Here is a 144,179-nt window from a genome sequence, read left to right as displayed (position 1 = left end):
CAGCCCTCGTGAGATGCTATGGGGCAAAATCTGATGCAGGGATAAGAAAAAAGTGGGTTCACATGCCTCAAGATAGATAAGAAAGATCTCATAATCCATCCTCTTCACTATTGTAGACATACCTAAATATTAAAATACATTTTCTCATAACTGCTGCCTTTACTTCATCTTGCATGTCAAATGCAGTCCCTTTATTTGTGGTTTTGTACACACTAACACTAAACAACCAGCAGTAAGCAGACGTCCTCTGCTGAGCACTCTCTGTCATAAAACTTTCCTCATAGACACAAAAAACTTTCTCACAGACACAATATGCTATTTCCACAGGGCTAATTATAATAGGTCAAAGGAAAACATCCTCTGAGCAACTGTGCAATTTCTAAGGAAATCTTTCTTCATGAAAGCAGAGATTACTCATAGCATGACAAATCTGGAAGAACTATTAAAGGTTTCACTCCCACTTGTCACCAATACTTTAAACCTGACATCCAGCTTCCAAAAATATTAATAATTTACCTAAAATTTCCTTAGAAATACTTTGCCAAAAATGAGAAACTTATTCCCATCCTTTAGGGAATGGTAGATATTAAAAATTCTGCACAATTTTTCATTAGCAATCTTTTGCCCTAATATCAATGGAACTGTATTATTGCTAGAAGGATGTTGATCTAATAAAGCACTTATGCACAAGCACAACTTCGATGGGATTGATCATGTGCTTACCATATCCCTAAGTAAGAGCACATTTGTTCAGGTCCACTTCCCAATTTTGTTTAAATACAACATAACACAGCGGTATAGAGCAGCAATATTCCAATTGCTGATACTTTAAATAAAAGAAAGAAACATCCATTCCATGTGATCAGATTTATAAAGAAAAATATTCAGAAGCTGCCCACAGAGTAATAAGCCTGTCAAAGAGGAAATAGGAGAAGTAAAACGAACGGAAGAAAACTGAGTGAGACTTTCAAAGGAGTTACGCAACTTCTTTGCCTCATGTAAGATGAAATCTCATACTATTGCAAAAAGTCACCAAGCCTTTCCCTCCATGGGTGTACAAACGGTAGAGGAATACAGCTGATCTCTGACTGCAAAAACAATAAAACTAATGAGGTGATAGAAAGCAGACGGGATGTGAAAATAGAGTTGGTCGGCGGCAACTTCATCCCCTGTGAATGTCTGTGAGGTTTTGAATCACAGCTGTGGAAACAAGCTGCTGAATTTCCTCCCTTAACCCTCCTGGTAATTTTGTAATTTAAGTATAAATACTCCAGAAATCAGGATTAACAGCACACTGCTGAGCGCCTTTTGTGAGCAGAGGATGCTAGTGGGACAGAAACTGTGGCTTAAAGCTATGTTGTCATGCAACTAAGAAGGCAAGGGAAAGAGCCAGGCAAACAATCCCCAGACTGTTTTTTCCTGACCAGAAGATGATCCACCTTGTCTGGACTTTATAGCAAAAGTGAGTCCATGGATTAAACTTTTTTAACACTGCTCATTAAAATTAATTAAGGACTCTGTGTTGTAGCACTCTATCTGAATCAGAACAAAATATTTGCTATTAAAGAGAAGATTAAAGTGTGCCTATCATTTAATAAGACTCAATCTGGGGAAAAAATGAAACAAAAGACACACCAAAGACAAGCCATACCAATACCGAGTTGGAGCTGCCTTGCAGGCTCCTCTATTACCATCACCTGGCTGAGTTTATACAGTGCTGAGCAAGATGCACAGCACAGGCCTGGAGGCAAAACTGTGTGTGCAGCACAGCACAGACCTGGGTCTACACGGATTCACTGTTACATGGATCACTGATTCTTCAATGTGCAATGATCCTCCCATCAGTATCACTGCAGACACCTGATGCTTTTGGTTCCTGCCTTGCAGGAACCAAATAGAGCAAAGGTCGACAGAGCCTTTAGGGTACATAGAGATAGGTAGATGGGACATCTACCTGCAGGCTTTCAGGAAGACATCATGTCTGGACAAGTTAGGTACCTGTGTCAGGTGGATATCTCCTTCTGGAGGTTTTCAAGATTATCTGCCTCTCTACATTAACAGATACTTAACATAGGCACTTATTTTATGATGACTGCTTTGTTTAGCCTAAAATGTAAGCACAAGTTTGTGACCCAAGTTAGGCAGAATATATCCTGCTGTCTTTTCTTACCATCCCCAAATTCACATTGTCTTGGATTGCCTTGACTCTTCCCATGGCCGCATCTTGAAAACCTCTTATCTTCAATTCTTAAGTAAGAAAAATTTTTCCTAAGCCATTTGTCCTCATCCGGGTATAGAAAGCTCTCACACGACATCAGCCATACTCCTGGCTCTGGCCCCCTGTCCTACAGGACGGGATGGGGAAGAAGGAGCAGGGAGAAGCAGTGCTGAAGTTCAAATGTAACTACTTCTTGAACTACAGAGGAGAGAGAGGAGCCTAAGGGCTCGAACAGATCAGCTGAACAGGTTTAAGTTGTGGCAGCTCAACAAAATGCTGCCCCCTCCTGCCCACCTCACCATCATGCCAGAAGCTGTAGCAGGTGCAGAAGGAAATAATCACCGGCTGCTCAGCCCCTGTCATTCAAAAATCTGAGGTTTAGCCTGAACCATAAGCCTTTCACTGGCTCTCACAGACTTTCAAGTGCTACTGAAGGTTACATAGAAAAAGTTCTCCTGGGGAAATGGTGGACTTTTTGAGTGTCATTAGTTCCTGCTGGTTTTATAGTGACCAATCCCAGAAGCTTGTAAGTGCCTCTGGTGGAAGAGTCAGGAAGATGATTACAAAATCTGTGAGGCTTTCTTTGGAGTCTCACATTTTCCTTTTGATGTTGAAGGCATGACTTAAAGAAAATTTTTTCTCCGTTTTTGGTAACAGTTCATTTCCATCAACTGAGGGAAAACTCTGAGGACTTTTTAGTCACGCTTTGTAGCCAACAGCATATAATCACGGTTTTATTTCTGGGTACATCTGCCATATAATTGTTTTAGAGCACTGATGTCCTGAACCCCCAAAGAAGCGTGTAACAGACGATGCAGGACTGATTTATTCCAGTGTTCTAAGAAAGGCTTATTTCTCTCTAGTTTATCATAATCTGTTGCCTGAATACTGGCAAGCGACCAGGAGAGTTCTGACACATGGCAGTCTTTTATGCTGTCATATTTGAACATAAATAAAGGACTGAAAAGGAGAACAAGGAGAACCTAAAGGATGGTGCATTTGGTTCTTCTTTTGAAAAAGTTCTCTGGCAGCAATACAAGAAAAGCCTGTGCCTGGATCATGAGCTGCAGACTCTGAGTCATTTGTCAGATAAAAAAGTCAAAGGGAGGTCAGGATGGAGCAAGAGTCAAGTTCATCAGAGCCAGTTGCAGAAACACAACCCAAACCCTACTGCAAGCAAATACCTGAAACAGTCCAAAATGCCTAAACCAGAAAATGGAAACACTGTGTAAATAGTACAACAACCAGAAACTTGTGTTCACTGGTCCCCTGGCATGTCTGGGCAAACTATACCTGTTAGGAGCTGTTGCTAAACACAGCTGACCTGCACTGGTGTGGGACTTGGATGTTCCTGTGTCATGGGGTCACAGGGACCGTTGAAGGCAGACCTGAGTGTAGCCCGACTCTACAAGGCTCCATGAGATTTGGAAATAGCCTATGTCTCTGGAGGTAAAACTAAAAAAAAAATAATTCTCTCAATAGAAATGAATCCTGCACAAATGTCTCACTGCCCAGTCTGGACACTTGACAGCTATGCAAAGAATAATTGGGAAAGGAAACCCTCCACCTGCGAACTAGGCAAACTAGAAATGCTGAGCTAAGGGAGACACTCAGTCTTCCCTAATGCTTATGGAAAGTGTTTTATACCTAACTACCAGGTACATGACAAGTAGTCCAGCATACTAAAAGTAAAGAGACTTGAGAGTACACAGTACACAAAGCTCAAAATCAGAGTCCAGAACAAACAACAGTTTTACATGCCGTGGCAAATAGCAAAACCAGGAATGGCTCAGTCACTGCGAAAACAAAAGGAAGAATCACAACACTGCTTGCAAGAATTTGCCAATGCCATCACAACAAGACAAAAAAGATGACAGGAGAAGCACAAGAAAAGGGTGGAAAATCTTTCCTAGTGCCAAAAAAAAAAAAAATTACAGCTGGGAAGGAATAACCAATATAACCACAATTTTAACCTGGGCATATATGCATCAGTCAGTGAGGCAAGAGAAAAAGGAAAATAAGCAGAGAAAGACAGGGCAAAAGCAGAAGGTATAGAAGTAAAACTATGGACTTAAAGCATCCGTTTGGCCCTACTAAAGGAATATAAGAATTATGTAAAGGAGTAAATAAAAAATTAGAACAAATACAACGTCTAATAGTATCACTAAACTGCTAAGAATATGTTCTGCTTTTGTTGCTGTCTAGAGGGAGTACTAGGGATGGAGACAACATATTTAAGCAAGAGCTTTACACGTCTTCATGATATGGAAGCTCCCAACAGAATACAACATAGAATAGAAAAACCCAGTAGCTCCAGGTAACAAGAGGAAAAGATAGCACTAAAAGAAGAGTTAAATAAGCTGATTCCTCCAGAAATCACAGCCAAGCAAAACAGCCCACAGGTTTGTATTCTTCCATGATCACTGTAGGAAATAAATACATGAAACCTATCATATAACACAGACTGTAAAAGTTTAAAAATATAGAAAAAAACAGTGTTTTCCACTGAGGCAATAAATGTTTGCATATTTGATTTTTTATATTATATTGATAGGAAATGTTTCCATGTTTCATAAATTGAAAAGGTAGTAGAAGGCACCTATAAAAAACAGTGATCTTGTGCAGTCAGAATACCCTTTAATATATACCCTTTCTTTATATTGTATCTGAGGAACTAAAAAGTTTCCCTGAAAAATATGAAAAATGTTCCAGAGTAGACAGTAAATACTACATACAAAAGCATGACTAAGTCTGTGTGTTGCTTTCAGAGGACATATGCCACTTTGATCTCATGTCATCTTAAAAAAATAAAAATCTATAGAAATAAAGGCACAGTGAGTAATGTTGGGCTTGTTACCCACATTCTATGGATTGGACAACATTGCTTCAGATCTGTCTTGCTCAGACAAGGATCTGGGGTTGTGTGTAAGGTATGAAAGTTATGTGACTGGTCTGTGAAACAAATGCAAACAAAAGCATATACATTCTCACCATACAAAAATGCAAAGTGGAAACCAATGCATCTAATAAATTACCATTAAAAATACAACCTATTTTTCAGCTGATTGATTGTAAATGAAATTCAGTATATCGTACAAGACAGCCAGAGATTTCTTTTAAGAAAAAGTTAGGTTGCTTCTCATTAAAAAAAATATTGATTAAGACATCTCTAGACTATTTGAATGCAGTGAAGCAGAGAAAAATTGAGAGCTGTAGGGGGAAGACTTCAGATTTAAAATAAAATTTGTGTTTTCTTGAGATTCTTCTGAAGAAACGTGAATAGAGTCATTCTGCCTGAGTCCTCGACTGATAAGGGAACGACTTAATAGGCCTCTAAAGCTTGTGAAGAAAATAAATGTGAATGCAAAAGATGTTAAAAGCTCACATAAGGAGCCAAGATAGGACATGCCCTGGCTCTAGATTCCACTGTGCCACGGAGCTGCACGCATTGCTGACTTGCTGGGGGTTAAAATATCTTTCCTTAGTGTTCTGTGATTATAAAATCGGAGGCTAAATTAACCATTAAGCATGGTGAATCAGCCCATCCTTCCCTTAGTAATGTCATGTTCAAAATCAGTTGCTTACAGTGGTAGCAACAACACACCTATACGATGGAGGTTCATTCGCTTCATACAGAGGTTGCTATTCATCTCATAGTTAGGTTTTCCCCAAATATTTGAGCCTCACATCTCACAAGACAACTCTCATCATCTGGGAATGGTGCTGATGATCTCCCCCACATACATACAAATGTATTCTAACAAATACACTGTAGAACCTGATGCAGCACTTCAATTTATTCAGTTAGCATATTTATTTATATTTTAAGGATAACAAAGGCCCCAGCTGGAAGAGCTAATGTGCAATGATATGCCTTAAAATAGCCTAGGTTTTGCCTCCAACTGGCCATTCACACACCATGGTGCTGAGCAACACTCACATGAAACCCCACTTTGTTGAACCATTAAGGAATTTCTGTTTTAAAAAATAGTAAGAAAACAGATAAAAACTTAATTCACTTCATCCTCCAATATGGATATAAAAATAACATCTAAGTATATATGGAGCCATAATCCTCTGACTCTTTGCACCTACTCTAATTACTGAGGATTTCTATGGATAATATCTACAACTGTTAATTATTTTTTATTAATGTATTGAAAACAGAAAATGTTATTGATTTCTTAATAGCATATGTATGGTTCCGGTCCTGACTATTCTTTTTCCACTGGTTAGTTACCTGGTATTTAGTTCTCAAGTGCAGTGGTTGATTTCTTATTGCATATGCCTTGTGTAATTATTTTGGATATTTGTCCATATTCACACCTTTGACCTTCTGGGATTGAAGGAAACAGCAAAGATAGAAATATTGTCTGAATAAAGCTGAGAAGGCCAATCTTATCAGGCTTGTGGATGTGAACAGAAAATGATGCCACGACCCAGGAAAATCACAAATTTTCATTCTAAGCATTACTAGGGGAATACTAAAGCTAACAGTCTGGTGACACACTAGTTGGGATAACAACTGTCTGAGTCCTCAGAAGATAATTAACTTTCCTTCAGGTAATTCCTTCCCTCCTTCAGCTGGACCCCATTTCCCAGACTATTACAGAGCACTCATTCAAGTCTGTCTTCTCCCATAAGCAGCAAAGAGTGAGGCATGCATGGTCCATTAACTGTCATACATCAACATTAAACATTTGGAATTGCTACTAAGCTTATTAGCTCTCTGGCCATGCCTAGGCCCACAGCAAGAGAGAAACAGATGCTTCTCTTCCTGTTCTCCAACTCTCCTTGCACTGATAAGAAACTTGGACACATTTCCCCAGTAAGAGCTACGAGGTCTTCCAACAGATGAGTGTGGGTGTGAACTATGCTATCTAAGCCTCTGCTTAAAGTCTCCAGCAATGACGTGTGCTGTTTATGCTCTAACTGGAAGGATGATAGAGAAAAGTTGAATCTAGCCCTTGGTTTTACTTTCAGTGAAGGGAAGCTGCAGAGAGCAGACTTTAATTACAAATCTGGCATGTTTTTATGGACAGCGGGAATATTCTTTAAAATAATGGATGTGAATATAGCTGACAGGAAAAAAAACCTTGAGATAAACACTGGAAAGACCTTTAGCTACTAAATATTTTATAACCTGTGCATTCAGCACACCTAAATTTAATAAAAACTGCAATGTAAAAAGGAAAGGGCAATTAAAAGCAAAGTCTAGTCACCTCAAAAATGGCCAAAATCCATCTATGGCTATATCTTCATCTACTCTCCAGGAAAGTTCAGAGCAACTACTTAAAATGACTAGTCACGATAAAAAGAATAGAAAGTCTGACCAACATATGTATCTTACGCTGTTTGGAAGGTCCTCAGCAACGTGGAGATGCGATGTACCAAGTTAATGCAAAGTACTGGTCATTAAAAACAAAGGACACATTGCAAAAGTTGGAACCAGCTGTCATAACCAAGGAGCAGGACAAGCCCTTCTAGTGCTCTAAAAGTACGTAAACACCCGCGAGCTCATACTGTGTTCACAGTAGAACACTTTCAGTGACAGCAGGATTTGTAATAGGAGTAAATGTAGCCATAATCATAGGCAGAGCCAACAACAGGGGAAATTTTTTTTTTAATTAGCTGCAATAGAGCATGAAAAGAAATTTTTCTCCCTTGGAAATCACTTCTTTAAATAGGAGCAGGACCAAATACTGACACTTCGTTTTTCGCCTGCCTACACCAGAGTTCATTCAGAGTAAAACAGAACTGAGCACCAAACCTCAAGGGACCCTGAAATTATTATTTCCTTTAGGATATAATGTATCCCAGAGATAATTTCAAAACATTGCGCTTTCTTTGAACTTTTACAAAAAGACTGCTAAGTTGCTAAAGTTCTTGGAAATTGATAAACCAGAGAACCCTAGAGCCTACATCTGCTGTCTGTACAAATCAGGAATTACTGAATCACTGAAACTGAGATCATCAGACTAGCAGAGGTGAACAAGGGCCTATGTTGTCCATTCTTCCTCCTTCTTTCACTAAATCAAACCTATATTGAGGATAAGGGCATGCATATAAAAAAAAAGATTACTTGGTCATAATGACTTTTCAAGGAAACAATGACTTTCCAACAAAATACTTTTTCGCTTGTTTCTTTTTTTCTCTCTATGTGCATACTTATTTTGCTCTTTTTTTTTGTTTGGCTTAGTCACAATTCTGCATTTGCCTAATAGTATGCAAGTTTGAAAAACAGCATGCTAAGACACAGGCAGATGTTTTCAGAGGCAGCCTGTTCTTAAGTAATTCCAGCAGATAAAGGTGGCGAAACTGTATTCCTTCCTGTGGTGGGAGAAAAGAGCTGGTAGTGGTTTTGACAGGAGCTAAAGTCTAAAAGGAGTGAGGGACATTTCTGAAAATATCAGGGAAAGACAATAATTATGAGAGCCCTCTATTATCAATTAGTTTTGAATGACCAAGAAAAGATGTGAGACTAGGGAAAATATAGGAGGTCTTTCCCTGGCATTTTCATCGCTGATCAGCTGAGCTGGGCCAGGACGACCCACACAATCCGTTTCAATTTACCATCTGTTCCTGAAAATACCTTCATTTACACAGGCACAATCACAATTGTGTGTATGACCAGGCACACATAGCTCCTCTTCTCACTCTTAGTCAGGCCAATCCACACATTAATTTCACATTTGTCTTATCAAGTTATTATAGTGGCTATTGCAGCTTTTCTCTCAACTATTTTTTTCTCCAAGATCTTCAGGACTTATTATAACTCTTGTGTTCCTGCTTTGCTATATTAACTAAGTCTCCATGGCCTCATGCCTGTGTCTGCTGCCTTCAGCTCCACAGAATTTAGCCAAGGACATCTATAGAAGGCAGACAGAAGAATAAATCATCAACAACATTTCATTTCATATAGTGGAGTTAAATTATTTAAAGAATCCCTGTACTGCTACCAGAACTATTAGTATTACTATTTTAAACAAGCAAAGAAACAAGGATTTACAAATAAAGCCACTTAGTTTCTCTTAAAAGTTTTGATGTTGACATAAACCACATGCTTGGGCAACTCATTCATTCACACGTTAAATTCAATTGCCTATAAATTCTGACATTTTACAATGCATTTGACTGTTGTGTCCCTGTGACCCATTCAAGCCATTTTTATGACTCTCTGGGTTTTATATTGCAGTCTCAAGTTTGTCATGGCACACTAAAAAATGGGGGGTTTTGTGTAATGCACAGAGAGGATGTCCTTTGGCCCTGTCTGAGTCAACATCTGTTGCAGGCCTACACACAGATTATAGCACAAAAATATCCCTTTGCTTGCAACTCCTTCATTCATTCACTTAGTATGGTAAGTCGCTGAATAGCTGATATACAGTAGTGGCATTCAGCAGTGAAGAGCACACCATGAAGGGAACAAATTTGGGAGGATATTGTGATGGGAATAGATGCTCACTGGAAGAGATGGAAGTGTACTTCCATCTGCAGGAAAACTGCAGAGGTGGGGCTCCTGAGGCATGGAAAGAGAAGGCTGTTGGAGGATGCAAGCAAAATAGCCCACTACACACAAGGATCTGTCTGTATTTTCATAGTATTGGAGCAAGTATTATTACTCCTATATAGTGTAATATTGATAGAAGAAATAATAGAATACATACTTCATGAAAACAAAATGTAAGTATCAGAATTATTCGAAACCATATGGTTTCCATTGTGGTTTCATATGAAATCATAATGGTTTCCATTAGTGAAGCATGAGGTGGAAATGCACCATATTTCCAACATGCCCTTCTAACCTTGTCAGCAGAAAACCCCACCAGGGCTTTAGCTTAAACTCAGTGAATTAATTTCACACTCATTCAACTGCTACAGAAGACTTCTCAGTTTTGACAGTATTGGTGTGCTTTTTTTTTTTTTTTCTTCATGTTTCACAGTGTTCCAGCATAATCATATACTTCAGGCAACTGTTCTTGTACAGAGAGAATACAGCTCAAAATGCTTCAGAGGAACTGTAAGGAGAAAAAGCTGCTGATTAACTTTAGGTTCAACAGAAATGCTTCACAATGTTTTTGGGTTAGTATGTGGTGAACATCACACAAATGCACGCATGCCACGGATGAAGGTAGCTTTCTCACTTTCTTCAGGCACATACTTTCACTCACACTTATAACAAGAATAACTTTGAAAACTTCTGCCAGATTCCCTCAAATGCATTCCTGCTATTCCCTGACAACATATGGGGGACCACATCTCCAGCTGGTCTGAATCATAAGAGGTTCACCAAAGAATATTAATTTTAGAATAAATTAACTCTACAAGTTCAAAGTAGCACATAAAATTTTAAAGGCACTTTCCCAATTTTCCATGGCATTTAATCTGCTAGAAACTGTATCTGTACAGCATACCCTATTACTCCAATCTACTGTGTTACATTTGTGGCCTCTTTTGTGTCCTTACCTTGGGGAAATTTTCACTTTCTGATAGCACTGTGCTACTGATTAAATTAGTACAATATTTTAACAAGCCCTTGAAAAACTTATTCATGGATTTTCTCCCATTCTGAAAAACCCATCAGACTATACAAATCACTTCCAGAATCTGCTATGATTAATGAAGAAACTTCTTGTGAGTTCAGGGAACTTGAGCAGGCTCCTATGTGTGTACCAGCCTCTTTGCCAACTACCGAAGAGCGTGTGAAGATGGCTCCTACCAGGCAGAAGAAGGGTGGTTTTGAGGGACTCATGAGGAATTCAAAGAATGCAATCTTCCTCAGAGAATGAGAGAAACGTTTTGTATGAGAAACCAGAGAAAAGCCACTCCTCTGATGAGAAATAGAAACCATCTCCTTGTTAAATTAAGTAGGTAGTTTTGAGACAATTCTTGTGAGTTTTCCTGGTTGTGATAACACACACACACAGAGTATGGAGCCCAAGAGGATAGAGGCAGGACTAATAAATAGCATGGAGTACATGAGCGCCTGAGCAATGCCTAATAGTTACTGTAAAGGAGTGTCAGCTTCCCAACTATTTTCAAAAACTCTGACAGGCTCAAAGCCTTTAACAGCTTTGTTTATGTTAAAAATAAAAACACTTTGTCTCAGCTGAAACTATTCAGGTCAAGAAATACAAAAGCAAAGAGAATGGAAACAAAATCAAAGATCTTCCCAAGTCAACAGATTATGCATTAGTTAAAGGGACCTGTTGCAGGTCTCTGTATTTTCTTTCTTCTCCCTATAGTTGTAACAGAAATCCATAATGTATGTTTCTGTAGACCATGTGCCATTTTTTGTGTAAGGTTAGTCCTCCCAAATTGCATGGTCATAGAATGATAACCAGGACCTTTTGTGTGAAAATGGGATCTTTCTAAGAGGTAAGTTTGGAAAGAAGTCTTATGCAAAGAACTCTCCCATACAAGAAGGAAAGGCATGAGTAATGAAACTGAAAAGCAATATATTTTACAGAGGGGCCTTTTACATGACATATCATTAAGCTGTGTGGGTCATTGGTACTGGCATTGGCCAGCAATAAAAGTAGAATTAGGCATTCATATAGATAATGAGAACATCCAAGGCTCTTTTTGCAAAGATAAATTTTAAAGACATATATTATTCTTACCTTAGCTCACAAACTAGTGAAACAGCAGGCAGGAGGAAGAACCTTCTGAAATGCAGGTTTTGCCCTTAGCTATCTGTCTGACCTTGCATATATCTTTCTCAGATGCTGACTCTGCTAAGACTGGATACTGAACTGAATGAGCAATTCTTCTTAGCTCACAGATAAATAGAGTTCTTGCAATTATCTCTGATGTTCTCAGGTATTTTCCAGAGGCCCCTTGCACATATATTACATACTGTTACTTACTGCTGCACCACGCCATTCCATGTGGCTCCTGAAGACTATGTACGTCCAAGGGTTTCTCAATCTGTCAGCTGACCCTGGAGATTCCAGTGAGTGGTCCATAACACAGAGCTACACCAGTTGTTATCAACTCAGTCTGCAAGAGCTCATCCTGTTTCTCCCCTGAGATCTCAGAGGGAAGCACTCAGCAGAGCAGTGTCTGCAGCTCTGCTCGGCATGGACAGAACTGAGCTGCATGGCTGCTCAGAGGAGCTTCTCAATGTCTGATGGACACCAAAGCACACCACAGAGCTGCAGTCTGACAGAATATATAAGCATACACAACGGGCCACGTCCATGTTAAGGAAATGGGGCCAAACCAAAGCTCATTTGCAAACCACCAGTTGTGGAAAAATAAGCTCACGTGCAAATGACCCCTCTCTTTACCCCAGACTGAATCCAAGTCTCGCTGTAAGGACCTCTAAGAGTGGAAGTTGTTCAAACTGGGATCTGAACCAAACGTTGTGGGTTTATGTTCAATATTTAGTCATATTGTGCTTACTGTATCATGGCTTGAAGGTCAATACTACCTTAGGGAGTTTCTTTTTTTTAATTGGTCAGCATCACACTGTTGGATGGAAAACAATATTTCTAGATCACTGAGATCTCTGGTTTTCAAAATATTTTTTTCTTTTCCTTTTTTTTTGAAATTAGAATGACCAAGCAAAAGGCAATGCTTTCATTAAGCAAACAATCAAAATGCTAAGTTTTTGTTTCCTAGAGGAACAGGAGACTGGAAGCCTGAAAGATGCAGTCACTAGTAACTTAAGCTACTACAACTCCAGGAGTATAGAGTTTTCCAGCGAGGGAAGCATGGGGCCTCTCTGTACACGCATAGGCCATATCCTCCAGAGGAGCTTAAACTGCAAATGCCAACAAGACTTTCCCAGAAACAAACTGTGCTTCATAGCAGTGTTCCAGACTGCAGGAGGGACAACACCAGAACGCCAAAGGAAAATGAGCATAATGACCCAGTGAAGTATAGCATTCATCAAAGGCAGTGTTATTACAAAATGAGGAAAATGTCTCCTTTTTCAGCACTCCAGTCACTTGGTGCAATGTAGATGCCAAAACCTCACACCTTTGTATGCAGACCTATGATTAAGAGACATAAAGCAGAGGAAAGAGAGTAACAACTGGGCTATGACGAATGCGAACAGTTACGTCCAGCAAAATCTCTCACTAGTTATTTTGAAGAATAGGGAACAAAGTAAACTTGTTCCCAATCTATGCAAAGCACTTTTGAAACTTTTCACCCTGCTGTGGTATTTAGCAATACAAATTTCTCTCTCCCACTGGCATAAGCAAGTAGCAGCGCAATAGTACTGACAGGAGCAATGAGATCCGCAAATACTTTGATTTCTGCCTCACTGCCTGCTTTTTCTCTGTCGATCCTCTCCTGATAGTGGGAGGATTCTTATCTATAAACGCTGTTAATGCTGTGAGGTTCTGTATTATTTTTTAATTGCTTTCAGTGCCAATTCAGTAACTCTGCAAAGCAGCCTTATGGAAAAGATTCTAGAAACATGTCCCCTAACCAACGAACTGTGCTGCTCCCTCAGGTGTTCCCTCTTGCCTTCCTGAATAGGAATGTACCGACTGTCTACACCAAGTTAGTTATTTTGGGCTGAATGCACTCAAAGTAGGTCTTCTTGCCTACTGAGACTTGCATAAACAAGAAAGCAAATCACTGCCAATGGTCAAAATGGGTAACAGGTAAACCGAGCTCAGGAGTGAAGGACAAAGAAAAACTCAAAAGCCCACAACTTGCAAAGCCGCAGAATCCACAGACCCACATCCAAACAGCTGGATAGACCACAAGAAAAAGGAAAATTATTGGTATATAAATTCATGCCCTTCATGTTAGAAACATAATAAACCACTTTATTTTCTAATCACTTCCTTTGGCAGTGAAAAAGCCACTCTTGGCTGTGTGTGTTGCTGTTCAGGCTACTGGCTGGAACTGAAAATATGGATGGGGAGTATCAGAGCTCACCCTTGGAAATGCCACTTTGTGCTTCCAGGTTTGTTCTGCACTTGATGCTTAAAACATAAAAAGAAATGGATTGCCATATCAGAACAGAATGCTGATCCAACTATCCAGTAAAAACTTGTGGGATAACCTATCCAGAGAAGGAATGTCTTGCTCACTCCAGGCAGACAGTTCTTGAACTACATTCTGAAGTCCAGGTATTTATCCAAAACTAATTCAATGTTCCCGCTATATAAACATGCTTAATCTCTTGATGTCTGCCAAATTTTGTTCCAACAGCTCATACTACAATCAGCTAAAGTAAGAATTTCACCATAAATTTGGATGTTTCAGATCCTGATGGGTTGTCCAGACTCAGATCCTGATGGGTTGTCCAGACTCATCTCCAGATGAAAAAGCCTATGAATAATTAGTTCCAAAGCATGAGTTAGCATGTTAACATACAACAACAGCATCAGAAAGCCTGCTAAAGAGGCAATAGGTAAAGCATTAACTCTTAATCAAATAAATGTTTCTTAGTGAATCTGAGCATCAATGGAGTGCAGAAAGAACAAGTCCTGATTTGCACTTCACTTCCAACAGAAAATGGGTTACTGCAATTACGAATGTGTTTCAGACATCTGGTATCACGGATGCAAAATTGCATAATAAGAACTAAAGAGATACTCAGCTTGGATTTCAAACCAAGAAATTCTGGCAAGGTTAGTATATTAGTATATATTAATGCATATATTAACAAATATATATATATATATATATATATATAAAAGAGAATAGAGCTGATCGCCTCTCACTCATTAGTCCAACTACTGCTCAAATGAGTTATGAGAGAAAGCTGTCTCTCTCTCATAGAAAGTCTATTCATTATGTAGGATAGGATAGGATAGGATAGCATATTTCACTTTATTTCACTTGGAAGGGACCTACAACGATCATCTAGTCCAACTGCTCGAACACTTCAGAGCTGACCAAAAGTTAAAGCATATTATTAAGGGCATTGTCCAAATGTCAAGGCTTGGGGCATCAACCACCTCTCTAGGAAGCCTGTTTCAGTGTTTGACCACCCTCTCTGTAAAGAAATACTTCCTAATGTCAAGTCTTAGCCTGATGTCAAGTCAATATGATACAGCACACATAATCAGGCATCTTGGATTCCTCCGCAAAAGCCAAGTTTTCACACCACATTGAACTTGGTGCTATATATCAATACTGTGATAAGCAGAAGAGACCATCAAGTCATGCACATAGCAATACTGACCAGATAGCTCAGCTGCCTATGTAAAAGAATAACCACTCCCCCTAGGTCCCCTGGGAAGCTCTCTCCGAGGCTGGGATTTACTTGATGGGAAAGGAATAGGATCCGCTGCAACCTTCCACTGCTTTGCAAGAGGAAGTAATGTTCCAAGCTTTCCAAGAGACCTTTTATATCCATAAAACATGCTTTTAGAGGGCAGGAGATGCCAAAGAAAATCTCTGAGGTGCAGATACAATGTTTGAGTGCTGCCATATGTCTGTGGGGTGAGATTCCTCAAGAGACACAGTGCCAGCAAGTACAGTAGTCTGGGTAGTTGATTCCAGCAGATCTACTTTGTGTTTACTAGTAAAAAGCACAGTTTGTTTTTTTAGGAAGCAGTTTTTCCTGCCCCTAAAAAATAAAAAATAGGTTTTCTGAAGATGTCCCTCCCTTCCAGTTTGCATCTCAGGAGCATTTTCATAGGAGGGGTGATCTGATGCCAAGAAAAAAAAATACCTAATTAGCACTTCTGCTAGCAGGCAAAGCAAAGAGGCCAGCAGCCAATCAAACACTGCATCACTCACCACTCCGGGCAGAGCAGCAGCATGGAGAACAGAGCAGTTCGTGGGTGAAGAGGCACCCATTCCCCCTGGAGCTGCCAGTCCTGAACCTGTTTGGACATTCAAGTCCCACCATCTAGGATTAGTCTTCTGCACCTATTTTGCATTTTCAACGTCTCCTTAGCAGTTTGTCCAAAGGAGCTACAGAACCCTGTAATTTTAGCCCACAGCATATGCTGTACAGATTTTCTAAGACACAACTAACAAACCCCCAAGAGCTGTGGAACAGAGGTGAAAAATGCCACCATCCACTTACAAATAAGTAGATAATGGCTACACTTTCCTGTAAGGAAAACCTTACATGAAGTTATTGCATTAATCCAAAGACTGGGGGTCCAGACTTCTCAGAGGAGACATCTTTCACAGCCATAGTGGGCAGGCTCTACTAGGGAAACTCTCCCATCCATGACAGACAGAAATAAATACATTAACAAATTAAAAAAACACAGTCTTTTAACTGGCAGTTAAAAAAAGATCCTTTAACCGCCTTTTCCAAATGCTCACTTTGGAGCTGTATACAGGGAAAAAGAATAATCGTGTGCTATTTAGCACCACCTTGTGCTCACTTGTCTGTTGGAAAGGAATGCAGTCAAGGGATAGAAACACATTCAGTCTTACTAACAAACAAATGCATAAGGTACTGGGTAGAACATTTTGGTGTTTGGGCTGGGTTTGTTAGATTGTTTTTTTTCACGCCAGCATTTTCAGAGTATAATTATTAAGAGCAAAAATTGCCATTCATTACATTATAGTATTTAAAAATGAAACCAAGCAAACAAAAAAACCCCATACCTATACAGGCAAGAGTACATTTAAGTGTGTGTTGATCAGAATAAAAGGCATTTTTAAAAGTTTATAGTTAATTGCTACAAAGTAACAAAGCAAACAGATTATTATATTTACTATACTACAGATAGTCTTGCAAAGCTACCTCTAGCCTAAACCATTACAAGAAGCAACTAGTTAAATTAGAAATATTAGCTGTGTAGAAAATATGACTTTACTTAAATTAACTGTATTTGGAAAAATGTGAGAGGGAAAAATGTGGTTTTTAAGTCTGCGTGCCATAGGGTTAATTCATGAGGGCTGCAGCTGATCTCCCTGTGGCCATAGGGTTATAGAGTCTGCCCACCTCTACCACAGCTCTCCGAGGTCTTAATACTGGTGCTTACAACCCTGCTCACAGACAGACATGTGCATCTGCTCATCCTCAGAGCACCTCTTTGGAACAGGAAAATGCTATCTCTCCCTGTGCCAAAGAGGGTCCTTTGCTTTAGCCTTTGCCCAAAGTTGTGTAGCACAGGGCTTTTGGACCCAGAACTAAGGTTAGATTTCACCTCCACGACCCCTCCTGCATATGCTGCTGGTATTGAACCCATTTATGGACATTGTGTTTAGATACTCCCAGCTCAGGGTAAAAGGCCCAGTCTGAAGCCTGACAAAACCGTAGTAACATTTTCCAGCTGCTTTCTGTGGTTCTTGGATTAGATGCTATGAGAACAGGTGAGATTTCATAAAGAAAAATTTCTCAGTCTGCCAAAAGCTCTTCTCTCCCACAAATAAACCCAGAAAGAAACCATTTCAGTGTTTTCCAAGACTCAACTGACACCTCAGATCTTGGATTTTCTAATAATTTTAACATGCAACCTTTACAAAGCCTGTGAGTAGTTGTGAACTGCAGCAAAAAGAAGCCTTTTCCCTTATTTTGCTGCATAAAGTCTGCACACTGCAAGCCGTCCCTCTGCAGAGAGCCCTCGCCGTGCAGTGGCCCCACCACAGCACCCCCCTGCTCCCCAGTCCCAGCTGGGAAGGGCGAAGGAGTGCTCTCCTGGATAAACTGTAGTACAGTCCCTAAACAAGTGCGTAAGTAATGTGTAGGTTAAACAAATGTTGATCAAGGCCTGACAGTTGAGGCGGCTTGCAGCTTCTCCGCTTACCTCCTGGAGGAGGTAGCCAGGGATTTCATAGAATCATAGAATCACAGAATGGTTCAGGTTGGAAGGGACCTTAATGTTCATCTAGGTTCAACCCCCCTGCCATGGGCAGGGACACCTCCCACTAGACCAGGCTGCTCAAAGCCTTATCCAGCCCGGTCTCAAACACTTCCAGGGATGGGGCATCCACAGCTTCCCTGGGCAAGCTGTTCCACTGCCTCACCACCCTCACAGTAATGAATTTCTTCCTAATATCCAATCTGGATCTACCCTCTCTCAGTTTGAAACCATTACCCCTTGTCCTATCACTACACTCCCTGATGAAAAGTCCCTCCCCATCCTTCCTGTAGGCCCCACCATGGTCTGCCTCAGAGAGAAAATTCACTTCTGGGACTGGCAGAGGTTTGTGGAAGGAGAAAGCATAATTAAATATTCTCCTGAGAAAAGTTACATTTTCCCTGTACATTTGTAAAATGAGTGCTGCAATGAAAACTGCTGAAGACAGTGTGTGACTTCTGATAACTGCCTGTCTCCTAGAAAAGCAAATAATTTCGTGTGCTATCAAAAACAACTGGCATGCACTGCATCCCTCCTCATGAAAGAATACAGCGCCTCTTCAAAGAACAGTGGGCAAAGCAAAAAGAAAAAAAAAACCCACACCTTCACCACGATGAAACAAAAAGCAACTCGAATTCAGTAGCATTTACATGGGTGTCCTTGCAACCTGCATGGATGCAAAACACAATCTGTTTCGGAAAGCAGTGGTAATAAAAAGGGATGGAGCAAATGGCACTTTACTTGTTGCACTGCTGTGAGTCCTTGACTGTGATAAAATACACCTGTGAAACTGTATTGTTCAGGATGCTTTATAAAAGGAAAAATGAGTATCATCTTCAGTGTATTCAACAGTCCAGAACAGATTGGTAAAATGAAGAGGTTCACTAGCAATTAATTCACAAATTGAACTATAATCATAAATCATTGATAAAGATAGCAATACAGGTATATCACTCATTATCACACTTTGGTTGTCTTCAGTTACATAGCTGACCTTATCTAGGGGGTTTGTACCTGATAAGTGTCAAAGAGAAGCAGTGAGACAGTGATTGCTCTGAGACTATATCTAAGAAGTTTAGACACCACAACAAAGAAAATGGTTTTGTGATCAAAATTTATTAAAGTAAATATTTCCTTTGGTATTTCTACCAATTAAATTCTGTCTTGCAAAATCTGCAATGATCTGAAAACAGCCTGTGCAAAACGATAACCAAATAAAATAAAAAGAAACAAGTAAAGGAAAGATGGATTAGCCTATAATTAGTTTAAAGCAATGTCTCTGCATTAGGTACCAGGCTGTAAAACAGGTTCAACGCACCATTGCAAGTGCAAGGAGATAACTGAAGCTGAAACACAAAGTTTCTTCGTCCAGATGAAACTGGGAAGAATTATGTAAATCTACTAATTCTGGCCTGCATAAACTTCATTAAAGACAGCCTTTTGAAAAGAGTTTCTTTTAAAGCCTTTATTACTCTTGGGTGTAATTCACAATGCACATCTTGACTGCCTGTCTTACACATTCAGTTCACTTGATGTTCAGTGATATCCTCTGGGAAATGAGTCAGACCTCCTAAAATTAGTACCCAATTATGCTGGAATGTCAGGGAAGAGAAGCAACAGCTCCTGAAGATCTCTGGAGGGAGATCCTTCTCCCCTGTTCTGCATTCATAGAAACTGATACTTAGATTCATTTTGGATCCAGCCTACCTATCTTTCACCTGAAGGACTAAGGACTTGGTGGCCACATCTCCCACCTTCTGCAGAGTAACTAACTAGGAAGAGCACTTGTGATGAACTGGCTTCCTTCAGTCAGAAAAGGTTCAAACCTACACCTTCCACAAGACTTGGAGCCCTGGACTTCAGGATTGCAGATCACTCAGGAGAGGTGATCTGCTCCAGCTGTGTCAGGTTCCTGTGAGGTAGGACATTCAAGAGCCATCAGGCTTTTGGCCTGATGAGCAGATAAGGGGGAGTGTGATTTAGAGGCTGGCAATAAGGACACTCAACTGGGAGACAATGAGCATGGAAAACTCTTCTGAGGGTCAGCAACAGAACTTTTGGATTAGGTTCCCCCCTTTCCTTTATCTTTTAAATCACAGGTTGCCCACTGTACATTGGTGAACAAATCTCTCATGGTAATATCTTTCTCTTGGAAGCCATCAAGTATCTTTGTTGATACAGAGGTTTTAAAATTCTTAGTATCAACAAGAGACTTTATGCTTGAATGTTTAATTAAAGAGGTATGTACTTTCAGCGGAGTGATTCCCAGCAGATTTACCTACCAGTACTTTTCCCACAGCACACCCAGACCTATTTACCAATGCTACTCACTTAAGAGTCACCATAGTCTTCATTGAGTGCAATACTTTAATCAAACAGCTAAGATTTCCTAAAATTTAAGTACATACATGACAATCTTCCCTCGTACTCCAGTAAATCCAGGCACGCTGCAACTTTTCCCCTGGTTTGCTGAATAAGAGTTACATCTTAGCAAAGTTACATCTATCAAAGTATTCTGCAACAGCCTTGGGATGTATGACAGTAAAATGGAATGAAGAGCCTGATTCCTTGCCTGCAGAGCCCCAGGATCTGAAAAATACTTGTTTTGTTGCTCCTGTATTTCCTGAGTGCATGCTGCCCTTAGAAATCAGTGTCAGTCCACTACAAGGTGCCAGGACAAGTACAACTTATTTGGAAAAGATAATTGTTTAATTAAAACACAGGCTCTCTCTGTACCAGCAATTATCCATCCTGTGCGTTTGCATGATGACTAATGTAATGGGAGCTAGATTCTAACGTAAGACCTCAGGCAACTAAGGAAGCATAGAGATAAAAAATTATTATCAAGGAACAGTCAGTATTAAATCACTTTCTGTGTTCTTTCTCTTTAGTTCAAATTCCTCTCAAGTTTCCCAAAAGGAAAACTGGTCTCTCTAGTATGAAGTGTGTATTGTTCAATCATAAGGCTTCAGCTCATTTTTGAATGATGAGGTTTATTGCAGTGATTTGCTTCTGTGTGATAAGCTGAATTGAAACAGTTGTCTTTACAACCTTTGTAAAGAAATTGAGTTGCATGGTCTGAAGCTTGAAGATAACCTGGAATTGGTGGTTTGGGGAGTATGGGGAAGAATAGCTTATTTTTCATTCGAAAAATGTGTTTACGAACATAAAAGTTCTTACATATGCACAAACATCTTCTTCTGCTAGGAAGTCTGCTGCCTCCCTGGGGCATGGGTCAGGGATGTGTTGGACAAACTTCTGGCCCTAGTAAACTCCTCTGACTATTACCCCCTCTTAGTATTTCAGGTGGGTAGTGATGAAGTGGGTAGGAGGAGCCCAAAATTGATTAAAAGAGATTTTAGAGCCTTGGGGCGGCGGCTTGAGGGATCAGGAACTCAAGTTGTATTCTCCTCTATCCCTTCAGTGGCAATCATGAATGAGGAAATTAACAGGAAGAGGCATCAGGTTAACTCGTGGCTCCAGGACTGGTGTTATCAGCAGGGCTTTGGGTTTTTTGATCACAGGCTGCTATATGAGTCACCTGACCTGCTGGTGGCAGGTGGGAAGCACCTGTCCCAGAAGGGGAAAAGAATTTTGGGGCAGGAGTTAGCAAGGCTCATTGACAGGGCTTTAAACTAGATGCGAGGGGGGAAGGGGAGATAACTGGGCCCATCAGGAATAAACCCAAGGGAGGCATGCCAGGGCTTGAAGGATGGTTGACTAGTGAGGACTCTCACTCTGACATTTCATTTGAGAGAAGGGACAATTAGAAATCATGGAAGCACCTGAGAGGGGTCTGGTGGGAAATGGGGCCCACACTCACAAAAAGGTGCTGGAGTCATTGGCACATCTGAAGTGCATCTATACCAATGCATGCAGTATGTGCAACAAACAGGGGGAGCTTGAAGCCATGATGCACCAGGAGAACTATGACATAGTGGCTATCACAGAAACGTGGTGGGATGCCTCACACGACTGGAGTGCCACAATTGATGGCTACAAGCTCTTCAGGAGGGACAGACAGGAAAGGAGAGGCAGTGGGGTGGCCCTGTATGTTAGAGAATGCTATGAGAGCTCAGAAATCAAGTATACTGATGATGGGGTGGAGAGTGTTTGGATTAGGTTAAGGGCCGATAAAGCTGATATCGCTGTGGGAGTCCGCTATAGACCTCCTAGCCAAAGCAGTGAGGCGGATGAAGCTTTCTATAAGCATCTGGGGGAAATCTCACGGTCACTTGGCATTGTTCTTGTGGGGGACTTTAACCTCCCGGATATCTGCTGGGAATACACCACAGCAGAGAGGGAACAATCCAGGAGGTTCCTGGAATGTGTGGAAGGCAACTTCCTCACACAGCTGGTAAGTGAGCCAATGAGGGAAGGTGCCCTCCTGGACCTGCTTCTTGTGAACAGGGAAGAACTTGTGGGGGAAGTAAAGGCTGGTGGCCATCTAGGGCACAGTGATCATGAGGTGATCGAATTTCTGATTCTTGGGGAAACAAGGAGAGGGGTTAGTAAAACTGCCACCTTAGACTTCCGGAGGGCAAACTTTGACCTGTTCAGAAGACTGCTGGACAAAACCCCTTGGGAGGCTGCCCTGAAGGATATAGGAGCCCAGGAAGGCTGGACATACTTCAAGAGAGAAGTCTTAAAGGCAAAGGAGGAGGCTGTCCCTGTGTGCCGAAAAACAAGTAGGCGGGGAAGGAGACTGGCCTGGCTAAATAGGGACCTTTGGCTGGACCTCAAGAACAAAAGGAGAGTCTATGACCTTTGGAAGAGGGGGCAGGTCTCTCATGAAGACTATAAGGATATTGCAAAGCTATGCAGGGAGAAAATTAGGAGAGCCAAAGCGCAGCTAGAGCTCAACCTAGCTACAGCTGTTAAGGATAACAAAAAATGTTTCTATAAATTCATTAACAATGAAAGCAGGATTAGGGAAAATCTCCCTCCCTTATTGGATGCAGAGGGAAACATAGTCACAAAGGAGGAGGAGAAGGCTGAGGTGCTCAATGCCTACTTTGCCTCAGTCTTTAGCAGTGGAACTAGCTGTTCCCTGGGCACCCAGCCTCATGAGCTAGGAGACAGGGAGGGGAAGCTGAACGAGGTCATCACAATGAAAGAGGAAGTGATCAGTGACCTGCTACGCCGCTTGGATGCGCACAAGTCTATGGGACAGGATGGGTTACATCCAAGAGTGCTGAAAGAGTTGGCAGACGTGCTCGCCAAGCCACTTTCCATTAGCTACCTGAAGTCATGGCTAACTGGGGAGGTCCCAATGGACTGGAGGGCAGCAAATGTAGCGCCCATCTGCAAAAAAGGAAGAAAGGAGGATCCAGGAAACTATAGGCCTGTCAGTCTGACCTCGGTAGCAGGGAAGGTCATGGAGCAGATCATCTTGAGTGCCATTACAAGTCATATAATGGACAAGCAGGGGATCAGGCCTAGTCAGCATGGGTTTATGAAAGGCAGGTCCTGCCTGACGAACCGGATCTCCTTCTATGACAAGATGACCCGATTATTGGATGAGGGAGAGGCTGTGGACATTGTCTACCTAGACTTTCGAAAAGCATTTGACACTGTCCCCCATAGAATTCTCATGGAAAAACTGGCAGCTCATGGCTTGGATGAGCGTACGATCTGCTGGATCAAGCACTGGCTGGATGGGTGGTCCCAAAGAGTGGTGGTCAATGGAGCTAAATCCAGCTGGTGACCGACCGGTCACAAGTGGTGTCCCTCAGGGCTCAGTGCTGGGACCATTTCTGTTTAACATCTTTATTAATGACCTTGATAAGGACATCAAACTTGCTGAGTGTATCCTCAGCAAGTTTGCAGATGACACGAAGCTGAGCGGGAGTGTTGATCTGCATGAGGATAGGGAGGCTCTACAGAGAGACTTGGATAGATTGGATTGATGGGCCAATGCTAATGGAATGAGCTTCAACAAGGCCAAGTGCCGAGTCCTGCACTTGGGCCACAACATCCCCATGCAGCGCTACAGGCTTGGGGAGGAGCGGCTGGAGAGCTGCCTGGCAGAAAAGGACCTGGGGGTTCTAATTGACAAGCGGCTGAACATGAGCCAGCAGTGTGCCCAGGTGGCCAAGAGGGCCAATGGCATCCTGGCTTGTATTAGAAATAGTGTGACCAGCAGAAGGAGGGAGGTGATTTTCCCCCTGTACTCAGCACTGCTGAGGCCACACCTTGAGTATTGTGTCCAGTTCTGGGCACCTCAATATGAGAGAGATATCGAGGTGCTGGAGCGAGTGCAGAAGAGGGCAACGAAGCTGGTGAAGGGCCTGGAGAATAAATCTTATGAGGAGCGATTGAAGGAGCTGGGACTGTTTAGTTTGAGGAAGAGGAGGCTGAGGGGAGACCTCATCGCTCTCTACAACAGCTTGAAAGGACATTGTAGAGAGGTTGGTGCTGGTCTCTTCTCACAGGTAATTAGGGATAGAACAAGAGGGAATGGGTTCAAGCTGCAGCAGGGTAGGTTTAGGCTGGACATTAGGAAAAAATTCTTCACAGAAAGAGTGGTCAGACACTGGAATAGGCTGCCCAGGGAGGTGGTGGAGTCACCATCCCTGCATGTGTTTAAGACTCATTTAGATGTGGTGTTACAGGATATGGTGTAAGGGAGAACTTTTTAGAGTGGGGTTGATGGTTGGACTCGATGATCCCAAGGGTCTTTTCCAACCTAAATGATTCTATGATTCTATGATTCTATATAACCATCATTTTTTTTCTATAAAATTGTCAGAACTGTAGTTTTTTTACCACATTTAGCAATTATATACAATGAAAAATAAGAGTTCATTTCATGTCCACAAATCCAGTTCAAGGCTACCTACCCCCAGCAGTAGTAAGACCGCCAGATCACCAGCAGAGCTGTGAAAACTGCCATACTTGAGAATTTTCCATTATTAATTTATCCTGAGGCAGCTGGATTGGGCCTACTGATTCAGGATCCCTCCTGCTCCACCTGGGCAGATTTCAAGCTTCCCCCAGCCAAAAACCTAGTACTTTTTGTTAGATCATGTCTAGACCATGCCCAGTCCCCACAGACAGGTACACAGTACAGTTCCCAGGCCCAGATGTCCATATCCCATCTTCTCATCCAGGTGGGTGTGCCCCTGCCTACACCCCTCATCCTCCCACGTGCCTTGTTTTTCTTGCAGAGGAAACCCATGCACCTGCCTTGGACAGGCACCATGCAGCCTCCACCAGCTGCTGCAGATGCATGACTGAGAGGCCAGGACTCTGGGGAGAGTTGGTGTGGTCAAGGTCAAGATTACCAAATCTGACTCATGAGATGCAGGGAAAAAGCAAGCCAAGGTGATTCAGTTGTCTGAACACTGATACCTAGTATCATTTTTGATTATGTACAGTATTGAAGACACAGGGCAGGCAGGTATGACAAGAAGCTATGGATGACCCATGCACTTCAGGAAAGGCAGCTGGAGCCCAGGCAGCACACATTAAGGCCCCTGCCACGTTACTATAAGAGTCATATCATAAATGGAGAAAGGTGACATGCCACCTTTTTTTTGGTTTTTTTTTTTTTGAAGACTAGCTAAAATGTTTGCAAAATGAACAGTGAGTGCAGAAGGCATATCTGAAGTAGTTTAACTCCTCTAGCTTGAGCTGACTTCCATAGCTTATTCTTGGTTTCTCAAACAATCATACCTCAAACGTATCAGTAAATTTTTCTCCCATACTTTACCATAACTAACATGCACATAATGTGCAACCCAGACACTTTTTTTTTTTTTCATTCAGTAAGTCCATAAATATCTATCTCCCAGTGTCTCTGTAGACCAGCCAAGACACACCAGGTCTTTATATCCAGCTCTACACAGACAAAGAGCAAAGCATTCAGCATCACATGTACTCCCTTCCAGTAAAAATGACTAAGCATCAATGCCCAGCTTGAATGTGGTAAGATATGTGTAAAGCACAGCACCTATGATGAGTAAAATTCAAATTCTGTCCCTCTAACTTGCAACAAAACAGTCTTAACATTTTTCAGAGTTATGTGCATAAATAGGGCTACATTCATAGATCAACCCCAGGTGCTTTCTGCTACTCCACCGAAGTAAAGAGACCAAAAACTGTCTTAGCTGTCAATTACTTGCACTAGATCAGATTTATCAAATGTTACTAATCAGAGCACAGTGGAATCTAGCACAAAGTGTAGAATGGTGTTACTGGTATTTATCATTAGGCTTCTCCTGCTTGAGCCAGGCAACTACTCTTCTTCTTTCATACTGTCAGAGCACTGTCAGTTCAGCCCTAGCTGTTGATCATTTATCCCCTGGGAGTATGCAAAGCCTTAGCAAAATACACATACTTTTTAATCAAAATTTGAAATGACTGAATCCCAACTTGAGGCTATACTGCAGATATTTAAAGCAGGGTGCTTTAAATTTAATTAACTGTGTCACAGCTTTTTTCAACATAAAACAGAAGTCCAAAAATCTATACAATACATACTGTTTGCTTTATCTTATCAATGACAGTTTTTTATTAGAAATGTTTTCTACCTGAAATACATGCAGAGAATCATAGAATCATCATGGTTGGAAAGGACCTTTGAGATCATCGAGTCCAACCATATGCACACAAAAAAACCCCAAACCCTACAATCTCTGCCACTAGAGCATGCCCTAAAGTGCCAAATCTACACGTTTCTTAAACACCCCTAGGGATGGTGACTCAACCACCTCCCTGGGCAGGCTGTTCCAGTGCCTGACCACTCTTGCAGTAAAGTAATTCTTCCTAATATCTAATCTAAACCTCCCCTGCCACAACTTCAGACCATTTCCTCTGGTCCTGTCATTATTCACATGGGAGAAGAGGCCAACACCCACCTCTCTCCAACCTCCTTTCAGGTAGCTGTAGAGGGCAATGAGGTCTCCCCTCAGCCTCCTCTTCTCCAAGCTAAACATGCCCAGCTCCCTCAGCCTCTCCTCATATGACCTGGTCTCCAGACCCCTCACCAGCCTGGTAGCTCTCCTCTGGACACGCTCCAGCACTTCAATGTCCCTCTTGTACAGAGGGGCCCAGAACTGAACACAGGACTCGAGGTGAGGCCTCCCCAGTGCCGAGTACAGAGGCACGATCACTTCCCTGCTCCTGCTGGCCACGCTATTCCTGATACAAGCCGGAATGCTGTTGGCCCTCTTGGCCACCTGGGCACACTGCTGTCTCATGTTAAGCTGGCCGACCACCAGCACCCCCAGGTCCTTTTCTGCTGGGCAGCTTTCCGGCCACTCTTCCCCAAGCCTGTAGCGTTGCTTGGGGTTGTTGTGACCGAAATGCAGGACCCGGCACTTGGCCTTATTAAACCTCATACAGTTGGCCTTGGCCCATCGATCCAGCCTGTCCAGGTCCCTCTGTAGAGCCTTCATACCCTCAAGCAGATCAACACTCCCACCTAGTTTGGTGTCGTCTGCAAACTTACTGAGGGTGCACTCAATCCCCTCATCCAGATCATCGATAAAGATATTAAACAAAACTGGCCCCAAAACTGAGCCCTGAGGGACACCACTGGTGACCGGCCGCCAAGAGGATTTCACCCCATTAATCACAACTCTCTGGGCACGGCCATCCAGCCAGTTTTTAACCCAGAGAAGAGTACACTTGTCTATGCCATGATTTGCCAGCTTCTCCAGGAGAATGCTGTGGGGGATGGTGTCAAAAGCCTTACCAAAGTCCAGACAGACAACATCCACAGCCTTCCCCGCATCCAGAAGGCAGATCACATGTTCACAGAAAGAGATCAGGTTGGTTAATCAGGACCTCCCTTTCTTAGACCCATGCTGGCTGGCCCTGATCCCTTGGCTGCCCTGCACTTGCTGTGAGAGCTCACTCAAGATGATCCTCTCCATGATCTTTCCTGGTACTGAGGTCAGGCTGACAGGCCTGTAGTTCCCTGGATCCTCCTTCCAACCCTTCTTGTAGATGGGCGTCACATTAGCCACCCTCCAGTCATCTGGCACCTCCCCTATTGACCAAGATTGTTGACAAATGATGGAGAGAGGCTTGGTGAGCTCTCCCGCCAGCTCCCTGAGCACTCTTGGGAGAATCCCATCCGGCCCCATAGAGTTGTGTGCGTCTAGGTGCAGAAGCAGATCATTGACTACTTCCTCCTGGATTATGGGTGGGTTGTTCTGCTCTCCAGCCTTATCTTCCAGCTCAGGAGGCTGAACACCCTGGGGATATCTGGTCTGGCTATTGAAAACGGAGGCAAAGAAGGCATTAAATATCTCAGCCTTCTCCTCATCCTTGGTTGCAACTTTCCCCCCCCTGCATCCAGTAAGGGATGGAGATTCTCCCTGACTCTCTTTTTGTTGATGTATTTATAAAAACTTTTTTTGTTGTCCTTAATGTTAGTGGCCAAGTTGAGCTCCAGCTGGGCTTTTGCCTTCCTAATTTTCTCTCTGTATAATCTAACAAGATCTCTGTACTCCTCCTGAGTTGCCTGTCCCTTCTTCCAAAGGTGGTAAACCTTCCTTTTATTCCTAAGTCCCATCCGAAGTTCCTTATTCATCCAGACTGGCCATTTTCCCCACCCTTTAGACTCGCGACACTTGGGAACAGCCTGTTCCTGGGCCTTTAAGACTTCCTTCTTGAAGAGCGTCCAGCCTTCCTGGACCCCTTTGCCCTTCAGGACTATCTCCCAAGGGACTCTCTCAACCAGTGTTCTGAACAGGCCAAAGTCCACCCTCCAGAAGTCCAAGGTGGAGGTTTTGCTAACCCCCCTCCTTACACCGCTACGAATTGAAAACTTGACCATTCATGATCACTAAACCCGAGACGACCTCCAACCACCACATCTCCCACTAGTCCTTCACTGTTTGTGAACTGCAGGTCTAGCACAGCACTTCCCCTGGTAGGCTCACCTACCAGTTGTGTCAGGAAGTTATCTTCCATGCACTCGAGGAACCTCCTAGCCTGCCTGCTCTCTGCTGTGTAAACAGCAGAACTCTCCAGGTAAAACCAATGTTTCAAAATTACATCTCATTGACACACAACCTTGAATTTTTTATTCACTGTTTGAAGATGAGAAAATTAAAGCAAAAGAGTAAACATGGAAAGGATGTAAGTATCAATATAAAACATAAAAAATCTAGTGGTAAGAATGCTTGGTATTAGACTCAATTCAAAATTGGCCCACCAGCCTCAGCAGATTCATAACTAAGCATTTGGAGCCCCAAATAATCTACATTATTTCATTAGTCCTATCGAGCAGTGAAGAGATGTGATGTGAGCGCCCACATCTCACATCCCCACATCAGGCCACACATAGGAATTCAGTTCCTATTTGCTTCCCCAGACTGGGTCTGGCATTATGGCTGTGAACATAGTCTGAAGCTAGAGACAAGTAAACATTTTCCATGCACTCCTATTCCTTCTTTCTAGTGTAGGAGGAGCCGGAGAGACACTATAATGGCATACAGCTGTTAGGAGACTGTGAGCTGCTGACACAGCAGTGTGAGAGCTGGAGAAGGTTCGAATAGGGACAAAAGACATCTTATACCTGTGGTAGACCCACATCTGTTTCCAGCACTTTTAAGGAATTTAGAGTTTAGTTTTGAGGTGAGATCTCCACCATAGGAATGGAGCAAAATTCCCTGTAAAGATCACAGAAATTCATTTGAAAGATGGCAATGAAGAAGAGAAGGTGCAGAGATACTGCCATAGTGTTCCAGCATAAACCCTTTCCATTGCAAACTATCCACGAGGGACTAGGAGATAAGGTGTTAAATAAGCTCCAGCTGACAATTTACTCTTCTAAAAATGTGACTATCCTCTGTGAAAGCTATTGTAAAATAGCATCACATGGTTCATGATTATTGGGCCAAGCACATTGCACATTGACTGCGTACTGAATATATGTAAGTATTTTTTTCCTATCACAAATGCAAACAACTGTGCAACTGTTAATCAAGCTACATTAACTGGAGACTGGAAAAAGGGAAACATTGCACCCGTTTTTAAAAAGGGTACAAAGGAGGACCCTGGGAACTACTGACCTGTCAGCCTCACCTCTGTGCCTGGGAAGATCATGGAACAGATCCTCCTAGAAGCTATGTTAAGGCACACGGAGAACAGGGAGGTTATTTGAGATGGCCAGCATGGCTTTGCCAAGGGCAGGTCCTGCCTGACCAACCTAGTGCCCTTCTGTGGTGGAGTGACTACATCAGTGGACACGTGGACTTCTGTAAGGCCTTTGACAAGGTCCCCCACAACATCCTCCTCTCTAAATTGGAGAGATATGGATTTGATGGGTAGATTGTTTGGTGGAGGAGGAACTGGTTGGATGGTTGCATCCAGATGGTAGTGGTCAACAGCTTAATGTCCAGGTGGAGATTGGTGATCAGTAGTGTCCCTCAGGGGACCATACTGGAACCAGTACTGTTTAATATCTTCATCAATGACATAGACACTATCCTCAGAGGAAGCTGATATGATGCAGATTGTTGCTTTTCTTTTCATGTTCCAGCAGTGGACTATATACTTATATCCTCAGAGTAGAGTCATTTGACACCATGTCAATTCATTTTACTTGACTATCTGGCCAGATAGTATTAAGACCATCCTTTCTACAAACAGAATTGGAAGATAAAATGGGTTCTGTATTTATTTCACAATACAAAATCTTGAGATATATGCTCATGAACAACATTGTAAGAATGTAAGGCTCATGAGTTACCATAAAGAAAAGTTAAATGGCATAAAGAACTACTGCATTTGCATTTTGTATCTGCAGTGGACTTCCAGATCTCTCTGCTTATTATTGCTTAGAAATGAATGAAGGAAAAAAAGTTATTACTCTGTTTCACTGATTTAATATCGTGTAATATGACTTGTTTTGGCATAAACTGTGACATCTGGTTTTATATTTATTCTCCTATGTGATTATTACAGTACAATCTGAGCGACTGTCATTTGGACAGAAAGGGGAGCATAATACTATGCACTGTTGTGTATTTTTCTCATCAGTTCTCCAGGACCAAAAGGATAAAGGAGCCAGAAACAGGACAGCTTTGTCCTATTGCAATTCAGGTTTTATTTGGTTTGATGTTTGAGTTTTACGAAGGGGTTATTTGTTTTCACATTGTATTAGGTTATTCTTTAAAACACATAGTCACATGTATTTGTCTTAGAAAAAGCCAGTATGAAAGAAAAAAAAATATGCTGAGATTTGTAATGATCCTTAGTTCTCCAATGACTTCTTTCCAGATCCTCAGACTTTGCCAGGAAAACTTAATGAGTATTGCATTGTGCAAAGAAGAAAATCATCAACCTAGAGATTTAGGACTGCTTTTAGATATCCTTGGCCTGAGTCACTTGGTATTTTGATGTGCTCTTGAAACTGATGAAAAGCACCGTAGGAAGCCAGTTTGTCTGAAGGACAAGTTTAGGGACACGGTTTAGTGATGGTTTTGATAGTGTTATGTTGATGGTTGGATTTGATGATCTTAAAGGTACCTTCCAACCTAGACAATTGTATGATTCTATGATTCTAAGTTTGATGTTGGCACCTGTGTAACTGAGAAGACATGCAGTAGTAAACTGCCTTATTTCAAACATCCTAAGAGCTAAAAGACTCATGCCTAGCTAAATTACATTACTTTAGTGAATACAAAATATTACAAAGGCATGATTAAGTACATTAACATTCAACTACCTTAAGGTTATTACATGATGTAACAAATATGTCTGATGCGGAGAGGTTTTTCCCTGGCACATCTGTCCAGCTGCTGGCAGTCAATGGTTTAGTGTCTCCCTGAACCAAAAGTCACATCTAGATTGTGAAGTTTACTTGTCAACTATGGATGTATCCTCTACAAAGTAGTTGAACTATTTTTGACTACTTCTGACTTAGGCTTCTGCTGCCACAAAAGTTGCATGATTTAGCTGTTCATTATGTAAAAGGCACTTCCTTCTGCTTATCTTATCTTCAGTTTATCAACAACTATCTCTTTAAAAAACCTCATTAATGAAATTAATTGTGACAAGTTGTTAATAATCATTCTTTATTCACCTTCTCTTTAACAGTCAGTCTACGGATTGCTATCAAATTCCCTTAGTTAAATCTGTTTCAACATTAAGAATTTTAGTCTTCTGTCTTGGCATGGATGCAATTTCATATCTTTCATCTTCATTCTTCTCTGTACTTTTACCTGTTATAGTTGATAGGATGACCTACCTTAACATAACAGAAGAAACCATAGCTACTTCTAAACTGCAGACTAAATTGACCAGACACATCTGTGTCAAAATCTTCAGACACATAAAAACAGTCACGGTGATTCTTTCAGTGGTCTTGGCCTCTCATTCATCACTGACTTGTTTTTCCTCAGCTTCAACCTGCTGAGTGCACCAACAGGTTCTGCAGCCTCTTTCCTCCTGCAGCTTTGGCTGCCAGTGCTCAAGACCAGCTCTGGCATAGTACAGCTATAACCTTGGGTGCAGCTGCTGGGAAAGAGGTGTGTGAAAAAGAGCCAGGAGAAGCCTTGTTGGGGGTCTCCCCCAGGCTCAGGAGCTGCTTTTGTGCTCAATCCTGGCCGTGGTCCTTGTCTGAGCTGTATTGTAGGGATACTTGTGCCTGGCCTTGTGCTATGCTCACCTGCTGACTTGCCTTCCTGTCTTGGCTTCAGACCAAGTCCATCACCACAAACTTGTCTAGCAATCATGGCCATTGGCTGCCCTGGTTATCCCCCAGACCTGTTCTGCTCCTCTTGTTTGGGTACCATGGGATAGAGCTCTTGTCCAAAGGTCTCTGCCCTTCGCTCTGGGCTCACTTGCCCTTGCAGAATAGCCCCACAATAACTGGTCCCTGAGAGGCATGAAGATGTTGAAAGTGAAAAGATAACATCACAAGTGCAAGATCAAATGTTGGATCAGCAGGCCTCTTTCACTCCTCAGAAGATACATCTCTCAAGGAATTATTTTAGTACACTACCCTGGATATTACCTTTCCTTCAGACAAGATACCTCATCACCAATACTGTTGAAAGCTTTTAAGAGATCTGACAGATTAGCATGGATATCTGTCCACTGCTCATTGTTAGGAAAATCTATCATACTTTTAATGACAAAAAGATGGAATCAATTCCATAAGCCAAAGTGACAATGGGGTAAAATATAAACAAATATTACATGGACATGTAAATGCCATTTAGCCAGCCACTCTGTTATAAGGCTCATCAGATGGCTAGAACATATATAACTAAGATAGGTTTCCATAGCATTTTTTAAACAATTCCCAGTCTTGCCACTTTTTAAACTTTCAGCGGGGGAACCCTACTAATAGAAGAGCTTTTGAAGGAGTTCTTATAAAAAGTTAAAGGAAAAACTCTTGCTGGAGCAGCTAAATTATCATAAATTCAAGACCCTCCATCCTGATATGGAACTTTATCTAAGTGAATAGTTCCACAATATAATAAAAATCCAGTGTAAGGCCAGGAGAATTGTCTTCCTTTTTTGGTAACCCATCTATAATCCAGGTGGAATATAGCAGATGCAAAACAAGACCTAAATACTTAAGCCCCACAAGAATCAGTACAAATATATACAGTTTATCATATATTTTAAGCAAGGAAAAAAGGACTGCTTTCAAATTGAAATTATTCATCTCAATGCCCAAAGCTCCATACTCCACATTGCATCATAAAAAGGTAAGGAGGGGGGGTGGGTCTGTGTTTTTTGACAGCAAGTTTCCATTATTATTCTTAGCAGCACAGAAGCAGAAAAAGAACATTGTTGCGGGGGGGGGGGGGGGGGAGGGGGAGAGGGAAAAATCACATGAAAATATTCCCATTCACATTAGCTTGGATGTCTAGACAGAAAATGTGATAAGTTATCGGCAGCATATTAACTTAACACATGGCCTTTAAAAATTCACATGCAAGCAATGAACTTGTTTTATATTTGTTCCTGGCACCACTCACTAGCATTCTAAGCCAATAGCTGTAGATACACATCAGGTTTGCAAATATATTTAGCATTTTCACTTTACTTTTATTGCTTGTCTGCTTTTTATCCTGCTTCTCCCGTTAGGAATTCTTTATGCTTGTGGAAACTGAGAACTTTCTCCATGAATTCTTGCCTTAATTCTGAACCAGGTATAATTTAAGAAGCTACAGACTATACTTTTCAGGTGAGACTTAGTGGAGAATGTACAGGTTCTGGATATCTGAAATAACAGGAAGCTTGCCTAAGTTTGGTTTTGGAGATATTCTGTTGGTAAACTAGCCATTGACAGAATTTATGTATTGTAACTTCCCTGGGTCCTGAAGAGATAGATAAACTAGGAAAAAATTACCCAAAAGGAATTTTATAAGTAAATGAGGTAGAGTATGCTGAGCTGGAAATAGCTGTCATAGTAATATGGGGTGAATATGGCAATACAGTCTCTTTCCATCACATGAACACACACAATGCATGTGGCTTTGTGAAAAAACAAGGAAGTGAGTTCTTTATAATAAAGCTAAAACTTTACATAGAAGTACATGGAATATAGTAGGGCTAAAGGAGAAAAATTACTTGCTGCAAACATCCCTTACATTTATATGAAACTAATATTTTCTTCCCTCTTGAGAGAATAAACATAAATCCTTCAAACAGACACACATACTAGTAGGCTGTCAGAAAAAGCAGATCACAGCATATATAGAACCTTTGCTCACATGATGAAAGTAAACTGGAAAAGGAAGCGCATAAATTAAAGCTCCTGTTCATATTGATGCCTATGCCTGAAGTGTAGGCCAGGACATCAAAGCTTCAGCTTCTGACTTTCTTTGACCTCAAGACACGATACTTAACCCCATAGAAAGGGACTTACATACATGCCTTATTTTGAAGGAAGCTGAAATGTGGCTATCCATTTAAAGACTTACTCAAATTGCAGCACCCAAACAAGTTCTATGTTTCCCTTTATTTCATTTGCTCACATAATAAAATGTTGTTAAAAACATACTTACATGAGTTAGTAAAAATCAAAGTTTAATAAGTGAGGACTATAAAGTTTTACTATTACAGATTCTCTCTGCATATTTTCTAAGGCTTTATAGTAGACTATCTTAATGGTGTTTTAAATGTCTTAAGCAAAGTGGTAGTCCAGATGCCTTAGTAAAAGGTTAACTGCTTTTGGATTCACTGCTGTAGCCTGGCTAGGCCCCAAAGTAGTTTATGTAATACTGAAGGAGACAGGCATTAACTTCATAATTAGGAATCAAACTTCTTAGTCAGAGATTCATGTTTTACTGGAAAATGTGGGTTTGAGTTCATAAGAACTGGAATCTGGGTTGATTCTGACATCTAACTAACACTGACCAATTCTCATGTAAGTATTTCACTCCCACCTTCCTTCCCCACCTCACCGCCTTCACTATTGACTGAATTAGTAATACAGTCAGACTGTTGTCTTACCACCACAAGTAAGCAAAGTTTTTTAGCTGTAAAAAAGAATAATTGAAATTATGGAGGCTCATTAGGTTTCCTCCCCCCCACCCCACCCCCCCAGTTTACTTAGGCATATAAATATTTTAAGAATGCAGACATGTGCTGGGATTATTTTCAAGGGCATAAAATGCAAAAGACATCATGCAAGAAAACAAATATATAAGGATGACTCACATTAATTTGGAAAGATCTAGGAAGTCATGAAACCTCACTGTTCCTCCCTGATAAATATTTTGTGGTACTTCACACTCATCTGTCATAGTAAAGTCAAAATATTATAACTATGAGCCACAACCGCTTCTTAGATGCAACTTATTTAACCTGGAATTAGTCAGAATTTGAGAACAAATACTTGCTGCAAATATCCCTTAAATTTATATGAAACTAATATTTTCTTCCCTCTTGAGAGAATAAACATAAATCCTTCAAACAGACACACATACTGGTAGGCTGTCAGAAAAAGCAGATCACAGCATATATACAGTCTTTGATCACACAATGAAAGCAAACTGGAAAAGGAAGTCCATAAACTAAAGCTCCTGTTCATATAAATCCCTATACCTGGTATATAGCTCCCATTGCAGGATACACATATATGCAGCTGTATTCTCTGCCTCTTTAACACCACTTTTCCACAAAAGTACGTTAGCATCTCCCGATGGGTCTTCTGGGGATGACCAAAACCGGGTGACATTGTCTACAATGGGGCATATCCCAAGCCACATTGTTCCACTCTATCCACAACTGGAAGTTGAGCATTTGGAAGACGTCCTCCCATTACAGAATAAACCCAGCTCAAATTTTGACGGTGAAAGTCTTCACGTGTGAGTCAGCTTTGCAGAAAAGGGTCACTCCCAAATCCTGCACTTATGCTTGTTCTGAAAATAGGCTAATGAAATCTCTTAACAACTACACAGTTATATATTGTCTTTTCATAATTGCCTGCAGATGTTCACTAGCTTGTTATGATTCGTATTATCACAGTGATTGGAAATCTCAGGCAACGTGAAGTGCCTCTCATGGTAGATGACACACTAAAATGCATTATGAGTCAAAACACCTGCTTTGAAGAGCTAAATTAAGATAGAAATGTTCTGATTCCTGAATGGAGACATCATAAAACAGGACTGTGGATGAAACTTGCACCCTAGAGGTCCACCTTGTCTCCAGTCGAGGGAAAAAACACATGTGCTAAACTTGTTACAAATCACCCTCTGAACTGGTCTATTAAAGACTGTGGTATTTAAGGCAGACAAAAACTGGTGGCATTTTATTTAAATCATGACACTGCAATTTTGCCGCTTCACCAGTTGATAAATAGCAAGTTCAGCTGTCCTAACATGAGAGAGGGTGAAAGGAGAGGGAAGGCAACATCATTAGCCATCCCGCTTTCTGCTCCTTTCCTCATGAATTGAAGCTCAAAGCAGAACAGACTGACAAACAATGGGATGGAAGGTGGTTTACCTGCAGACTCACAACAATTAAAGATAATATTTTGAACCCAGATTTTTAGACTGAAATCTCAGCTTTGTAGCAGAGGATCCTCCTTTAGCATATGGCATCTTTATAAATCAGTTGGTGAAAATCTAAGTTCTGATCTGATTAGAATTATAAATAATACGAGGACATGATGTGCACTGTTTCAAACTACTGAATATGCTTATACCAACTTTGGCTGGACAGAGTTAATTTTCTTCATAGTAGCCTGTAGGGGCTACTATCCCCGCACCAGGGGAGAGTGGGCGAGCAGCTGTGTGGGGCTTAGCTGCCTACCAGTGTAAACCACAAAATACTGTAACTATACTCTTCAGCTCAATGTTATATTGCCTTTTCCCCAGAAAACTATGCCAAAAAACCCCAGACAAACTAAACGAGCAGTAGGAGAAAACCTGATGGGATAAAGAAAGCCCTGTGTCTCAGGAAGAAATATCACTGGGGTTACAACAGTTTAAAATAATTTTGTTGTAATATTCAAAAAAATTCAATAATGTTTTTGTTCAGCAAGGTGAAATGCAAAGTCCTGCACCTGGGGAGAAACAATCCCAGGCACCAGTATATGCTGGGAGCCACCTAGGTGAAAAGCAGCTTGTCAGAAAATGACCTGGCTGTCCTGGTGGACACCAAGTTGAGTGGACACCAGCATGAGCCAGCAGTGTGCCCTTGCTGCAAAGGTCAATGTTATCCTGGGCTGCATTGGACAAAGTATTTCCATCAGGTCAAGAGAGATGATCGTTCCCTTCTGCTCAGCACTAGTAAGTACAAGACAAATCTGCAGTTCTGTGTCCAGTTGTGGGCTCCCCAGTACAAAAGAGATATGAACATACTGGAGAGAGTCCAATGAAGGGCCATCAAGATGATGCAGGGACTGGAGCATGTCTCCTATGAAGAGAGGCTGAAAGAGCTGGGACTGTTCAGGTTTCAGAAAAGAAGGCTCAGGGGCATCTTATCCATGTGTATGAACAACTTAAGGGAAGGCTGAAAGAGGATGGAGCCAGGCTCTTTTCAGTGGTGCTCAGTGGCAGGACATGAGACAATACACTCAAACTGAAACATAGGAGGTGTCATCTGAACATCAGGAAACACTTTTTTTACTGTGAGGGTGACCAAGCATTGGCACAGCTTGCCCAGGGAGGTTGTGAAGTCCCCATCCTCAGAGATATTGAAAACCCAACTGGACGCACTCCTGAGCTACTGGGTTTAGGTGACCCTGCTTGAGCAGGGCGGTTGGACCAGATGACTTCCGGAGGTCCCTTCCAACCTCAACCATTCTGTGCTTCTGTGAAAATAAGCAATTATATAAATATTTACAAGTGCATGCTCATCTGTAACTTGTTTAGTTTGGTTTTTTTTATTTCATCTTTTATAAAGTAGTTGCAAAGAATGAAATGCGGAAGAGACTTATCGCACTACACTATTACATAGCCCGTCTTGTAGATACTTAAAAACTTTCATTTTTGTTGACCATAAGTCTTGAGTACAGTAAGACTCTAAGATACTCTTTAGGACACTAAGACACTAAGGATTCATCTTACTTAACTCTATTTCCCTAGGTAACTAACTTAATTATTTGTCTGGGCTTCTGCTACAGGGCGTTCAGTTCATTCCACTCATTGTTAACTGTGGTTAAATGGGTGCTTTTACGCAACAGAAACGTGAACTACCACCAAAAGGGTTGTTTCCACATTCCCCATGCTCCTGCATCCCTCTGTGGATACCAGTAGTATGCTGGACTATGACCCTGCTTATTCCAGCAGCTGCTGAAAGAGACACAAAAGGAGCAATGGGTGAACAGGGCATGAGGGGACACTTCCTTCAGCAGCAGCCCAGAGGCATGCTAGCTTAAAGTGGGCCTCTGACCATGACTTCAGTCTTACTTCTCTCCACTAGCTGTAGAGGAATTTTAAAAAAATAGTTCAGATGAGGCTGTCTGCTAGACAGAAATGAATCTCTTCCGCTGTAATTAAATGCATTTCAAATTAAAGCTGATCAACTCAGCTACGCCCCAGCCACTGGCAAAACCCTACAACCTTCAGTTGTTCAAAATCAAGCCTTGTGTATCTGCATGCAGTTCCCAGTGATGAAAATATATGCACAAAAGAAAGGTAGAATTCTATTTTTGTTACTTTGATCAGACACCTTTAGGTCAATTGTTGGTATTTTAAATTTACTGAGAGTATGAATCAAAACTCCAGTTACTGAGATCTGCCTAGTGCTATATCCAAGTGAATGCAAATGATAAAGCTTCAAAAAGTACCTACCTAAAAGTTCCACTTACGTTCATGTAGAGCATGATAATAACAAAGAATAATTATCAGGAATTACACTAAAACAGAAACACTTTGTGATAATAATGTGATTCACAAAAACTGTCCCAGAAGGAATGAGATCAGATTCCAGTCATTTTCAACATTGTCATTTTTCATCTATTCATTAGTCTAATCGCTTCATCATTTACGATTACATTTATATTAAGGATTTGCATATTTAACTCATTGGACATCTGTCTGTTGTTTTCAGTCTAGCTTGTCTGACACAATCATATAAATGTTCCCATATGTCAATGACTTCATTCTAGTAAACACAGAAAAGGGATGAGGATGCCAATGGATATTGCTAAGCTTCTTCCATAACTGAATCACTGTGGCAAAAAAACTCAAATACTATAAAAGCATTACTAGGAATCAGTCATGAGAAACAGCTGCATAGTTCCCCAGACTGGATTAAAGCAACATAGCTAACGTTGGAACCTCTGGGGTTATGACTCAAAGGAGAAACAGACTGTTTGTGAATATTCAGGCTACTTCTCAGTCTTTGCTTTCAGTGTTACACAGCAATACCCTGCCATCCTACTGCTCCAAGCGATGACCTACTGACTGTTGTATGTCCAGAAATTCTAGAGAAGTGCCAGCTGCACATGTGCAAATCTGTTAAACATAAACACAGTCAGTCTAATGCAGGGCACGCAGGAAAATATTAAGCTTCTCCAGGTTTCTAAAATTTTCTATCCAAAGTTCATTCCTGTTCAAAAAGCAGGCAAAAAGTGAGCCTAAAAAAATCCTACCAGAAATGTTAACACTTGTCTGCCAGAAATATAAACATCTGCATTCACATAAGCGAAGAAAGCTGCAGAAGCTATGCAATACCTTTTTGAATACTAAATTCACTGATTCATTACAATGTTTGGCAATGTTCTCAACCTATGTAAGCCACTATGGACTTTTGTGTCACCAGCTTACTCTAGCTTTCCTTATTGAATGTTAATTTTGTAACAAATATGATCGTCAGAAACAGAGGCTAGACATGGGATCCATCTCACCTGACTTTAGATCTCTATACAGAAATATTAACATTATGGTTAAAAAATAGATACTTCTATGGCATGGTTCATTGCTCTATCTTTGATGAACACTGCAAAATCACTTGAACCCTTTCAGGATTGATTGTTTCATACCATTGAGCAGAGATTTATCTTATTGTCTTTCATTTACTCAAAAATTTACAAATCTGAACTGAACAGCAAGGCCCCCTCGACAGTCACCAGGGAATCTCCAGACGGCGATCCAATTCTGATATGGACATCTAAGACAGGGACAATGGCAGGCCATGGAAGAAAGTCACATCATTTGTTAGCTTCATCATTCCTCCTAGGAGCAGAGCAGCCTAGTGTGAGAACATCTTTCCATAATTATATATGAAGTCAGATCAAAATGCAAATTATTCCACTACTTACTTATATCAAAGGCGAACAAGCCTGTCTTGTAAGGTTTTCCTCTAAATGTAAAGAGGAGATAAATATGATAAATATGATGAGCAAGACTTGCAAATTGGTAACAATAGACAAGGCTGAGGTACTCAACAACTTTTTTGCCTCAGTTTTCACTGGCAACCTCTCTTCCCACACCTCTCGAGTGGCTTGTTTAGTTCAAAAAAAGACTTTCTCGTGATCACCCCGTGCCTGTTTTTGCTGTTTTTTCACATCATGTTCCTTCATCATACATAATACAAAGAAATACAGAAAAGTATGTCCTGCAGCCAAAATAATTTCCCACTAAACAAGAAAAGACTAAAACATGAAAAGTCAGGGAGAAAGTCATACAGTGACTCAGCAAGAAACATGTAAGACACAGATGAATGCGAGTCAGAGGGTTTATTGACAGTATTGACTGCTACGCATGTCTCTGGGAGACGTATGTCAAACAGTGGACTCTGAAACAACCTACTCTCACACTGGAAATCTAAAATAAAGAATGATATTTCATTCATAAGACAATCTGCATGGATTTGAAAAGAAAAGTGTAATGCTAGTTAAAGCAGGTATAAATGCATAAATAAAGTGAGGACAGTGTGGGAACCTAAGAACATAAGAACTGCCCTTCCAGCTACAAAACCAAGTTCATTTGATTCCGGCAGTGGCCACTAGCACCTGATTTAAGAAAAAGAGCAGGGAAATGTAAGTATAGATGGGTCTTCTTTTAAAAATATTTCCTCTGTTCCCCACAATCATCAGTCCAGGGACATGATAAGCCAGAGTTTGTACCTAGACCACCATTTCTAACTGTTATGCAGACCATCTTCCACCCATTTGACTGATCAGAAATGCCCGTTTTTGCTTTCTTTGCATGATGAGAAATTGTGCAAAGTCATTCTCTTACTCAACCTCTCTACCAAAAGGTATTCAGAAAGCATGAAAATTAATGACTGGAAATGTCTTTCCCTCTTTTCACTACTGAATACAAATGAGTTAGTAAAGTTCAGAACTTTCCCCCTACATATCAACATATTTTCTCTTTCTTCCTTTTATTTTTTTGCCATTTTATCATTTTTCCAATGAAGAGGTTATAAACCTTACAGACAAGTAGAAGGGGGAAAAAAAAAATAATAAAGCAACCAAAGAAAATAAAGAAAAGAGCACAAATCTTAAATGTTATTCTATTTCATTCTAAGACAAAAAGGAACAAAGGAAAAAGTAGTGGTGAAAAAAGAACCCTAAACCACTCTTGCTGGGTTTGCAAGATAAATGCAGTTGGAAACCCTAGCTAGACTATCTTCCAAGCTATGTGGTTTTATCATTTATCTGTCCAAAGTATATCTACTATATCTGCTGTGCAACCCACGTGCCATTTGCACTGTGTTATTTGAGGGAGGCAGGAAAGGAAAATCTATCAGAAGCAGTTCAGACATATAATAAGGGAACGACATAATCTGTTTTTTAATGAAATCTCTCCCATTCTTTCATGCAATTTTGGGCTTTCCATTTAAGTGCTTGGCTAACTGTCTCCACCTTTACAGAGGTTGCTCTTTTTCTTAAAGTGTGACTGATTGGAAAGTATGGGTTCTTTTCTAAAATAACAACTGGAAATATGAAACAATTATTCCTTACTGGGTACATTTTCAACTGCTTTTTCTTTGGATAATCAGAACAAGTCTGAAGCAATGAAATTAAGAGGAAAGCTTAACTGGTCAATACAATTAATTATGAATTTATGTGCCATCAACCAGTTACAGTAATCATATTTCTTTTACCTTGTATTTCAGTGCAGGCATTTCAGTATCGCTCAGCTGTAAAAATAAAATACCTTAAGCTAATAAAAAAAAGGTCCTCTCTATGCAACATTTTTCTTACACAGGACTAGCTATGTCAGGACTAGCCTAACAACCTATGTGAAGAACAACATGTGACATTGATCCAAAGGAGCTCATGGAAAAATTATCATGAGGATCTCCAAATAAGGAAGGAAGTATTAATGATAGCTGAACAACTTTTTCTCATGCAGTCACATGGGCAATTGTTCCTGACTGTAATAATTAATACTGATAAAATTAATAAAGTACCAAATAAATTAAAGTGTGAGGAAATGTGAAAATAGAATCATAAAATCACAGAATGGTTTAGGTTGGAAGGGACCTTAAATATCATCTAGTTCCAACCCCCCTGCCATGGGCAGGGACACCTCCCACTAGACCAGGCTGCTCAAAGCCCCATTCAGCCTGGTCTTGAAGACTTCCAGGGACGGGGCATCCACAAATTCTCTGGGCAACCTGTTCCACTGCCTCACCACAACCACAGTGAAAAATTTCTTCATGATATCTAATCTAAATCTACCTTCTTCCAGTTTGAAGACATCACCCCTCGTTCTATCTCTACATGCCCTTGTAAAAAGTCCCTCTCCAGCTTTCTTGTAGGCCCCCTTCAGACACTGGAAGGCCGCAACAAGGTCTCCTTGGAATCTTCTCTTCTCCAGGCTGAACAACCCCAACTCTCTCAGATGGTCTTCATAGCATAGGTGCTCCAGCCCTCTGATGATCTTCCTGGCCCTCCTCTGGACCCGCTCCAACAGGTCCATGTCTTTCTTGTGCTGAGGACTCCAAAGCTGGATGCAGTACTCCAGGTGGGGTCTCACCAGAGCAGAGTAGAGGGGCAGAATCACCTCCCTCGACCTGCTGGCTATTCATCTTTTGATGCCGCCTAGGATATGGTTGCCTTTCTGGGCTGCAAGCGCACATTGCCGGCTCACGTTGAGCTTCTCGTCAACAAACACCCTCAAGTTCTTCTCACAGCTGCTCTCAAGCCATTCTCCACCCAACCTGTATTTGTGCTTGGGATTGCCGAGACCCAGGTGCAGGACCTTGGACTTGACCTGGTTGAACTTCATGAGGTTAGCATGGGCCCACATTGCAAGTCTGTCCATGTAATCCATGTAATATTCACCAAACAATACAACATGTAACACTTTTCAAAAAACTTCTGTGGAAAAACATCTGTGCTTAAAAGTGCATTGGATATACAAGTGAAACCTGGCACTTGTTTGAGGCTGGTTTGCTGACATCTGGAGAGCAGACTTTCCTTAGCCAGAGTTGCCATCTTGCAGGAGCAATGCTTTGAGAGAAAACCCACAGTCAGTGTGGCAGCGAAGATGACCTCAACTACAACATGATTTCTGATGACCAGATCATGTAACCATTCATTTTCTATCAAATCCAATGTCACTCACTCCGCACACAGACCACCAATGTGCAAATGACCAGCTGTTTAATGTTTTGTGTACTCTGGGTTCACTGTCATGCATTATTCATTTTAGGCTATTCAACACTGCTCTGAAGACAAAACTGTATGTTTCTGGGTAATTTTTCATGGTTACTTATGGCAATTGAAATTGTATTTGTCTCCCGACTGTATTGAGCATTACGTGACACTTCATAGGACAGCTCCCATTGACTTCCATCCAGCTGCAAGTCCTTAGCACTTCTACAAATGTAACCCTAAGATCTCAGACTGGGCAGCCATTTATTGAATATTTATTGGCCACCAGAAAATTACTTTTCCAGAAACATAGCACAGCCATGACAGAAACACAGGATTCTCCAGGGCTGCAGTCATACATATAACTAATAAAACTAACTCTTTTCTTGCAAATATTTACTAAGAGAAACATTCCTATTTCAGTAACAAGTTGTAGGTCCTGAAGGTTCCTGCAGATAAATCCAATTCATGTCCAAAGTAGGTGTATTAGTTTTGTATGGCAAGGTTTTGGTACCAAGGGGACTGCAGGGGTGGCTTCTGTGAGAAGATTCCAGAAGCTGCCACCATGTCAGACAGAGCCAGTTCCAGCCAGCTCCAAGATGGATGCACCACTGGCCAAAGTTGAGCCGACCAACAATGTTGGTAGCACCTCTGCAATAACATTTAAGAAAGGGTAAAAAATGCTGCGCAGCAGCAGCTGGGAGAGAAGAGTGAGAAAATGTGAGAGAAACGACTCTGCAGACACCAAAGAGGGGGAGGAGGTGCTCCAGGTGCTGAACCAGAGATGCCCCTGTAGCCTGTGGTGAAGACCATGGTGACACAGATTGTTCCCCTGCAGCCCATACAGGTCCATGGTAGAACAGATATCCACCCTGCAGCCTGTAGAGGACCCCACACCACAGCAGGTGGATGTGCCCTGAAGGAAGCTGGAGCCCACACCAGTACAGGCTCCTTGCAGTACCTGCGACCTGTGGAGAGAAGCCCACGCTGGACCAGGTTTTTTGTCGGGACCTGTGACCCCATGGGGGACCCACGCTGGAGCACTCCATTCCTGAAGGACTGCACCCTGTGGAAAGGACCTATGCTGGAGCAGTTCTTGAAGAACTGCAGCCCATGTGAAGGACCCACATTGGAGAAGATCATGAAGAACTGCATCCCATGGGAGGGAACCCACACTGGAGCAGAGGAAGAGTGTGGAGAGGAAGGAGTGGCAGAGCTGAAGTGTAATGAACTGACTGCAACCCCCATTCTCTGTCCCCCTGCACCAGTCAGGGGGATGAGGTAGAGAAGTCAGCAATGAAGTTGAGCCTGCAGAGAAGGGAGAGGTGGGGGGAAGGTGTTTTTATATTTGTTCTTATTTCTCATTATCCTGCTCTGTTTAATTGGCAATAAATTAAATTAATTTCCCCAAGTTGAGTCCATTTTGCCCATGATGGTTAATTGGTAAGTGATCTTCCTGTTCTGATCCCAACCTAAAAATTTTTCACCATATTTTCTCCGCCTGTCTGGCTGATGGAGAGGGAGTCATAGAGCGGCGTGGTGGGCACCTCCCAGCCAGACAAGGTCAACACACCACAGTAGGACAGGAAAGCATTGGAAGATTAGGCGTATATAGCATGTAAAGTCCCACAGCTATTGAATAAACCTTTATTTCTTGTGACTTAGCCACAAGAGCAGTGTCCCTTCAGTCTTCCTGTTTGCCCTGTCAGGAGTCTTCCTACAATATTTTGGACTGTGAGTGATACAGCACTGAGACATTATTTGAGTGTTATCTGATATGGGTCAACCAGTACTGAACCACATCTTCAGTAAAAGGTTAAAATCAAACCTGAATCTAAAGGTTTCTCTTCTTTATGAAGAAACACAAACCTAGGCCCCACATACTCTGACCACTCACCGTAAGTCTCTGAAGTCCAGGAAGGCACCCCTAACACCTGGATAAACTCTAATTGAAGTATTTCTATTTGTTCCTTAAAATGCATTCTCACTCATTTACTGTAATGAAATGTTGTATACTTTTTCATATATTATATAGTAAAAGCTGCATTTGAAAGAGGTAGCTGTCTGAAATGATATAAAACTTAGTTACTGTAGAAGACATTAGTTTCAGACAGAAATCGCAAAAGGCAATGCCAGAGAATTCTCCAGCTTACAGCTGGACCGACTTCAAAAACTGATTTTTTTGTCTAGCAATTCAGAATATTTTCTGTTGAGAAGAAGAGTGAGGTTTTATAATTAAGGCTGTTCATAGCATCTGCAGAACTGGATAGTTGACGTCTACATCAGAATAATGATGGAGTTGCTTAAAAGATGAGGTTATGGAGTCAAGAGAAAGGACATCCAGTATTTATAACCCACATCATTAGATAAATTGCATTGGTGGTAAAACCCTTATTTAAAGTAAGTAACAACGACACCAGTGACACTAAATCAGAAGGATCCCAAAATTGCAATTAAGAATCACTTCACAAATAACTGAAATACAGCACAGAGTTACACTTGAAAAATTAAGTTCTACTATTCATAAGGCATTTTGTAAAGAACATAGTTACACAATCTCTGATTTAAATTAAAAACTTTATCAGTAGGTTTAACTGTCTCAGTAGTATAGTGAACTTAAACCAGGATAATTTACACGACATAAAATAAAGGGTAAAACATTAATGCCCAACCAATGCCCAGTACTTTGGGCATGACACAAAAATCTGAGGTAGATTAACAGAAAGGTGATTAGCAGGACAGTGAAGGACAAAGGCTGGAATCAGTTTCAGATTTTGATGATGACATTTTGATGTTCCCTTATCAGGTTTAAGGTGGGATTCAGTGGCCTTAAGAGAGATTTCCAGTGTCATGGACGATCCAGAACATCTGCATAGAGCTAGCAGCTATGTCACAGGACTTGTAGGAAAAATGTGGGTCAGCAGCTGAAGTCCAGGAATGTACCCCTACCACCAAAACAGACACTAAACTCACTAAATCTTCCTCCAGCCTATATAACCAAAGAAGCTAATAGAGTTATCAGTTTATCTCAAAAGGGGCACCTACAAGTGATCAGCTGAATAATCTTAGAAGACTGTTGGGCTGAATTCAGACAACTAAATCCCACCTTGTTCCCTGTATTGATCTCTCTCTACTGTATCAGCATCTAAGGCACCTCGTGTGAATGTGGAAACTTCTATTGAGACACAGAAGCTTAGGTGTGTGGACATGATCCTGGACATGAGTGTGTGTATACACACGCTTCCAGGACTGAAATGTACGCCGTAGGAAAAAGTCCTTAGAATCATGAGGAGTAGGTGTTAGTATTGATAAAACATTTATTTTAACACATAAACAGAAATTACAAACCAACTTTTCATTACCATATGGAACAAATTGGCTCTGTTCACGTAAGAAAGGGCCAAATACTCTTGATTTCAGTATCAGTTCAAAGTTTTGGATTTATTTATCATTTATAGCATACTGTATAACAATAATAATACATGAAAGAAAGAAAATAAAAAGCCAAAATGAAAAGGAAGTAAACTCCCATGGGAAAGCTGCCTGGATTCTCTACACAAAAAGAAGGTGCAGTGACTCTATTCTATCTAGAAAGCAACAAAAAGAAAATGGCTTTGAGTCAATGTTCTTCTTAACAGACACACTTGAGGCCCAATAAAGCTGAAAAGCAGAGGCTGCCAATAGCTGGAAAGAAATATATATTCTCAAACAAAATTATGACCTGATATATAAGATAAAGTTACATCATAAGGATACTTGGCCTTCTCAACAGGTGATTTTTTCCATGCTATGTCAGTTTAGCAATATTTAATCTGACTTCTTTTCAGAACTACTTCTTCATAAAAATAATTTTATTTATACTGAATAGCATTTTAAATTGGCTTAAACCAGACGCATATTGAAAATTTTAAAATTTTGAGGCATGCAAAGAGAAGTATAATGTAATGGCATTCTTTCTGGCCTTGAGAAAAAAACCAAAAGGCCTTGCTTTCAGATATTTCATTGGTCAGTTATTAATTTTATTACAGTTAAAATTAGTATTAAATAACTTAATCCAGATTTCCCTTAAGTGCCTGAGTCTCACTGTAGATGAGTCCCATCTGCCACGTTAGGTGTGTTAATTCCAAGTGTGGCCCAGCAACATCACCATTTGGTATGTGTTCAATCCAGAGGGACATAAACTGTGCAGCTGGCCAAGTTTCTGATACCAGAGTTCACCTGATGCCTAGAATGCTGCACCTGGGAATTCTCAGAAGAAATGTACTTCTGACAGCTCTGAGAAGCTCAGCACCTGTTTCATGCATAAACCAGATTAGGTGTTCATCCAGTCCCAAGCTTGTTACCTTAAGACCTCAATTCCAGAGGCATGTTCAGAGCATACGCAGTATATCAATCTCTCTGTAAAGGAGAATGAAGTGTCCGTCTTTCTGACGCTAGTGGTTGTACAATGTTTACTGTGATTACCAAAGATGCAGATGATGGGCATTTAAGTCCACTCTTTGCTTGAGTGATTAAAGATATTGTTCCTGCTTTCTCAAGGAATTCCCTCCCCACAGCTTTAGGATATTCAGAAAAATGCATCTTTGTAGTATAAGACAGCGTGAGGGAAGAATGAAGGATATTTGAGTTAGTTTCGATAGCTCCATTTAAATTGGGTCATTCATCATGGATAAGAACACGTTCTTCAAACTAGATAAAAGAAAAGAACATGGAAGTGAGGAAAAACTCCAGAGGAAAGACAGATAAAATGCCTTTTCACAGATTGTCTTTTGAGAGAAAGGACTGGTGCCCCCTCAGTTTTGTTACAAGGGCTCGACCTTCAAAGGAATTTCCAGGCAGTGATTCTGCTACGGAGAAAGGTGGGAAAAGTTATGACTAACAACATTGCTGTTTTCAACAGTTTCAACAATGTGGCATATATGATTTCCCAAACAGCATGTTGGCATTCATGAAACATCTGTAGCTGCTTAGCTCTGCCTAATTTGGGCATGACAGTATGTTTCCTCTAGTAAAATGAACATGCCAAAGCACTTGTTCTGACCCTCTGGCAAGCTGGCATAGCATGGTGTGCATCCAGGCTAGTAAACTCACCACCTTCTAAAATAGACAAACCTTGTGCCGGATGCCAGTTAGGTGGCAGAGACCCAGGCACAGAATTCACCTTTGAGCTTTGAAGTTACACACACACCTCTCCAGAAGGTCGCACACACCCTCATCTGCCCCAAACAGTGGATAACTTCAGACTCAGAGATGATCTCACATTGAGCTCACTGTGTCTTACCATGCTGTCTCTGGACGCTTATATTCCCAAACCTCCTACTGCTTTGAGTTTTTGTTACTTGTATCCATATCAGACAGCCTTCCATGCTTTGTCAGGCTTGTCTTCTTGGCTGGGGCTAGCAAAACTGTTAGCCAGCAGAGGCTCCACAATGCACTCATCCCATGTCTGGTTCTGGGACTCATCAATACACAAAATAAAATTGTTATTGAGGCCCAGACTTCCCTGCTCTCATGGTTTAACCCCAGCCGGCAACTAAACACCCCACAGCTGCTCACTCACTCACCCCCTCCCCAGCAGGATGGGGGGAAAGAGAATTGGAAGTGTAAAAGTGAGAAAACTCGTGGGTTGAGATAAGAACAGTTTAATTAAAATAATAATAATATTATAACAATAAATAATAATAATAAATTGTAATTGAAAGGAAAAAAACCAAAAAGAGACAGAGATAAAACCCAAGAAAAACAAGCAATGCAAATGAAAACCAATTGCTCACCACCAATTGACCAATGCCCAGCCAGTCCCCGAGCAGTGTCCCCCTGGCCAGCTTTCCCCGAAGTTTATATGCTGAACATGACGGCATATGGTATGGAATATCCCTTTCGTCAGCTGAGGTCAGTTGTCCTGCCTGTGTCTCCTCCCAGCTTTTTGTGCACCCCCGGCCTACTTGCTGGCGGAGTGGTATGAGGAGCAAAAAAGGCCTTGACTCTCTGTAAGCACTGCTCAGCAATAACTAAAACATCCCTGAATTATCAACACTGTTTGCAGCAGAAATCCAAAACATAGCCCCTTACTAGCTACTATGAAGAAAATTAACCCTACCCCAGCCAAAACCAGCACATCTGCCAAGGTCAATAGCATCAAGGAGGGTCCAAGTCTGCTACACATTACCTCTTAGGAGAAGGGAGGTCTAAGACCTGAAAGACCCATTGGCAAGATTACATTGTGCTATGAGTGGGATGACGAGCAATGGATGAAGAACTTCCCCATACAGAGGGCCACCTTTGAAACTCTCCATGGAGAACTGGCCCTGGATATCCAGCCTGAGATCATCACAATCCATCAGCCTATCCCAACGGAGAAAAAGATTGTCATTCTTCCTTCTTTAGAGCCTCACTACCCCAACTCTTGCCAAATACTGGGTAACCAAATTAGTTTCAGAAAGCTTCTGACATGCAAGAAGGTGTATGAGGTTGCTAAGGCTATCTGCTACATCATCTACACATGACTACTATGCAGCAGCAACACTTGATATTTACTTTGGCATTTATTTTGGCATAAGTAGTAGGATAAAGATGCAATGAACAAGTAACTCAAATTAGGTGTTCTGAAAGACAGTATCATGAGAAATGTAGTATGTGAGAGTCAAAAGGCTTAAAGCAACTGAGGTTTCAGAATGGCAATTTGGTCATACTGAGACACCAGGCAGGCCAGACAGGCCTGGCAAAAATCAAAAGAGATGATCCTGGACTGCCAGTATGCTATAGCAAAAGTTGAATAAAGTCTATGATACCAAATAATCAACCGGTCAGTGACTCTCTGACAAATCACCTCACTGATTTATTCATCTTCCTTGTCTACTGGAAGGGCAAACTGTATTTCACAGACAATGCTGTATCATGCAGCTGTTTCTCCTTTGTGGGAACTTGTAGTGAACAAGCTCCACATACAGCATATCAAACTATATACTTAATCTGACAGAATTCATTTTAGAGTGCTCCTCATGAACACATTACAGAAAAGACCCTCTGCCTTTTCTTGTCACAATATATAGCACCCTTCATGCTGACAAAGATAGCTACGTTTGTTCTGCACCATCTTACAGTTCTGTGAAGAATTTAGAAGTGTCCACCTTGCTTTTCCCAACTTCAGTTCACTAAGACAAGGTGAAAATGGAAGGCTAACAAATCCCAACACAGCCAAAAGGTTTTCTTTTGCTGCAGATTATTGCCAAATGTGCAAATCCATTACATTACATTCTCACACAAATATTGTTATCAGAGCTGCTCAGAAACATGATAACAATTTCCATTGTTCAAATTTAATCAAGTTCTATAAATGTGACATTTCTAAAAGAATAATTAAGCCAAATATCGTGGAAAGAATCTTAGTTTTTCTGAATAAATACACAACTATGTATGTGAAATCTTAAATCATTGACTTTTTCAAAAACTTAGGGAAGGAGGGATGTTTCACCCTATGAAAAATATTAAAAACAAGTACCAGCAGACCTGTCAAACCTCTCACACTCAGTTTAACATTTATCTTCTGGCTCTGCCATGGTCCCTTCAGTTTGTTTTTTGGCAGCTTCACTACTCCAGAGCCCCACATGTCAGATATCACATGTCACCCTGATGTGGGATTTCCTGACTACTGATCAGCCAAAATGGCTACTGGGCTGGTAGAATGGCAGCAAAGCCAGGAGCATGATCCCACTGCATGGCCCAGCAAATCCAGAAGCATGATCCCACTATATGGCCCTCTGCATTATCAGCCCTTCCCCGCGGCACTCCCAGCACACATCCATAGATCGCACCTACTCCAAATGCAGGGGTACATCCCTCCTGTGATGTTACATGCACAGCAAGGAACTGGTGCTGCTGTCAGTCACCCCCACTTGCAGGCACACATCCATCATACAGGCAGACAGCAATGTGACAAACTAATCTTCTGCATCTGAAGTCTTGAGACTTGAGAGAGATGTTTTAAATGTTTTAGATGTTGATTTCATAGCAAGCAATGCCAAAGGAATGAGTGTCACTACTAGTCTCAGGATGAATACTAATTTCTCATCTGTTCAGGTTTCCTTTTCTTGTCACAAGGTGGAGCTAGCTATTTTAGGCTTATAGTCAATATAGCAGGAAAAAGAACGACTCCTTTCTTACACCAGAAGCACTACCAAGCTCCCCTGGCTGCCTTCCCTCGGCTTTGATATATATTGATGCTCCCTCACAGTTATGTGGTCAGAGTAATTAACCATTTGTATAGATTTACCATGAGCCTCATAGCTCCCTTTTACTTTAGCATGCATGAATTTTACAAAAAGGACACTGTTAAAGAGCAGAATAAAAGAATGTTAACAAAGTACTGACCGTGTATTATGTTTTATTCATCCATAGCAAGATGAAATAAGTTCTTATAACTGGCAAGTAAAGAGCAAAAGTCCCTGGACTGGGTGTCAAGCTATGAAATGTTATATCAAAGACCTTGCCCATCCTTTAGATTACAAACCATTACTATTGTAACCCATTCCTTCAAAATGCAGCTGAGAAGATTACGTGACTGGAATTAACCCTTGTTCTACAGAACTAAGAAATGTCCCTTATAGCTGTCCCTGATCTTCTTTAAGTAGACACTTAAATAACCAGTGTATAAAATGCAATCAAAAAGGTGGAAATAAAGTTTAAATAGCAATTAAATACAATTTTAGAGATATATGGATTAAAAAACGTATTAGGGTTTGTGGGTTTTTTTGTCATTGCTTCATCAGGTTATATAGTTTTATAATAACCATGGATCTGCCAAATGAGCCTACTTCACCAGTATTAAATACAATGGATTATTTTAATATTAACTTAATAGTTTATATCACATCTTTTAAATCTCTAAAATTTAGAAGCCTCTGACAAAATTTTCACTTCTGGCAACATCTTAAGAGATTTGTTCCTAGCTGATTTTTAACCATCTACCTTAGCAGTACAGCCCTGACCTCTAGTGGGTTGAGTGAAACAGTCATTGCAGGCAGGATAACATGCTAACTTGGATTCATACATAATTTAATTTAAAGCTGTAAAATGTAGAAGTTCCAGCAAAGCCATATAATCAGCCAAGGACTAGCTATTTTATTAAACAAATGAAAATTAATTACAGGCCAACAACAGTACTATGTTCCTTCTTACACCAACATCCATCTGATTGATGAGGTGTTCATGAGACTTGGGAGTCTCATGAATGCTCATTCCTGTTGGGAGCTCTGTATTAAGTAAATACCATTATTAGTCTCTTAGCTATCTGCATAGTTTGTTTGACTTATCTTTTTTTTTGTTAACTTACCTTTTGCCCAAGAGATATCTATCATTGGATTCAGAAAAACAAATAAGTCAGGTTAGGGATAAGTACATTGCATTTTTTTTATAACCTAAGAATACCTGATTGCTGCAAAGACTTATGAACCCCTATTACATTCAGTGAAAACTTAACACCTCCATGATACACTTCAGACTTCAAAGATTAAGGATCTTAGGTCTCCTGTTATTTTTGTCTCACAGTGAAAATTAAACCCAGAGCTCTGAAAAGATTGCTGCAATGATTTTCCAATGAAATATGGGAGGCTACCATATGAAGACTACAGAAAATATGCAAGACATAACATTAAATTTATCTGTCTTCATCCAGAAGGCCAAAGAAAGACTCAAAGTGATGGGAATGAGGGCTGTCTCTTTCAAATTCCTTACACAGGGTAAATGATATATGGACAGTCTTAACAGGATAGCTATAGTTACTCTGCTATGCTCCTCCGTATATATCTTACGGTCTCTACCACAAAAGTGCTAATGAAAGCACTCATACAGTTGATTCTCTTAGTCACATTATGTACCTACATTAATGTAAATAATGTTGTTCTGATTTACCATGAACTAAGCAAAAGGGAATAAGACCAAAGTAGACAGACAGAACATAACATAACAGGCTATCATTATTGGAATAAAAAATAATAAAAAAGTAAAATGGAGATACCTCTTCCAAAGAGTCACAAATGTGCCGCACTTTCATAGCATCTGTATATGTTTGAAATGCACGTATACAGATATGTCTTCCAGACTGAGTACTGCAAAAGAAGACCAAAAAATCTGTTGCTTATGAAGTCTGGAAAACTTAGGCAAAGTAGCTCATCCAAAAATTAATTATGTAGAAATAGTACATTTCTTTGCTTATTTATTACAGAAGCGTCTCAATAGAAGATATATTTTTTAATCTTTGAAGGAGCAGAAAACATCCTTTTCTATCATTATTATAGATCAATTAACTCAATATCTATATTAACTTTGTTCATAATGGAAGTATGTATATGTTTTTTGCCAAATAATGAATAATTTGACAAACATTTTTAGGAATTCTTGAGGCTGTCCTAAATTTTGTTATGTTGAGATTCTTGCATTCAGACATAATTGCCTTAATTAGAGGGCCCCATTTTATTGTTCCAGCATGGTTTGCCATGGCAACCTCACTGCTATGATCCGTCATGCTGTACCAACTGGTACTGGACAAATTTTCTCCCCTAAAATACTTAAAACGTAAGAGATGGCTTAAAGGTAATCCTCCCTTCATATGCTAGCGTGCTACAGTCCATTACATAAGCTTGGCATCATAGACTCAAATTTTCAGTTGCATCTATATCACCCTAAGTTCTCCTTGAAGTGCCCTAAGTGCCAAACTCCTCCAACCACTGTTTCCCCAGCTTTTGGAAAGAGAATGACAGCTATCCCAACTCCAAACACAAGCGATTGACCTAGCATCATGCCAGAATCCTGCAACAACATCAGTTATTAAAAGCATGCTTTGGCATTCTCATAACAGTTTCTTATGTAAGCATAAGGCTGGAAAAAGGCCAGCCAGAGCGACCTTTCTGTGTAAAGTATAACCTGGACTGCATAGCCTCCTCTGGCCCTAGCTAACCCTGACTGCCTGCCTCCAGATCATCAGGGAGCTGATCTACTCTGACCATTCTCCATCTCCCCAGTTCTCACTTCCTTCTCTTGCCGTTTCTCAAAGAAACAGAAAAACTGCATCCAAAAATCACTCCTAGTAACCTCAGCCTCTGGTTTACACTCTGTGGCCCATGATATTTCAGATTTACATTTGGTCTGCTATTAAATCTTCTTGCTTTATTTGCTATCCTGAGGAGGATGTTAGCTCCTAAATTCAGCCTCTAATCTCCACATTTCTGTGTACAGAAATCCCAGCAAGTCTTCACCCACTTCATCTCCTATTGACCAGTTTGTGCTGTGCCCAGTAGGAGCTGTCAAGTTCAAGCAAGGGGGAAGCAATGAATAAGGGATGGCAATTAGACATTCTAGGCCAGGTTACCCACCCTGCTCCTCCTGTGTGCCCGTGAGATGCTGGTTTGGAGTTAGGCAGTCTTCTATATAGGACTGGGAAGTGAAGTGTTAGACGTGCAAATAAATTCAGGTTAGAGCAAGATGGAGATGTTGAAGGGTTGAAATGGTCTGTGGAACAAAGGTTGTCTCCAGGTGTCCCATATATCTGCATCACGAATGCCCTCTTAACCCTCTTAAGGATGAACCTTGCAATGTAGGCAAGGTAGTCTAGCTTTAGGTAGCCTCACTGCAACTGCCATCAGAAGAGAAAATTCGAAATAACACATGTGGTTGAAACTGAGTAGCTTATATATCATAGTTTGCAATGATAAATCAACTTCTTTAGCCATCCAACCAGAAACCCAACAAAGATGCCTAAATCACTGAGCGTAAGTCAGAACATTCTGAAAATTAAGGCTTTTTTTAAGGTGTCTCTGGCCTAGTATTCCAATACTGATGCATGACAGCTCTTGCAGACTCATTTTGAGATGGAGGCACCTAATTTTAGATGTCTACATGTGTTAATGCTCCCATAGTCAGAGGAGATCATCAGTGCAGACAAGAAGTCCAAGAGAGTGACCTGGTTGACCAGCCAGAGGCTAACTAAAGATTCCGTTAGGTAACCTCTCCAGCTGAAGAATACAGATCTCCCTCAGGTTGTGTGTCATATTTGCCAATGTCGAAGATACCCCAAGGGCATCACAAAAGGAACTAGATACTTACCTTTAAACAGCTGAAGCTTATCCAAGACAGAGAAGAAGCTTATCCTGATTTAGAGTTTGCTGAATTGATTTCTAGGCTTTACTGAGTATAATGAACACCTATGCTCCCAGCTCGCTTATAGTTACTTTATGTGTATTAATTATGTACTGAATTCTACCCCAAGCCACTTCAGAACATTTACTCCATAGTATTTCATGTTTTCTTGACCTCTACTGCCTGAAAATAAATGAAGGGTTTTCTCTGTAACTTTCTGTATGTGTTTTCACGAAGGAAAATTAAATGTTCAGACAACAAATTGACCATAAAATTGAATAAGAATGTTGTTCATCTCTATTTGCCAACTGTAAAATTCTATTTAAACAGTCACATGAAAAATATCTGCCTACAAAAGAATGGTGGCTGTACTTCACAAGGTGTGTATGACCTTAAAAATAAACAGAAGCTGTGGGTCTTCATCATGTCTGCAAATCATTTAAGTCCTAAATACGGATGTACACACCCAGGGTAGGAAATGTTAGCCACAGGGATTTATAACTGCCCACACAGAAAGTCAATGACATAACTGAGTTAGAATTCAGGAGTTCATGGCTCTTTGCCCTAAGTTTCATTCACATGCCCACAGTCTGTCTGACTTGAACAAAGAGCTTCCTACTTGTAGCATGCTGTCATTTCTTTTTTCATCTGCATTCAAATGAGAGGGACCATACTTGAATCACTGTCTCAGCCTGAACATATAAATCTGACTCAGATTCATATGCCTGTGTGCCGTTTAATTTTGAAACAGCACAGGAAAATGAAAAACAGCTTTGCAATTTTTATAGAGACGAGTGTACCACTATGGTTACAGAACTCTGGTACTCTGTTCCCATGAATGCATCGAACACACTCATGCAAATCTGTTTATAGACAGAGAGATATTATGAATGAAGATTTGTTAACTGTTAAAGAATAATCCAGTTTTGGTAGATTAACAATAATACTGATTTCTCACCTACATAGAAATGTTTAAAGCTTAAAAAAAAACCCCACAGTCCCATCCATTTCTGGTTTGTATTTTAAATCTAATAGGTATCACAGATTCAGAGTTAGTCTTTGACTGATCTTATTATAGACAACTGTTCCTTGTAACCTATGTGGTTTATAAGCCAGAACACCAAGAGGCATAGCAGGCTTCACAGCAGCCGCTGTTAATCTTTTATGCAAAACCCATTTGCTCATCAGATACTTCAGCACCTGAAGAGTCCAACCTCCTGTCCCAAGCAAGATCAGCTATGGGGGCACACCAGGCTGCTCAGCGTTTTGCCCAGTCAGAACAACAGGTAGGTAAGAAAGGAAACTGTCAGTATTACAGAACAAAACCAATTTTGCTGACCCAAAGCAGAAAAGTCGTATCACACTACAACTGAATGGGATGAGGAAAGGATGAACCTTAAATGGAAATCAGTTTAAATATGAGAACTCAAACTCATTGATCAACAAAACTGTATTATCTTTACAGATTGATCGAAAGTCAAGTGGAGATCCATGTAAGCGACAGATGTCCACTGCAGAGCCCTTAATGTAATAAAGCAAATTGGCCTATAGAAGCATGGGGTATGCAGAGCCTAATCTGTTCATCTGCTACAGCAGATAAGGTTCTTGACACAAACAGAAGAAAATCATGTTTCTTACTGAGGTCTGAAAGGGGCATGCTGCTATCAAGAAAAGGAGCTTGGGAGACTAAGTTATGGACAGACAACAACTCTCAAGTTGGATGACTACAGCCTGGGAGCAACTGACAAGACTGTAGAAGTTGCATTTGCTGGGGCCCATCTACAGAGGACCCCACAGAACTCAAGGCTGGATTTAGAGACTGCTTTAACATGGGGTTTTAAGAGTAAATAAGAATCAAATGGAAGGAATAAATAGCCTGTTTCCATAGGGAAGCGGCAAGGCTCCACAGGAACCTGTAATGGACTTGGGCTGTTCAAAACATTAAGAAACTATCTGGGTAAGTGAATGAACAACAAGGTGGCAAAATTCTACAACATCAAGCTGTTCGGAGTAGTAAAGATCAACTCACGTCTGAAAGTGACTAAGCAGTAAAATGGCAGGTGAAATTCAACATAAATAAAGGTCAACTTAAACTCAAACTCACAGAGTCTGAATCTGAAGGAGAATCCTACCCTGACTTTTCAGAAGTTGAAGGTGCCACACATGAAAATTCTAGAAAGCCTGCTCTTTAAATTCACCCATTGTCCTGCATTTATCTCACTAATTTGAACTTACACCTTGTTAGTGCTAAGAGTAGTATAGAAAATGGTGGGATCTTGCAGACGTGATAGTACAGAAAAGTTAATGCTAAAAGGGCTTGTGGAAAAGGCAATGTAGAATGCCTGTTTTCCCCAAGGCTTTCCCTTCATAGTGCAAATACAGTAAAGCAAAGCTAGAGGCAAATCTGGGCCCACAATATCCATGCGTTTAAAGTGACACAGCCTGAAATACTGTATTGGGGCTGTTCTCAGCTGACAGGTTCCTGAGAAAAGGAATACAAAAACACATGTATGAAAAAATAGCTCAATTAAAGCACAGAAGAGATGGGGGGAAATGGCTTTAATTATTTATTGTCAGCATTCCCTGTTCTGAAGGAGAAAGCACACTCATTGTTTGGTAGCAAGAACTTTCAATTAAATTTAGTCAGTAAACTGCAAGATGGCTCATAGCATAATTTTTTGGACAGCATCTATCTTCAAATGTTCTGCATGTGTAGGAGGAATGGTAACCAAGGAGTTTTAAAAGATAGCTTTTTAAATTACACACGCTGCACAAAGAAGAAAATGAGAAGATGAACAAATTAGAAAGACAGATGGAACAAATTGTAAGTCAGTACAGATGGACTACCAACTCTGAGGACTGATTTTCCAGTTTTCTCACTGGAAAAGTCAGTAGGTTCCCAGTTCAGTTCTGTACCTCCAGCCTTGTTCCAAAACCTGGGTTCAAAATCTTCAGGCTTTTCCACATTCTAGAGAGCACAGAGAGAACACAAAGACAATTGGATTAATTGGATTAAGCTAACTGAAATCAAGTACGTATGACTTTCTGTAGGAAATCTGAGTCTAAAATTTCCAAAAGTATGAATAATTGGGGAGGGCAGGCTTCATAATGAAGCGCACTGGGGTCGTTTAAGTGGGAAAAGACTATACAGGAGTTCATATTTCAAATGATGCTCAGAATTCTTCAGAATGGAAGAGAGTGGTGAGGATGTTCACCCAGCACGACAAATGGCTAAATGACCAGGAAAGCATGTCCAGTGCTCCAGTTAACCACTGAACTCAGAAAAAACAAAAAAACCCTCTAAATTTAAAGCCTCCTATTCTGAGCAAGTATAACAAAAGCCAGAAATGTATTGCAAGATTTGTAACTCCATCACCAATCTTCCCTATCCCAAAACCATCATCACAAATCCTGCAATCTTTCTAGGAGCATAAGAACATGAATAAAATCTCCCAAGGGATTCTTGCTACATATTTTTAATAGAATTTTGAAGAAATGAATAGTTTTTATTTACACAGATGCTTTATAACTCTAGCTTTAATCATCTTGGGTGTATTATTATTGTCATAGACCCAATTTTTAGCTAGTTAGTTCCAATGACAAACTATCTGCAGTGAAAAGACTAATTTTCAGTAAAATACGTATGACTAATATATGCCAAGTCAAGAAGAAGGTAGAATGACCATAATAGACTTAGAAAAGACAACAGCAAGCGTTCAAAACACCATAATTACAATACTCTTTACCATTATAATCATTGTGTAAAAATTGGCCATATGTTCATCATTTATTCCATCTGTGTACAATAAGGAATACATATTTATTTGTTTCCGGTAAGGGGACAAAGCGGGCATAAAAAGAGTATACATTTAGAGAACATGCAAACCATCTGTGATCCTAAGACATGTAGTTCCTCTTTTGAGAAGAAAGCACATTTCCAAATCCGACACTGAGATGCCTTTGTAAACAAAGGTTCACACAGAAGTAACAGGAATATGCTGTTTCTCACCCACCACAGTATTTCGTTAGGCAAGGTAAAACCCACACACAAATAGGTAGATTATGGCCAGACTCTCCAGCTCAGATATAACCTAACTTGGAGGCAGCTCTGGAGGAAGGTTGTAGGCCCTCCAGAAGGCCAAGCATAGCACAGGTTACTTACTGTCTAGGACTGAAAAGACATTTCTGCCTTGGATACAAGGTATTTTTGGGAGTCTTCAGGCAGATCATGACTATGCATAACAACACTCTTGAGAGGCCGGATCTCCTCATTCCAGTCTGAAATGAAATGGGGAAAAAAGGTACTCAAAACTCACGTCCTGGTGGTACCAGCTAAGAATACAGCTCAAGTGTCAATCTTTAATTTTCTATAATGAATAGTTGAGAGCAAAGCAAGAATCTTTTTCACCTATTGATAATTGTTTTATGAAAATGGTCAGGAAAATGGAAAGGACAGTTATCTATATTAACTAAGCCCTTGGATAGGAGGTCTTATGAAATGTGTAGCTCTCCTGCAGCTACTCTGGTTGCCATTTCTCCACTGCGAATCCCTATGGGACTTTATGGCATTCGGCACATTGGCACAGAGCAGCTCTCAAAGGCAGCACCACATGAGCCAAGCAAAGGCTTGCTCAGATGGGCACTGAGCAGTGACACAATATGCAGTCAACTAAGGGTTGGCATAGTGGTCACCAAGCTAGACCGTGGCAACAAGAACATGTTAGTGTGTGGGTCCCTCAAAAGGGATGATGATGTTACTGGGCAGAAAGAGGCTGCCTGATTATCCCAAATAAAATATAACAGAGTTTAAAAACACAGGAACTTTCAGCACATTGCCACTCTGGTGGTGGGCCAACGCTCCACAACATTGCTCTAGGCATCAGATTAAGCTGAGATGAAATGAGACTAAATTTATGTCTGCATTTTGCCATGTTCAACTCTGACTAACTGTATTAAAATACAGAATGTTACAGACTTAGGCAGAAATAAAAAATAAAGTAAGTAATCCTTTTGAAACAAAGCCTAGCTAACAATGTAGCACTCTCACAGTCCTTCAGTTCACAGAAAAAAGTGACCAAAAATGCCTTTCATAATGACAATTATGAATGTTCTGATAACTTCTATAGTTACTGGGTAATGTGAAGCAGATGGCATACAGCACAGAACTACAGAAAAAATTAGGTTGAAAAGTAGTCCAACTGACTGCTCAAAGGTGGGCTAGCTTCAAAGTTGGATCAAATGCAGTTGCAGAACTGCTATACCATGCATGTATTTATGTGCCTGGACAAGTCCAGGAAGAACTGACACCTGTTTCTGAACCAGTATAAGAACCTGGTCATCTCATCTCTCTCTGGTGTTCAGGAACAAAGGCATTAAAGGGTAGTATTAGGTGTGGTCTTTCATGTAGGACTGGCTGCTGAATCACAGTGTATCACACTTGGCTCATTGCTATGGACAAATAAATTGTGACTCAGCCAGAAGTGCTAGAAAGGCCTGGCAGTAACAGACAACATGTAGGGTAACTGCTGTGCCCAGGGACAGTATGTGTAAGGTATAGTGTGGATGTGCCTGGAAGAACTTGGAAATACTTAAGAATATGGATACTGGGAGCGCATCCCAACCAGGAACCCTCCTGCCAGGATGCCCATAGCAGCAATCCAACACAGCACTGCAGGCATCTCATTTGAACCCAGCAGTAATTTATTTTAGCCACGTCCTCTCCTATCCATGCTGAGGGTAGGTAAATTTAAAATATTTTTTCCCAATTCTTTTTCTTTTAGGAACACAAATCCCACTTTAAACTTTTTCCTAACATGTTGATGTTTCAATCCTTTATCACAAAAATATTTTATCAAGTAATCCTGATATTTGTTAACCTGTAACAACACATTATTTAACTTCGCTTGCAGACAGATCTGATCACTGTTAGACAAATATCCGCCAAAAGCAATACAGACATTATCTAACCTCTCTGGAAGGAGAGATCACAGTAAATTTCTTCTCATACTGCCTCCAATCCCTTTGTTGTTGACCACGTAATTAAAAGAAATTTACAATATATACATGGACATATATATGCCAAATCTGCTCTGCAGTTCTTCTTTATCTTTTTTGTCTGATTTTACAGAAAAGTGAACATTCCAGAAAAAACCAAACCAACCAACCCCCAAAACCAGGCATTTTTGCACTTTTCAAACAGTACGCCTTTAATGCAATTTTAAAATTAGCTTTTATCACTTCAAACTGATGGGTTTTTTGCATAATTATCTGATGAATCACCTTACAGCTCAAGCAAGTTACCCAGAAGCAGCTGCTAAAACACTCACAATAATCTGTTACACAGAAAAGAAGCTTAAATGTTCACAGTATCATCTTTAGAACAATTCCTGTATACCCCAAATGGGAATGATGAAAATACAGAGCATTATGATTGATTAAAACTTATTTTAAGGCACTGAGCTTATACTAAGCAAAGTTTCCCCATCCACGTGTCCGCCCTACCTTTCCCAACTAATCCTCTATCCTTGAATTGACGTGACACCACCCAACCTTTCCTCTCTGCTCAGAGACACCAGTTTCCACACACAATGTGCTGCTGCCCGGGAGTCACACACCAAAAACCTTCAACTGTCCGTTATGGCACCCCTGAGACACGAGGAAACCTATTCAGATCTTCACAACGGCGTTAAACCTTTGGCCTGCAGAGGTGTCGAGGCACTTCATTACAGCTAAACCCTACGGAATTCCCGGTCTTGGATCAGGGCCCTCTCGCCGCCTCAGTCGCCTCAGCGACAAACGGCTGCTCCCGCCGCCAGCGGGGCCCGCAGGCCGCCCGCGAGGGGGCGGGGCTTAGGGGCTCGCCCCCCCCGTCTCTATGGCGACGCCGCGAGCCGCTTCCCGCCCTCAAACCTAACCCACCTCGTCGCCATGGCGACCTGCCCCCGCCCCTTCCGGCGGCCACTCGGAAGCGGCGGGGCGGAAGCGGCCGGGGGCGCCGCGGTGGGCTGAGGCGGGGGCGGATGAGCGGGCGGCGGGGGCGGCTGTGCGGGGCGCAGGGCCCCGCGGGAGGCCGGCAGGTAACGGCGATCGGCCTCACGGGACTCCCTCGCCCGCGCCGGGGAGGGAGAGGTTGGTCGGGTAGCCCGCTGGGCTGGGCCGGGCCGGGCCGGGCCGGGCTGGGCCGGGCCGGGCGGGCCGTGGGAGCTGGGGGCCTGGCCTGCGCCCTTCGGCCCGGCCGCAGCGCGGCCTTGCGGTTTGGCCCGGCCTGGCCCTTTCCGGCTGGCAGCTGCGGTCGGTGGCTCCGTGCGGTCGCTCTCCGCCCTGGCAGGTAGGCCCCTGTCCGCGGAGAGGGCGGCAGCCCGGAGGTGCGGTTGCCCCAGCTGCTCGCCCGGCGGTGCTCGGCGGGGCGGTTATGGCAGGGCCTGGACGGATCGGACTCCACGTCCCTCGCGGGGTTTGCACCTGCGCCTCCCTAGCTAGGCCCTCCCTCGGCCTCCCACTTCTAGGACCTGGCTTCAGCGTGGGCGGGGAGGCTGTTCGGAAAGCAGCTGGCCTGTAGGAGGGCACGGATGGACGCCCCCCTGGGCCATCCTGTGCAGGCTCCTTTTCGCCCACCACCTCGCCATCTGCCAGAAGCCAGCAGGTTTCAGCCTTGCGGGGAGCTATGAGTCATTGTCTGTGGGGTTTTTTCCTATTGAAATTGTTTCCACGCTGAAACAGATGAGTAAGGTTTGGGGAGGTGTGAGGTAGCAGGCGTATGTCATCTGAGATCTAGGAAGGTGTTTGCCAAAGCCGTGGCTGATGGGGAATGTAGCTGCAACAGAAATGTTTCCACAAATTAAAATTACGTTTGGTGGAATTTCTTAAGTGAACGTTTCAAGTATAGTGAGGTACTGTGGTGTTCAAATGTGAAAGCAAGATTTACTTGAATTTTCACATCTCACTGGGAATGATACTAAAGATTTAAGGACTGGAGGTTTTGAGCTAGTGAGTTTTTTTTCATACAGCTATCTAGCTGAGTTTAAAAATGAAATGGCATAGGGACATAGTATCAGAGGGCAAAGACATCTAAGGAACATGTTAGTGCTGTGCAAATTTTATTCACTTCGTAATTGACAGCCTGATGTGAGTCAGTATTAAACTAACATCTCAAAATAGTGCTAGAAGGCACTGCTACTGGAATTGTTGTCAATGGTATAATACCTTCATAAAAGCAAAACAAAAAACCTAATTGGGTATACTAAATGTTTTGGCTCCTTGTCATTAGATATTCTAGCCTTCTGTGCATCTGTGGATGTGATGTTTGGGCTGTCTAGGTAGACTGCTGCAACAGATAAGAGTATTTGGCTACGTAATTGTAATGATATGCTTGTTGTTACTTTACTGTTTAATATAACTAATGTAAAATGATTGTGCAAAGTAGTAGTAGTCATTAGTATAGGAACTTCTGATGCCTCTGGCTCCATTACACTGAATGGAACTTTTTTGTTACTACTTTTGGAGGAAAGGATACTTCAGTACAATTAACCACTGAAAATGTTGTGTTTAAGTAAAATGCTGATTTAGTTTCTTAGTGATATTTTTTGCTCCTAGATTACTTTTTTTTTTTTTTTCAGTACCCCAAGTGTGACCATAAAATATGATTCTTTGCCTGCTGCACCAAACTTCTTAAGTACTTTTTTTGCCATTTGGTCACCTGGCTTCAACTACAATGGTAAGTTATGATTCAGGTAATCTATTTTCAGGTCTTTTCACTCTAGTCTGTTAGCTGCCTGGCTGATGAGGAGAATGCCATTAATGTTTCTAATTTTCTTTAAAAAACCCTGATACTGCTTGTGACTTCTGAGTTATGATATTTCTTTTTTTAGGGATGTCTTCATTCATAGCTTGTAAATACTTCTAAACAAATACTTGCTGTCTAGTGCATCACAAGAGTTACCATATAAAGCTAGTGGCATGTTTTTAGTCATGACTGGTGTTAGACAGTTGAGTACAAAGTATAAATCCTGCTTCCATATAGTATTCTAGCCACAGGTGATGATATTGCCATGGATTTTTACCTGTTGTCAGTCAGTGAACTGAATGTCTGAAATCGTGCAGTTATCCACTAGACCTATGCAGAAAACATGAATATTTGACATATTCATATAAACACCTAAACGCTTTAAGATTTTAATGTTCTGCAGTGGCAGGTTCTAATGTCACATCAAGTGCTTTTCTTTTGATAACAGGTAAGAAATTTTGTATTAGAGACACTGTAGGTGAATGTAAAAAGCCTCATTATTTTTGCTGTATATTTCTTCACTGTTACTGTAGTATGCTTTTCTCCCCTGAATTGTGTTCTAATGTATGAAATAGCTGGTACTGCTATGTATTGGACATGGCTCATATGCCATCTGTTCCTTGAGGTTCAAGTAAAGTTATTTGCTTTCATGAACCGTTGATAGCAATGGGTTAAACTGAGGAAACAACACAAATAAATAAATGTGTATATATATACACACATATATGGGAAGGTGTACCTATTACAAGTGTTTCGAAGCTTTACTGAAGTGGAAGATTCTCCAAAACACTTCTTTCTTTTTTGAATAGTGTAACCTAGACTTTCTACTTGTCATCTCTAATTGCTTTGATTAGTATTTGTTATTACTTCTATTAGGTGTAATTTGTGTTCTACTTTTAATTAAAATTGCCTGTCATTGTTCTAAGACTTCATAATTTAGTCAAAACCTTGCAACTGTAGATACTTCGTAGTGGGATTAATTACTGTTGATGCACTTACATGAGGTTTCAGCTGCTAAGTTTAGTATGTGCCAAAGAATGTTTGAGCCCATCTTCTAACAATAAATTCATATCAGTAGTAATAGAGTTTTTGTACTGTATTTTATGTATGTGGATGTGTAAATGCTAAATGTACTTTCTAAAAATACCTTTGTAATTTTTGCAGCAACAAGCTTTAGAACTGGCGTTGGATCGTGCAGAGGTAAGGAGCAGCTGCATTATTTGCTTGCACGTAATATATTGGTCTCGCAGTTACAAAATTACTGTTGTATTTTTATATTTCTTTTGAAAAGCAGTGGAGGAGCATGTTATCTAAATATGTGCGTGTGTATATATATAAATAATCACCCATACATGTAACACTGATTTTGCAAAATTGTCACGAAAATTGATGTGTTACATATTTGTCTCTTACCTGTTGTACTGAGAACATCCTCAGGTGCAATGATGATAGACTATGCAAGACTTCAGTTTTCCCCTTTTAAACCAGCGCACAGAGCTGTACATGACACAATCAGAGCTGTACAGTGGTGATTCAGAGAGAGCTGGCAGAAATATATTGCAAAATCCAGTTTGTGTTTTTAAGGGTAGCCCAGTTAGAACAAAGAGGCAAGTGACTTCACATTCACGTTCTTTCATGCTGACATCTGGTATAACGGTTACCTTGAACCCTACTATGGGAAATACATGTTTCTGTGGGAGAACCTGTCTTCATTGAAATTCTGAACTAAGCTGTTAATCAAAATACTTTAGACAAACAATAGAGACTTGGAAAAACCTTGTTAGCATATAAGATATATTTAATGTAGGATGATATCTATCTTCCTCTTTTTCAATTCAAATATTTAAGGTACATGAATTCTATTTATAATACATAGCTCTATAGGGAAAACTACTGTAAATGCAAGAAAAAAGGGGAAAATTAGACTTCCTGAAATTGGTTATGTTGAGGAGTACTTGATTTGTAAATAGTGTCGAGCCAGTATGTGTGAATTTGATTGTATCTTAGCACGTTAACTTAGTACAGTAGTGTTAGTAACTACTACAGTAGTGTTTACTACTGTAATTACAAAACATGAATGTAAAAATCAAGACTTTGCTTGCAACTCATGCCATAGCCATGAAATGCTGTGTTTCACAACTAAATTGAGATGTGTCCTTGTTGATGGCTGTGACATACACTAGATCATGTTTGTGCACTTTTGAAACAGTCATGTACCATAGTAGTTAATTACTTTCTGTACCCATAGAACACTGGTAATGATCTAAAGTTGCATGGTAGCTAGAATTAAATTTCTTTGTAAAATATGTTATTTTTTTGTTTACTTTTCTCTTCTAGTATATCATTGAAAGTGCCCGTCAGAGACCTCCCAAAAGAAAATATTTATCCAGTGGAAGGTAGTAAGAGTTTCAATATTTAGTTTTTAAATAGCATTTCTTTGTTTTAATTTTGGTTACATTTTAAGCTTTTTTTAATTTCAGAAAATCTGTATTTCAAAAACTCTATGATTTATATATAGAAGAATGTGAAAAAGAGCCTGAGATAAAGGTAAGTGGAAATTTCTGAGAAGCTTTTCATTGCTTTCTGAACAGGCAAGTTCAGAAAATACTTCTTTTATTTCACTTTAATTCCTTTGTTAAAAAAAGAATAAATTCTGGTTCCTGTATTAGTTATGTAAGTCTAACACTACAAGGAGAAACAATTGTTATGACTTTTACGGACTAAACTGTGTAACTTAATAGCATCATCTTAGTTCCGTTTAAAATAAAAACTGATGGGTGATGGGAGGAGCAGTGGCTACCTGGTAACCCTAAATCTGTTTTTGAAGGTATTAAGGTTGAATGCTGGCAGGGGATTGTAAATTTTGTGCTCGAGTTGCTTTTCTTTATATGAAAAGAGAGAATTTCGAAAGAATGGTCTAGAATGCAGAGGTGTAGCTAACAAGTTTAATAGATAACAGTACTATTAAAAGAACTGAGTGATATAATGTGAACAGTAAGGACTAGACTGGCTTGAGCAACCTGTTCATTCTGACTTAGTCCTGCGTCACTGCAGTCAGTTGTGGTCTACTTCAGGGCAAATGTCAATGCCACGTGCATTGTTGTCAGTATCGCTGTTTCAGAATCAATCACCTAGTATGACTGCCATGGGAAAAAATACAGACAGTTTTTTAGAATCTGTACTTTGTTTTAAATTCAGATTTGTTTCTTGAATAACTGATGAACTGCTAAGATGTCTTGTGAAATTTTTTTCATAATGTTAACAAAGAAGCTCAAACAGGCTTAGCAACAATAAATCAAAGGTGTAAAAAAGCACAAGCTGCTTTGCTGAACTGTGAATATCAAATGGAATGAGGAGAAGAAAAAGTGTGGAATCTGTTGTATTGCTGCTTCCCAAGGAAGCAAAAAGCTATGAGAAGACAAATGTGAATGAGATGTTAGTTACAGAGCACCTGTAATTCTTTTTGATGATTCTGATGTAGTTGGTTTTATTTAGCATATGATGCTGATTCAAATAACAGACGTGAGTAAGTTGTTAAGCAAATTACATACTTGAAAAGATTAAAATATCAATAGTGAATGAGTTACAAGATATTTGAGCAGCAGGGAGATGATTTGGCTTGCTAGACATCTGGGGAAAAAGAGTAGATTTTCAATGCAATAGTTGTTGCTAAACTAGAAGGCACTTGGCAAACTTACCCAACTATAATAAAATTGAAGCAGTGAAGAGAGTTATCACAGTAGATGAAGTGGATTATTGCTGATCTAGATTTGAGTAAAATCTAAAGTTCTTTGTTGAAGACTTGGAAGCTTATTATGATAAAAAAAATTGTATTTAGAGCCCTTATTCATTGAGCTAAGATGTGGATAGTTAATAGATATGTTGGTCTTATGTTATGGATTATGATTCTTGAAAATGAGAAGCTCAAAGATCAAGGTGCAAAGGTTAGAAGATAATCCTATTGTGAAACTTCATCCATGGGCATAGGGCTGCTTACTTGTATATACATTTGCACAATAAAACTGAAGAAGGAAATTATATTCTAGGTAGAGTTTTGCCAATTGTATCTTAAATGCATCTTGAAGGTTTTAGTGTGCAGGACTGTCAAGGTTTCTATTGTAGTATTGTACCATTTTTATGGTACAAGTTGTAATTATGTTGTCCACTCGGCAGCAGTTCTTAAATCAGCACTGAATATTATTCTTCAGTCTTAACTTTCTCCCTTTATCTTAGCTCTTGTAATACTGCATTTCTCCTATGTTCCTATTTTCTACCCTGCAGTTTACTTAGTCACTCATATCCTTCTTCTTGTGCTCCTGGGGAAGACCAGATTTTCCACAATAATTCACAAAGGACTAATTAATTATTCATCCTCTATTAGTCCAGTCTACCCAGCTTCATTACTTCTCAGCGTCTCTTCTGCATGTGCCTCTGCGCACTAGAGAGAGAACTAACTGTGCTGAGGTGATTATCTAGAGTAATTTGTTTCTAGTGTGCCGCATTCCTGTACCTAAAAGTTGAAAGAAATAAAAATCAAAACAATAATTTTGGAAGCAGTCTTAAACACGAATGTAAAAACAGACCTGTTGTGTGGACTGGAAGGATCTGTGCTAGGCAGGTATATCTGAGGGGCTCCACTACAAAAAAAAAAAATTAAAAAAAAAATTAAAAATCACTGATCAGTCACCTATTCTCAGTGATGCCTTCTGGGAGCTGCACATGGTAGCATCAGTGTGCAAGCATGAAAGCGTCTCAGAGTAATGAAAGTTTCAGAATACTTTTAATGAAAGTCACTTCAGTTCCACGTTGGACTAGTGCAAAAATAGTAAAGCACATATCTGCTACTTTGCTGTAGAAGTGCTTCTGAGAGGTACTCTGGTAGCTGTGGGGAATGAGTAATTACAATACATGAATAAACAAAATAGTGCCAGATAACAGTGGGATTTGATTTTTTTTGTTTGTTTTGGTGGGATTTTTTTTGTTTGTTTTGGTGGGATTTTTTTGTCCTTGATTAATCTCTAATGGTGATAAGTGATACGCAGGGTTGGATGTGTTTGGGCAATTCTATAAAAAATCGTCTTCCATACATCTTTCTGTTCTTGAGCATGTAAGGTAAAGAAACAATTGACTGTAAGAATGCACTTTAAAATAAAGATAACCTCGTTAGGGTGAAACAATCAGACTTTGTTCAGACCACAGTATTCCTGAGGTTTGATCTGCAAAAACTTACCTTAGGTGTTACTTATGAAACAAATGTTTTCTTGCTTCCACTACAGAGGCTGCATGGCCTTTGTCTTTATGAGCTGCGTTAATACTAGTCTCTATTAAAATGTCAGCCTAAAGATTGACACAGCCAGTTACATCCTAGTGGAGGTATACTTAATTATGAGTTGCAGTCTTCTGTCGGGATCTGATTTGGTTCGGCTAGGTCATAGGCGTCTTTAGGCTTGAGTTTATTCCTTGTATTTTGTAACCAAAAACTGATGCTTCCTCAAGTTGTTTTATCGAGTTAGGTTTTATTTTTCGGTCAATGTATAAAAAACTCCACTTTGTTTTTTCTGCTTCCTAAAAGAACAACGTTTAGTGTTGTTCGTGAAGTTAGTTTTTCAAATAGTTAGTAGTTCTATTGAAGTGAAGACAAAATTGTACCTTCTAAGGTGCATCTTTTATACCTTTGCAAAGTGGTGCTGGGATTAAGGAAAAGTGTCAAAGTCAAGGGAAGAACCTGGGGTGTTGTTTTAGACTTCCATTTCACAGAGATGTAGTAAATAGCAACAGGAGCTTTTTTATGGAGGTGACCTCTTTATTTTATGTTTCCTAACCAGCTTTTCAGTCATAAAGGTGAGTGGGAAAAGTGATGTAAGATGCTACAGTGAGGGCCAAGAAAAGCAGTCATGGTAAAGATAAAATCGTAATTTTGTGTAACACTGGTGCACTGTTGGAGGAGTAGGTATTAAAATTAACATTTCACTTATGGCCAAGGACAGAGGAGTAACGAACATAGCATAAAATCACTACTTCAATCCTTTTTGGCAGGAGTACTCAGTATTCTTTATTCAATGGTAGTCATCAGAAGTCACTGGGAGCGTAAGAAAGCGCCTGTGCCTTCTCTGTGCTGCTTCCCAGCCATCACACAGTCACTGCGGTGCGTGTTCAGGAGGGGGAAGCGCTGCTTTTCTGTGGATGAAGTCAGAGAGGGTTAGGAGTTTTAGCTGGTGTAACAGAGCGGTATAACTGGCCTGGTTGCTTGGTGTCTGAACTCTTGCGATATACTGCAATGAACACTTAAGAAATGTAATACACCTCAGGCTGCTCCTTGATCTTTAAAATCTTTCCAGACAACACCTGAGCTAATGCTTAATATCAGCTCTGAGCTAGTATCTCTAATAGCCAGCTCAAAGGAGAAAGGTGATTTTTGTAGTCATAAAAATTTTTCATGCTTAGTTAAACGTAACTTTACCTGTTTATTTATATGCTTGTACTTAAAATGCCAATTTACTCCAGTGCCTTAGAGAGGCTTTGTATTTTAAAATGTGCTTAGAATATGTCTTAAGAAGTTCAAGTCATATGAATGCAGTGTCAAAAATGTTCTTAGGCTTGTGTTATTGTTCTCTCTTCTTTCCTTTACCTGTCTTCCCCCTTAAACATCCTAACCCTTCAAAAAATGAAACAAGCCAAAAAAACCCCCAAGCCATAACTGGCCAACTATTGTTGAACAAAACCTAGAAGTTAAAACTAACATGTCATTCACCAAATAAGTTTAAACTAGAGAGCGATGTGAATAACATAATTTAATTACTTTTACAATTGAATTACCATTATATATTTTACTTATGAGGTGTTTAAGGAGCAGAGGCCTTCCATAAAAATAAATCTCATGGCTATTTCTTGCATGTGTAGACAAATTTCTGGGGGAAAAAGATGAACTGTTTATTAAGAAATTCTATGAGTGGTTACTAATTAGTATAAATTATTCAGTGCCTGTATTTTGGATGGAATAATGCCCTTAATTGAATAATCCTTTTTCTTCAGCTCATGAAAATAGAGAAGTTGAATTAGAAATGTTAACAGTATTATTAGTAACAACTTCTAGAAGCAGTATTAGTTCTGTCCCAATGATAGAGGAATGGAATTGGGTTGTGCGTGTTTTTATTGCTTTCTTTCTTATTTTTAAATATAACTTTAGTATAAATAATTAATTTCTTCTTAAACTCTGTTACATAACCTGATGATCCTTTTTTCAATCAACTCTTAAAGAATTCTCATATTCCTTTCTGTCCTCCTAATGCCATTGCATAACTAAATATGAAAGTATTAATCTATCCAACACTGAGAAAGAACTTTTCCATCAAAAGATGACAATATCTCAATTCTTAAGAGAAAAGATGTCAGAGTAGCTGAGTGTTGACTTTGCTCTCCAATGGCAATTACTGTGTTAAAGTGAAAGCCCAACAGCTCTATCCCCTACTCAGCAATGTGCCTGAAAATTGAAGCAACGCATGTGCAGTCTCTTGTTTGGTGGTAGATGTAGGGGGTTGTTAATAGGACTATTAACATTTTGCATAATGGGATGCATCACCAGAGTCCTATATGAGGAACTGGCTTTCCTGAGTAGTCTCTACCTTTACTGTTGAGTATGGCTTGTTTTCTTATTCTCCCCTGCTCCTCCAGCTCTTTCCTCATTAATTCTCCAGGATTTATGTGCTACTTTGTCCTTTTCCTTGTGTTATTTTACACAAGTTCTAAACTGTAAAAGGCGGTAGGATGTAGTCACCATAGTTCATGATCCATGGGGAAGAGTTAACTTTAGGCAATGGTTCCAAAACAATGTAGCAGGAGATGAAAAAGATTTTCCTCCTTTTTTTCTGCATACCTGTTAAAATGATCTGCTGCATTATATTGCTGTGGGATTTGGGGGTTTGTTTTCAATACTTGTCTCTTAGGAACAGTTCCCCTACAAGTGATGATTCTGCTTTCTGTCTTCCCAATATCTCTAGAAATATAAATTTGTTCAGAAAGAGAGAGCCCACTACTACTTCGTTGGGTGTATGTGAAATGTGTAGTTGGACAGTCAGTGCTAGAGTTACCTTCCAGTGAATGGCTCCACCTAGACCTGTTATTCGGCTATGAAATCTATCCTCCAACCAGAAGGTGTAAAATTATCTGCGGTTTAGAATTCATTGTTTTAAGTTCTTGGGGTACTTTTCAAATGTTTAAATTTGTAGGGTGTGCATGGGGTCTTTGAAATGTACTAATTAATTTAAAAAATCTGTTCTCATGGAAAAGATCATTCTTACAATTAAAAAAGGGAATAGTCTCTGCAGATGCTGGATCAGATTTCAGCAAATACAGACTAGGCAATGCAATTAAGAAAGCTTCCAAATGCTGTAATTTAGTATTTTGATCCTGGAAAGAAACACGTGCTTCTGTTAAGAATATTTGAAAGTACTAAATGTTTTGTTGTTATAAAACAACGTATAGGGGTATAACTGATGGTATGAATGGTGCTTATAGAAATGATAGAAATAATAGTGCACTGTAGATTTACAACATTGTAGCATAGGGTGATTCTTGTTAACTGTGTTGTCTGTGGACTTATAATTCAAGGTTTTCTTTTAATTTAAATGAGTTATTTTTTTTAAAAAAATCTGTATGTATAATAATACATAATGAATCTACTCTGCTGAATACAATACAATTAAATTTAACTGGGCTTGTTGTGTACTTTAACATTAATCTAAATAGTACTCATATTCTAGCAATTGTTTTTATTGCTACTAATTACTTGATAGTATTATGTTCATAAGCAATGTTTACTTTTAAAGCAGAAGCTGAGACGAAATGTGAATTTACTTGAGAAGCTGGTTATGCAGGAGACGTTGTCATGTCTGGTAGTGAACCTCTATCCGGGAAATGAGGGTTATTCACTTATGCTCAGGGGAAAAAATGGTTCAGGTAATATTTTTGCTATTTATTTTTAAAAATACTCAGAATGCTCTATTAATAGTTAGAATATATTGTTGCTTACCTTTAACCATTTAACTTCTAACATAATCCCTTGTGGAAAAAAAACCCAAACACAACTGTACTTGAACTAAAAATTTGCATAAAGATGTGAGGCGCTCAGAAGCGGTCTCTAAACGGTGTAAATCAGTAGATATGGGTCTTTTTGAGAGCCTTCCATTCTTTTCTTCCCCCTTGGCTTCCTGAGTTGCTTATCTGAGTTTCTCTCGCTTCAGGCTCCTGCTAAATTGTTTCTTTCACTGCTTTCTCAACCTGGGTTTGACTAAATGCTAGTTGCAGGGGGTTGGACTAGATGACCTTTAAAGGTCCCTTTCATCCCAAACTATTCTATGATAAATGCATCTGTGCTCCAGTTAAGTTGCATCTTCATGCTACTGGTACTACGATGTGCAATAAGAGCATATAGTGTATCAGCTGGGAGCAAAAATTTTGTCTCATTGAACTATAAAGGCGTGTTGCCTTCTGGTACAATAAGAGCAAAATCAAGCCCTGGGAACAGAAATGGATGTAAAAAAAAAAAACTATGCAAATAAAATTGCCTGTTTCCACTGGCACTGCTTTTTCCTGTGGCAAGCTTGTTTTATGTTTCATGTTGTTAAAATTTGAATTTGAAAGGCAAAAGAAAAGCAGTATGTTTTGTTTAAATTCAGATTCCGAGACCATTCGGCTGCCTTATGAGGAAGGAGAGCTGCTTGAATATTTGGATGCAGAGGAGCTACCACCTATTTTGGTTGATCTTTTAGAAAAATCTCAGGTTTGAAAGTTTTGTTTTCAAAATGAATTTATGTTTTGTACCCAGATAAACCTTGACTTTTTGAATGCTTCAATTAAGTGATTCCAACCATAAGATGTAAAATACTTGTGCATTTGGAACTGTAATACTTAATATGCCAAATAAAAATTTTATTGATATATAGGAAAAAAAAAATGCTGGGGACAAGGGTATAGAATAGAGATTGCTATGATAAAGGCTGCCAAACAACTTCTGTGTTCTAGCAAAATATCTTCTGTTCTTTGTCATTATGAAATACTTGACATGGGAATTTCTTTAAACTACATTGCTGGCATATGAAAACACTACATTTGGAGATTTGTTTTTTAGGTATGTTTATGTATGTAGTAAAGACCACTGGTCTGATTAAAATTAGTGATTAGTGTTATTCGTAGTGTCGCTGAATATTAAATGATATATTACAAACTTGGTTTTGGCGGCAGGGGCTGAGGCAGATTGGTAAATGTTTGTTTACAAGGGTTTTTTTGTATTTTGTTTCAACTAGGTTAATATTTTTCATTGTGGATGTGTCATAGCAGAAATACGTGACTATAGGCAGTCTGGTAACATGAAATCTCCAACATACCAAAGCAAGCACATTCTTTTGCGTCCTACAATGCAGGTAAGAACTGGTTTAAGTCATTTCTCACTGTAACAGTAGACTGGATATGAGCTGTTACTGAACATATGTTAAGAAATCCTATTATTTAGTTGAAAGCTAATTACCATTATGTCTTCCTCCTCAGACTTTAATTTGTGATGTGCATTCTATAACAAGTGACAACCACAAATGGACACAGGTGGGTTAGTAGTTATTTTAAAACTTTGCGGTGATGTGGTAGATACACAATAAAATAAAATTTCTTTAAATTATTAATTAATTTCTGCAATAAAAGCTGATAAACAAAACTGATCATATTTTTGTTTAATTTAAACTGTCAGTGATGTGCATAGTGCTGCACAGGATATGCTACCGAGAGTTGCCAAAGTAACTTGTTAATAGCATCTACCCACAAGATGCCATAGAAAACAATAGGGTTTGCTAAAAGTTTTGTAGAACCAGACCTTAATTTTTTGTAATGCAGAATGACAGTATTGGAGTTACTCTTAACTAGTTTACCTTACTTCATTCCTCTTCAGCATTTGTCCCCAGAACAGCAGCTGGAGTCTAATGACGCAATTGCTCCTCTAGCATCATTTTGCTGTTGATACTGTTACAATAAAGAGAATCCTAAGTAACTACAGTTGTACAGTTATAGTTAGTTAAATGCTGAATAGCATGGTGTACTCAATGTGTTTGTTTGTATTTCCTGTTCAAATGCTTTCGAAATTGTAATCTAAAGTCCTGGGTAGATCATCTTTATGGCACTGACTGACAGGCCATCAATATAAATCACTGACAGAAAATGTATTTCATTGCCACTAGTGTACTGTGTTTAAAATGAACAAAGAGAACACAAACGAAAAAAACAGAACATGCCATCTATTTTTCAGAAGGATTTCTTTTCCTATTGGAAACCCCACCCAAAGCTCTGTAATTCAAAATAATGGTTAGTGATACTTGACTGTTGAATATTTTCTTTTGTTGACTATCCCCACACAATTTTTTTCAGTTTTCTTTAAGATAATGTGCACGTATGCATAGGTATATTCAATTAATGTAAAAGTCTTCATATTTTTACATTTATTAATAGCTGTGTATATTACAGGAGGACAAACTCCTACTTGAGAGCCAACTTATTTTGGCTACAGCAGAGCCTTTGTGTCTTGATCCTTCAATAGCAGTGACCTGTACTACAAATAGACTCCTGTACAACAAGCAGAAGATGAACACTCGCCCCATGAAACGGTAGTTTTCAATGAGAAGTGTGTTGAGGCTTCCTTTGAAATTTTATGAAGTGTTTCAAAGAAAAATATAAGCAATGCTTTATGTGAAAATTTTGTTTCTCATATGCAGTGCTTAAAGTAATATCTACTTAAAAATTAGGAATATGAGTAACAGTCAAGAAATGATATCTTATTTTTAAGTACTCAATATTGAACTGTATTAATAGTAGATACTATAATATGCTTATTTTGGTATATCAAAAGAATGTGTGTATATATATTATTTTCTTACCATAATACAGTATTGCAGTTTTGATTCTGGTGGTTTGTTGGGTTTTTTGCATAATTCAAGTGTAAGATGAGTCAGATGGCTGCTCAGTAATGTAAAATATATAAATGGGTTATATTGGTCTCTGATTTGTTAAAAGCTCCTAAAAGAGTTGCATTCACTCTGTAGAATGAAAAAACTAACTTTGCATTGAAATACTATGCTGATGTATAATCAGTGGTAATGTCTAAAAAAGTATAAATGGTGAAATTGATCAAGCTGTCCTTAAAATTAGAACTTCGTGGTCAACAAACTTTCCACTAGAAAAATAGGCAAAGGTGTTAAATGGATGTCCAGAACAGCATTAATGTACCAATGGGTTTGGCATGAGACAAAGAATGGAAGGTAGTTACTGTGTTTATAGTTACATAAGTAGAACATCTATCTTTTGACAGAACTGAAATCTATGATAATACACAAATATTTTTAGCCTGGCAACTTTTGAGTTAATTACTCATTTTGACAATGTACTTCAATTATGCATTTCAAAAATAACCCCATTTGGATTGCTGAAACACACAAACAGAATACTAATATTTTTAAAAAATATGAAATCAAGAGTTTGAGTTATACATTGTAATCCAGAATAGCAATTTTGAATTCATATTTCAAAACATGACTTTTAGCCTCAAAGTAAGCATTTCCCTGCATATTTTTGTGTTCGTACACAGGCCATGGGGAATTTCGTTTTGATGCTTTTACAAGCTTATCTGTCATTTTACCGTAGGTGCTTCAAAAGGTACTCAAGGTCGTCTCTGAACAGACAGCAGGAAGTAGCTCACTATTCAACTCCACCTCAGCTCAGACTACTTGACTACTTACAGAAAAGAAAGGAGAGGAAAGGAGCCCAGCAGTATGACCTCAAAATTTCTAAAGCTGGAAATGTAAGTGTTCTGAGACATGGGTGGGTATACTTCTAACTATTTATTTAAAATATTTAGTACATTAATACTGCTTTTTCATCTTCCAGTGCGTAGATATGTGGAAACAGAACCCTTGCTATTTGACTGCACCTTCTGAAGTGGATGTAAGTCCAGTTGATACTATTAGCAATCAGTAGCAATTGTATTGAATGTTGTATGGTATGAAGAAGTGACTAAAGAGTATCCAATATCAAAGAATGACCTTTAAAAAGTGAGAGTGACTTTAATGTTTAAAATGGGTTTTCTGTACTGTAAGGTATAAGCTCAAGCCAAACCACATTGGAATACGTTGCCATTGTAACATGATAGTTTGGATGAGATGAACAGTGCAAACAGACCTTAAATATTGTTCATCTGTGGGTTCGATGCACACAGGTCTATTTGAAGTTGTCTGATAATATAACAAATAGAAAAAGAGATGAGGTAAGGAAATTATTTAAAAAGTAGTCACTTGTCAGCTTGGTAGCAATTCCTCTTTTTTGACATGTTATGATACTACAGGACATAATATTTTCAATAGTTTAATTTTTTATATGAGAGTTCTAGTTGTGAATTCCAATCACTCTGCGTGCATTCTTAAGGACTCTTCATGTTCTCAGTTTCTGGCACTGCCAAAACGCATAGTACTAGCATAGAGAAGGGACTTAGTAGACTAGACAAGATTGTAGCTTTGGACTTAATAGGGCTGGCCAGAGTGCGCATTACACATGAAATGATGTTGTAAGTTTGTACAAACCTTCTCTCCCTTTGCACTTCAACAGGGTTGTACCTGACCTAATCAGAGTCCTTAGGCGTTCCTGGTGTTGTGAAGTTTCTTAACCATTCCACATTGCAGGCAGTGATTTCAATCTGTAATCTTAAACCGTGCTTCACACTCTTGTTAAGTTTAACATAGCAAATATGGTGTAACAGAATAAATTTAGTAAGGTTCTGAAGGTTCTCCAATTCAGTTTTTCTGAATGCATAACACAAAGGGGGATGTTATACAGAGTATCAAGCTATCCTTGTCTGTTTCTTGCACTTGCTTTTAAAGACTGTCATGTGAGCCACTGTTAAAAACAAGAAACTCTGCTAGATTTGTTTTAACTCTGGCCCAATATGACTGTTGTTCTCTCTTTTTTTGATATCTCCATTTTCTTTAAGGTGGAAAAATATGCCAAAGTGGAAAAGTCTATCAAGCCTGATGACTCGCAACCAACTGTCTGGCCAGCCCATGTGAGTAGTTTAGACCTTTGGCCAAACTTCTGTGTCTCTAGTATTTCATCAAAATTAAAGTAATGTGGGAATAGTCTTCCCTCCCCCAATTTAATCTTCCATGTGTTATATAGACACAGAAAGATTACCACAGACACTTGTAATTTCATACAGTGCAGTATGCATGGGATCAGTCTTGTAATTTCCTCAGGTTTTCCAGAAATCCAAGGAAAAGCAACTTTAATCTCCCAAGTAATATGTGCTGTTCCTGTATAGCCTGTATAGTAAAGAAAGCATAATAAGTTATGGAGGGCAGTACTCTGCTCAACAAATTGCTTTCTTCACTCAAATTCTCAAAGATTGATTGAAAAGAGCTTCTGTTAAAATATTAAATTTGGAAAGAGATTAAGTAATATTAAATACCTCTTACAAAAAGCTCTTTCTGCAATGTTTAAGTTGAACCTTAAGATTTTTGGCACAAATTACATGATTTGATAAGTAGTAGTCATTTAATATAATTAGCCATAAATCAATTTGTAATAACTTTCCTCTGAAATGACAAAGAATTAATCTTTATTAACGGCATCTATCACAATGTCTTTGTAGTTTCATATTGGCAAAAAGTAATACTTTCCCATAGAACTTAATCTTCATCTCCAGTGTTCTACTTGCAACATTTTTTTGCATTGTCATAATTTATATAAAACTTTCTATATATGTTTACCCAGTCTGCCTTTCCGTATCTAACATGATTGTATAGGGTTTGCAATATTTTTGTGTTTTAAAAGCTGGTAAACTCTTTTTCTTCTCATCCCTTTAGATATTCAAATCACTTTCATTTTAGATAATGCACCCATTCTTACAGAGTTTTTCTTACTGTATTGTGTAGAACTGGCGTACTTTACTAGCTATTTCTGTTACCACTTGTTCAAGACGTATTTGGTTATTTTCTTCTTTCTTTTTAGGAAATAAAAGATGATTATGTGTTTGAATGTGAAGTGGGTAACCAGCTTCAAAAAACAAAACTGACCATTTTTCAGTCTCTTGGCAATCCCTTGTACTATGGTAAAATTCAGACACTCAAAGGTGATGAGGAAAATGACAACCTATTAACTCCATCACAGTAAGTTGCATGTTCATTTGAACTGTGCTATAACCTAATAGATGAAGGAAGACAAACATTACTTATCACTTTCAGTCATAAAAATACTCTAGAGCTGGAAAACTGATTTAAGAGGTTGGGTTTTTTAAATTCAGCTAATGAAGCTAACATTTTTTTAACCAAAAAAAAAAAAAAAACCATAACAAAATGTGTTCAAGCAACCATCATATCTTAAATGTACTTTTATGTCAAACCTGCATGTTCTTTTAGAGATATATTGTCTTATCTTTTAAAGATATATTGTATAAAACACAAAACAACAAAAAAAGCCATCGATTTTAAAAAACAAACAAAAAAACCCAACAGCTCAAATAGTGGAGACACCATAAGATATTTTTATCACTCTTTCAGTATTGCTTATTGTTTTGATCATTGTCAAAATTTGCCTGATGCTGTGAAAACGTAAGACTCCATTATATTATGTTTACTCTTACTCAAAAAAATTTGGGCTAAATAAATCATGAATTAAAACCTGAGCTCTTAAGAAGCTTTGTCATCTTGAATTGTTTTGGACCTGCTGCTGTTGGCTGTTGTTCTACAGAGATTCTCTCTTCTGGGCTATTTTTGTTGTGTACCAGATTCTTTGTGTGGAGGAACCTGTGCAGCAGAATAGACCCTGTAAATTTCAGTAAGGCAAGGAGCAGTGAGCCTGAGCAAACTTTGGTTCTCTTAATGAAAGTTAATTTTATTGTCTAGTACATAATTCCTATCTTATTTTTTCTTAAAATCTTCTTAATACTCAGGATGTTTTCTCCCTAGACTGAGCTATTTACTGTTTGTTTCCACACTGTCATGGTTTAACCCTAATTGGCAGCTAAGCACCACGCAGCCCCTTGCTCATTCCCTGTGCCCCCCCGTTTCACCGGTGGGACGGGGAAGAGATTCGTAAGGGTGAAAGGGAGAAAACTCATGGCTTGAGATAAAGACAGTTTAATAGGTAAAGCAAAAGCCGCAAATGCAAGCAAAGCAAAACAATAAATTCATTCACTACTTCCCATCAGGGTGTTCAACCATCTCCAGGAAAGCAGGGCTCCATCACGCGTAACAGTTACTTAAGACGACAAATTCTGTAACTCAAAACGTCCCCCCGTCCTCCTTCTTCCCCCAGCTTTTTATTGCTCAGCATGATGTCCAATGGTATGGAATATCCCTTTGGTCATTTGGGGTCAACTGTCCCGGCTGTGTCCCCTCTCAACTTCTCGTCCATCCTCATTCCCCGCCCCCCCCCCCCCCAGCCTGCTCATTGATGCATTGGGGTGAGAAGCAGAAAAAGCCTTGACTCTGTCTAAGCACTGCTCAGCAGTAACAAAAACATCCCTGTATTATCAACACTGTTTTTAGCACAAATCCAAAACATAGCCCCATACAAGCTACGATGAAGAAATTTAACTTGATCCCAGTCAAAACCAGCACACATACTTAGAACTGATCTTCCTGGAATAGCAGTGCTACCTTACAGTTGTGTAGTAAGTCTGGGAATTAAAAGGATCTACAGGTATTAGATGCCTGGGTTTTTTTGGAAATCACGGCTCTAGTCCATTATTTTTAAGACATTACCAGTTAAAGTTCATAAAAATCTGGATAATTCCTCAATAGGAAACTACATCATGTGAATTAAAAGGTGCAGAAGACATTTTTGTTGTTCTGCTGTAAAATAAAACAATGTGCTTTTTTATTGTTTTTGAGCTAGGGAAACGGAGAAAAGGTCTGTAGTGTTTAAAAAAAATAAAATCACTGAAGTAATGAGTTTGCAAGTCATAAGTATTACGCAAAAGAGAAACACTTATTTAGGAGTTCTGGAAAGTCATGAGGAATCGGAATTTGTGTAAGTGAAATTAAACAATGGAAACTAAATATTTGTTAAAATTTTAGAAGTAGGGCTGGTTTTGACATACCCACAGGACACTTAGGTTTATATTTCAGTGTAAGTGTTGATTTATATGTAACTTTTCTCTTGTACTTTTTACAGTAGCAATTTTGTAGCAGTTATTCACTTCCATTTTTTAAATAATATGAAACTTCCATATTCTGTCTTTTGCTTTTTAGGCAATTTACTCTTAAAGGAGACCATATTAGACCGTGTGTATATTGTATTTACAGTTATGAAGCCAAATTTGTATTTCAAGTACTAAATAATACAGGATACAGTATTGTATTTTCAGCAGGTGTGAAAAAAGAGCAGCATTGACATTCATTCAAAATTTTGTGATTATAAAAATATGTTCTTTTAGTTTGATTCATGACTGAAATGTATTATACATTTTACATTTCAGGTTCCTTATTGGTTCGAAGACTGATGCTGAAAGGTAAATTAATATAGTAATACAACCATTTGGTTTGGTGCCAAATAATGGATTTTGTTCTTTTTAGCCATTACGACTGCTCACGTAGTGGTTGAGAAACAGATGCAGTCAAATGAGGAAAATAAGAGGAATTCATCATTATACCAGGAAGTAGGATAGAGTGTGCAGTTTCTATATTTAGTAAGTAGGGAAGAATAGAGGAAAGTAAATATGTGAATACAGCTTGTCCCACCACCTAAATTTCAATCATGTTGTTACAGTTACTTGCACGATTATTCTTGATTACACAGGCAATAATAAAATTCTGAGAGCATTTAGCAGGAATTTCATCTTGACGTTTTGTGCGGTAAATTAGCAATCATGTAAATAGTTCATTTGAACTTTGAGTGTAATCTAGGACTTGTAGATATACAACTTTTTGTGTGCTGTGCATTACTTGATTCAGCTTTCTTAGAAAAGCAAGTAACAAAACAGTCTTCCAGTATGTATTAGTTGTAGAATGAGTAGCAATTCTAGGATAACTGAGGCAGCAAAATAACTATTTCTTCAACTGTTTGTCAGTGTGCATCACGTTACAGATAACTGTGTTTCTTTGTGAATGTGAGCACAGAACCTTTAAAAAGCAATCTCTGTCAAAGCCGCTTGTGGTTTTGTGCCTTCATAGGAGACCTCGAGGTGATGTACCTGCCATAGCTCTTACCCCCTCACCCTCTTCTTATGTGCTTGGCAGGGAGACGAGTCCTTGATTTGGTCAAAAATCAATAATGTTCTTTGTTTTAATAGATAATTTTGATCAAGAAACTCTTTGCTTATATTCTCTCCTGCAGGCTGATAGACTCTTGCTGTTTGTGCTGAGTTGGGGGATTGGTTGGCTGAAAACTAAAACAACAATAATACAAGGGTCTAGTTTTAACTGGGATTGCTTTCCTCCTCATGTTTGCCACTGGGTTGCTCAAATTCCTCAATCAGAATAAGCAGTTGGGTTTTGGGGACTAGGACAAGAAGAAGCAGTAGAGGAGGAAGGAGGGCAGGACCACGTTTTTGAATACTCAGCGTTTTATTAATCTGATTCCACTGTAATTTTAAGGCAGTCTAAAACATAATTGCTGAAAAAATTACACCGCACACTTTTCTCTGCTGTGTATCTTGGGACCCTTGCTTGTCACATAGCAGCATATTGAATCAATGCTATACCAAAATAAAGTATAATTCATTGCATTTAGGTGTAAGCTAATGGAAATATTCCAGCAGTTTTTCATTGAGGTTCAGTCCTTTTAGAGTATAAGCAACAACAGGTCTTCAGCTTGATTTTTCAAGTCTGCAAGGTCACTTTGTATATTCTGCTCAACTTAGTTCTCTCAAATTAATAGAGTTGTAGTATTTTGATTTGGTAGAACAGTATTTTAAATTTGTTTGCCTGATGCTGTTGGTGCTTTAAATTCCTGGATACATCACTGCTTGTTAGTCTCATAATGTAAGACCTGTCTATCCTGGTACTCAGAGAAGTGTGATCATTTCTGATGTGATAACTGGTTCTTGGATGTACATTCAGTATGGACCTCATAGTTCTTGCTTTCAGGACCTTGCTTTCAGAGTCCTCATCTGACATAGACCTCAGGTTAAAGATGACTGCTCCATGGGGAGTATAAGCAGAGGACAGAGCTTTATAAAGGATTCTGGACCTATGTGAAGGGAATGGGATCCCCATTGACTGACATCCCAAAGAACTGTAATTGCTTTTGGGAAGGAAACTGTTGTGTCTACTGTTTTGCTTCCTCCAGAACAGTGTTTGTTAAACTTGTTTCTTAAACAGACTGTGTTTTGCATTTGAAAAAAAGACAGTGATTAAAAGAAAAGTTCAAGTGGAGTAAATCTAAGGAAAGAGCCCAGGAACATAAAGTAGAAACATATACAGAGATATGGGTGTGGTTTATATATGTGCATCTCAATTTTATATAGATATATACTTATATAATATATACTTACGTATAAAATAAATAATATATCTCTATGTAACAGAAGTATATTTAAACACATATATCTACTGTAGAAATTCAGAGTTGTTAATCTTTTTGTGCCCCCATTGTTTGTTTCAGAGTGGTGAACCAGTATCAGGAGTTAGTACAAAATGAAGCTAAATGTCCTGTGAAAATGTTTCATAATTCAGGTGGATCAGTGAATCTTAGTCATCTTTCTCCAGGGAAGGAAATGGAAGTGAGTTTATCAAGCCATATCTTTCTTTTATTTGCACTTGATTATTGTATTATTAGAATAATTTTTGCTATCCACATTTAAAGGTAAAATAACGTAAAAAGTTCTTTCTGAATGAATTTTTAAAAGCTTTGTTGTCATAATCTTTCGGAGTGAGTATATGGGAAAGTTAGAGGAAAGCACTTTTGTTTTCAGTGCTCAAATGTTGTGTCTTTTAGCCATGGTTTGTTTGTTGTTTTTTTTTTTAGCTGTGTATAGTATAGTTAGCTCCAAGGTTTTGCAGCATTTTCCCCTGTTCAAGTGAACCTTTCACAGAGCAGTACAATAAAATGCAGCTGTGCATTTTATTTTACAGATCAGTAAACACAAAAGCAGATATAGTAGTTGAACTATTCTTTTACCTTTAGAAATCATTAAAATTATTTTTTCTGTAGTTTGAAGATGAAAACTTAAAACCAACCAAACAAAATCAACACCAAAACCTTTATAATGCATATGTTTGTATGCAAGCATCCACTAGAAGTCCCAAATTCTCATGCCTGTTGGCATTTCCTTGTGTTTTTCTTGCTGCTTCTGGCTTTCTTGGTCAGATTCGGTAGTGTAGTGGTGAACTGTATTTAGGCTTCTACCAGTAAGTGAATTTTGTATCTGTTGCTGTATTTCCTTCGCTGCGTCTTTCCCCTAAATACCTACTTGTAAACTGCAACACCGTTGCTCTGAAAGAGGTAGTTCTTGGTGGCAGCCAGAAGAACAGCATGTAGAGATCTCCTGTTTTGGGCCAGACTGGCCACTGGAAGCAGCTGCAGAAAGGAGTATGAGTGTTTCTGTATGTGTGTATAAACACACAGCCATATGAATGCACATGTGTGTATGTATCCACCATATGTCGACTCAGATCTCTTTTATGTCGACTTGATGTCACCTGTTGTTGATGTCTATTGTATGTTGACTTCATAGCGTCTGTCGTCTACCTCATATTGACTTTATATCATCTATCTGTTTGATGTCATCGATCATCTATTTTATATCTATATTAAAATCATAGAATAACTTAGGGTGGGAGTGTACTTCTGGAAGTCATCTTCTCCAGCTGTCCAAGCCCTCACCAAACGCTGGACCAAAATTACTTAAAGATCTAGTCTTTATTTTCAAAATGAAGAAAACAATTTTTTAATAGTAGAAGAGAAAGGTAATCCTCATAATTTTGCTCAAAAGATTCTTTTTTATAAGCAAGCAGTTAGAAACATGTGCATCTCTATTTTATCTAGAGGGGAGTGTCGCTTCTTTCTGAGAATCAGTGGAAGCTAAGCTATCCAAAAAGGTTGATTCAGCACAGTGGTGGATGCTCTGATTTTTTTTAACCCAAGCGCATCTCATTTAGTCTCTAGCACTGAAATATTCCATTCAGTATATTGAGAGCCTCATTTTCTAGTTCTAGCAGTTTTTGAACTGTATGTTTTTTTAGACAGTACTTTCATTTATGGGATACCTGCTTTATAGGTTGAAATATATAGACTATAATTGTAAATGTGTTTCACTGTGGAGTTTTTTAATGGTATCAGCTATTGGAATTACGGAGTTAGGGTCTGTTGTGAGTGACTGAGAACTACAGACTTGATTAGCTGAAGTTAATTTGTATTCAAATAACCTGATAAGCATGCTATAAGAACAAACAGCAAGGGAGCACCTTTCATCTAAAAAGATTAGTGAAGTTCTGATCCCACTGAATTCAATGGGATTTTCCTGAGTGTATTTAAATTTCTACTTCCAGAATCAGGAAATCTGATCCTGCTCTCTAAATCCTTAATGGTTGCAGATGGTGAATGAATGAAATGATGTACTCTTTCAACTAAGACCAAATTGTCCTTTTATTTAAAATGCATCTGTCACTCTTGCATTTGTGAAAAGTTACTAAGAAGGATTTCAGAATTATGGAAAAAAGCGAAGCACCTTAATTTTTTTCTTTTTTTTTTTTTTTGCTTGGTTTAAATTTTACCACCACTTTCAAGCTGCTTCTTGATGGTAAGCATTTTATCTAAAGACAATTGGTCATAGACTGTGTTTTAAAAACAAAGAAAAATCTGAAATGTTTGAAGGGAATTTTATCTTGGTTTTGAGAAGTCTAATACAAATTAATTGAATTGTCTCGCATTATTGCTGTGGTAGTGTTAATTTCTCTTTCCTCCTAGCAGCCAGAAAGTATATCAGGCTCTGTTCAGTCTTCAGTATTGGGGAAAGGTGTAAAACACCGACCTCCTCCCATCAAATTACCTTCAAGTTCAGGAAGTAGCTCTTCAGGTAATTATTTATTGACTTGGGCATCTCCTTTCTATGTGTTCTGCCTATTGTAAAGTGACATGATATCCCCTTAGTAAAGATATAATTTAAAAAAAATAATCAATATCTTCTGTGTGGAAAGAGCATCATTTTGTTGATTTCTGATTGTATTGTTCACAAAATTGGATCCTAACAAATACTTGAGTTAACATGTACTCAGAGAACAATAATGTTTTATTTATGCTTTTTCAGGTAATATTTTTAGTCCACAACAGTCAAGTGGCCATCTAAAATCCCCAACTCCTCCTCCTCCTCCTTCTAAGCCTCCTGGTCTTTCTCGGAAACAATCTATGGATCTTAATCAAGTTAGTATGCTCTCTCCAGCTGCCATGTCTCCTGCGAGCTCTTCACAAAGTGAGTCACGACCTAAATTCTCCATTAAATCTTAGGCTTTTGCATAAATGCTTCCTGAGATAAACTTCTTAACCTGTGGAATGATGAAACTTAAGTGTACAGTGTACCCTAAATTGTATAAGTTGTGCAGCTTTAGGCAGGTCTCTTGTTCACTGTATGTATTTTATGTTTATTGTAACTGTGTTCGTTTTTTCTGTATATATGTATGCACCCTCTGTGTATACGTTTTAATACATTTTATGCAATTAGTATGATCTCCTCATTTATGAAAGGCTGGTAGATGATGTGATGAGATAAAGTTCCAAGTGTAGATATTTTTTTTTTTTTCCTCTGGTGTAAAAACAGTATGTTAGATCAGTTTGCCTTTACATAATTTAAGCATCTGGTTTTTTAAATGTTATAGGAGCTGGTGCAGTTGTATCTCTCTGTATGTATATAATCTGATCAGTCCCAAGGTGGTGATACAATAAACGATAAGATGGTTTTTTAAAACACTCCTACACTGTTTTACAAATCATTGCTGATTGCAAGTGTGGTGGTGATGCTGATGACGATAGCACCATATTCTCAGGTGTTAAAATGTAAATTTCAATAATAAGTGACATCCTAGTTTAAGTATTTTCATTAACACTGACATTGTAATCATAGCTATAGATCATAAACATTTTTTAAAATATGTATGCGTCTTGAGACATTTTGTGACCAGATTTGTTTAAAGAGAAATCATAGCTGCAGTTTTTCAATTTTTTTATGAATAATTGTATACTGCACGTTCCAGTATCCTGCACAGTATTATAACACACATTTTACATTAAATAATTTAAAATCTGGATAGCTCAAGAGGTGTAACTTTTCTGCCTTCTTGTTTTGCACAAAGAAAAAAAGAAAACTTACAAAAGTTTTCTTCTAACATATTTACTCTGTCTTTATGTTAGTGGTATGAATTGTGTAAATCTGCTGCATGCAGTTGTTACTTTAAGGCTCTGATCACAACAGCTGGACGTTCACATTTATTTCCTTTCTTTCTGCAGGACATGAAAGCTAAAAAAAAAAAAGGGAAAAACAACAAACTACCTCAAGCTTTTGGGGGGTTTGGTTTTGTTTTCTATTGATAAACTGTGCTTACTGCATCCACAACAAATCTAGCTATACATGCTACATTTAAGCAGAAGGAAATACACAGTAACTCTTAAAGATGCAGTATTATCCTCTAGTTCTTAAATACTAAAAAAATATTTTTATATGATCAAAATTTGGCAAATGGGAGTTTAGCTATCTGATGAAATTTAAATCAACCCCATGATTATTGAAATAGTATATGTTCTTTGTTGAATCTGTTGTTTCCCATGATATGTTTTTAACACGATGCTATTGTGCAGGCAGTGCATATATAGTCTATGTGTTTAACATTTTAGGACAAAAACATTAATTAGGTTAACATGGTCACTAAGAAATTGTTTTATTTTGGTTTAAGTATTTCTGAGTGGAGTTACGACTTAATGTACGATAAATTATGGAAGGACTTAACGGAGGATACAAATTGGTGTATGGCTTAAGGAATTAAGCATGGAGAATGGGTTTTCTGTGTGATTATACTGCATCCTTAACAATGAGTGCGTGCTGCAACACTCGTGTCATGTAGAAATTAACACTTGCGGTCTAAAAAATGGAACAAATTATCAGTGCTAAATAAGATTCCATTAACCTTATTATACAAAAAAGGACTGGCCTTTTATAACAAACTAGCACTCTTTATTTTTCTCAATGAGCAGGGTCTGGAACTCCTAAACCATCTACTCCTACTCCAACCAACACCCCTTCATCGACCCCACACCCTCCTGATGCTCAGAGCTCAACTCCTATTACCCCTTCTGCCACCCCTACTCCCCAAGATTCAGGCTTCACCCCTCAACCCACTTTGTTAACCCCGTTTGCTCAGCAGCAAATGTCTCTGAGCCAGGCACTGCCTGTAATGACCATTCCTCTTTCCACCATGGTAACATCCATTACTACAGGAACAACCTCCACCCAGGTCATGGCAAACCCTGCAGGACTTAACTTCATCAATGTAGTGGGCTCTGTGTGGTAAGTTTTTTTCGTTATGATGGTTTCTTAATTTGCCCTGGGTGGCTTGATTGTTGGGGTGGTAGGGTGGGGAGAGTGGGAGTGCTACAGGACTGTCCAGCATCCGTTAGGATAGATATTTTTCAGGATCTGCAATACAAAAAGATCACTCACTTCGTAATTATAAAGGGAAGAGTCACTAGGAACTATTTGTATTTCTCAAATATAAAGGCCCCTACTATCAGAATATTGAAAAGGCCTATTAAGAAAACTTTATTTGCAGGTTTTTTGCATGCATATAGTTGAATTTCATAAGGCTTAACCTCAGTTTAAGTGGTTTCTGAGGTTTTGCTCTTGGAAGTTTGAAACCTTTTTTTATTAATCAGAGAGGAAGTGGAATATCATATGCAGACTGCTCTAATGAAAAATGGAAAGAGATTTGATATTAAAGTGTCTATGAATGAAAGGTTGTATGTAAAATACAAGAAAACAACAAATTGATCTTAACAATTTAATCAAACATCAGGGTTAAACTTTCTTTGATCCTTAAAACTCATTTTGGTGTTTAAAAAAATAATAAATGCTGCTGCCAAGAATAGATTGTGTGATATAATGTGAACTGCTTTTTAGACTAAATGAAATTTTGTGATCAATGTAAGATGGTCAGCATAAGACATGTAGTGTGCTTCAGTACAAGTATCAGACACTTAAATTACTCATCCAGGGTGTTCAGCAGTTGATCACTGTTGATTAATTAGAGAGATATTCTTTTTTTATAGGGCAAAAAGAAAACACAAACCTATTCCTTTCCTTTTTGTTATGATAGTACATCCATTTTGAAGACTGTTGATCTTTCAGTATTTCTAGAATAAAAAAACCTCTTGTGTTTTATTTTCCATAGATTAGACCAAAGAAAAAAAATAATCATATATACTGAGAATATGGATTCACATATTTGTTATACCCTAGGCATAATGATTTTTCAAGATGCCTTGATGCTTTATCTGTAATCCGATTTACAGCAAATGATTTACTTGTCATGAGAGAGAGGGCAAAAATTCAGTTGCTCAGATTTGCTTGTACCACTTGGGTTTGATGTCTTGTCTTTCCTCTTCTACAGTGGAGCACAGACACTGATGAGTGGTTCAAACCCTATGTTGGGGTGCAACACTGGTGCCATAGCCCCTGCAGGTATAAATCTGAGTGGCATTTTACCATCAGGAGGTCTGGTACCAGGTGCGCTGCCTGCTGCAATGCAGTCTGCCTCTCAAGCAGGTTAGTGTGAATAAGTTGAAAAGCCACCCTTCAGATAGGGACAGTGTGAGAACATATTGGAAAACGATGGACAAAAGTGGCCATTGTGTGACTAGATTGTGTATTCGATGGCTGGAGCTCGGGAGCATCATACATATTTTGGCATTCAAAGTATAGGCTATGTTTGTGATTGTTTGAAGTTGATTTTGAGGAGCTAGACTGGGGAAACGTACTCTAAACCTGGCTTGTTTGGTATGCTCAGTAGGAAGTTTGAGAGAAACTCCTAATTCAAATGCAACATTGATAATGATGACTGCAAGAAAAAAGGCATGACTGGACATAGAAAGAGGCATCACTTTTTAAATGTGCAGGGCATTTTATTTTGTCACTGGTACTGCTTTAGTCTAGTAGGACAATTAATTAGTTCCTTATTGCCTTCAGATATGACTATATAAATCTGTATGCCTCAATATTCATTAAAGCAGCATTTAAATGCTTAATTTTTTTGTTTCTGAAAAGACAGTAAAGTCCAAAAAAACTCTAATGTATGATTATGGAATCAGAAATATAGAAGAGACTTCAAGATATCCATCCCTTACACTGAGGCAGAGTCAAATCTGTCTGAACCAATGCTTATCTAAACTGGCTTTAAATACCTTCACTAAAAAAGATTCCAGTCTCCCTTGGTAGCTGTTTGGAGTAATTCATTATCCGTACAAAATGTTTCCTTCTAATTGCAGTGCATCTTCTTAATTGTGAATTAAATGATATTTTTTTTTCTCCTGTTCCTTGCAGACATGAAAAATAGTTGTTCACCCTTCCTCTTTACCTTCTAAGTATCAAACATGCTGTCATGTCCCACATTTGTCTTCTCTTCCTGATAGGTCGTATTTTTCAAACCTTTCATAATCCTGTCACTCTCTTCTAGACTGTCCAATTTGCTTACATCCTTCTTAAAATGTGATAACCAAAACTGGACACAAGCCTGAGCTTGGCTGATTTACCACTGTGGAGCACAGCAGAATAAATGCATCTCATCTCTTTCACAACATTCCTGTTAACATTTCCTCAAATGAGGTCTGCCTATTTTTTATTTGTATTTTTCGCAACAGCATTACGTTAACGTAAGAATGGCTTTACTGGTTTAGGCCAAAAATCCGTCCAGTTTATATTCTGTCTCTGACAGTCGCCATTAGAGGATACTTAGGAGAGAGTTTAATATGAGGCAAAAGTGTGAAGTGCAACATCCCTTATATACAACTGTACCTCTTCTGGCAATCCACAGCTTTGAGACTTTCTCAGCTGAAGACTATCCACGCGGATCTTTGTGCTTAATATCCTGTGCTAGACTTCTAGTCTGTGGATTTATCTAATTGGTTTTTGAACCCATTTGTATTTTTGGCATCTACAGCATCTTGTGACAGTGAGTTTTATAAGTGTAAACTGTGTGAACAGGTTCTTTTCTTTTGTGTGTTCTATAGTTTGTGATATGGATGATTTGGATGTTTGTGACTTGCTGTAACTTCCCACATCCTTTCTTGCTGTACAGACACCAAGCTAGTTACTCACAATTTTGTACTTGTTCATTTGTCTTTTTTTTAATTCAATGTTATTGATTTTTGGACCCTTGTCTTCAGTTCCCTAGGATCGCTTTTATATTCTAATTCTGTCCTTTTGAGCACTATCAACCTTTACCAGTTTGGTGTGTCAGATTTTTACGTGCTATGCTGTCACCCACTTTACAGATGGGAGTAGTGAGCTGAGCTAGGTCAGTGGCAGACACCTCTTGGGGGATTCTGTTTGACAGCTGCTGTTTTACCGGAGCATTTGTATCCGTTCTATACCCAGCTCATAGCATACTACATACACATCTTTATTAGCATAGCTTTGAAGAGTGCCATGGGTAATAATGCCAAAACCTCTACAAGTCACATATATCTTGCCAGAAGCCCTTGGGGGGCAGGCAGTTGCTAAGATCTGGGGTGGGATTGTTTTCTGTTAATGACTAGAAATTGAGAGCTTGTTAATTCATTGAGCCCTTGGACATTTCTGGATTTACTGTACGAACAGTAAAGCTTTTTAAAGCCAGAAGAAGAACCACTGAAGAATAATTGCTGTGACTTTCACCACGTTCACCTTTGTGTAAATGCGTTACCAGGGTATAGGTTACCGGGTGCAGTGTTTAGCAGCAATACAGTTTTCTTTTGTTTAGTCAGCTCTCTTTAGCTTTGAATCTGGAGAACGGTGAACTGATCAACATTATGAAAAAATGCAGCATTGTATTATGTATAAAATTTAAACTTGCCAGTTTTCCAACTACCAAATGTTTAGAAATTATCCCAGTGGAGAGGTGTATTAATTGCAATACACATATATAATTAAGTAAAGACTTCCTACTAATAAAAAGATGTTTCCTTTAACAGGCAGCCCCTTTGGTTTGAAAAATGCATCAAATCTTCGGCCCTTAAATCTTCTACAGGTAATTGATATACTTGGACGCAATAATAATGATAATTTCTTCTTTAGAGGTGTGTTTAGTGCTGCTTACTGAATTGCCCTCCACAGATCTTTCAAGCCAGTTGATATGATGAACCATTTACTGCAAATTATAATTGCTTATTTAAAACACTTAGAGCAAGAGAAAAAGCTACTTCCATAAATATAGCAGGTGGAAATTATAGTCTTAGCTCACAACAAAGCAGCTAGTTTTCAGTAACAATCCAAAAACGCTGACATTTGAATTCAAGAGATTAATCCTAAAACACAAGCTTCTGTTTTCAGGATTTGCCTAAGCTTTTATTGCAAAACATTCTTTGAACTGAAGTTACAATTATTTTGAAAGTACAAAACACTACAGTAGAATCACTCAGGAGTTACACATACAAGGCCTAAAAGCTGAGCTGAACCTGCACAGGTAGGTGCAGTAATAGCTTTAAAGAGCGTGTGGTAATGGAAATAGACATTCATGTAAGATAGGGAGTTTAGAAGGTCTGTACATCTTTTCTTTCCACGAAGCACACATACAAATACAAATGTGAGCAAAAGTTGCGTATTATGTCAGAGCTCCATTTAAAATCAGAGCAGGGAGTGTTTGTGGAACCAGGTGTAGTTCCTGGATCTTGAAGTCAGCTGCAAGTTACAGGTGCAGATGTGCAGCTTCAGCATTCCACGAATGTTGCACCATGCTTCAAAAACTAATACCAGTAGAGGATGAGCTGTAGCTCTGCTACTTCCTCTTCCCACTCCAGTAACGCTCCAGAAACATGGAAAAGGGCAAGCACAGGGGGCAGTTATACCAGAGTAGAGCTCTTCTGTAGAATTTAATGCTTGTATTGGTGTGATTCGGTGTTGAATTACATCCTTTCAAGCTACCTCTGCCACTTGTGTAAGCCAAGAATTGTTTGCTGAAATCAGTGCAATTAAAGCTGGGGTGAGGGAGGGGAATCAAGACTGTTTTGCTTTAACTTTTTTTTTTATCAGATCTTGCAGGTTGTTGATTGGAAGCATCTATTAAAATTCAGTGGAATATTTTGAAAGTGAAAATAATACACAGTGATTTTGAAGGACTAGCCCCTTTTAATTTCCAGTATCAGTACAATCTCTACTATTTAAATTAGAATAATAAAAATGTATTTTCCTGTGGAAATATCTTGCTCTAATTTAATGCAGGTTTGTTTTCTGAGCATAAGGCTTCTTCACAAACAACAGCAATTGTAAAGTGATTAATTTTAAAGGATTAAAAAAAAAAAAAAACAACAAAAAACAAACAAACAAAAAAAAACCAAAACAAAAACACCCACCAAACCTCCAAGGAGTACATTATTATCAATGTCATGTTCATCCTAGGACAGTGGGAAACTCAGGAGTTTGATCGAATTATGCCTTTTGTTTTTAATTTTCAGCAGCTTCCAGGTGGTCACTTTTTTTTTTTTTTTTTTTTTAACCCACTCCAGCAACAACCGCAGCAGCAATTTCAGCAGCCTACTACCTGTAGCCCTCAGCAACAGAGAACAGGCGTGTGCTTACAGCGCTCAGGCTGGGGTGCATGGGTGAAACAGTTTCTCCTGTTCTCCCCATCTCTCCAAGTAAATGAGCCTTTATGCAACAGATGTGACGCAGAGGGGGAGGAAAGTCTCACTGCAAAGACTGCAGTGGCTTTGTTGCTGTGGCTGGAGCTGGGTTATACTCCTTTTATTTATATCCCGTGTAGAAGAGCTGTAGCAAAACAACTGGCTAAGTATTCTCTTACTCTGGCATGAAGAGAGCCAGCCCGCTGTAGGAGTGGTGTAAAATCAGCTTAGTGTTGTCCTGTTTATCGTAACTAGCAGATACGTCAGACATCAGATGAACAAAGAAACACAATCAGAATTACTAGAGTAAATAAAATTTCTAAAACTTCTTCCTTACACTGCTGTGAGTTGGCTTATGATCCTCACTGCTGCCGTTCAACAGAATGGTTCTCTTTGCACGAGAGAAAGTATTAGTTGGCTTTAAAGCTCTAATCTTAAGATTAATAATTAGCTCTACTGCTGCCTGTAATTAGTGTTAAAGGCTTTAATCACTGAAGAAGTCTAAAGTCTTGATAGAGACCGATGTGTCCTCAAAATGACAGATTTTGAGTGGTTGGTTCATTCTACTTGTGCCTAAAAATCCTCCCAGCACTCGTGCAGCGATTTGGGGAAAACCAGCTGCTCTGCTTGTGTGTTCTTTATCTTTTGTCTTCCCTGACATGCAAGGCTTCTGTTTACCGAATAGGCTCTACTGGATACTCAAGTTTGTCATAATAATTATTCGTTTGCAACTGTAGACTGTTCATAAATAAGATGCCTCTCTTAAAATGTTTTTATGGTGCATAGTCTCCTGTGTCACAGGCCTTGTTCTGGAACGTGCCACAGTTTAATGGGAGACTTTCAGATTTATTCCCAGAATCCAAATGTCAGTTACTAGCTGAATTACTAAAAATAGTTCATGCAAGCTCTTGTTATTGGGTTTTATTTTCTAGACATTGAGCTTTAAGGGCATTTACAAAAAGGCTGATGCAAGTCTAGTCCTTCTTGCAGCAGAAACTTCTTCTGGAGCAAATCAATCTCTCTGCATTGCCTAACGCGCCCGAAGGAACTTCTCTCTTACCACGCATGGTAGAGTAAGACTAGGGTCGTTAGCTAAAATGAGCTATTAGGAATACCAGATTCCTTAGCTTTCAGTAAGGACAAGAATGTATGTGTTCATGGTGCTTAGTGGAAAAAAACTAAGCTCCAAAAGACCAACAATTTTCTTCATTGCCAACAGAATATATACATTCTAGTCTCATACTTAGGGTTTTCCCCCAAATGTTGGTTCTGTGATTTTGTAAGTCTTTCTTGGTCATCTTCATCGAGATGGTGATGTCGTCTTAACGTGCAGTTTTTTGGTCAAGTCTACCTAGATCTTAGTGGTGTTACATCACATGGTTATTCTAAAAAAAGCACTGCACCTCCTGGAGATGCCCTAGCTCAAAAGCTTTTTTTCTCTTCTGACTGCTAAGTCATGCGGTTTGCTTGAATTGCATTTATATTACTTTATTTTCCCACTTTATGAATCAATGCATAATTTGAGTTCTAGAAAGAGTCATAATTCAGTACCCTTTGACTTCAGTAGACACTAGATCAGACGCCACTAATTCCATTTGAGTGATTACTGTGAGAACTACTCTGTTCTGAAAATAAAATTTTAAAAGCAGGTTTGGGATTTTTTTTTTAATGAAATTAAGGAGTGTGGGGCAAAGTATGAAGATGTAAGTTTCAGACTCTTCATATTTTGATTGATTAGGACCTTTGTACATGGAGGCTTTCAGGTGTCACCTGAAGACTTTGGGGTTGGGACAGGAAATGTCCTAAGATCACAGCCATAAACTGTAGTCTGTGCTGACTGCAGGCAAGTTGACAACGACATGGGATTTGTGCTGGGTAACAGGCATAATACCATTTCTGCCAAAACAGAGCTATTTTGGGGCATTTAGCATTTGTTCGTTCTACTTTAATGGTGACTACATTATAGCCTGTGTCTACACACGCTGGAAGATGTAGAATTAAATGTTTTTTAAATGGCACTTCAAACGTTTGCCTTCACACTGGCTTTATTTACTTATTCATTGATGCCGAAGTTTGGTAATAAGGATCAAGCTTTTCATTTTTGCTAGGGGTCTGACCAAGGTCCATCCAATCAAGATCAGGCATTATCTGCCCAACAAGCTGCTGTAATTAACCTGACTGGAGTAGGGAATTTTATGCAACCTCAAGCCACAGGTACGTGCTTGCTGAGCCTCCTTTTGTAGCTGAGTGTGTATCTTGATAAATTCACACTGAAATGAAGTTTGGTCTTAAAGAAGTCTTACGTTAGATCTGAACAATTTACTATTTATTATCAGCACATGAGTTGTACAAGAAACACTGGACTTTCAAAGCATGCACTTTCCTGCTTTGTTTGGCAGTTTACTAAATGGATAATATCACACAAAAATAAGGGAACAAAAAGATACAGAAAGAAAATCCAGGGAACTTCCACACCAAACTTCATTGAGGAATGTTTCTTTAACTGTGTGCTTAACATCCAGTACGAGAAACCTCTTTGTGTCTCCACAAGCACTTCATAATCTAATTATGATCTAACTAACAGAGTATGTATATCACGTATACTTTATTCTGCACTGTTTCCAATTTGACTCTGAAACTAATCCTATTGATCCCCCTTTTCTGTTACACTCTATTCCTATGTCTTCCTTGCCTGACCCCGACAAACTTGACCCCTTTGACCTGCCTGCTTTCCCCTTCTCCTTTCTCAGTGTTGTCTCAGCTTGGCTCTGCCGTGAACAGACCTGGGCAAAGCCTTCCTCAGCAGAGACTCCAGCTCTCTTCTGCCCTACAACAGCAACAGCAACAAGCCTTGCAGCAGCAGCAGCAACAGATACAAGTAATCCAGCAACTTCACTCTGACTGTGTTTAAAAATAAATAAATACAGTTTAAAAAATACAATTCTCGGCTCCGAAAACAAAAATCTTGCCCCTTTGACTTTTTTTTTTTTTTTTTTAAAAACTAATGTCTTTATGGTCTCACAATGAAAAACAACATGAATTTTGGCAAACTGTATCATGAAAGTTTTGAAATCTGTGATTCTCTCAGCTTGGAGCACTGAATTTATTTTTATTCATTTAAGCCATCCACCTTCCTGATTTGCTAACATTCAAGGAGTGCTTGTGGCACATATCTAAATGAGCTCTGCCAGGTGCCAGTAGATTTCAAAATAGCATGAAATGTAAGCACCTGTAACTTCAAATGTAGCACTGCTACAGTCAGTACGTCAGAGCAACACCTCTGGCAAAGCATTCCTTTAGCGTTCTGTCATTCAGATGCTTTATGAAAATATTTTAATTTTTTTTTCTTTTAGCACACAGTCTCTTCTTTGTGATACTTAGAGAACACACACACACAATGCATACACTGAAAAGGTATTATGTTAAAAATGTACTATGTAACCCAAACATTCACTGAAGTTGCTGAGTTACTGCAGTTACTGCAATGGAGAGAAAGGGGCAAAGAAACAAAGCTGTCCAAGTCCATGTGTAAAACGTGAGAGATGCCCTCAGCAGGCTTCTGTGCCACTGGTGCTGCTTGACTGTACCCATTGCCCCAGTACATGGTGTGTTCCTTTTGTCAACCTGGTGCTTCCTCATTATTATTTTTCCCCCTCACCTTCCTCATTCTTCCTAGTGTGAAACGTAGCTTTATAGTCAACACTAACAAGCTTTTTCTCCCCTCCTTCTCCTTCTTGGCAGCAGTTGCGATTCTTGCAGCATCAAATGGCTATGGCGGCGGCAGCAGCAGCAGCACAAGCAGCTCACCTGCATCAGCAACAGCATTCAGGCAGCCACTCAAAAAGTAAAAGGAAAAGAGGCACACCAGCCCCTCCAAAATCCTGAGACTTGCTTTTTTTTTTTTTTTAACCCCTCTAAATAAAAAAACAATTCAGAGGGGATTTATTTTTTTTTTTCAGATTAAAAAGGAGAAAGCTTAAAAACAAATCAGTGTTTTACATTACTGGTGGGAAAATGAACTTTTGACGTTACACTGAAATAAGTGAACTGGTTTTGGAAGCCAGTCCTACAGAACTTAGAGATTTCATCTATAAAGCAGCTAGGGTCTGATTTCCTTAAGTCACTTAATTTTTTAACAGAACCTTTTATCTTGTATTTTTTACCACTCAGCAGCACTGTACATAGTATAAGGACGAAAAACATTTTAGAAAAAATGAACTTTGTAAATGTAGTATTGGTATTTGTTTATTTAGTATAAAAGGTTTGTGAACACTGTAACAAATACAATTTTTACAAATCCATTTTCTAAAAGATCTCTCCTTTTGTTCACTGGGGCTTTATACTTTTTATTACTTTATCTATCAGCTTCTTTACTTCTTTGTGCCTTGTAATTGCTCTGGTGATACAGTCCTGAAGCTTGGCTCCTGTAAGAGGACTTCCACCTAAAAATTAAAGGGAACACTTTGATTTTTCTATTTCTACTTCAGTTAAGTATCTCTAAATGTGTTTTCCAAATGAGAGTATTAAGTAACACAGTAATTCTCATGACCCAACACCTTTCACCTGGGGAGCACACAGCTTCCCCAACTCAAGCCTTAGGCAAAGAAAACAGAAACAAACTAGAGGTATAACAGAAGATGTGCTCAAAATATGTCATTTGCTGTATGTAGGTCAAGCTGTGACTTCTTTTTGAACTTGGAATAGAATCAACTAGACTATTTCAGCTGGAAGGGACCTACAACGATCACAGGGACCTACAACTTCAGGCATGCCACCTTTTTCAAAGTGAATTTCAAAAGCAAGTCATTTCATAAGTACTCAAGCAGACAGCCAGTTATCATAAAGCACCCACTTTTACAAAGAAGAGCAGGTACGTGACATCTAGGTCAAGAAAATATTATCATCTCCATAGTTTGCTGTATAATAAACTTGGAAGTACCTGGTTTATGGACAGAACATAGTCTGTCTTCGTCATCAGTTACAATAGTTACTGTTCCAGTTGCTAAGTCCTCCTCTTCAGCAGTTGGATCAACAATGAGTAAGGTACTTGTGAAAGAAAACATACACAGACAAGTTACTATCTGTTGCTCCATTAACTTTATTGCAAAGTAGACATAATTTATTTTTTACTGTAGTCTTACAGAATACTTGTAGTGGACTTAGTGCTCAGGCCTAAGTCCTTTGGTAAGAAAAGATTCTTACCAAAATGCACCAATTTAAAAAAAGAAAAAAAAAAAATACTGAAGAGGGAGATTCCACAAATTCAAGTGCACGTGTCTGTTAAAATACTAGCTGTTGAAAATACAGCTTTATGCCTAAATTTCACATCATGCAACAAAAATGGCATTGTTTTTTAGGTGTAGGCTGCACTAATCTCTACTAGACTTTAAGGCAAAACTCATTTCCAATGGTAAATTCATCAAAGTAGCTCTAAGTTTCTTGTCAGAGAACTCTCAACACCACTCAGACTGGGAATAGTTCAGAATGGAGTTACTGGGCTCCTTAAGGCAACCAAAATAAGCTGTCATACATCACATAATGTAGATTATTGAAAGAGATTAAATATTATTATTTTTGAACCATTTAGTAAGTTAAAAATAGAGCAAACTAATGGAAAAAGAAAAAAAAAGAGGATCTAAAACCATAAGCCAACTTTGCACAATGAGACAAATTTGAACTTAAAAAAAGCCAAACAAGCACCATTCAGCCTTAGATTCTTTAAAAAAAAAAAAAAAAAAAAAAAAAAAAAAATCACTACCATTACAAACATTTGGCTGAAGTGCAGGTATCAGGACAGGAAAGACTTTAGCTGAAGTTTTCATGAAGCCTCAGTTTAGACTATTAAAGTAAAATTTAGTATTGATGTAATCAAACTCAGTGGAGCGGCTGGAGAGCACCTACACTGAGTGATGCTTATGACAAGTTTGTAGGGCGGAAATCAGTAGCCAGGCTATATAGGAGCCGATTACACAATATAGATGGAAGGGTAACAGAACTTTTCAACTGGAACTTGTATGCAATGCATAATTAATATCCATGCTATCTGGGTAATTTAAAACTTCACCAATAGTTTCAGATTGCCATTTGATAGCAATAGTGTAATGAAAACATCAGTCTGTAGCCACGCTACTCAAAAATACTTTTATTAACTCCATCCCTGTGCTCTGTGCAGCATCGATCGGCCCTTTGCATGACACGGGGACCTGGCACACATGGAGAGTTCAATGCATCAGATTTATCATTTACATACAGGCTGACTCCACAGGAGCCAGCGGTGGAGCTGCACCATGCTCCATGCCAGCGTTCCTCGCCCATGGCCATGCTACTCAGCAACCCAGAAGTTTTATTTATTCAAGGAGGGCTTTTACGCAGAAGAAAAATGTCTCTGGAAGCCAGAGTATGTAAAACATATTATTTAGAGGGCTGTATCAACAGCTGTAGAAAAACTAATAGAATTAAAAAAAAAAAAAAAATCCAAACCACCCAACACAGGCACACCCCCCCTCATTATTTAGTTTTAGGAGCAAAAGGGAGACTTAAGTAACTTGTCAGATGGAACAGTTGGTTTCAGTGAAGGGAACAAAGCCCAACAGACTGTCACTGAAAGCTTTCTTCCAAAGGCAACTTTTTTGTCTATTGGCAAGTATGCGTGATCTGTGTGCAAATAATACCCTGCTGACAACTGTCTGCCCATCACGCTATCCAAACTCTCGCTTTCAGTCTACCTCAAACATCAGACCCGCAAAAACTGCTATTAAAGCAATTAACAAAAGCACTCTAAAGTACTGATAACTTCCTGCTTTGATTCATTTTGGTAATCACTCAGTCAACATTTGAGTTCGGTGCTCCCCCCACCCCATCTCATATTTGAATGAAGGATCCTGTTAATCATTTCTGCAAATACAGATCAATGTGCCATAAACCCCTGATGTCTCTAAATACACCTAATCTTACATCAGACTCATAGCACAGCGAGCATCATCTCGTTTGTCATCTTCTACTCTCCAAATGGATACCACCTTAAATAACTGCATTTCTTATGAACAGCAGCAGAACACATACTTAACATATTTGGACTAATGAAGAGATGGTAAAAAATTTCAGGTGAGGAATGAAGTTATGAGATGTGATTATTTTGAATTCTCATAAGCAGACTCTTTACCTACACGAGCAATGACTTAAGAGTGCTGGTCATACTTCATTGTGGGTAATTATGCTCTCAGTTATCCAGATGCTCTGTTGTTCTAACTGGACCATTATTCTTACTTCCCCTGTTGACTAAATCCTTGGTATAAGGATTTAGTTATTATATCAGTTATCTACATAAACTTCTAAAACATTAATTATATTGGTAACATTCTTTCATCTCACAGATACTGCAAAAACATAAAACAACACCTATTCCCGTACTTTTAGGCATATCTTTTAGTTTGGAAACTAGTTCTGATTTAAGTCACAGGAAGAAGTTGGACAAACTTATGTTATGTTGTGCGTACTCATTAACATCATAGAACTACAGCTCAGTTCAATAAAAGAGACCACGGACTTAAGATGAAGTGAAACAGCACTGCTGGAGACCGCGTGGTCTCGCTAGCAGAAGCGTATAAGGGCAGAAACATCATTGGTGGCATCCTGTCTTTCACTTCTTTAACACACACAGTTGTTTGCATAAGTACAAAAGAGTTACGAACTTACTCATCAAATATAGCAAAGGATGTGGCAACCGGATGCTTTCTGATAATCAAAGGATTCTTCTGTTTTAAATTAACTTCTGATAAACCAGTTTCTTGATTTATAGTAACTGATGGCAATTGTACTGAAGAGATGAAAAAATTACAAGGGTAGAATATTAACATTGCTGGTTTAGGTAGGCCTAGAGATGTCAAAGACTACTGAAATATTTAAGTTGTTCTTTTACCATATTGGTAAACGACCAAAAACAAATCAGAATAGAATTTTGGCTACATTAGTGGTGTTCTGTACAAAAAATTTCTTGGATTTGAGGAAAATATTTAGCTTAGAAATACCCATTCAAGAAAGTATTCTCCCCAAGCTAACATTCTGCCTTACACAGAAACATTTCTGCTTCCAAAATGCCATACAATTACATTAACTTTAGAGTCATACTTAACAAAAACTACTTCCCCCAAAAAAACCTACTGGACATATAAAAATCAATGCAATCTGATCTTCAGATAACTCTTGCTCTGACAACCCATACAGTGTTGGAGACAAGAAAATCAGGAGCAAAGTAGCTACAGGAACTCAAAGGCAAGCAATTCTGTTAGAAAAGGAGGACTAGCTGCAAGCTTGCCTTTATACTGCCTCCTACGTGCATTTATAAGCTGTGAATAATCAGTCCGTATGTTGCAGGCATTAAAACAGGTTTTTCAAACTGCATTAAGCTGGGAATATTCTGTTGTGACAAATAAGCAAAGCCCCAAACAACTTATTCCGCCCGCACAAAATACATTAAAAAGGTAAGACCCTGACCTAGACATTAAAGTTGTTTGTTTATAACCACTGCTGAAAGATTCAGATCTCTGACACACAACGACACATGGCAGAATAGCTATTAGTCTTGTAAGAGAGCAATAATACGCATACAAAAAGATCCTGCTCCCTGGTGTTACACATCTATGGCATCCATACTATCATTTCCACTTTATATTTGCATTTTAGTAATTTAGCATTCAAAAGACAGGAAAAAAAAACAGTCTTAAGGAACTGTGAACCAGTGTCATGTGATTCAAAATTAACAAACTTTTCCAAGCAACACTAACGAGAGTGCGTTTCTTGCTCTAAAGAAGACTTACCATTTTTTAATGCTGCTAACAAAGCAAAGGTACTGGCATCCAAAATGTTTCCATCATAGTCCAGACATATGATATCACAGTATAACACCCAAGCAAGCTATCGAAAAAAGGTTTGCACATGTGAGATAAGCAGCTAAGCAAACGGTGCAAAATCTAAGAAGCAGCTGGACACATGAACAAAGATACTTATTTCTACCATATGATTTTTACACTTCAGATGTAAACCAAGCTATGAAGACTAAAAAGCAAAAACAACAATGAAACAACCTATAACCCCAAATACCTTCTTTAACGTCTCAACACTGTGACCTTATTAGTACATCCATCTTCATTTTGAGATACAACTTACCTTGCCATTTGCAATACATAGATCTTCTTTCGCTATCACCTGTGAACTAAAATAGAATGAGAGAGTAAACCAGGAAACAGAAAATTGTCTTGCAGAGTTGTTTGTGTTTTAAATGCATTAAGGTGATTCTTACTTTTCAATCACATCTGCGATGAACTGGCTTGCTGCTTGAGCCTCTTCACCAGGTGGTCCAGAGCGAAACCTCGTTGAACAGAGGGATGGCAGTTCTACATTTGGAACTAGGTAGCAAGAATCATTAGTCATTAACTAAAGCAGGCAATGGATATCAAAAATAGAAATAAGACAACACACACTCAATGCCATTTTATGTACTTCAAATGAAAGGCAAGACCAAGAATTTTTCAGTCAAGCTTTCCTAATTCTCCCCTCAAAAATGAAGTTGTGCATAAGTTTATCAAAAAACTTGTAGTACTCTGTACTCAGAAACTGTATATTCCACAAAGAAGCACAGACTCCTAACTACCGTTTTCTGTTTGTAATCCTGCTATGAGTATCATGACCCCACACAAACTCACATTAAGCATTCTTAAGGAGATCAAGAAACAGCAGCATTTTCATCCCACTGCCTGACTTTACAGGTATACTATCTGCTTTTCATCAACCATTAAAACCTGATGCTTTAGACATCAAGTGAAAACGTGCATAAACATTTGTGAAAAAAACCTAAGCATAATCAAGTTCACTGAAAACGACATACTTTGGAGATGCCGCATAAAAAAGGGATTTAGTCTAAGTTCACAGTTCCACAGAACTATTTTATTTCAAAAGAAACTCCAAACAGGAGTAAGGATGTACCCCTGGGACTTGTACAGTTGTTTGAAAAATTAACAGCTTATTTCAATGGTTTTAAGAGTTCAATTTTTTGCCTACTGGGACTTCCAAGACAAAAGTTAATGTGCCTTTCACAAACTTGCATGCCACAATCTTTTATAGATGAACTGCCTTCCCCCTCTCAACGCACATACTTCCCCCTGCTGAAGGTTTCTTTTCAGCCAGGCCTGGAATTGGCAATAAGGCAGCAGCTTTACAACGAAAACTCACAAGCAAAGCGGGGGGAATTCTGAAATTTCTGAAGCACCACTACCTGTATGTCAATTTGGAAACTGATTTTAAGGAAAGGAATACAATTTTACCCAAATTCATTATTTTAAGAAGTCTTCAGAACGCACTCAACCTGTCCCATCATTACAGCCTTTTAGCTGAAGCACTACAAGATCTGAGTAAGATCCATACTGAAAAGCTTACCAATATATCCCTTATTAGCAGAATCTACCGCAGGTGCAGCAAGTTCCTGGAGAAAAAAGAAAAAAAAAGACAAAAATGAAGAGCTGAATTTTGTACAAAAAGATTTTCCAGCTATTCTATATAAAAATGGTCATTTTCTTCCCAGTTATCATTACAATGAGATTTACAAGAGCCATTTTTAATCAGTCCCTGCCTGTATTTTTCCTATGAGAAAATTCAATACAGGGACATGAAGTGATTTGTCCCATCACTCATGGCAGGCCAGCAGTAAATTGAGGCTACAAGGCACTTAACAGTCCAGCCAACTAATTACCAATGCACTTATTGAACAATACTCAGTAACTCTTCAGTTATGTAGCCTTTATCTAGAAATAACGAAGACTTTATTTTTGTGTATATCTTTCCCTATACACAATACACACCACGAAAATACCTGTTCTCAGACTATACAGGTAGGATTAGACAATCCAATTATATACTAACTTTCACATCCAAAAGTAACTCAGGTGAAAGACTGTTATTGTGTTTGACTGGCATATTATTGTAACTCTACCAGTGATTTAATCATTCTGAACACAAATGCTAACAGTTCAGCTAATAGCTAAATTAAAATAAAAAGCAACCATACCGCTTTAACTCCACAAATCACCGTAGTATTTCCTAACTTCACCAGGGCAGAACCATCTGCAGTTGTAATTGAACCTGAAGAGAGAAAGTGATGTTCAACAAAATCTATTTTTCCATTCCAAGAGCCTTAATTAATGTCCACCTTGACAAAGTGTTTACTTTCCATCATTTTATACTAAACACACGCTAAATAAAGTCCTGATGAATCCAGGGTGGGAAAAGAATCTATTACAAGTCTCTATCATACAGAACAGGTGAGGCTGGAAGGGACCATTGGAAGCAGGTCATCTGGTCCAACTCCACTGCTCAAGCAGGGCCACCTGGAGCCAGTTTCCCAGGACTGTATCCAGACAGCTTTTGAGTACCTCCAAGGATGGAGACTCCACAACTTCTCTGGGCAATCTGTGCCAGTGCTTGGTCACCATCACAGTAAAAAAGTGTTTCCTCATGTTCGCAGGCAACCTCCTGCGTTTTAGTTTGCGCCCATTGCCTCATGTCCTCTCACTGAGCACCACTGAAGAGTCTGGCTCTGTCTTCTTAACACCCTGCCTTGAGGTATCTAATTACATTTAGAAGATTCCCCCCTCAGCTTTCTCTTCCCTAGGCTGAACAGTCACAGCTCTCTCAGCCTTTCCTCACAAGAGAGATGCTCCAGTCCCTTCATCGTCTTCACGGCCCTTTGCTGGACTCTCTCTAGTATGTCCATCTCTCTTGTACTGGGAAGCCCACTGCTGGACACAGCACTCCAGGTGTGGCCTCACCAGTACTGAATAAAGGAGAAGAATTGCCTCCCTCAACCTGCTAGCAATACTCTGCCTAATGCAGCCCAGAATAACGTTGGCCTTCCTTGCAACAAAGGCACAGTACTGGCTCACGTTCAACCTTGTGTTCACCAGGACTCCCTGGCCCTTTTCTGCCAAGCTGCTTTCCAGCTGGGTGGCTCACAGCATATATTGGTGCCTGGCGTTCTTCCTCCTCAGGTACAGGACTTTGTGCTTCTCTTTGTTGAACTTGATGAGGTTCCTGTTGGCCCATTTCTCCAGCCTGTCAAGGCCCCTCTGGATGGCAGCGTGACCTCCTGGCACATCAGCCACTTCTTCCCAGTCTGGTGTAATCTGCAAACTTGCTGAGGGTACACTTTACCCCATCACCCAGATCATTAATGAAGATGTTGAACAGGACTGGACCCAGTATTGATCCCTGGCATAATTTTTTAATCCAGAAATCATAGACAGCTAACGTAAGCCCACCTCCTGGCTGATTTACAGCAAGACCTAATGGAAGGCAGCATTGTACAAAGGAAAAGACCTGCACTGTCAACTTTGAGCAATAACCAGCAACTGGTACACTTACCAATATTTTACTTTTAGAAATTACTAGGTGTAAGAAAGGCAAGTAAGGTGCTGCTGCTCACTGCATAAAAAGTATCTTGCCTCTGCTTGAGACAGTTGCTCATCAAGCTTAGAACAAAGCAGAAGCCAGGAGTCACTGCCTGTTTCAAGATGCTAGGACATCAATTTTGTGTTGGTCAGGATACACCTAGACACTGCCTTCAGCATCTATAACATACATTGCTGATCTTAGAAAGGGACAAGCTTCCACGACCACCTTAATTGTGCCATGCATACCAGTCCAGGAGCAGAACTGGTGGCCAGCAGATCGAGGGAGGTGATTCTGCCCCTCTACTCTGCTCTGGTCTCACCCCACCTGGAGCACTGCGTCCAGCTCTGGAGCCCTCAGCACAAGAAGGACACGGACCTGTTGGAACGGGTCCAGTGGAGGGCCACAGACAATCAGAGGGCTGGAGCACCGATGCTATGAGGACAGGCCGAGAGAGTTGGGGTTGTTCAGCCTGGAGAAGGTTCTGGGAAGACCTTACAGCAGCCTTCCAGTACCCAAAGGGGGCCTATAGGAGAGATGGGGAGGCACTCTTTATCAGGGAGTGTGACGATAGGACACAGGGTAATGGTTTCAAACTGAAGGGGGGTAGATTTAGATTGGATATCAGGAATAAATTCTTTACTGTGAGGGTGCTGAGGCACTGGAACAGGCTGCCCAGAGGAGTTGTGGATGCCCCATCCCTGGAAGTGTTCAAGGCCAGGCTGGATGAGGCTTTCAGCAACCCGGTCTAGTGGGAGGTGTCCCTGCCCATGGCAGGGGGGTTGGAACTAGATGATCTTTAAGGTCCCTTCCAACCTAAACCATTCTATGATTCTATGAACTGAATAATTACATTGTGCACAACAGCCCAGGAGCAGGACCGAATAACAATGCTCAAATATATTACTGTACCATTCATTCTGTTTAATGCTTGTTGAAACTATAAATCTAAATCCTTTCTCTTTCTTGTTTCAAAATGTAAGAACCAAGAAAACTGCTCAGCAAGTCATTAAGGTCACTATTATAATCTGAGAGTAATAATACCTCCCCCATTATTATTAATCCAAATAAGCACTTGCCTATGTTGACGGTAGTTGCCCGGAATTCACCTAACTCCCTTCCATCGGGTCGACAGTTCTCTTTCTAAACAAAAATTACAAAGTTCAAATTAGAAAACATATTTTATTAAATAACACACCAACATTTATTCCATAGGAGTTCATATAAAATAATATTCTCTTCTTTCTAGCAGATATAAGCAGCTACAAAAACGTCAAGGAAAACTGGATCGCGTTCTAGCCAGTTTGTCATCAACTGATACGTAGTTTGTGATTGTAGACCCGCAAAAAAAACATTTTTTTAAATTTATCATAATTTACTTAGTAAATAAATATAACAATAGATTGATCATCTCAAGAGTAAGTACTACAGGCTAGATTCAGAATATCCTCCAAGAATGAATACTCACTGATACCTTAAAATGAGAGTTTCTACCTGTCTGCATTGTAGGCAATTTGCCTCCCCCATCCCCACCTAGTGAAGCTCTTAATGTTAGAGTGAACTAAAGAAGAAAAAAACCACACAAGTCCCAAAAAAAACCCCACATTCAAATACTGTCAGTCAGAAGCTGTACAATACCTTAAGTTAGAAACTGCATCAATTCACCATCACGTTAGATCTGAATTAGCATTCATCACAATTTCAAGCTTCTCAAAAGTAAATACTTTTCGTTCAATTATGAGAACCAAAACTGACTGCAATAACACTGGACCCATTTCTAAGTTGATACTACCTTAGTAATGGATAGACTAATTCAATATACAAAAAAGTCAGTGGTTTTCCTTCACAGTTACGGTTTGCATGGATAGCAGTAATATTGTCTATTATTTATTTTTAGTAGCATCTAAAAGCCTGGTCTGACATAATTTTGTATTAGACACAAACCTGCATCACCATCTTGGTCAAATTTAACTCGCGTTCCTTTTGAGGCCAACGGAAGCATTTATTTACCCAAGTTGAACAGAGACACAACCTGTTGCAGCATTAATGCCACAGATGATAGATGGAAAAACATGTTCTGAAAAGCATCACCATTTTTGCCCCGCTCAGTGACTTTTTTGCTTTTCCCTTATACTTTCAGCTTTCCATACAGACAAATTAGAAAAGCAGAAGCAAGCAAGAAAAAAACCGATTGCGAGCAATTTATACACGCATATCACGTTTTACTCACCAAAAATCTTCTGTAATATTCCAGTGGTTCCACCGTTCTACAACAAACAGAAAGATAAGTTCACATGAAAGCTCCCAAGTAGATAAGAGACAGCAAAGAAGATAAGAACAAACCTACAACAAATAATCTGAGAATCAAGACAACGAGGAAAGCTGCTAAGCAATATGTTACAGATAGATGAGGAAACTCCAAATTGATCTGAGAAAAAGATGTTTTGCTACGTTCACTTCCAAAATGCTTCTTCCTTAAAAGGAACCCGTCTGCATATACATCTAACACAACCTACTAGCTTTCACCTCAGTAACCTTGACTGTTAGTTTTAATTCTAAAGGAGTGTTTATTGAGACAAGGATGTAGAATGTTTTTGAAGAAATGTAGAAAGGGTTATTGTATTACAGCGTCTGAAATATTTCTTAGTTCAAGGACCACATACAGACTTACAAAATGGTTTAAAACAATTTTACAGCCTTGAATGGTTACAGTTTTTCCTTAGAATCTTTAAGAAAATATAAAATAAAGAAATATGCCTCACACAGTGCTTCAGTTGAGAAATAATTAATGCTTATTATTAATTATATGTTACTAACAGTGTTTCTGTTATTAGTATTTTAAGCAGAGAACTTTAAAATAAAATAAAAAAATCCTAAAAGCGTCACTAATACTTGAACAAAGCCTTCTCAGTTTTATTAAAATAAGCACTTTTTTGTGAGGGGAAAAAAAAGTGGCAGGGACACCTCCCCCTAGACCAGGCTGCTCAAAGCCCCATCCAGCCTGGCCTTGAACACTTCCAGGGACGGGGCATCCACAGCTTCTCTGGGCAACCTGTACCGGTGTCTCACCACAGAGTAAAGAATTTCTTCCTAATATCTACTCTAAATCTCCCCTCTTTCAGTTTAAAACCGTTACCCGTCGTCCTATCGCTCCACTCCCTGATAAAGAGTCCCTCCCCGTCTCTCCTTCAGGTACTGGAAGGCCGCTCTAAGGTCTCCCGGAGCCCCCTCAGCGCCCCGGCAGCTCCCCCCGGCAGCATGCCCGCACCTTTCCCGTACCGGGATGCCCCAAAGCCGCAGATCAACACGGCAGAAGGAAGCAGCATCGTAAAGATGGTAACGGTTAAAAAGAGAACACACTGGAGCCCCCTCCCCTCCGGACCCACGCTGCTGGGGACGGCGCAGGGCCGCGGAAGGGTAAAGGTGCCGGTGGCCACCGCGGCACCGCCTCAGCCCTTAGGAGGGGGCAGAGAGGAGCCCGCCACAGGGAACGAAGAGCGGGTGGGACACCCCAGCGCTGCGCAATGGGGAGGGGGACAACGGCCTCCAGGGCCGCTACTTACTTGAAAGCTGTCGCCATGGCGGCGCGGCTGCCGTCCCGGATGTGCTGCCGCCTTGTGACCCGGCAGGAATCGGAGCGCCGGCCTTGACGGGCCCCGGCCGCTGGGAGGCGCCGGCGGCTCCCAGCCCCGCTGGCCGGGCGGGCGCTTCCGCCTCGCTGTCCCTCCGCGGGCTATGGCGCTCTCCCTACCCGAAGCCGCGGCGCTGTTGGCCGCGCTGGCCGCCTTCCTCCTTCTCCTGGTGAGAGCCGCGCCGCGGTCACCGCGGGCCCGGTGGGGGCCGCCGTGTCCCCGTCGCCGCTGTGTGGGGCGGGGGCTGCTGAGGGGGCGCGGGGGGCTCCGAGGGCCCGCGGAGGCGGCTGTGCTTGTACGTGGTTTTATGTGGGGAATGTGTTTTAGGAAGGCGTGAGGTGCAGCGCCTTCAGACGGGGTTAAAACGGAGCGTTTCATAAGCAGGGCCGCGTTTTTGCGAGCTGAGCGGCTGTTGGTTTCAGCGGCTCCGTGCGGGGTCAGAGGCAGCGCCAGCTCCTGTGGTAGACATCAGCTGGCCAGGAGGCAGCGGGGCTTGGACCATAACTTTCACAGAATTAGATCATCTAGTCCAACCCCCCTGCCAAAGCATATTCACCCAGAGCAGGCTGGACAGGAACGCATCCAGGCGGGTTTTGAATATCTCCAGAGAAGGAGACTCCACAACCTCTCTGGGCAGCCTGTTCCAGTGCTCTGTTCCCTCGAGGTAAAGAAGCTTTTCCTCATGTTGAGATGGAATTTCCTGCGTTCCAGCTTGTGTCCGTTGCCCCCTGTCCTATCATCATGCACCACTGAGAAGAGTTTGACCCCATCCTTTTGTCATCCGGCCTTTAGATATTTATAAGTATTGATGAGATCCCCTCTCAGTCTTCTGCAGGCTAAACAGCCCCAGGTCTCTCAGCCTTTACTCATAAGAGAGGTGCTCCAGCCCCTTGATCATCTTTGTAGCCCTCCACTGGACTCTCTCCAGCAGTTCCCTGTCCTTCTCGAACTGGGGAGCCCAGAACTGGACACAGTATTCCAGGTTTACTTTGGAGGCATCTGTATGCTTTGTAGTTGAAAACAGCAACAAGCCAATGACGCTGGCAGCGGTCAGAGTAGGTGAAATGGAATCAAGTGGCATGAGAAGGTTTTGGTCCCATGTGATTTGGTCAGTGGATGGTAGTACTGCACTGCTGGCCCACCTCATTACTGAAAAATGCTTGATTGCCCCTTGTAGCACATTCAGCTGTTACGTAAACCTTTAATAGAATGCTCAACGATTTTTCTCATTTCTTTTTCATCACAGATTTGTATGATTGCTTATGTAACTGCCGTAAAAATGCCAACCCTTCACCGACATGAAGAAGAGAAATTCTTCGTAGATGCTGAAGGCAGGAAAGAACCTGTACCAAGTATACATGATCCCTCTACGAAGGAACTCTCTGTTGTTGTGCCTTCATACAATGAGGAAGACCGGTGTAAGATTTTTCTTGTTTTGAGAAAAAGAAGAAAATCTATCTGTTGTTACTCTTAATAATGCAGAGGTCAGTTTATGTTAGCAGTAGATTCTGGCAGGACAGATTATGTATCTGATTTTGGACACAGTTTCCAGAAACCAGTCCAAGTACACTGAATTTCAAAATTAAGACACTATGTAACTTGATTTTTGCTGCTAAAAATAGCATGGGGCACTTGTAAGAATCCTCTTTATTTTAATGAAGTCCAGCAGAATGGCTGTTCATTGGCTCTGTAAATGCTGTAAAGCAAGAAGTAGAAAAAGACTTAAAATTGATTTGAGGGCTTCCCGCTCTGTAAACAAGAGCAGCAGCTTCAGATAAGCAGGAAAAAAGGATGATCTCGTTGGTTTCTCTTTGACTTTTGACTTGGCCATATGTATGAGTACATGATACTAAAAATTGAAGGCTTTCAGATGCGATAGAAATAATCAAGCTCTAAAGCTGTAGTTGGGGTTGACGTGGTAGCAAACATTGTCAGCAGACATTTTCTTGGTGAGTGAAAATGCTGAGCTGTTTGGGATTCCTTTAAGAGAGATGTTGACAAATAAAGTGTATCTGGGCTTTCTCAGGTCCAGTGCATTCCTCAGTCCTGGTTCTCATACACCTATTTTCAGTAAGCAAGCTCTTAATACACCTCAGGTGAATGCTTTTCTAACCTGCAGATAAATCAGCTGCAAAAGTTGTATGTGTTTATTGGCTGAAGCATCGCGGCCAGCAGCCTTAGTAAGAGAAGGCATGTTACTGACTAGTGTTAGGAATTTGTCTTGTTGCCTCGCTGTCAGCTTGCTTCAATAGATAAAGTCAGTGCTGGTTTGCACGCTCAGTCATGGAGAATGTTTTGGTTTTTTTTTTTCCTTTAATATTAAGTAGAGAGTTACATATTTCAAAATGGAAAATTAATTCTTTAAAAGAAATATCTTACGTTTGTGATTTTTTTCATTGTTCTTTTTGCATTCAGAAAGGACAGGAGTTGCAGGTGCTAAACTTTACTGAAACTAGTGTTGTGTGAATGAGGCAATTTGCTCAATTTAGCTTTGTGGTTGTTTTCAGCTTGCTTGTGTGGGTGCTTTTGGTGCTTTGCCTGTTATAATCTACTAACCTGATCTCTTCTACTTTTTCTGTAGTACCCCTTATGATGGATGAAGCTTTGGATTATCTAGAAAAAAGACAGGTATTTTCATTTTGCGTTCAAAATTCATTATCTATGTATTATGTCTAGTAAATCAGTGATCCATTCACTTTGTTATTTTGGTATGTGTTAAAACAGTATTACTTAGCCACTTAGAAGTAACACTTCTGTCTTTTATCAGTTATTTTTAGATTGAATGCCGGAAGGTATTTTTAAATTAAGTAAAAATTTAATATACTACTATATGATGAAAAATCTTTGTATGCGTGATATCTCTCTAAAACAGAGATTAAGGGATTAACTGTACATTTATCTAAACTAAATCCTGGTTTGTTCCAACAAGTTTTTTAAGCATCTCTTCTTCATTAGGATTTGTTCTATGGGTAAGAAGCATATTGTGAAGGTTTGTGAGTTTTGTTTTGTTTGGGTTTTCTTAACAGTGATGTTGTTCTGAGCTTTCATCCTTTACAACTAAATTGAGTTTTCAGTTCTAGGTGGTAGCTGAGGAAAACTATGACGAGCCAAACAGGGATCAAAATATGGTAAAATTGTTTAATCATAATTACCATCTTAACAAAATTACTACATCATATCGGTGCCTGTTGGCAAACATGAAAGAGTTAAAATCTGCTAGGGAGAAAAGAATGCTAATGTTTGAAAGACCTACTGCCTACTTAAGAAATTGGATGAAATGCATTATTTCTGTTTTTATTTTCAAGAAACGAGATCCATCTTTCACTTATGAAGTAATAGTTGTTGATGATGGTAGTAAAGACCAAACCACAAAGGTAAGGAGAAGAGGTGTTTTACCGGGTAATCAGAGGTATGGATTTTTGTACTGCATTTGTGAAATATAACATTTTGCCATTAGGTTTCAGTACTTGAAGTAGTTGACAATTAAAATTCATATTTCTGAATACTTTCTGTCATTGTCCTATATATAGTGTGGATGTCACATACATACATGCACATACATATGATTCTTTTGCAGATACTAGTATTCTTGATTGGCGGCTGTGACAGCCATTTTCCTGCATCTGAGATTCTAAAAACTCTAATCTTAACTTCAACAAATTTCTTATGAAATATTCTACATGTGCAAGGTGTGAATATGAACTTGAGGAAGCTAAAAAGCCCTTTAAAATAACTGATTCGTACTGTGATTGACAGAATGACTGATGCGTCGCATAGCTCTTTCCCATACCATTCATGGCATTGTTCAGTTAAAAATCCCTGTGCCAGTAGTAGTATTTTCAAAATAGTTCTGCATTCTTCTACTCCAACTTTGATGTATGTCTCTGGAAAGGAAGGCTGGCCAACTTGAGGGGTTTTTTATTACTGCTTGGAAGACGTTTGAATCAGCTACTAAAATGAATGCTGCTTTTTCATTTACGTCCCTCAAGTTTGTCCATTAAGAACTGCTCATATCTATTTTTTTGACTGCTTTGCATTCCTTCCAGCATCATTTCTAACTGAACACACTATAGCCATGGGCCTCTGGACTTTAAACAACTTTTAGAAAAAATTAGAGGAGAAAATTCATAATTTCACTTCCCCACGACATGGAACAAAATGTGCACATCACTGCACTGTGAGTGGGATTTTAGATCACTGTGAATTTTTGTTTAAAACCACAGATAGCAGGAAGTCAAGTGAGAAATAGATAGCAGTAGTAGAAAATTATTTTTCTTTGATTAACTATTGGTGTTGGTATAAAAGGTCTGTAATAGTGTGATGTAAATTACATTAATATTGAGGTTTTTTGATTGGTGTGAATGGGGTTTAGTAATGCTTGGGGGAATATTCTGTTCTTACTGAACATGACTAACTTCTTCAGTCTTCTTCTGTTGACTGTGAACTGGTTTTTATTTTCCCAAACAGATTCCAGCAAACATTGGCAATATATTTGTGCCGACTGAAGTGGTTATAGCTCTGTGCTATTAAATTTTTTTTTAGAAAAGGGTGAGCAAATGTAAACTTCTATGTTGATTCCTGGGTTTGTTTTATACTGTTTTTTTGTGTGTCTATCAGGTTGCAATGAAGTACTGCAAGAAATATGGAAGCGACAAAGTGCGAGTGCTTTCTTTGGTAAAAAATCGAGGGAAAGGAGGAGCAGTCAGGATGGTAATTGATACTTTCATCTCCTTCTCTGTCTGAACTACCCGTGCCCAAATATGCAGAAGATAGAGCTGTGCTGATTGATGTTTTTAATTCAATACATTAACAAATTTATTATCAGAAAACTGAGTACAGGCTCTATAAATTAGGGCAAAAACTCTTCTCAAAATAAGCTTATTTTAGATCTTGGAAACAGTATTTTCTTGCCAGGAAGATCAATAACAAAGATTTATTTTTTTTTAATATGAGAATTTGAAAGGGGAAAAAAGAAATGTTAGACTTGAACTTCATGTTCCTGTTAGTTCCACTTAGACATAGGCTTGCATTTGAAAAAGCCGAACAACCAAAAAAAAACCCTTTACAGTTAAAGTAAAGCTTTTGTAGAGAAAATACAGTTAAATTTGCAAACGTTGCTTTCCAGGTCATAGTTATGTTTTTAAAAATGGCTAATGAACAAACACAGCAAAGTGTGTGTTTACCGAAGCCTGCTGCTATCATCCTCATTTGACAGTAGAGCCAGCACAATTTATACTTTCACATATTAATTTGCACATAGTTATTATCATAAAATCATCATGTTCTAAAAATAAAAAAGCTGTTGCACTTTCAGAAGGAACATTTTTTCCCTAAGATTTTTTACACTTTTTATGTAAAAGAGTGGCATCATTTATGGGTTATCAATGACTGTATCTATATTTTAAGCTCTGTCTTTAACATGTCAGTTGAAGTTTTGTATGATACACAAATAACCATAGCAAATGGAGAAAACATGAAATTACAAAGTGTGGAGGGGTATACTTTTTAGAAAAGGAAGAACGAGAAGGAGAACGATTAGAGAAGGAGAACGATTCTCTGTGTAATGTAATTTCGCACTGCAGAGTGTGGAGTGGGTGTGTATACTACTACTTCTTTGGCAGGCTTTTTCAAAGTCACACATACTTGGTTATGACAGTATGTTTGTCAAACCCACTGCTAATTGTTTTTCTCTCTGGACCCCTTCAAAAATTGTCAGATATCTGTGGCAAAACAAGCTGTAACACCTGGTGTGCATCACAAATGTTTTGCAGTGATATTGTGACTCAAGACTTCTCAAAACTAATTTAGGATTATCTCTTGAATTCTCTTTAAACACTGTTAGGAAAAAATAGTACTGCATCCTCCTTTCCATAGCTCAAATGACAAAGAAAAGCTATCCAGTGCAGTGGCAGCTGCTAATTACTGATGCTTTGTGCTCCCCTGTATAGCTGCCTGTAGCAACTTTTTGTCTCTCACAATTTTAGTTTGTAAAGCTTTTAGTTTGCAAGCTTCTCTGGAGAGGGATTGTTAACCTTTTGTGTTCATGCGTTGTCTGTCACTGTGGAACACTACTCAGTGTGTGAAGTCTCTAGATGTTGGTACAGTATAAACTGATAAATTGTTGTTAGTAGCAAGATTAAGATTCATCTGTTGTGTTGAATCTTTAAGATACCACTGTTCCAGTTACTACACTAGATTTTTGCAGTGTCTTGCAGCTAGCTTGTGACAAATACTGATTTGAAAGGTGTTGATTTTTATTGACTATTTTGATTGCAGGGTGTCTTTAGTTCTCGGGGGGAAAAAATTCTTATGGCTGATGCAGATGGAGCTACGAAATTTGCAGATATTGAAAAAGTAGAAGAAGGTCTAAAAAATCTTCAGCCGTGGCCTGTGAGTATAAATTCTTATGTTTTTAGCTTAATACACATGCATACAGATTGATTTCTATAATTCTCTTCAACTTGAGTTCTTTGAGATCCAGCTGCAGATCTAGATGTAAGTCTGAAGACCCAAGTGTAAGCTTAGAAGCTACAAGAGTGGGCTGTCAGGAGGTAGCTTCCGCAGAGTTCTTACCTCCTTTGCATTCACTGTGCCTATTTCAATGCAGTACGTAATGTTCTGTTTACCATTCTTCCTTTGAAGTTGTTTTACTTTGTATAAATACCATGTGTTGCCTACTCAGTTAGAAAACAATTTTTTCTTTGTTAACTGCTTTGTATTTTCTTTTTATCTGATGTCATCCTGTATACCTTTAAGGATGCATCTTAATTTCAACGTATTTTATAGAGGTTCTCTTTTCTCAGAGTTGTTAGTTTAATGACACTATTTGCAAGAAGTTTTATTGTAAATACAAATTCAAAAACCTGTGGAGCAAGAGCTCCTCCCTGGATAGTCATTCTCTTTTGCGTGCTTGACTTGAAAGAACTGAGGTTTCATTTCTGTCTAAATGCAGAACAGTGATGTATTTGTAGCTAGTTTCCCCAAGTGCCAGAAGCGATGTGCAGCCTTCCAGCAGGAAGGTCTTGGTCTGCGAGTGCAGGACCACAAGAGCGGGAGCCGCCGGGCGGCGGCGCTTCCCTGACACTCTCCGCTACCCAGACGGCAGCAGCTGCTGTTTCTCCAGCATCAGTCCCGCACTCTCAAATATAGCAGATGTGAAAGATTTCGTGTGAGTAGTAGTAGCGTGAGAATAATTTAAAACCTTTTTTTTTTTTTTAATCATGTCTTTTGATTTAATTTGAGATTATATTTTTGGCTGATACCACAGCGTTTTATTTGTTTGAAGGTACATAAGTGCAACAAGTACTTTATCCCTTCCACAGTGCAGTATTTAAGGAAAACATACATTATAACATTAAGTGCCTAGGACTGCCAAAAGCTTATCTGTGGTGTTTAACACGGTTACTGCATGCATACCTCAGAGGAACAATGTAAGCTAAACTAGACCTGAATAAATCGCAGCAGTTTGTATGCACCATATGCAAAATGTAGTAAACTTTAAATGATCTGTTAATTGTAGAAAAGGCTGATTTTAGCCTCAGAATCTAGCAGTAGAAAAAGTGCAGCTACAGGAAGCAGAAAAGTATACTGCTTTGAAAGTGTTTTGTTTTTTTTTTATACAGTTCTCAACACAAGATTCCACTGATTCAGAAAATTTTCGTTTAAGTAATAACTCTTGAATTTGTATTCCTGTGCAGAACCAGATGGCTATTTCCTGTGGTTCTAGAGCTCATCTGGAGAAGGACTCAATAGCAAAGGTTTGCTTCCATTTCCTGCTATGTACTAATGCTCAAATACTTCTGCTGTTTGATTCCACTCTAAGATTTTGCAATTAGATAATCAATATTTGTAAAAGAATGGAAGCTAAAAGCTAGGAAAAGCTTGTCATAAGTGTAACATATGCTCCATCATATGCCAAGGGTGTGTTCTAGTTTTCAGGCACTTTGAACTGGTGTCAGTTAGTGTTCCAATTTATGGATTTAATTTTCATAGTTGAGAACATCTTACAAGCAGAGCTTTTGATCCCTGACAGAATTGGTAGCTAGTACCCAGGACCAGTGCTGGGGTGGAAGGCAACTGATGAGTTCACTGTTATTGATTCCTTTCCAGTGCAAGAGCTTGATCTGCTGATATTGAAACTTGTTTAAAATGAATTAGGGTTAACTAGCAGCAAACTGAAGAATATCTCAATTTGTGGGGAAGTGCTGTAACTTTTCTGTATTACTCATAGTAAAATCTTTGAGTTTTGAACATGCAGACAGTACTGTTCTGCGTGTGGCTCTTGTGGAATAAACAGTGATGCAAAGGCGTACAGTCTTATCTTGCATCTGGTTTTCTGATGTCTTGGCAGACGGTAGTTGACAAAGCACAGGCATGGAACTTGTGTTGCAACAGAGGCATTGCTGGACTAATTTTTTCAGCATCGGTGGATGGGTTCATCATGTTGAATGTTCTCAAGAGTAAGCTTTGTTTATACTGATGTTTAATACTCGAAATCATTCTAAAATATATACACTACTAAAATAGTTACAAAAGTTCAGAAGAAGTTACACTGGTAATACTCAGCCCCTGGTAGATCTCTAATTTTTTCTTGTGGTTTGTCAGGTAGTATTGGAGTGGTTCACTGGGAAGAGTTCTTGTAAATACTGCTCTCTGTGTGTTAGCATCCTCACCAAAAAAAACCCCACAAATCCAAAGCCTTCATCATTATCAGAAATTAGGATAAATCTTTGACGTGGCACTTGCATGCTTGTAGCACACAAAAAAACCCCACAAATCCAAACCCGTAATCGTTATTGGAAATTAGGATAAATCTTTGATGTGGTACTTGCATGCTTGTAGCATAGAGTATACCATTGGCAGTTATTTGTTAGCTCTGCAGCCAGTGTATCATGGAAATGTTGCTACTACAGGGAGACCATGTAGCTGATAAATTTGAGCCCAGAAAAAATGCTTCGTTATGTGGTGGTCAGGTACTGAATATAAATAATCTTTCTTCAGTGCATTCATATTTCTTTTCATCTTTGAAGGTCTTGCTACCAGAGGGAGAGGAATTGTAACAGGACTGTATCTTTTAATGCAAAAGTACAATCTTTAGGATGCGTCCATCCTTTGATTCCTGTTTCTCCCCATATTTCTGACTTTTTGATAAAGGAGTCACCAACTGGTTAGGTAGTACTGCTCTGTTTGAAATATGTAGCACATTTTGTCATCCAGCTGTCCCTAGGCGAGGAAAGACTGCCTTAACCACATTGGGAAGAGACTGTTGTATAGTGCAATAGATATAAAAAATTTGCAGAGCAATCTTTGAGAAGTTGGGGTTTCTCTCTGAGCTTAGTGGCATCTAAAACAGTAGAACAAAACTGTGATAAGCAGCTGTATGGGATTTCTTAAGACCAGAATTTCACCTTTAAATTCAGTCTCAAGACATCAAGAATTCTGTTCCGCCTCCAGAATTGCTAATGTACTTTAATGAATCCATAGTATGACATGCATAAATAGTCTTGGGAGTGATGACCGTAACCCAGGAACTCCTCTCTGTGAAGTAAGTGCAGTTTCACCGGCTTACAGTCATGTAGCTTCTTAGAGCTCCCATTTTGGGACTTGTGTTCTTGGTCACACAGTGGTTCCCCTTCACAAAAAGAGCCAAAGAATCCACACCAGATCCACCATTAACCTGGGGCTAGAGCACTTTTCTAGAGTCACAAGCTATGAATTTGAATTTCCTTAAGCCAAAGGCTATCACATAATAAGTTGAGCAGCTTCTCATTTTTCAAGTGAGGTTTGAAATTATTAGTTTTAAAGGCATCTCTTATCACCCAGAGATGCTTACCAGTTAAATTGTTGGCTCCTAAACATTTTGCATGGTATTTGGCTTGCAGTCTTAGATACAATCACTTAAAATGAGCTTAAGACCAGCAGCGAGTTCAGAAGAAATTTGTGGATCAGAGTTCTAGTTGTTTAGGAGCTACCTTGAATAAAAGACTAGTAGGGACATCTGCAAGCCCAGAGTCCAGCCTCTGGATTCCATAGACAAACTTATTGGTATGATCATGTCAAGAACGAGAGTGTAACCAAAGAGTAGGCTTGGAGAACATTTACCAGGAACATAAAATGTATTTGTGAAAGCAAAAGAACTAAAGAAGTAACCATGTAGCATTGGTGGAAATATAAAATGAAATATTGTCTTGCACAGCAGCTGTTACTGTAGTCCTGTTTTCATTTGGCCCATCATATACTGCAAAAAGGTCTATTCTCTAATTGCATTCCCTTAAGTGCCTTAACATGGTGTGTGCAAGCTCTGGAGATCATTGAGCCGAGAATGATCAGGTGCAAATCAGGGCCTGTCCCCCCAAGAAAGTGGCAGGACAATTAACCCAACTGAAGTGCATCTACACTAATGCACGCAGCATGGGGAATAAGCAGGACGAGCTGGAGGCCATCGTGCAGCAGGGAAACTATGATGTGGTTGCCATCACGGAAACGTGGTGGGAAGACACACACAAGTGGAGTGCTGTAACTGATGGCTACCAGCTTTTCAGAAGGGATAGGCAAGGGAAGAGAGGTGGTGGGATGGCCCTCTATGTTAGGGGCGGTTTTGAATGTCTAGAACTCAACAGTGTCAATGACAGTGTTGAGTGTGTATGGATAAAAATCAAGGGGAAGGCCAACAAGGCAGATATCATGATGGGAGTTTGTTATAGACCCCCTAATCAGGATGTAGAAACCGATGAAGTATTCTATAAGCGGCTGGCAGAGGTCTTGCGATCATCTGCCCTTGTTCTTGTGGGGGATTTCAACTTCCCGGATGTCCGCTGGGAATACTACACAGCAGAGAGGGAACAGTCCCGGAGGTTCCTGGAGTGTGTGGAAGACAACTTCCTAACACAGCTGGTGAAGGAACCAACTAGGGGAAGTGCCCTACTGGACCTACTGTTTGTTAACAGAGAAGGTCTTGTGGGGGATGTAAAGGTTGGAGGTCGTCTTGGGCAGAGTGACCATGAAATGATAGAGTTTTCAATTCTTGGTGAAGGGAGGCGGGGAGCCAGCAGAACTGCCACCTTGGATTTCCAAAGGGCAGACTTTAGCCTGTTTAGGAGCATGGTTGAGAGTGTCCCTTGGGAGGCAGTTTTGAAGAGCAAAGGTGCCCAGGAAAGCTGGTCATACTTCAAGCAGGTGCTCTTAAAAGCACAGGAGAAGGCCATCCCCATGTCCCGAAAGACGAGCCGACAGGGAAGAAGGCCAGCCTGGCTAAATAGAGAGCTTTGGCTGGACCTCAGGAAAAAAAGGAAGGCTTACATTCTCTGGAAAAGGGGCTTAGCAACTTATGAGGATTATCAAGATATAACAAAGCTATGCAGGGGGAAGATTAGAAGGGCCAAAGCTCAATCAGAACTCAGCTTGGCCACTGCAGTTAAAGACAACAAAAAGAGATTTTTCCAGTATATCAACAGAAAAAGGAAGACTAGGGAAAATATAGGTCCACTGATGAATGAGACGGGTGCCCTAGTGGTGGAAGACACAGAGAAGGCGGAGTTACTGAATGCTTTATTTTCTTCGGTCTTCACTGATAAAGCCGTCCCTCACGCATCCCATACCCTGGAGGCAAGGGGGAAGGTCTGGAGAGAGGAAGATTTTCCCTTAGTTGAGGAGGACCGGGTCAGAGACCACTTGGCCAAGCTGGACATTCATAAATCCATGGGCCCTGACGGGATGCCCCCGCGAGTGCTGAGAGAGCTGGCAGATGTTATCGCTAGACCACTCTCCATCGTCTTTGAAAGGTCATGGGGAACAGGAGAGGTGCCTGAGGACTGGAGGAAGGCTGACATCACTCCAATCTTCAAAAAAGGCAAGAAGGAGGACCCAGGGAACTACAGGCCGGTTAGTCTCACCTCTGTCCCTGGGAAGGTAATGGAGCGACTCATTCTGGATGTCGTCTCCAAACACATAGAGGAACAGGAAGTTATTGGAAGTGGTCAGCATGGATTTACCAAGGGCAAATCATGCCTGACCAATCTGATAGCTTTCTATGATGTTATAACGGGTTGGCTGGATGAGGGGAGAGCCGTAGATGTCATCTACCTTGACCTTAGCAAGGCTTTTGACACTGTCTCCCATAACATCCTCATTAGGAAGCTGAGGAAGTATGGGCTAGATGAGGTGACAGTGAGGTGGATCGAGAGCTGACTGTGTGTGTGACAGAACCCAGAGGGTTGTGATCAGCGGCACAGAGTCCAGTTGGAGGCCTGTAACGAGTGGTGTCCCTCAGGGGTCAATACTTGGACCAATTTTGTTCAATATAGTCATTAATGACCTAGATGAGGGGACAGAGTGTATCCTCAGCAAGTTTGCTGATGATACCAAGCTGGGAGGGGTGGCCGACACTCCAGAGGGCCGTGCTGCCATCCAGCGTGACCTGGACAGGCTGGAGAGCTGGGCAGAGAAGAACCTAATGAGGTTCAACAAAAGCAAGTGTAGGGTCCTGCACCTGGGAAGGAAGAATGCCAAACACCAGTATATGTTAGGGGCGGACATGCTGGGAAGCAGCTCTGAGGAGAAGGACCTGGGGGTCCTGGTAGACAGCAAATTATCCATGAGCCAGCAGTGTGCCCTTGTCGCCAAGAAGGCCAATGGCATCCTGGGCTGCATAGGGAAGACTGTGGCCAGTAGGTCGAGGGAGGTCATTCTCCCCCTCTACTCTGCACTGGTGAGGCCACAACTGGAGTATTGTGTCCAGTTTTGGGCTCCCCAGTTCAAGAGGGACAGGGAACTACTGGAGCAAGTCCAGCGAAGGGCAACCAAGATGATTATGGGACTGGAGCACCTCCCTTATGAGGAAAGGCTGAAAGAGCTGGGACTCTTTAGCCTGGAGAAGAGAAGGTTGAGGGGGGACCTGATTAATGTTTACAGGTATCTAAAGGGTGGGTTTAAGGAGGACGGAGCCAGGCTCTTTTCAATGGTTCCCAGCGACAGGACAAGGGGCAATGGGCACAAGCTAGAACATAGGAAGTTCCATTCAAATACACAGAAAAACTTCTTTACAGTGAGGGTGACAGAGCACTGGAACAGGCTGCCCAGGGAGGTTGTGGAGTCCCCTTCTCTGGAGATTTTCAAGACCCGCCTGGATGCAGCCCTGAGGGATGTGCTTTAGGCAATCCTGCTCTAGCAGGGGAGTTGGACTAGATGATCTCTAGAGGTCCCTTCCAACTCTGAAGATTCCGTGATTCCGTGAGTCTTGAATGAAAGGAGTGAGTGACAAATGATGAGAGATGCTCCCATTTGGTTGGTTGTTTTTGTTTTTTTTTTTTTATAATATAAGACTTTTTTTAAAAAAATTTCATGTCAGAGTAGAAGCTGGAGCCTGTTTAGTTTTTAGTGTGTATTCTTAGGAGTAGCAGTCTTTATGCAATCCTGCTAGCTTATTCTCCATTGTTTGTCCTGGTAACTTTTGAATTTGTTGGACCTGTTCAACCAATTTTTAGGGAAACAAGAGGACTAGATAGAGGGGAAAAAATAGCTTGTAAGTGTCCAGTGGAGTAGAGCGTGTGGGATGCCACCCCCTCCTCCTTCGCTCTTTTTTTCCTGGGGGAATTCCCAGAGAATCATGCAGAAGATACTATGGCCGTCCCACTCAATAATTGAAATCCAGGTGCAGGTTCCTGCCCACTTAATAAGGCATTATCCAGAATGAAAAGCTGCTCTGAATTAGGGAAAGCAGAAAAAAGAACTTGGATTTATCATATCCTAGGCCAGTGTACTAACTATGCACTTGACTGGCGAGTCTTTCCTTTTCAGCTGTAATTTTGTTTCACTGTAACAATTGAATAGTTATTAGTTTCATTCCAGTACAAAACAAAAACAGTTTACAAACTTTGAAAGCTATCATGAAGCAGGATTATTGTCCTGTAAGCCAGCTCTGTTCAACATTTCACTCATCACTTAAATGAAACCACCTAACTTATTGCCTTTTGTCCACAGCGCTCTTACTTTCGAACTCTTCTTATGTATGGGTTCCACTTCCTTGTATGGTTTCTCTGTGTCAAAGAGATCAGGGACACGCAGTGCGGATTTAAACTTTTAACTAGAGAAGCTGCCTTGCAGACTTTCTCAACTCTTCATATTGAACGCTGGTAAGGTTTTGGTTTTTTTTTTTGTTTGTTTGGGTTTTTTTGTTCCTAATTGAACATGGTTTTGGAAAAGTAATTTCAGTATTTCAGCTATTATGAAGCATGTGATGTCTGTGTATAAATCGTATCTGCTCAGTTTAACCAATTATAGTACTACTTGCATGGCAATTAAGATTTATTGTTATGCTAAAATATCCTGGTAATTGCTAAGAATTCTGTTTTATTTTTAAGACATACTTCAGAAAATAGTTGAGTATTTAATTTTATTCTTCTCGTGATGATAGGGAGAATGGGCTTACCAAGTTTTGACTTTAAAATAGTATCCAAGGTAAACAGCAAGAACACTGTTTCCACACAAATACCATGATTTCTGTAAATTTCCTACACCACAACTGATGCTAAAAAGGATGGCTTCATTAAGCATAATCAAATCTTTTCAAACTATTGCCTTCATCCAGGAAAGTCCCTCATGGGCTACTGCTTGCTGACAGAGAACAGAATTACTGAACAATATTTCCATACAAAAATGTGTGTAATCCTACAGTCCTAGTCAATTCCAGTACATCTAGTTTTAGGTTGAGCCTTGGCAGTGATAGTTGAGCTATATTGCTCCTCCAGAATGGGGCTGCAAAGGTAAGAGTTGAGGAATGTAGAGCTTCTGTTGAATTGAATCTGGAATTGTGAGCAGTCAGCATTCGGAAAATCCCTTTCCTAGCTGAGTGGTTTGCTTGTTGCCCCAAAGAAAACTATTACTGAGCCAGAAGTATGATTTGTCCTGTTGCCTCTAAAACCAAACTTGATCTATAAAATTCTGTAAATTTCATATACAGGAATTTTCTTCACTTTATAAATTAAGTGCTTCAAGAAGGAACACTGAAATAAATGAATGAGGATAATCAGTTTAATTGGTAAAAATGCAGTCTTCAATCTTATTCTATTTTACATTGAAGATTTTGAATATAATTGCACTTACTGGTCAGATGTATTATGTAAAGTATTCATTTTTTAATTAAAATATCTTAACAAGCTTTCTTCTGCCACTCAGATTCTCTAGCAACAATGGAATGAAAGAGTAACAATAATTGTGCTGTACCCCATTATTCATGAATACAGGCAATGAAAAAGGAATATTTCGAACTTATTTTATAGTAATTATATTGCTGGTATGGAACACACCAGATCTTCATCTCTTTGTGTGTCAATTCATTGTGCTTATATGTGCTGCTATGAAATTAGCCTTCCATTCTTTCTCTTTCTATTTACAGTAATCTGTAAACTAATCCCCTGAGTGTTTTCTTATTTATATGAAATGTACTGGTTAGTGATGAAGAATGTCTGTTTTGTTTGTCAAGAAAAGAATAACTCAAATTCTTCCAATAAACAGCTCTTCAGATAATTCCAAGTCACAAATTTGCCTAAAACAACAATAGGGTTTTTTTAATTTGGTTTAATTTCTGCCGAAACAGGCAATATATTGTCTGCTTTTATCCTCATCTGTCCTTTAGCAGTGTCTGTGCTTCTCGGCCTTCATTTTCATGCTTACTGGCTAATTTGAACCAAATCTGACAGAACAGTAGAGATGTCAAGATCAAAAGCTTTGGCAAATTTTGTGTGAACTGAAACCCTTGTAGAGGAGGGAAACTCAGATTATTGCCACTGCTGAAGAAAAAACTGCAATAAGGACTCAAAGGTTGCTTATCAGTTTCACAGCTAGCCATTTAGCATCTCTAACTGGAAGATAACATATCAGCACACAAAAGAGCATACTGTCGCTTTCCCAGTTAGTGTTTATAGGATCTGGAAATAAACTGGGAGATGGGGAGGTATAAGTATGCGAGGAAAGTGGGTATATTAAAGGAAAAGGTAGTTGTAAGTGAAACGTCCAGACAGTTGGGATAGTTGCAGTTGGAAATTATATAGGGGTATCAAACATTGATCCCACAGAACCATACAATAGATTCTTTTGTTATGTAAGAATCTGAAGTCCCCCAATAATGGAAACTTCTTATTTTAAACAAAACTAGCCCCTGATACCTTTCCATTGCATAGCATGCGTGTAAAAAAGAAAATAAAAACTGGGTAGATGTTGTGCCATGAAGGTTCTGTACATATCGTGAGTATAAAGACATAAGAGGAAGAAACAGTAGTCAGTGTTCTATTTCTGCTGACCTGGAACAAGGGGGAGTCCCTAACTGGGTCACAGAACAACACAGTCACACTGAGACCATCAACAAGGGCTTGCAGAGAAACCACTATCTTGATATTGGCCAAGAGGCTCTGAAATCTGGGTTTATTACTGCTTCTGCATCACTGCACTGGGGCTATTTGACATCTGAAGAAATCATTTCATTCTTTTTGAATCTTAAAATCCCATTAGTGAAGTGCAGGTCTGTTAGGTATTGAAAGAAGAATTCAGTTCAGTTTAGTATGGTCAGTGCTCAGATATTCTGCTAATAATGGAGGAGAGTGCTGGAGAATATTCGACAAACAAGCAGCATTTAATAGGATAAAAGCCATCTGAGAGGCAGCACCCTAGTCATTGCGCCTGTCGAGGGCTCCCCCACCGCTGACCTGGAGTGTGTGGTGAGCTGTTGAAGAGAACGAACACAATTCAGGTCTTGCAGAAGCCTCATCTTGTCCTTTCTGCTCAAGTTTTGTCAGGCTCAGATTTTTCGAGGTACTACAGTGTAAAGGGTATTCTTCTGTGAGGACATATAATAAATATTTAGACTAAACAGTAATATGTAACATATTTACTCATTATGTTAATATAAAATTGCTATAAAATTGGCTGTATAAGAATTCCTGCATGGAACTGTTAAGCTTACTGCTCAGTTAGAATATAAATACGCACACACAATGGATGGGATTTGCTGCATCACGTCTAGAGTGCATCTACATGTCATCTAGCCTCCCTTCTTAGACAATAGAAGAAGGGACAATTTTAGGTATAATTAATTTCATCCTAATATAGGCCTCTAATATATGCCAGATGAAGCGCAGCTGACAAATGCTTGTTTTGTGCCCTCAACTATAAAGATTCCAGACAATTTGTACAGGAGCAGCTCTCTCTCCTATAGATGACTGAAGCTCAGCAGGGTAAATTCAACTCATAGTGTAGTAATGTGTAGGAAAAAACATGCGTCAGGTTGCTGGTGCCTCCACTGCATCAAAAGTATAAACTCCTCAGTAAATACTGGAAGTAGTGGGTTAGAAGAAAAACTACTGAAGCAAATTTGTATCAAAGGCTTTGTATCAAAACCCACTTTCTGGGCTGTATAGGCAGCACCCATTATTCCTGTAGAAAAAAAGCCTGGAGAATTCTTCCCTTCAGATAAAGGAATCCAGTAGTGTCTTTGCCTACAAGAGAGCACCGAATTAGCACTGGGGAGTAGGGGACTGCCCTGAAGTGCTGGATGTTGTCAATCCTGCTCCAAAAGGCAGAGCAATACATATTCCAGAAATGATACCGGTTTTATTTCTGTGGCTTTCAGTTGGAGCGTGTCCAGAGAAGGGCTACAAAGCTGGTGAGGGGTCTGGAGGACAAACCTTATGAAGAACGACTGAGGGAGCTGGGGTTGTTTAGCTTGGAGAAGAGGAGGCTGAGGGGAGACCTTATCACCCTCTACAACTACCTGAAAGGAGGTTGTAGAGAGGTGGGGGCTGACCTCTTCTCCCTGGTGACAAGTGATAGGACGAGAGGAAACAGGTTCAAGTTACGTCAGGGGAGGTTTAGATTGGATATTAGGAAACATTTTTTCACTGAAAGGGTTATTAAACATTGGAATAGGCTGCCCAGGGAGGTGGTGGATTCACCATCCCTGGAGGTGTTTAAAAAAAGGGTAGATGGGGCACTGAGGGACATGGTTTAGAAGTGGCTCTTGTCAGGGTAGGCTAAAGGTTGGACTTGATGATCTTAAAGGTCCCTTCCAACCTCAGCGATTCTATGATAACATACGTCACTCAAAAAGCAAGTGTTAGGAGCACAGTCCCTTTCTTGGAAGCTGAACATCTTACACTCTAGTAATAGATATGTCAGCGTAAACAACATAGCTATCCTGCTGCTAGGTTGGACAGACTGAAAGATTTCTATGTTTCTGTACTTAAATAGGTGTTACAGACCCCAAAAGTAAATGCATATGGTGTTTTCAGTTCACCAGCACCACCAATAAAATGACGTCTTGTGTTTCCATATTTACCTTTCATATGAAAAAGGGGAGGACATCAAGACATCTTTATGTGATCTTACGTGCATCTTTGACAGTTTCAATATTAGTTCAATCATAAAGAAATAACCCAACATCATCTGCATTAAGAATGAAAAACTGATTGCTTAGACCTTCATTTTTTTCTGCTTTCTTCATGCTCTTTCTATACCAGTTGACATTGAATTGAATATCACCTCTTTAATGTTAAAAAATTCTTGAAAACTGAGACCACAGTTTTCTTCTTGCTGTGCTGAATTTGATTTATAGATGTCTATATTTAGGAAATCTTAAAAGCAAACTGATATATACATGGAAAAATGCTGTTCTATCATTGTGGTGATAACTCATGTAACACTTTTAAAAGAGATACCAAGATATTTCCTAGAATATTTTGTTAATCTAACCCTAAAGTTTAGAAAGCATTTGAAAATTAATAGGTACTGGAAACTGTTTATATCTTTGATACTAAGAAATCGTGCTCCCATCCTAAACTAGCTTTTTTTTTTTGGCGAGTATTCTCCTTGACTTTTTTGTTTAACTGTCCTTTGGAGAACTGACAGTGTATATACGAATACAAACCAAACATTCTTGAAATTTACTTTCTAAACAGCAAAGTTTTGACATTAGTTTGAAATGAGAGCAACCTTTTTGAACAGAGAGCATATGCTTTGCATTTTAGGTTCTGAATCTGATTACAACACTAATCTATTTTTCAGAAATGGATGGAGCACATTTTATAAATTAAAACTTAAAAGAAAATTAAAGGGGATATTTTAAAAACGTAATAGAGACAGTTGGAATTACTCGCTTTCAGACTCCAAAATAAGCTCTAGTTCTGCATCTCCAGTCTTGACCTGAGAAATGTAACTGTTTATGTTAAATTTTAGTGCACAGGAGGAAGACTGGAAAATGAAATGGTATTACTGGCAGAATTTTCCTATCCTAAATTTCGTCATTGATTTCTTCTGACTACAAAAGAAAAAAAAAATCGTAAATTTTCTTCCAGTCAGAATGTCTTTCCTTACCTAGGAGAACTAGGCATAGCAGCGGTTACTATCCTACCTGGAATATTCGTAAAAGGAGGGGAAATTCAAAATCTAATTCTAGTCCTGGTTTGATTGACATACTTTTGTAAAGTGGCAATTTATAATGATATTACACAACTCAGCAGATCACTGATTAGATCAAATTGTAGCTATTACTTTTGTCCATAAAAATTGCCCTGTGTACTGAACAAGCTATGCTGTTTTGCATTTAAAACTTGAAAGCTCAATGTAAAAAATTAGTGTTTGTTTCTCCAGTTTGTCACTAATCTCTTAAGTGTGAGTGTCTCCATAAAAATCTCAGAAAAATAAGCACTCATATTGGTACAGGGATTTTTTTTTTTTTCCACTCCTTTGGCATTGTAGACCAACACAAGCGGTGGAATTAATTGTCTTTTCCTGTTTTTGTGCACAAGTAGAATTGTTTGTGAATGTCTAATCAACGCAAAAATATTTTGGTGTTATAACTATGTCTGTTTTGTCTTGTAAAAAATCCTGCTTCTGGCAGACACATGTGGACTTTCAGAAGCCCCAGTGCAGCTGTCTAACCCTCTTGACATCCTATTTCATTCTTAGACCTCTTTGGCCATTGAAAGTTTTCTCTGCCCATTAGGAGTTTGCTGGAACAACATATCCTGGATGTAGAAAAGTCCTAAATTCCAGTTAAAACACTATAACTGAAGGCCTGATTTTGATACTTGAAACACTTAATATTGGACCAGCAAAAAAAGAGTCCTTGTGCAATTTTAAAATACAGAATAATTTTTCAGGATATATATTTTATAAGATGAAGCATTTTAAGGGTTCTGTTTAAAAGGGTTGAATTCAAGTAAACACCTACCAACTTGGCGTTCAACTGAATTTTAGCCAGCATCGTCTTAAATTGTAACTTAACCAAACATACTCCTTAGCATAAACACAGCCGCATGGTGAAGCTTTTCTATATTTTACACTTCATGTTTGTGTTAATTAACACATAATGGAGCCACTGTTAGAAATAGATGGGGAAATTGTATGCACTATGTATTTTTGGTCATCTAACTTTGGGTACTTAGATTGGAGCCTGAATTCATTCAGGCTGGAGCCAAATCTAGGTATTCTGAGCTGTGTCCCCCCACCCCAGAGGCGCCTACTTTCACTCTCTGCAGCGGGATCCAGTGAAGTACGTGGTGTGAATAATTCCCTGCTTTTTTGAAGAGTGCTTCTGTCAGATGTTAACAAGTCACAAATGGCTTCATGTCAAAACACATGTATTGCACTCACCAACTCATCCACTGGTGTTGCTTTGATCTCCTCTAGGGTAGGCTCCAGCTGACATACCCACGCTTAAATCCTGACTGTGGAAACTTCTGTATGGTTCTTCTCTACCATCTGGATCTTCTAATCTGTAGTATGGGTGTAATGCTATCAATGTATTGGATACACTGTGATCTATAGTCTCCAATTAACTAGTCTAGTATGTGTATGATGTGTACTGAAAGGTGGTGGGGAACAGAGGAAGAAAAAAGGTATTCCAGCAGTATACTGCAAAAGTCATTCTCCTTTTAGCTTTGAACAGGGTTTTTTTTAATTTCAGGATATGTTCACTGTCACACGAATGGCAACCACATGTAACAATATTAGTGTTCAACCTGATTAATTCCTGTGCTTTTAATCTTTTACGTTAAGTGCTGTAGTTCACCAAACTACTTAATGTTGTTGTACTGTGATGTATATGCTGACATTCCAGTAATCGTTTGTCCATAGGAATTGTTGCAAATAACTATTAGTTCACTAGGCTAATACTTTATGTAGTAATATTTTTAGAGCAGCTCATCTAGTATAATTCATCAAATAATTATTCTGTGTCTCTTAAGATTTTTAGTCAGTTAAGTAGTAAGTATTACAAAATTAGATTTAGTCTTAATACGTATGACTCATAAACATTCAAAGGTGAATACATGGGTTTTTTGGCTTACAAATGTAAAATGTCAGCAAAAAATTAAATAATACAACTTCAGTAGAAGAGACCATGGCATAATTAATAAAATAATATTCAACCCTCATTTAAAGAAAACAGTGAAATGGCAAGGCTGCTTGGAGCAGATTCAGTTCACTTGAGGTAAAAAACCCCACATTTATTCTGTAGCATTTTTTGTGACCATTAGAAAGCCTGTGTCCTAATCAAAATAGGATTTACAAAGTGCTTCTAAATTCTCTATACATAATAACTGTAGTCTCTGTGGATGACCTCTGTTTATGCTGCCTTTGCATGGTTTAATGCTGTCCAGAGTGACATCTGTAGCTCTCCTGTAACATCCACGGACAGCGCGAGTTCAGGTTGGTGCACGTTCGGTAATGCTTTCACTAGCAAACCTGCGTGCCGGGGTCTGTGCTTCAATGGGAGCCTACATGTATGTGTCATACCTGAGTGCACATTTCAAAATGAACTTCTGTTGTTGCTTTCATTAATAGTTTTGCAGAAATGCACTGCACTGCTTAAAAGGAGAGGGTGGCTTGAAGTAGAAGGAAATAATATCTGAACTTGGCTAGCAACCTGCTGAAGTATGTCTTTTTGCCTGCTCTTGCTCACCTGTCTGTCCCTTTCTACCCTTTCTGTAGTGATAAATGGGACTACCAATAACTTGAACTCAAGCAACCCTTGAAGCATGAACGAATATTGTTATTTTTTTTTATTGTATACATTTTCTCCAGTGGCAAAAGATGGGTTTTTTTTCATTTAAAAAAAAAATTGTTTTGGACTTAGCAATCAGAATTTAAGGAGATTCAGAACTTAGGAAGTTATTGACAGAAAATGTAGACTAGTGTTGAGTTGTACTTAACTGCCCTGCGGCCACATTTTCAAGACCTACGTAAGCTGGTTTGGAACATCTTGTTCTGTTGACTTCAAACGGGAAGCCTTACCAACAGCTTGGCTAAAACTTTTACAGTTCCTTAACCTTCAAGGTTTAGTTCCCTGGGAAAAAAACCTCTGCATTTGAATATGTATTGAATCTAGTAGAAGTTGGGTGTGGGTGGCCATTGACAGTTTTTTCCAGTACAGAGTAGTATTTTTAAACAGCTTTTTAATTGGTGGAGCAGGGGGCTGTTTAGCTTAAATTCCACTTCCTAGAACTCATTTAAGGAACAAGAGCACCCCTACTGGCATTTGAAGACTACAAAGTGGGTGTGGGGGGAAGCCAGCTATCAATAAATCTAAGAAATTTAACCAAAATCACCAGAATCTTCATAATTGTGATTTGCACTCACCCTTGTCAATAGTAGCTACCGGTAGCTTCATATGCTGATATCTACATGAGCATCACGAGCTGTAGTTGCCAAAACACTTTTCTGATATCAAGAGCCTCAGTGTCTCAGATCCAGAAGGCCCACTTGAGCACGCAGTTGCAAGAATGAAACACACAATTCTCTGTGCAGAGAATTGAGAGGATTAAGGTGTATTTTAGACTAACTGGCCAGGGAGAGGCAGCTGACTTAGAGTAGGATCGCTTCCCCAATTCATTTTGCTACACAAACTGCAAACAATTGTGCCAGCAAAAAACACAGGTCTCCCAAGAGGGTTTTTGTGTTGTACATTAGGTGGTCACTGGGTAAAGTACAGCTGTTGTTCAGGTTCTATTATGCACAGTAACATAAATCATTTCTTATTTCTGTGCTGCTGCCTTTGTTCTTGATTTAGAAAGTGCAAGGAGAAACCATCAGATCAGCGTAAAGCAGTTAGTTGTCCCCTTTGATGAAACTACTAGAGACGTAGATTGACACTGCGCGTTTGACTGCTTGGTCTTTAAAAAGGTTTAAATCACGATTACGGCAGAATGAAAAGTGAGCAGTGGTCTGAACACAGTGTGACCTGTACCTTCAAAAACAGGACACAGTGAAGTATCGTTGTCTGCGTATTGGCTGTGTTCTGAGCCGCTCAGTCAGGGAAATTAATTTCCCTTTCATGTGCATCTGACCTGTAGAGCATTGGTATCAACTTCATAACTGAACACTAACCTCCTTAAATCAGGCTAGGGATGTAATTAACAGTGCCACCATCTTTCTTCTGGAAATAAGTGTGACTGTATTTGCTATTTCCTGTTCTTCTTCAGGGCGTTTGATGTGGAACTTCTTTATATAGCTCAGCGCTTGGGAATACCTATAGCAGAAGTTGCTGTCAACTGGACTGAAATTGAAGGTAGGAAAACTGTTTATATTCTTGTGAGATTCCTTACGTGTCAATCCAGAGTAAAATATTCGAGGGTCTTCCTGTATTTTACCCAGTTTTGATAACACGCAGCCTTCTTTCTGTACAAATTTTGAATTTCATGTCCTTGACAGTCTTCTGCCATGGCATGGTACAGGAAGAGTAGGTGAAGGGGTATCAAAGGAGAGAAACTGCACTCCCACTGGAGACAAAACTAGGCAGTTACGCTGCTAGAACAAAGCACTACTTTGGCACATCCTCATGCTGTAATGTGTCAATAAAAATATTACAATTGTAAAACACTGTGTAGGACGTCTGACTGTCGGTTATTGATTCAACTCCATTTCACTGTGTTTTGCCTTCCAAAATTCTCAGTGCATTTATTAAGGCCTCCTCTAGGGCACCGTCTCCTCTTAAGATGTGCTTTTCTTTAAGACCTGTGGGGAGGTTTCTGTTACTGGGTTACTGGAAGGTGTAGCTCCATACATATTTCTTTATAGCAAAGCCAGCTTAAGAGGTACTGCTTGCTTCTGCTCACTTCCTCCCTCCCATCAACTGCAGTTCCTTCTTTTTTTCCCTTTCCTGTTTTTTTCTTTTTTATAATCTGAATTTCTCCTCCTCAAAAGAACCCCTGAACAACAGAAAGTATAATGAAGTGCAATGGTGATGAAAGGTGCAAGTAGAGAACATCCTAAGCCAACTTTACTAGCAATGTTTTCTTTCTGTACAGTTCCACATGTATATTGCACCTAACACAAATGTTGGCAGAGATGAAAGAGGGCTTGGTTTCATAGTGCGGGTTCCTTACCTTGCCTGAAGATTGGCACGTTCATATTATTGCTGTAAGACAATGTGGCAGTCCTCTTCTCCAAAGTCGCTGAGAAGTCAGTTGCTTAATTATTGGTGTTCAGGTTTCTATTTACTTGAACAAAGTCCTGTCGCAGAGAAGACTATGCATCTTGTGACATACATGGAATCACTGTGCTGCTTGCAAACTACAATATCCTACTTAATAATGTAATTACTATAAAGCAGTAACTTTCACACTATAAATTTTTATTAATGTTAAGGTCTAGGTTGTGGGTCTGAATGTGCTGAGAATGCAGAGGCTCATGACTACTTAAATGCGTGTCTTGCCAATGCTCATTTTTTCTAACAACGTCCTTCTGATTTTCTTCTTCATTAATCACAGGTTCTAAGTTAGTTCCCTTTTGGAGCTGGCTGCAGATGGGCAGGGATCTTCTTTTTATACGACTGCGATATATGACTGGTGCCTGGCAGCTTGAAACAAGAAAATGTAATTAGGTTATTTACATTTTCCAAATATATTATTATACTTAATGGAACATGAGAACAGTTTCAATCAAGTGAAGTGGTGATGAAAGCTGAGGTAATTCTTCATTGCTCCTGTTGTATGTTTCATTTTTGCAGCATGTATGTGTTTTATAAGATTGTCAGCAGGGAATTTGTACAATGTTTTGAAACAAGAAAGCATTACCAAAATATTTTCTTATCTGGTAATCAGGTTTTTATTTTATTAAATAGTAGCTTTAAATTGTCTTATAAATTCACTCAAATAAATGTATCTGCTTTTGTCTCTTTTCAATTTCCTTATACATACTAAAAAGAGGTACTCTATTCTACATTGTGCAATATTGTGTTGTGAATGATCACAACCATTTGTTTCTGTAGTATCTGGAAATATATGGCCGTATTGCAACTTGGAATTATCAGTCATGGTTTCTGCTGATGCACGTTTAGATTCAATGTTATGGGAAACATTAATGGGTTTTACTGAGTTACAACAGTAATGTTCATAAGGCTGTTCTAAGAACTTCCAGTAGTCTCTTGACATTCCAAATGTTTTTGTTTGAAGCTGAAATAGTTAGTCTGAGATCAAACTGCAGATCATCTCCAGACTGTAGAAGGTCCAAGAGAAAGCACATTTCATGTAAAAATGTTGTCTTTTATAAGTATGTTTTGTTCATATGTACTGATTAATACTGCATGCTCGAGGCTAGGAGACCTTGGCATCTACAAATCTGTAGTGAAAAGGGTATGGAAAGCTAATTCAGAGCACACAAAAATGAGACCCAATGTACATTGGGGGCCTGCGCATTAGCAATGCCAATTTGACGGTGTGCTTCAAATGAAATCAGAGAGGGAGGGGGGAGTCTAGAATCTTTCTTAGGAATGTCGTACTCCATTACAGTACACAGGTTTCAATAGCACTTTCAAAACAGTTGTGGGTTGCCAATAAACTAAGCCAATCTTTCTTTCAGAAACGTACAAATTTGAGCAGATTTAAAGAATGAACGGTATATGGTTGTACTTTCACATATAATTTCACTGGTGATTTTTCTTATTCCTTCTGCAATATTGAGTTGAGTTTTGCTCCTGTTAGGGTTACCTCAGTTTTCAATAAATTGAAGTGTTGGAATAAATTCTCAAAAAGTATCTTCAGTTTGATTTCGCAGGCTTTATTCTCTTGCCTTGTCCACATGCATCTCTATCACTTCTGCAGAATCAATCACGTGACTCCTTGTTGCCATTGCTAGAATAAAACACCAGCTTCTCAGTTTTTCTAAAGTGAATTTCCCTGATCAAACATGGACAATGATACCTCTGCCTATAATTAATTAAAGTTGCCAACCAATTCTCAAAAGCAGATTCTTCCTGTCTTACCTTAAAATTGAGTTTATTTGAAATTTTAACCAAAATAGTTCACCTTTTTCAAATGATGAGGCTTAGGTCATGCATTATTTTCTGCAGATAAGTAAACATCTGGTGACATCTTCTTTAAAAAAATTCAGCTTTTGAATTGGATGCCAAAGCTTGGAAGGGAGGTGGTAAATTTATGAATTTTTTTTAATTAATCTGAGCATTTTCTACAAAGTTTTTTCAAAATTTTGTAGATAAACTCTCCAGTAACTCTCTCCTTATTGAGCAGTCTCCTTTAGCAACTGTGCATTTGTCAGTCCAACAAAATACTTGATATCCTCCACCTCGGAGATGCAGAAGTCAGGCTAGATTTACCATCTTTGAGCTGTGTGGGGTTGTATGCTAGAACTTGTTGTCAGGGAATTCTCTTATGCTTTCAGTGGATTTAAACCATGGATAAAGGTCACTATACGTCTTCATAGTCTGGAGTCTGCTCTTTGGCTCTGAGGTTGGTAGGCATGGTGCTGGTCACATCCGTATGCCTACGTCTCCCTTCTCAGCTGCCTTTCAAAGAAGGCTTGCTACATCTAACCTGTCTGGTGGAGATAGTCCTTGACCTGCACGGACTGACACACTGTGCCCAAAAATATTTTGAGAGCAGTGACAGACAGCTGTGGGACATCTGGCACAGTGTAGTTTGCTTGTATGGGTGTAGCCTGAAACATGTCGTTGCAATAGGGATGAAAGATGAACTGAGACAGAAGGAGAATGGAGAGAAACAGAAAAGGAGACTGATCTGGAGCTGAGATTGAAAGCCAGAGGGTGAAATGGAAGGTGGGAAGTACTGAGACTGCATGAGGAATGGAGGTGGAACAGCAATGCTCTTGTCAAAGAGACTGGAACAAGAGAAGGGGGAGAGAGACAGATGAGTTAAGGATGGGAAAAAGGAAATGTTGCTAATGAGGGAAGGGGAAGCTGAAGTGGTTTACTAAGCCAAGTCTTCCACAAGAATAGGGTTAGGACAGAAATTGGCTAAAACAAGTTGGCACTGTTTTAGACATATAGTGATATTCAGAGTCTGGGCTGGAATCCAGGATCCCTTTTTCAGTGTTTCTCAGTTGTTATTTACCTCTACAAAATCCTTTGGCAAATCATATCTCATCTTTCTGTGCCGGTCCATAAAGAGAATAACTGGCTACTGGTATCAGTTATTCTTTTAGCCCTGGTCACTGAAATCTGCAGGAGATCTACAGGCTCCAATTCTGAACCGCGTGAAGGAGCAATGGAATCTTCCACAAAGATGTGGGAGATGATGCAAACCAAGTTCCAATGAAAGCTCACTTCTCAGAGTTAGGAAGCCAGGTATGAAGAACATAAGAAACAAAAGTAGCCTTTCTGACTTGTTCCCATATTTTGTACACGTGCTATGAGAGAAGATAACTGCTTATGTAAGGACTACTTTTCCTAAAAGACATTCTTTTTAGTGCATGGGTCTGATTCAGGAATCAGTGAGTTGTACGGCAAAGGCAACTGGATTGATTTGCCTTCTATTTAGAAAATGGAAGTTTGGATAGAGTATAAATGAGACAAAGGATTAAAGAGAGGCAGTATATCCTCCTTTATCAGGTAAAGTTAAAATAAGACAGGCATATGGTTCTTTTCCCTCTTGCTCAAATGGTCAACAACCAAATGGTTTGGCCCAAAATAGTTCAAGAGGGTGTTAGAGGTAAAGATTCAGTTCCTCTATGGTTTAAGCCCACATCCAAGCCCACATCTTAAGAAATGGTGAAAGAATTCCCAAACGCTTCTGCACATCTCTTCAGAGGGATATTTGGACAGTTCAGTGATGCAGATATAGCACTATCTCTATCTTTCAGCAGATCATAGTTAAAAAAATTGAGTTCCAAGTCTGCCATAGTGTGTCGTGGGGTTGAAGCGTTATCGGTTGCTTTTCTGAGAAGTGTTTTTCTTTGTGTGGAATGATCTCAGGTCTAGAACAGTTACCTGCACTTGAACCAACTGCTTCAAGCTTTCTCTGAAGCAGAGCCAGCAAAGGAGAGTTACGTTAGTTGAGAAGGATGGTTGGCTTTGCCTTTTGTCACTCAGGTAGTGATCAGAAGTCTTCTGGGTAGCATACACAACTCCTTCTATTTGCAGATAATGAACTACGAGACACACAGGCTGTCACAGGAGACCAGGACTCCACCAGGCACATACTCTAACAGAAGGTTAGACTCATGCTTGGGTGTAGGCTTTTGCTCACAGTCAGTTATCAGCATTCCCCTAAATGTGTGTTGGGCAGGTACCCGTAAACATCACGCTCTTGAAGCAAAGGCACACCTCCTATGTGCATCCCGACAAGGAGAAAATAAAAGATAATCAAAAAGTGGCTTTTCTCTGTCAAAACTAAAATGCATATGAGCCTGTCCCTAGTGAAATTTAGTACACCTGAGAAACTTCCATGGCTTTTACGTATCTTCAGGTCAGGCCCCAGCAAAACAAAGATTTTGAACACATTTCAGCTTTGGGTCAGAGGTCTTAAGTCCACTTGTGTCTTGAGCCCTATATCAATACGTCAGTCAACATTAACTTAATCCAAATATTTACTGAACGCAGAGAAAAGGGAGCACAATGACAAGTATGCACTGAAAAGTATTAAGCAAATATGAAGGATAATCAGATATTTTGAAAAGCAGCTACGCAATGGCTATAAATTATTTAAATAAGAGGTGACCACATGGCAGAGACCCCAAATTACCGTATTAATTACACAAGCAGCAGTTGACACTTTATATTTTACACTAAGCTAAAAGTTTTATAGAAATGTCAGAGGCAGAGCGATGGGAAACATAACTCATTTAGAATTGCCAGAAATCAGATCCTTTAAAAATTAAGAACACATCTAATAGAAATCTGTAGCTGTCAGAGACCAGAGAGGGTCTGTCTTTTTATGAAATATATATCCTGACAGTCATTCACGTCCTGATCTTCCCCAAGCTTTTACCTTAAAAGGAAGAGTTAGCTGTGCTTGTTAAATCCATAAATTTGTAGATACTTGCTAGTTACTCTGTTTAGTTTATTTCCAAGTTTATTGAATTTATTACCATTACTTTTCTGTGTAGCTCTCTGAACCAATGGGAAGTTTGGAATCACGTATCTTGATTTTCCCACGAAGATCACATCAGGTGACAGAGGTTTTGGACCAGACCCAATATGTGACTTCAGAAGTTAAGCATCAGGTTCCCGAATACCTACGTTTAAGGTTATTGGAATCCAGAATCCTGAACGAGGCACATTTTACCTGCCTGAAATACTACTCGTCCCAGGCCAACCTGCTGGCTTTAGTCAGAGTTGTCTAACGTCAGCCTGTTCAGCATGTAGGGAGATCTCGCTCTGCTCATTGCACAGCCCAGAACCCTTTTCTTAGGGTAGGAAGGAGTAGAAGCCTTTCAGGAAACGGGTCTAAGCTTTCCCTTAGCAGAACAGGAGCCTGCTTTTAGTCTACCGACTCAAATCTGTATGTAAGAAATGGAAGACCAAGAGCAGATTCACACACTTGGTGGGAGATCAAACCCATGTGTCCCACGGGGTGTTTTCTACCTGCTTTCTATTTAAGTTGTTCCACTGTGCACTGACGTGCATAAAGCCCAACAGTGAAACATAACTCCGTCTCATTTATTGTGGCACTTACCTGAGGATGAGGAAGAACTGGGTTCCAGCCCTTCTTTTTGGGATATTTACTGTCTACTATGGATTTACTATACTTAAGATACCAGGTGATTGATTTCTTGAGAGTGCTACTCTCCTCTGTGTGCCTTCAGGCCCAACATATCTTGACTGTTGCACAGCAATCCCAGAATCAGTGGAAGATTCTCCCAGGTACCATTTCAGAAGCAGCTGTGCTACTTTAATTGCACAAAGCCATGAAGAGGAGCATTCCTGCTCCCTCTACACCTGTTCCGGGGCTGCTGGAGTCTCCCTCAAGCCAGTTCAGCTCACTAGAATGGCAGGATGCCATCTTCCACTTATTTGGGTTTTTTTTTAACTTTCTTTTCTTCTGGGACAGTTTTCTGCCATTTCAGTGATTTCAAATGACTCAGTGAGTGGTCTGGCAGGCACAGGGTGCCGCAGCAAAAGGAGGACTTCCCCTTTTGACAGCTGTGGATTCACCACAAGCTTGAAGAATGACTTGTCACTTGGAGGCTAAGACAGTTTTCTAAGGTAGGAAATGGGAAGTATGCTTTCTGTGCCAACTCTAGCAGTTAACTCAATATCCCTAACTGGTTTCAGTGACACTGCAGCATTATCACAAAGCAGGGTAACTCTTAAATGAGTAATAACACAGTTTTTATCAGTTTTAATCTATACAAAGTACTCGGAGATGACTACTATGAACTATATGCAGCCAAACATAGAAGACAGCTCCAGTTCATTCTGCAGAATTGTGTTCGGTAATACATCAATTTACCACTCCCAGAGCTTCTGTGCAGACCTTTCCACCACCACCACCACCACCACCAATGCAGAGGAGTCCAAGTTAGTTTTTCACCATGGGAAATGAAAGTGTATTAATATGTATAAGCACAGAAATGTCTCCAAGCCATTGAATAGTCCCAGCCAGTATTTAACTTGAATCCTCTGCTAACATTTAAGGCTCTGGAGACCTATCCATAATTATTTATGTACCTGTTGTCCAAGTGTTCCTTGAGTTCACAGTCATAATGCTGACTGTAAACTAAAAATAGTCAAAATGGAGAGACAGGCAAAGACAGAAGGCTGCAATGAAGTTTCTGTATCTCAGTGTTTATTACTTAAAATAACATCTAACCTTATTTACGATCCGTGTATGTTTCTTAGGGATGCAGTGGCATGTCTGTTACAGCTCAAGGGGCATGAATTAAAGAAGTGTTCCAGCATTGTTGAAGGCTGCACCCTGGCAGCTGAACCGTAAGTTATCTACCTCTTTGGGATAGAGATTCATAGGTTAAGAATTGGATGCTACGATGTCGTGCCTATTGCGTTAGCCAACAGCACATAAGGGAGTCTCGAGCACACTAGCCCAAGGGGTCATCTAGGCTCAGGGGAGAAGCTACAGACAAACCTTTGTTTCTTACTGGAAAAAAAGATGGTATTTTTATATGACCTAGCTTAAGTAATAGTTGTGAGATCATAGCTGAGAGGGGTGCGCTAGAATATGATTTCATTTAATAGATCCATCAGAAAAGAAAGAGCTAACTAGATGCATTTTCCGGGATATTTTTTAATCCATTTTTCTTTATACTGTTCATCGATCTGTTCAACTGCCCTAATGGCATAATTAGATATTTCCCTGGTGTAAAAAAAAAAATAAAAAAACCAACAACAACAACAAACTTTTCCAGTCCTGCGTGCTGGGTACAGTCTTCCAAGCAGCAGTACGCTTCTGCAGGTAACAGTGAATCAGTCTGTAAGTTGTCTGTCTGTCTCCAAGATGCTTATACTACACACGTAAACACACACAGCCTTAATATGTGCACGTTAGTGCAAAGGGTAAATCTTTTTTTTGCTAAAGCAATGTTCTCCATGTCTCCCTTTCTGTAGAAGGAGGTAAACTCTTGCTGGATGTGGAATCCACTGGTAATAGCACTCCATACCTGACAAATGTAGGACACACATTTTGAAAGAAAGAAATTAAAATGTCTAGCCTGTTTCAGACCAGCAGCCGGGTCAGCAGTAGCTCTGCAATGCACTGTAAATGCATGACTGCAGTTATTAGAAATAATCTGATTTACTTGAGGCAAGCTGCAGCAGCACAGGGTGTGGGTCATCTGGGAGTGTTGGCCAACTGCGAAGTAAGCATTATTACAGCAGTTCACCAGGCCCAGGGGAAATGCTTCCAGCTTCTCTTGAGGAAAGCCACACTAGCAGGGAGTACTCCTCTTCAGACTTCCTGCAGCTCCCAGGTATTGCATTACGGCCTCCTAACTCTCATACCTTTTCTAAGGACACAGGCTACCATCAGTGAGCAGTGTTCAGTCATAAGCTCTCTAACAGGTGGTGGGCGGTTATCGTTTGTCTACATTTCCTCTACCAGTCTTCCCAGCACCCCCGTGCAAGCAGCAAATTATATAAATAACTTACTCATACTCGCAGTCACTTTCTACACGTCCACTTAGTATTCAAGGAACAGCTGCAGACCAGAAAAACATCCTCCCAAAATGGCTTAGCCACAGGTGATCCTTCTCACCTACATGACCTTAACTCCTTCTCGGGTCCATGCCTTTACATCAGTCTGGCTCTATCTTCCTTGGCTCTTCGTGTTCTGCTGTCAAGATCACTTTCCTCCTTTGAACTTTCAGCAGTTTATTGTTTTAGCAGAGTGAACTTCAATATCTAGACCGAATCCAAGCCTTTGTTGCTGGCATGTTCTATACAATATTCTTTACGAATGAGGTGACATTAACTCTGGAATTCCCATCTGTTTTTTGCCATGTACTAATGTTTCATCTGGGGTTATTCTGAAGCTGTTTAAAGATCCCGTTACAAAACAAAGGGAAATATTGAGTGTCAGCTTTTGGACTGGAGATCAGAAGAGCTGTTTGAACCACAGGATGATGAAGAATCATTGAATTCTGCAAACAGTTTTGGCAAATTCACTTTGCATGGTCTTTGGAAAGCAGCCTTCCACATGTGGGACAAATCTTTATCTTCCTATCTTTGTAGAGTAGAGAAAGGTTTAGCTAATCATGTCAAGGACAGGCTTCATCCTGTAGCCACATTACAACCTCAGTTGCACAGGCTGTCATAAACTGCCCCGCTGCAAACTCTCAATCATCTGCTGTCAAACCAGGAACTAGGTCAAAACCACAAGGAATTTCTAACTCTTTTTGGCTGACTAGGCCTGATACCATTTAAGGGCTCAACAGCAGAACTGCTGATAACTTTCATATCTTGTTGCCAAAAAAACAAAAAAACAAAACCATATCCATGGCCATCTTCCAGTCTTTAAGCCAAGTCATAAGTTTTGGAAACGGTGTCAGCTCAACTGTCAACTGTGTCAGCTCTTTGGTAGTTTTACAAGTCTGGCTAGATTCTGCCTGGTAGAAGGTTTCGTGATAACGAGAGCTTAAGCACAGATGAGGTTAGAACAACCTTTACTGTTTTTTAATCAAACGATAAAATTCTGGTCTCACAAAAATGTTTTCTGATGTTATGTCTAAT

At 39.6% G+C, this 144,179-nt stretch overlaps 3 protein-coding genes and 1 long non-coding RNA gene across 18 annotated transcripts; 2 read left to right on the top strand and 2 right to left on the bottom strand.

Annotated features, from left to right (window-relative positions):
• Positions 1–48,019: 48,019 nt before the first annotated feature.
• On the bottom strand, positions 48,020–62,938 carry LOC134514800 (uncharacterized). Of its 2 annotated transcripts, XR_010070820.1 has the most exons (5): positions 62,582–62,938; positions 60,243–60,358; positions 58,997–59,048; positions 53,964–54,054; positions 48,020–48,637 (listed from the first exon to the last, which is right to left on the bottom strand). It is a non-coding gene; the product is annotated as an uncharacterized LOC134514800 (long non-coding RNA). The 2 variants fall into 2 exon arrangements; XR_010070818.1 differs by lacking the exons at positions 48,020–48,637; positions 53,964–54,054 and having other exon boundaries at positions 58,681–59,048; positions 62,582–62,923.
• Positions 62,939–63,017: 79 nt separating this feature from the next.
• Positions 63,018–98,986, top strand: SUPT20H (SPT20 homolog, SAGA complex component). 13 transcript variants are annotated; one of them, XM_063332964.1, is made up of 24 exons: positions 63,018–63,156; positions 64,696–64,793; positions 66,027–66,062; positions 67,200–67,258; positions 67,343–67,409; positions 73,691–73,817; positions 74,537–74,640; positions 75,164–75,280; positions 75,405–75,458; positions 76,368–76,507; positions 77,541–77,697; positions 77,784–77,840; positions 78,880–78,951; positions 79,896–80,053; positions 82,366–82,398; positions 84,492–84,609; positions 86,799–86,904; positions 87,136–87,297; positions 89,070–89,382; positions 90,482–90,636; positions 93,039–93,094; positions 96,794–96,899; positions 97,436–97,563; positions 98,427–98,986. In XM_063332964.1, the coding sequence occupies exons 2-24, from the start codon at positions 64,791–64,793 to the stop codon at positions 98,568–98,570; spliced, it is 2,472 nt and encodes an 823-aa protein (XP_063189034.1). In that variant the 5' UTR covers positions 63,018–63,156; positions 64,696–64,790; the 3' UTR covers positions 98,571–98,986. The 13 variants fall into 13 exon arrangements, with proteins under 13 accessions (XP_063189034.1, XP_063189026.1, XP_063189070.1 ...); XM_063332956.1 differs by having other exon boundaries at positions 73,688–73,817; XM_063332992.1 differs by having other exon boundaries at positions 63,021–63,156; positions 73,688–73,817; positions 86,796–86,904; positions 89,313–89,382.
• EXOSC8 (exosome component 8) lies at positions 98,966–110,792 on the bottom strand. The gene is made up of 11 exons (XM_063333072.1): positions 110,687–110,792; positions 109,354–109,390; positions 108,203–108,266; positions 105,745–105,818; positions 105,117–105,162; positions 103,984–104,089; positions 103,851–103,896; positions 103,502–103,598; positions 102,381–102,501; positions 99,625–99,731; positions 98,966–99,127 (listed from the first exon to the last, which is right to left on the bottom strand). Exons 1-11 carry the CDS (start codon positions 110,701–110,703, stop codon positions 99,012–99,014), a joined length of 831 nt encoding a protein of 276 aa, XP_063189142.1. The 5' UTR covers positions 110,704–110,792; the 3' UTR covers positions 98,966–99,011.
• On the top strand, positions 110,766–136,762 carry ALG5 (ALG5 dolichyl-phosphate beta-glucosyltransferase). 2 transcript variants are annotated; one of them, XM_063333051.1, is made up of 10 exons: positions 110,766–110,924; positions 112,002–112,173; positions 113,337–113,383; positions 114,061–114,129; positions 115,373–115,465; positions 117,032–117,145; positions 118,453–118,512; positions 124,733–124,884; positions 134,224–134,309; positions 135,511–136,762. In XM_063333051.1, the coding sequence occupies exons 1-10, from the start codon at positions 110,859–110,861 to the stop codon at positions 135,621–135,623; spliced, it is 972 nt and encodes a 323-aa protein (XP_063189121.1). In that variant the 5' UTR covers positions 110,766–110,858; the 3' UTR covers positions 135,624–136,762. The 2 variants fall into 2 exon arrangements, with proteins under 2 accessions (XP_063189121.1, XP_063189130.1); XM_063333060.1 differs by lacking the exon at positions 114,061–114,129.
• Positions 136,763–144,179: the final 7,417 nt, after the last annotated feature.

The sequence above is a fragment of the Chroicocephalus ridibundus genome, chromosome 1 (assembly GCF_963924245.1).
Source record: "Chroicocephalus ridibundus chromosome 1, bChrRid1.1, whole genome shotgun sequence".
Lineage (NCBI taxonomy): Eukaryota > Metazoa > Chordata > Aves > Charadriiformes > Laridae > Chroicocephalus > Chroicocephalus ridibundus.
The sequence above is the reverse complement of the archived record's forward strand: the minus strand, read 5'-3'. Positions and strand labels throughout refer to the sequence as shown.

Coding starts and splice junctions, on each gene's coding strand:
- SUPT20H (XM_063332936.1), top strand. Junction 73,818..74,536: donor CAGGGGAAAAAATGGTTCAG/GTAATATTTTTG, acceptor GTTTAAATTCAG/ATTCCGAGACCATTCGGCTG. Junction 97,564..98,426: donor AGCAGCAGCAACAGATACAA/GTAATCCAGCAA, acceptor CCTTCTTGGCAG/CAGTTGCGATTCTTGCAGCA.
- EXOSC8 (XM_063333072.1), bottom strand. Junction 108,267..109,353: donor AATATTACAGAAGATTTTTG/GTGAGTAAAACG, acceptor ATTTTTGTTTAG/AAAGAGAACTGTCGACCCGA. Junction 99,128..99,624: donor ATGTTCTGTCCATAAACCAG/GTACTTCCAAGT, acceptor TTTAATTTTTAG/GTGGAAGTCCTCTTACAGGA.
- ALG5 (XM_063333051.1), top strand. CDS start 110,859: ATGGCGCTCTCCCTACCCGAAGCCGCGGCGCTGTTGGCCGCGCTGGCC. Junction 124,885..134,223: donor ACTCTTCATATTGAACGCTG/GTAAGGTTTTGG, acceptor GTTCTTCTTCAG/GGCGTTTGATGTGGAACTTC. Junction 134,310..135,510: donor CAACTGGACTGAAATTGAAG/GTAGGAAAACTG, acceptor CATTAATCACAG/GTTCTAAGTTAGTTCCCTTT.